The 136,336-nt window shown below is 44.5% G+C and overlaps 5 protein-coding genes and 6 long non-coding RNA genes across 13 annotated transcripts; 3 read left to right on the forward strand and 8 right to left on the reverse strand.

The window, feature by feature from the left end:
* Nucleotides 1-3,611: 3,611 nt before the first annotated feature.
* LOC145879835 (uncharacterized) lies at nt 3,612-4,192 on the reverse strand. The gene is made up of 2 exons (XR_014392659.1): nt 4,053-4,192; nt 3,612-3,933 (listed from the first exon to the last, which is right to left on the reverse strand). It is a non-coding gene; the product is annotated as an uncharacterized LOC145879835 (long non-coding RNA).
* Nucleotides 4,193-10,770: 6,578 nt separating this feature from the next.
* LOC106601195 (uncharacterized) lies at nt 10,771-14,065 on the forward strand. The gene is made up of 3 exons (XR_014392660.1): nt 10,771-11,064; nt 11,168-11,906; nt 12,123-14,065. It is a non-coding gene; the product is annotated as an uncharacterized LOC106601195 (long non-coding RNA).
* A 145-nt stretch (nt 14,066-14,210) lies between these two features.
* Nucleotides 14,211-14,791, reverse strand: LOC123743434 (uncharacterized). The gene is made up of 2 exons (XR_006770217.2): nt 14,652-14,791; nt 14,211-14,532 (listed from the first exon to the last, which is right to left on the reverse strand). It is a non-coding gene; the product is annotated as an uncharacterized LOC123743434 (long non-coding RNA).
* Nucleotides 14,792-21,646: 6,855 nt separating this feature from the next.
* On the forward strand, nt 21,647-24,941 carry LOC106596055 (uncharacterized). Its single transcript, XR_014392662.1, has 3 exons — nt 21,647-21,940; nt 22,044-22,782; nt 22,999-24,941. It is a non-coding gene; the product is annotated as an uncharacterized LOC106596055 (long non-coding RNA).
* Nucleotides 24,942-25,086: 145 nt separating this feature from the next.
* Nucleotides 25,087-25,667, reverse strand: LOC145879836 (uncharacterized). Its single transcript, XR_014392661.1, has 2 exons — nt 25,528-25,667; nt 25,087-25,408 (listed from the first exon to the last, which is right to left on the reverse strand). It is a non-coding gene; the product is annotated as an uncharacterized LOC145879836 (long non-coding RNA).
* Nucleotides 25,668-33,616: 7,949 nt separating this feature from the next.
* Nucleotides 33,617-36,211, forward strand: LOC106601197 (uncharacterized). The gene is made up of 2 exons (XR_014392663.1): nt 33,617-33,983; nt 34,200-36,211. It is a non-coding gene; the product is annotated as an uncharacterized LOC106601197 (long non-coding RNA).
* A 120-nt stretch (nt 36,212-36,331) lies between these two features.
* Nucleotides 36,332-98,599, reverse strand: LOC106601199 (myosin-10). 2 transcript variants are annotated; one of them, XM_045720409.2, is made up of 40 exons: nt 98,405-98,599; nt 96,928-97,300; nt 84,639-84,795; nt 64,897-64,924; nt 62,455-62,557; nt 62,037-62,069; nt 58,301-58,393; nt 57,807-57,870; nt 56,883-56,981; nt 56,518-56,661; nt 56,337-56,432; nt 55,238-55,356; nt 54,935-55,087; nt 54,630-54,803; nt 54,362-54,535; nt 53,439-53,553; nt 48,568-48,761; nt 46,883-47,004; nt 46,514-46,583; nt 46,119-46,279; nt 45,851-45,959; nt 45,557-45,688; nt 45,015-45,221; nt 44,760-44,897; nt 44,524-44,647; nt 44,260-44,431; nt 43,245-43,602; nt 42,544-42,750; nt 42,350-42,454; nt 41,607-41,759; nt 41,208-41,456; nt 40,835-41,047; nt 40,444-40,656; nt 40,179-40,340; nt 39,951-40,079; nt 39,604-39,816; nt 39,194-39,402; nt 38,823-38,931; nt 38,179-38,351; nt 36,332-38,040 (listed from the first exon to the last, which is right to left on the reverse strand). In XM_045720409.2, the coding sequence occupies exons 2-40, from the start codon at nt 97,270-97,272 to the stop codon at nt 37,884-37,886; spliced, it is 5,976 nt and encodes a 1,991-aa protein (XP_045576365.1). In that variant the 5' UTR covers nt 97,273-97,300; nt 98,405-98,599; the 3' UTR covers nt 36,332-37,883. The 2 variants fall into 2 exon arrangements, with proteins under 2 accessions (XP_045576365.1, XP_045576366.1); XM_045720410.2 differs by lacking the exon at nt 62,037-62,069 and having other exon boundaries at nt 98,405-98,598.
* Nucleotides 98,600-99,380: 781 nt separating this feature from the next.
* LOC106607097 (putative ATP-dependent RNA helicase DDX47) lies at nt 99,381-102,406 on the reverse strand. Its single transcript, XM_014203696.3, has 11 exons — nt 102,227-102,406; nt 101,813-101,906; nt 101,495-101,683; nt 101,337-101,408; nt 101,042-101,232; nt 100,807-100,923; nt 100,561-100,707; nt 100,319-100,456; nt 100,127-100,197; nt 99,902-100,031; nt 99,381-99,818 (listed from the first exon to the last, which is right to left on the reverse strand). Exons 1-11 carry the CDS (start codon nt 102,359-102,361, stop codon nt 99,636-99,638), a joined length of 1,467 nt encoding a protein of 488 aa, XP_014059171.3. The 5' UTR covers nt 102,362-102,406; the 3' UTR covers nt 99,381-99,635.
* Nucleotides 102,407-102,683: 277 nt separating this feature from the next.
* LOC106607096 (WW domain-binding protein 11) lies at nt 102,684-108,711 on the reverse strand. Its single transcript, XM_082976528.1, has 12 exons — nt 108,507-108,711; nt 106,752-106,838; nt 106,463-106,494; nt 106,282-106,375; nt 105,963-106,159; nt 105,705-105,838; nt 105,442-105,593; nt 105,101-105,340; nt 104,823-104,945; nt 104,304-104,588; nt 103,982-104,167; nt 102,684-103,719 (listed from the first exon to the last, which is right to left on the reverse strand). The coding sequence occupies exons 2-12, from the start codon at nt 106,813-106,815 to the stop codon at nt 103,070-103,072; spliced, it is 2,157 nt and encodes a 718-aa protein (XP_082832654.1). The 5' UTR covers nt 106,816-106,838; nt 108,507-108,711; the 3' UTR covers nt 102,684-103,069.
* A 732-nt stretch (nt 108,712-109,443) lies between these two features.
* On the reverse strand, nt 109,444-111,216 carry bglap (bone gamma-carboxyglutamate protein). The gene is given in 4 exon segments (NM_001136551.2): nt 109,444-109,772; nt 110,537-110,630; nt 110,806-110,853; nt 111,070-111,216. Coding segments are annotated over 4 exon segments (306 nt in total). The 5' UTR covers nt 111,131-111,216; the 3' UTR covers nt 109,444-109,669.
* Nucleotides 111,217-119,279: 8,063 nt separating this feature from the next.
* Nucleotides 119,280-124,527, reverse strand: LOC100195997 (matrix Gla protein). Of its 2 annotated transcripts, none has more exon segments than NM_001141026.2 (5): nt 119,280-119,827; nt 121,807-121,909; nt 122,144-122,173; nt 122,277-122,368; nt 124,398-124,477. In NM_001141026.2, coding segments are annotated over 4 exon segments (345 nt in total). In that variant the 5' UTR covers nt 122,338-122,368; nt 124,398-124,477; the 3' UTR covers nt 119,280-119,676.
* Nucleotides 124,528-136,336: the final 11,809 nt, after the last annotated feature.

Consider the following 136,336-nt stretch of genomic DNA (forward strand, 5'->3'; position numbering starts at 1 on the left):
GGTGTGCTCAGGCAGCATGGCATCTGTGACTAGGCACTTCCTCACGCTGCCCCGGTGAGTCCCTCAGATTACAATTGACAGTCCTGATCTAACTCACCAAACTGGGTTATTGATTTGAGTACAAGACTGATGCCTGTGTGAATGCCTGCCTAGTCGTCTGTGTATGTGAATGCCTGCCTGGTCGTCTGTTTGTGAATGCCTGCCTGGTCGTCTGTTTATGTGAATGCCTGCCTGGTCGTCTGTTTATGTGAATGCCTGCCTGCCTCTGCCTGCCTCTGTCTGCCTCTGTCCGTCTGTCTGTGTGTGTGAATGCCTGTCTCTGAGCAGGGTCCTAATGCTTCATATCAAGCGGTTTACTGCAGGCAACTGGGAGCCAGAGAAGGTGGATGATCCCATATCCATCCCTGCAGAACTGACCCTCCCAGCCGTATGTGGGGCGACAGCCCCTGTCCAGCATGGAGCCAGGTTGGTTTAGACTCTGTTTGGGGACATTGCACATTGGGTAGCCAACACACACCATGATTTTCACACACTAGATATTTCTTTTCAATGCCATCAATTTACACAGGGCAAGCTCCATGGGGAAAAACAACATGGACAACACACCTGCAAACTCCCCGAAAGGCACCCTTGATAGACCAGGTAGGACATTGTGTTACTGACATCATGCAGAACACCCTCTCATGAAACAGGACTATTGAGGAAAGCAAGTCAGAAGCTGAAGTTAAGAGTATATTTGTTGATAGGTTTCCACTTCACTTTCTGGTTTGCATTTACACTATATTTGATATACCCCCACCAGCTTCAAATTCCTCTGACCAGCTAGAGAAACCAGCTGTTAGTGAGAAAGAGCAGCAGGCAGCCGCTCTGGTGAGGAGAGAGAGAGAAAGAGAGAGAGAGAGAAATAGAGAGAGAGAGAGAAATAGAGAGAGAGATAGTGGGCGGATCAAGATAAGGCAGTTATAGAAGGCACCCCTATCCTGTAGACAAAATAACAATCCTATTATTAAATGTGTTTCCTTACAGAGACACCAGCCAGACAATATCTACAAATTGTCAAGTGTGATCTCACATCTGGGAGACAACATGTGTACAGGTAAAATGCACGCACGCACACACAATTCTGAAAGCTTAATGTACACTCTATTCTGTTTCCCTTGTTCCCTAGGCCACTACATCAGTGATGTTTTGGACAGCCGTGGCAGTGGGTGGCTCTGCCTGGATGACGCACATGTCTTGAGGACAGATGAGGCCACTGTGCTGAGGGCAACGGCACAGACTGCCTACATCCTGTTCTATGTCTGCAGGTAAGGCTCTAGCCCACACATTTGAGAAGAATGCCACAAATGGAGTCAATCACGACAATGAGTCATCAAGAAAAAAAAAAGTGTTCACCAAAGCTAGAAAGATGATTAATTGACCACGCATTAAGAGTTATCCCTTTAACCTGTAATCCCTCTGTATGTGTTATTTTCCAGACATTGTATGTACATGTAAGATCTCCCTGTCATTTCTCATTGTAGTGGAGCAGGTGAAGGAGACCAGGCCCCTCACTACTAGGAGAAGCACCAGGAGAACCCATCGTTAGGGGCACAGCGCTCAGGGACCACCTGGAGTAGCACCTACCGCACACCAAGAAACATCAGATTCATCGAATTAGGATGCCCTAGACCACCATCAAGCTGCCCTAGACCACCATCAAGCTGCCCTAGACCACCATCAACCTGCCCTAGACCACCATCAAGCTGCCCTAGACCACCATCAAGCTGCCCTAGACCACCATCAAGCTGCCCTAGACCACCATCAAGCTGCCCTAGACCACCATCAAGCTGCCTTAGACCACCATCAAGCTGCCCTAGACCACCATCAAGCTGCCCTAGACCACCATCAAGCTGCCCTAGACCACCATCAAGCTGCCCTAGACCACCATCAAGCTGCCTTAGACCACCATCAAGCTGCCCTAGACCACCATCAAGCTGCCTTAGACCACCATCAAGCTGCCCTAGACCACCATCAAGCTGCCTTAGACCACCATCAACCTGCCCTAGACCACCATCAGGCTGCCCTAGACCACCAGAAGAAACAGCCTACACCACTGTAGGCTATCCACTGTTTATATAAATATAAAACATCTCACCTACCTAGTGCAATTCATTTTCCTTTACTGTACATGGTAGTTAATAACTGCACCTACAGTGCATTCAGAAAGTATTCAGACCCCTTGACTTTTTCCACATTTTGTTAAGTTACAGCCTTATTCTAAAATGGATTAAATTGTTTTTCTTCTTCTCATCAATCTACCCCATAATGACAGCAAAAACAGGTTTTTAGAATTTTTTGCAAATTTATAAAGAAAACAAAAAGCTTAACTATCACATTTACATAAGTATTCAGACCCTTTACTCAGTACTTTGTTGAAGCACCTTTGGCAGCGATTACACCCTCGAGTCTTCTTGGGTATGACGCTACAAGCTTAGCACACCTGTATTTGGGGAGTTTCTCCCATTCTTCTCTGCAGATCCTCTCAAGCTCTGTCAGGTTGGATGGGGAGAATCGCTGCACAGCTATTTTCAGGTCTCCAGAGATGTTCAATCAGGTTAAAGTCTGGGCTCTGGCTGGGCCACTCAGAGACTTGTCCCCAAGCCACCCCTGCGTTGTCTTGGCTGTGTGCTTATGGTCGTTGTCTTGTTGGAAGTTGACTCCCTTCGCCCCAGTCTGAGATCCTGAACGCTCTGGAGTTGGTTTTCAACAAGCATCTCTCTGTACTTTGTGCCGTTCATCTTTCCCTCGATTCTGACTAGTCTCCCAGTCCCTGCTGCTGAAAAACATCCCCACAGCACGATGCTGCCACCACCATACTTCACCATAGAAATGGTGCCAGGTTTCCTCCAGATGTGACGCTTGGCATTCAGGCCAAGGAGTTCAATCTTGTTTCTCATGGTCTGAGAGTCTTTAGGTGGCTTTTGGCAAACTCCAAGCGTGCTGTCATATGCCTTTTGCTGAGAAGTGGCTTCCGTCTGGCCACTCTACCAGAAAGACCTGATTGGTGGAGTGCTGCAGAGATGGTTGTCCTTCTGGAGGGTTCTCCAATCTCCACAGAGGAACTCTGGAGCTCTGTCAGAGTGACCATCAGGTTCTTGTTCACCTCCCTGACCAAGGCCTTTCTCACCTGATTGCTCAGTTTGGCCAGGCAGCCAGCTCTAGGAGTCTGAGGTTCCAAACTTCTTCCATTTAGGAATGATGGAGGACAATTCCTTCGACCTCATGGCTTGGTTTTTGTTCTGACATGCACTGTCAACTGCGGGACCTTATATAGACAGGTGTGCCTTTCCAAATCATGTACAATCATGTACAAGTATTTCTGTTTTTTATTTTGTATACATTTGCTAGAATGTCTAAAAACCTGTCTTCACTTTGTCATTATGGGGTATTGTGTGTAGATTGATGAGGATTTGTAATTTTTTAAAATCCTTTTTGAATAAGGCTGTAACGTAACAAAATGTGGAAAAAGTCAATGGGTGTGAATACGTTCCGAATGCACTGTATAAGAGGCAATCTCTATCATTCATTCATGTTGAGTAAAAAGTGGAAAAAGTTAATAATATTAAAACAATATTGTGTGTCTGTGCACAGTCTATCTACGCACTCCCTCAGGATTTGAATGTAACCACAAATACAATAAAGTAATGGAACAATGAATGGCAATGTAACAGACCATACATCACAGATCAGTTTGGAAGACAGTCTTGACCCACAACTACTGTGGGAAAGACTAAGAGGACATCAGAGCTGGGGGCTCTGCGACTGGAGGTGTGGGCTCCTCTGGGGGGATAGGGATGGCTGCAGGGGCCGGCCCGCAGACGACCCAGAGTCCTGGACAGGGGCCTTGGGTGCCTCTGAGGAAGGTGTTGAAGCAGCTGTGGCAGACTTTGCCTAGTTCCAGAGGAGATATAAACAGGCTGTTACTGTCATCTATGCAGACAATCATGTAACCCAAAACAGGTGGGTGCAGCTCATTATGAGTCCAAGTAAAATGGATTAGGGAAATGTACCTTCGATACCATAACTACAACGAAATTCTTCTCGTCAATTTTGTAGTCTTTAATAGGTGTGTCATCTTGCAGGATTTTGCCAGCATATATGAGCTTCTGTCCAGACACTGGGAAGTTATCTTCTCCTTCAGTACCTTCACCTGTTGAAACCAAAAATAAGCTGTTCAGCCTTGCTTTAATTGTTAAACACAGTGCAACCAAAAAGTTGCTCGCTAACACTGACTGTTTGAATTGCCCAACTTTTTACATTGCGGTTTACCTTACATGATGTAGCTAGCTAGCCATTTTCACTCGTTATGACCTAGCTAGTAAAGGTCTGCTAGAATATTGCTGATTAATCGTCCAACTAGACTTGCATAGACTAAAATAGATAACGTAGTTAGCTAGCTAGCTAGTAATATGGCTGTCAAGCTAATATACAACAAATGGCTGTCTAGCAAATATGGCTGTCTAGCAAATATGGCTATCTAGCAAATATACAACAAATGTACTAACGTTAGTATTTTTGTTTAGTTTACAGTCACTAGGCAGAGTGGCACCTTTTCAATGAGGTACGGTCAGAGGTCCTCCTAACATACAATGATGAAGACAGCTTGTCGGTCGGAACGTTGGATATTAGGTTATTCAATTATTGAGTCTGAGCAAGAGAGTGCGGCTCTCCTTTTCTTTTTCAAAGGTCATCCTAACAACCATTGCAAAGCTACACGTTCGATCTGTATCAGATCAGCGTCAACTGAAGTGAAATAGGCATTTTACTTTCCATAATAAAATATTACTCTAAAGTATTTTAAGAAGATAGAAGCTAATAAATATGTTTTATGTTTACTGTATATTGTATAGGCTGTAAATGTGTCTTTACATTTGTCTATTGCTGGCAGCACCAATTCACCGAGTCAAATTCTGTGAATGTGTGAATGTAGGCCACTTGGGCAATAAAAGTTATTTTGATTCTGATAGACAGTACTTCGAATTTCCTAGCCTCTTACTATATCCCATACAATCATGCGTCAGTGACCCAGGGAGCATGGGAGAAAGAGAAGACAAATGTTTTCTCAATAAAAAAACAGGTTTATTGGCAAGAACCTAGTTATTTTGTATATTTTATGAAATAGGAACAACTCTGAATACACGATCAATTCATTTTGTAAATTATTTTTCAACATTTTGGTTTGTGTGATTTGTTGGCTATTTACGCTGGTAACGCGTAGTCAAGCGCATCATAATTTGGTTATGACATCACAATGTTAAATAGGCAACATATTTTGATGTTCTGCAAAATAAGGCATAGTCTACAAATACACTGAAATGGGATGTTTGTGTTGCTGTAAAAAGGTATATGTTTAGTCTGGGCTAGAATTGATCTAATTCTGTTACAATTTAGAGTATATTCTATTCTTTTCTGCTATTCCTAGTTGTTTCATTGTCTATTTATGTGTCCCATATGGCAGGATTTGGGACAGAGGGTATAACTATGGTTACAATGGGCGACAAGTTCTTTATTTTATGGTCAGATCATGTGGTTTGGGTGTGACCTTTGCTGCTAGTTCAAATATAACAAGGTCTGTTGTGAAGCAAGTAAGATCTTTTTATTTGATTTGTTATGTACTATATTAGCTATATAATGTTTCTCCAAACAGAAAAAGAAGTGCAGAGTTCGCCTCGGGATTGGGAGCCGCTGTCCATCGCCGTTCCCAATCCCACCCAAACTGACGTCATTGGATGCCAGCATGGTAACTGCGTCAGTTTGGAAAAACCGGGAGAAGAAGAACGTAAAGGATCACCACCAACTTGATTCTTCCTTTGTCTCTTCTTTCCATTTGAAACCGTCTACAACATCTCTGACACCCCTCGACCCCTTGTCTGGCCGAACACCAATCGGCGCTGCATCCCCCTCACCCCCTGGATCCCCTGCCAGATCCCCTTCCACTCTCTCCAAGTTCTTCAGCCTCTCTTCCCTCTCCTCTCTCCACATGTCATCTGTCTCTTCTTCTTCTTCAGAGGAAGGATCACAGACCTCCTCCCCTTTTAGTGCTTCCTCTGTTTCCCTGGCTGTCTCAACTCAGCCATCCTCCTCTGCCACTCCCCCCAGTCCTGCCTGCCCTTCCTCCACAACCCACGTCTCCTCCCTGCCCCCCAGTCCTCCTCTCCAAACCCCGTGGACCACCATGGAGAGACCAACAAAGACAGTGAGACTGCCAGGTACTGCAGCCTGACATCAAATTTCATGCCAACCAACACCATTGAATTGAAATGAAAAAGCCAATATAATATAGCTAACCTAATGCATATGTCTGTGTGTCTTTACAGAGATCTTATGAGCTCTGAGGTCAAAGAGGTGGGGGCATTTGTTCCACAGACAAAGAGAATGGTACCCCGATTTGCTGGCATCGCAGGTCTGTAAACGGGTGCCATTTGTTGGTGCTATTTTTCTCAATTCATCTTTGACAAAGCTTCTTTCTTACCGCTGTCCGTCTCTCGGTCTCTCTCTGCAGAGGCCTCCATTGACCTGAGGGATTCCTCTGTCTCCTTGGAGAGGTAAGTACTGTAGACAATAGCCACCTTCATCTCACTCGACTCTACATAAGAGTGGTCACTCACACCATGACATGGTAAGGAATATCTGTATGCTTGTACATTAAAACAGTGTTCAAACAGACCGATTGGTGTCGAGCTACTGCTACTGAGGCCTCTAACCAGTCTCTCTTCCTCCAGGCCATTGGTCAGACCTCGGGAAGCCATGGCTCGCCTCCCAAACCTGTTCAGCAAGAGTAGCACCCAGCTGGGGGAGCAGAGCTGCACAGGCGAGGGCGAAGACAACACCAAGCTCCTCGGGTAAAACACACACACATCTACACACACACACCTACTCTTATCTCTGAGCTCTGCTTTTTGTTTTAAATAATTCTGTGTGGTATTCAGAGTTATCTTGCGTTCATGCCTTACAAATCCATTCATTAGTTTACCTTTGGTCCACTGTTCAGATATTAGTGTGTAACTGATGGCTTCTTTCCCACAGGTTGCCTAATATTGGCAACACCTGCTTCATGAACTCTGCTCTGCAGTGCCTGCTGGGGCTGCCAGCATTTTGCAGAGACATCCTGAGACAACAGGACACCTGGAGTTTCTCCCCCTCCTCTAAACTGCTATGGTATACAGCCTCGCTTTCACTCTCCTGTCCCACCTGTACACACACTGACCCACCCATCTAGACGCTTATAGTTACAGTACACAAGTCCCGCCTCAATGTATGTGTCAGTGGAGGCTGCTGAGGGGACGACGGCTCGTAATGATGTCTGTAATGGAGCAAATGGAATGGCATCAAACACATAGAAACCATATGTTTGATGTATTTGATAGCATTCCACTGATTCCGCTCCAGCCATTACCAATTAAGGTGCCATCAACCTCCTGTGGTATGTATGTACAGTATGTATGTATGTATGTATGTATGTATGTATGTATGTATGTATGTATGTATCTATCTATCTATCTATCTATCTATCTATCTATCTATCTATCTATCTATCTATCTATCTATCTATCTATCTATCTATCTATCTATCTATCTATCTATCTATCTATCTATCTATCTATCTATCTATCTATCTATCTATCTATCTATCTATCTATCTATCTATCTATCTATCTATCTATCTATCTATCCTAAACAAATATATAAATGTAACATGCAACAATTTCAAAGATTTTACTCAGTTACAATTCATATAAGGAAATTAGTCTATTGAAATAAGTTCATTAGGCCATAATCTATGGATTTCACGACTGAGCAAGGGCACAGCCATGGGTGGGGCTGGGAGGGCGTAGGCCCAACCACTGGGGAGTTAGGCCCAGCCGATCAGAATGAGATTTCCCCCACAAAAGGGCTTTATTACAGACAGAAATACTCCTCAGCACCCCCTCAGACGATGCCGCAGGTAAAGAAGCTGGATGTGGAGGTCCTGGGCTTGTGTGGTTACACGTGGTCTGCGGTTGGACGTACTGCCAAATTCTCTAAAACAATGTTGGAGATGGCTTATGGTATAGAAATTAACATTCAATTCTCTGGCAAAAGCTCTGGTGGACATTCCTGCTGTCAGCATGCCAATTGCACACTCCCTCAAAACCTGTGACATCTGTGGTATTGTGTTGTGTAACAAAACTGCACATTTTAGAGTGGCCTTTTATTGTCCTCAGCACAAGGTTTACCTGTGTACCTGTGTGATGATCATGCTGTTTAATCAGCTTATTGATATACCACCTGTCAGGTGGATGGATTATCTTGGCAAAGGATAAATGCTCACTAACAGGGATGTTAATTGGGGCTAGGGGGCAGTATTGAGAATTTTGAAAAAAATATGTGCCCATTTTTAACTGCCTCCTACACCAACTCAGAAGCTAGAATATGCATATTATTGTTCAGGTTTGGATAGAAAACACTCCGAATTTTCTAAAACTGTTTGAATGGTGTCTGTAAGTATAACAGAACTCATATGGCAGTCAAAACCCTGAGACAAATTCTGACAGGAAGTGGATACCTGATGTGTTGAATTACCTTTAAGCCTATGCCATTGAAACACACAGGGGCTTATTAATCTTTGAGCACTTCCTATGGGATTCCTGGAAGTGACATCTGATGAAGAGAATCAAAGGTAATGAATTATTTACATAGTATTTTCGATTTTAGATCTCTCCAACATGGCGGTTAGTTTGTATCGCAAAGCGTATTTCTCTGGGCGCAGTGCTCAGATTATTGCAAAGTGTGATTTCCCAGTAAGGTTATTTTTAAATCTGGCAATCCGGTTGCGTTCAAGAGATGTAAATCTATAATTCTTTGAATGACAATATAATATTTTACCAATGTTTTCGAATAGTAATTATTTAATTTGTTGTGCTGATTGACTGGCGGTTATTGGAGGGAAACGATTTCCTCAACATCAACGCCATAGTAAAACGCTGTTTTTGGATATAAATATGAACTTGATAGAACAAAAAATGCAAGTATTGTCTAACATAATGTCCTAGGAGTGTCATCTGATGGAGATTGTCAAAGGTTAGTGCATAATTTTAGCTGGTTTTCTGCTTTTGGTGACGCCTGTCTTTGAATTGACAAAACATTACACACAGCTATTGTCAATGTACTCTCCTAACATAATCTAACTTTATGCTTTCGCCGTAAAGCCTTTTTGGAATCGGACAACGTGGTTAGATTAAGGAGATGTTTATCTTTCAAAGGGTGTAAGATAGTTGTATGTTTGAGAAATTTGAATTATGACATTTAATTGTTTTCAAATTTGGCGCTCTTGATATTTCACCTGTTGTTGATAGGGTGTATCAGGGGTGGGACATAGCCCATAGAGGTTAACACATTTGTGCACAGAATTTGAGAGAAATAAGCTTTTTGTACATATGGAACATTTCTGGGATCTTTTATTTCAGCTCATGAAACATGGGACCAACACTTCACATGTTGCATTTATATTTTTGTTCAGTGTACTGTATGTATGTATGTATGTATGTATGTATGTATGTATGTATACATACTGTCTTTTGTACACTCTTAGTGCCTCATATGATTTTTAAGATAAAACCACACCCAACTCAGCTACTGATTAACACCAGAGATGATTTCCTGTCACAATCAGGAATCAGTTGAATCATATTTGATCAGAGGCTAAAGTAGAAGCACAGAGCTAATCTGTGGCCAAAGTGAGAGAGTGAAACCTGAATGCATGCTCTTTGTCTCCCTCCACAGCTGCTTTGCCGAGTTACATCAGGCAAGGCTTTCTGGAGGCACTGTCAATGCTAAGAAAAAGGAAAAGATGAAAATCCTTCAAACAGTCAAGCGCTGTCTCTCCGTTGTCAATGAGGACTATGAGGACGACGGTGAACAGGTAAGATATTATATGCTAAAAGACTCACTTAACAATAAACCTGGGACACGTGACAATCTTTTTCCTTAGCTCTGTTTCAGTTGTAGTTGTTGATGTATTTTCTGTTTCTTTCCCATTCTTCTCTTAGGATGCCCATGAATGTGTGTTGCTCCTCCTCTTTCAGCTGAAGGAGGAGGGTATGGCATTAAAGGGCTCCCCAGAGCCATACACCTGCCCCGTGAAGCAGTTAGAATTCAAGCTGAAGACTTTCCGTACCTGCACCAGGTAACAGCTGTCATTTGTATATGGTGTACCTTGATGTCTTCATCACATTTGTGAGGAGGTTTAATGTCAGCATAACATGCAGGATACAGAGGTAAAGCATTAAGATAGTTAGTGTGTAGAGGGATCAAAAGGTTTGTGTTGGAGAGCTGATGCATTTCTCTCCGTACCTCTGAAGCTGTGGAGTTATAGTGTATGGTCAGGAGGATTACAATCACCTGTCACTGAACCTGAGCCAAGACCTGACACACAGCCTGGACCTCTACTTTAAGGTCAGCACTTAGCTTCAACCAAGAGTTAGTGAGTATGTCAAGGAACACTATCATTAATGTCATGTTCATAATTGTAATGCTATGCTTTGTTACCTAGCCATCTGCATTAGAGTGTGCATGCAGGGTGTGCTCAGGCAGCATGGCATCTGTGACTAGGCACTTCCTCACGCTGCCCCGGTGAGTCCCTCAGATTACAATTGACAGTCCTGATCTAACTCACCAAACTGGGTTATTGATTTGAGTACAAGACTGATGCCTGTGTGAATGCCTGCCTGGTCGTCTGTGTATGTGAATGCCTGCCTGGTCGTCTGTTTGTGAATGCCTGCCTGGTCGTCTGTTTATGTGAATGCCTGCCTGGTCGTCTGTTTATGTGAATGCCTGCCTGCCTCTGCCTGCCTCTGTCTGCCTCTGTCCGTCTGTCTGTGTGTGTGAATGCCTGTCTCTGAGCAGGGTCCTAATGCTTCATATCAAGCGGTTTACTGCAGGCAACTGGGAGCCAGAGAAGGTGGATGATCCCATATCCATCCCTGCAGAACTGACCCTCCCAGCCGTATGTGGGGCGACAGCCCCTGTCCAGCATGGAGCCAGGTTGGTTTAGACTCTGTTTGGGGACATTGCACATTGGGTAGCCAACACACACCATGATTTTCACACACTAGATATTTCTTTTCAATGCCATCAATTTACACAGGGCAAGCTCCATGGGGAAAAACAACATGGACAACACACCTGCAAACTCCCCGAAAGGCACCCTTGATAGACCAGGTAGGACATTGTGTTACTGACATCATGCAGAACACCCTCTCATGAAACAGGACTATTGAGGAAAGCAAGTCAGAAGCTGAAGTTAAGAGTATATTTGTTGATAGGTTTCCACTTCACTTTCTGGTTTGCATTTACACTATATTTGATATACCCCCACCAGCTTCAAATTCCTCTGACCAGCTAGAGAAACCAGCTGTTAGTGAGAAAGAGCAGCAGGCAGCCGCTGTGGTGAGGAGAGAGAGAGAAAGAGAGAGAGAGAGAAATAGAGAGAGAGAGAGAAATAGAGAGAGAGATAGTGGGCGGATCAAGATAAGGCAGTTATAGAAGGCACCCCTATCCTGTAGACAAAATAACAATCCTATTATTAAATGTGTTTCCTTACAGAGACACCAGCCAGACAATATCTACAAATTGTCAAGTGTGATCTCACATCTGGGAGACAACATGTGTACAGGTAAAATGCACGCACGCACACACAATTCTGAAAGCTTAATGTACACTCTATTCTGTTTCCCTTGTTCCCTAGGCCACTACATCAGTGATGTTTTGGACAGCCGTGGCAGTGGGTGGCTCTGCCTGGATGACGCACATGTCTTGAGGACAGATGAGGCCACTGTGCTGAGGGCAACGGCACAGACTGCCTACATCCTGTTCTATGTCTGCAGGTAAGGCTCTAGCCCACACATTTGAGAAGAATGCCACAAATGGAGTCAATCACGACAATGAGTCATCAAGAAAAAAAAAAGTGTTCACCAAAGCTAGAAAGATGATTAATTGACCACGCATTAAGAGTTATCCCTTTAACCTGTAATCCCTCTGTATGTGTTATTTTCCAGACATTGTATGTACATGTAAGATCTCCCTGTCATTTCTCATTGTAGTGGAGCAGGTGAAGGAGACCAGGCCCCTCACTACTAGGAGAAGCACCAGGAGAACCCATCGTTAGGGGCACAGCGCTCAGGGACCACCTGGAGTAGCACCTACCGCACACCAAGAAACATCAGATTCATCGAATTAGGATGCCCTAGACCACCATCAAGCTGCCCTAGACCACCATCAAGCTGCCCTAGACCACCATCAACCTGCCCTAGACCACCATCAAGCTGCCCTAGACCACCATCAAGCTGCCCTAGACCACCATCAAGCTGCCCTAGACCACCATCAAGCTGCCCTAGACCACCATCAAGCTGCCTTAGACCACCATCAAGCTGCCCTAGACCACCATCAAGCTGCCCTAGACCACCATCAAGCTGCCCTAGACCACCATCAAGCTGCCCTAGACCACCATCAAGCTGCCTTAGACCACCATCAAGCTGCCCTAGACCACCATCAAGCTGCCTTAGACCACCATCAAGCTGCCCTAGACCACCATCAAGCTGCCTTAGACCACCATCAACCTGCCCTAGACCACCATCAGGCTGCCCTAGACCACCAGAAGAAACAGCCTACACCACTGTAGGCTATCCACTGTTTATATAAATATAAAACATCTCACCTACCTAGTGCAATTCATTTTCCTTTACTGTACATGGTAGTTAATAACTGCACCTACAGTGCATTCAGAAAGTATTCAGACCCCTTGACTTTTTCCACATTTTGTTAAGTTACAGCCTTATTCTAAAATGGATTAAATTGTTTTTCTTCTTCTCATCAATCTACCCCATAATGACAGCAAAAACAGGTTTTTAGAATTTTTTGCAAATTTATAAAGAAAACAAAAAGCTTAACTATCACATTTACATAAGTATTCAGACCCTTTACTCAGTACTTTGTTGAAGCACCTTTGGCAGCGATTACACCCTCGAGTCTTCTTGGGTATGACGCTACAAGCTTAGCACACCTGTATTTGGGGAGTTTCTCCCATTCTTCTCTGCAGATCCTCTCAAGCTCTGTCAGGTTGGATGGGGAGAATCGCTGCACAGCTATTTTCAGGTCTCCAGAGATGTTCAATCAGGTTAAAGTCTGGGCTCTGGCTGGGCCACTCAGAGACTTGTCCCCAAGCCACCCCTGCGTTGTCTTGGCTGTGTGCTTATGGTCGTTGTCTTGTTGGAAGTTGACTCCCTTCGCCCCAGTCTGAGATCCTGAACGCTCTGGAGTTGGTTTTCAACAAGCATCTCTCTGTACTTTGTGCCGTTCATCTTTCCCTCGATTCTGACTAGTCTCCCAGTCCCTGCTGCTGAAAAACATCCCCACAGCACGATGCTGCCACCACCATACTTCACCATAGAAATGGTGCCAGGTTTCCTCCAGATGTGACGCTTGGCATTCAGGCCAAGGAGTTCAATCTTGTTTCTCATGGTCTGAGAGTCTTTAGGTGGCTTTTGGCAAACTCCAAGCGTGCTGTCATATGCCTTTTGCTGAGAAGTGGCTTCCGTCTGGCCACTCTACCAGAAAGACCTGATTGGTGGAGTGCTGCAGAGATGGTTGTCCTTCTGGAGGGTTCTCCAATCTCCACAGAGGAACTCTGGAGCTCTGTCAGAGTGACCATCAGGTTCTTGTTCACCTCCCTGACCAAGGCCTTTCTCACCTGATTGCTCAGTTTGGCCAGGCAGCCAGCTCTAGGAGTCTGAGGTTCCAAACTTCTTCCATTTAGGAATGATGGAGGACAATTCCTTCGACCTCATGGCTTGGTTTTTGTTCTGACATGCACTGTCAACTGCGGGACCTTATATAGACAGGTGTGCCTTTCCAAATCATGTACAATCATGTACAAGTATTTCTGTTTTTTATTTTGTATACATTTGCTAGAATGTCTAAAAACCTGTCTTCACTTTGTCATTATGGGGTATTGTGTGTAGATTGATGAGGATTTGTAATTTTTTAAAATCCTTTTTGAATAAGGCTGTAACGTAACAAAATGTGGAAAAAGTCAATGGGTGTGAATACGTTCCGAATGCACTGTATAAGAGGCAATCTCTATCATTCATTCATGTTGAGTAAAAAGTGGAAAAAGTTAATAATATTAAAACAATATTGTGTGTCTGTGCACAGTCTATCTACGCACTCCCTCAGGATTTGAATGTAACCACAAATACAATAAAGTAATGGAACAATGAATGGCAATGTAACAGACCATACATCACAGATCAGTTTGGAAGACAGTCTTGACCCACAACTACTGTGGGAAAGACTAAGAGGACATCAGAGCTGGGGGCTCTGCGACTGGAGGTGTGGGCTCCTCTGGGGGGATAGGGATGGCTGCAGGGGCCGGCCCGCAGACGACCCAGAGTCCTGGACAGGGGCCTTGGGTGCCTCTGAGGAAGGTGTTGAAGCAGCTGTGGCAGACTTTGCCTAGTTCCAGAGGAGATATAAACAGGCTGTTACTGTCATCTATGCAGACAATCATGTAACCCAAAACAGGTGGGTGCAGCTCATTATGAGTCCAAGTAAAATGGATTAGGGAAATGTACCTTCGATACCATAACTACAACGAAATTCTTCTCGTCAATTTTGTAGTCTTTAATAGGTGTGTCATCTTGCAGGATTTTGCCAGCATATATGAGCTTCTGTCCAGACACTGGGAAGTTATCTTCTCCTTCAGTACCTTCACCTGTTGAAACCAAAAATAAGCTGTTCAGCCTTGCTTTAATTGTTAAACACAGTGCAACCAAAAAGTTGCTCGCTAACACTGACTGTTTGAATTGCCCAACTTTTTACATTGCGGTTTACCTTACATGATGTAGCTAGCTAGCCATTTTCACTCGTTATGACCTAGCTAGTAAAGGTCTGCTAGAATATTGCTGATTAATCGTCCAACTAGACTTGCATAGACTAAAATAGATAACGTAGTTAGCTAGCTAGCTAGTAATATGGCTGTCAAGCTAATATACAACAAATGGCTGTCTAGCAAATATGGCTGTCTAGCAAATATGGCTATCTAGCAAATATACAACAAATGTACTAACGTTAGTATTTTTGTTTAGTTTACAGTCACTAGGCAGAGTGGCACCTTTTCAATGAGGTACGGTCAGAGGTCCTCCTAACATACAATGATGAAGACAGCTTGTCGGTCGGAACGTTGGATATTAGGTTATTCAATTATTGAGTCTGAGCAAGAGAGTGCGGCTCTCCTTTTCTTTTTCAAAGGTCATCCTAACAACCATTGCAAAGCTACACGTTCGATCTGTATCAGATCAGCGTCAACTGAAGTGAAATAGGCATTTTACTTTCCATAATAAAATATTACTCTAAAGTATTTTAAGAAGATAGAAGCTAATAAATATGTTTTATGTTTACTGTATATTGTATAGGCTGTAAATGTGTCTTTACATTTGTCTATTGCTGGCAGCACCAATTCACCGAGTCAAATTCTGTGAATGTGTGAATGTAGGCCACTTGGGCAATAAAAGTTATTTTGATTCTGATAGACAGTACTTCGAATTTCCTAGCCTCTTACTATATCCCATACAATCATGCGTCAGTGACCCAGGGAGCATGGGAGAAAGAGAAGACAAATGTTTTCTCAATAAAAAAACAGGTTTATTGGCAAGAACCTAGTTATTTTGTATATTTTATGAAATAGGAACAACTCTGAATACACGATCAATTCATTTTGTAAATTATTTTTCAACATTTTGGTTTGTGTGATTTGTTGGCTATTTACGCTGGTAACGCGTAGTCAAGCGCATCATAATTTGGTTATGACATCACAATGTTAAATAGGCAACATATTTTGATGTTCTGCAAAATAAGGCATAGTCTACAAATACACTGAAATGGGATGTTTGTGTTGCTGTAAAAAGGTATATGTTTAGTCTGGGCTAGAATTGATCTAATTCTGTTACAATTTAGAGTATATTCTATTCTTTTCTGCTATTCCTAGTTGTTTCATTGTCTATTTATGTGTCCCATATGGCAGGATTTGGGACAGAGGGTATAACTATGGTTACAATGGGCGACAAGTTCTTTATTTTATGGTCAGATCATGTGGTTTGGGTGTGACCTTTGCTGCTAGTTCAAATATAACAAGGTCTGTTGTGAAGCAAGTAAGATCTTTTTATTTGATTTGTTATGTACTATATTAGCTATATAATGTTTCTCCAAACAGAAAAAGAAGTGCAGAGTTCGCCTCGGGATTGGGAGCCGCTGTCCATCGCCGTTCCCAATCCCACCCAAACTGACGTCATTGGATGCCAGCATGGTAACTGCGTCAGTTTGGAAAAACCGGGAGAAGAAGAACGTAAAGGATCACCACCAACTTGATTCTTCCTTTGTCTCTTCTTTCCATTTGAAACCGTCTACAACATCTCTGACACCCCTCGACCCCTTGTCTGGCCGAACACCAATCGGCGCTGCATCCCCCTCACCCCCTGGATCCCCTGCCAGATCCCCTTCCACTCTCTCCAAGTTCTTCAGCCTCTCTTCCCTCTCCTCTCTCCACATGTCATCTGTCTCTTCTTCTTCTTCAGAGGAAGGATCACAGACCTCCTCCCCTTTTAGTGCTTCCTCTGTTTCCCTGGCTGTCTCAACTCAGCCATCCTCCTCTGCCACTCCCCCCAGTCCTGCCTGCCCTTCCTCCACAACCCACGTCTCCTCCCTGCCCCCCAGTCCTCCTCTCCAAACCCCGTGGACCACCATGGAGAGACCAACAAAGACAGTGAGACTGCCAGGTACTGCAGCCTGACATCAAATTTCATGCCAACCAACACCATTGAATTGAAATGAAAAAGCCAATATAATATAGCTAACCTAATGCATATGTCTGTGTGTCTTTACAGAGATCTTATGAGCTCTGAGGTCAAAGAGGTGGGGGCATTTGTTCCACAGACAAAGAGAATGGTACCCCGATTTGCTGGCATCGCAGGTCTGTAAACGGGTGCCATTTGTTGGTGCTATTTTTCTCAATTCATCTTTGACAAAGCTTCTTTCTTACCGCTGTCCGTCTCTCGGTCTCTCTCTGCAGAGGCCTCCATTGACCTGAGGGATTCCTCTGTCTCCTTGGAGAGGTAAGTACTGTAGACAATAGCCACCTTCATCTCACTCGACTCTACATAAGAGTGGTCACTCACACCATGACATGGTAAGGAATATCTGTATGCTTGTACATTAAAACAGTGTTCAAACAGACCGATTGGTGTCGAGCTACTGCTACTGAGGCCTCTAACCAGTCTCTCTTCCTCCAGGCCATTGGTCAGACCTCGGGAAGCCATGGCTCGCCTCCCAAACCTGTTCAGCAAGAGTAGCACCCAGCTGGGGGAGCAGAGCTGCACAGGCGAGGGCGAAGACAACACCAAGCTCCTCGGGTAAAACACACACACATCTACACACACACACCTACTCTTATCTCTGAGCTCTGCTTTTTGTTTTAAATAATTCTGTGTGGTATTCAGAGTTATCTTGCGTTCATGCCTTACAAATCCATTCATTAGTTTACCTTTGGTCCACTGTTCAGATATTAGTGTGTAACTGATGGCTTCTTTCCCACAGGTTGCCTAATATTGGCAACACCTGCTTCATGAACTCTGCTCTGCAGTGCCTGCTGGGGCTGCCAGCATTTTGCAGAGACATCCTGAGACAACAGGACACCTGGAGTTTCTCCCCCTCCTCTAAACTGCTATGGTATACAGCCTCGCTTTCACTCTCCTGTCCCACCTGTACACACACTGACCCACCCATCTAGACGCTTATAGTTACAGTACACAAGTCCCGCCTCAATGTATGTGTCAGTGGAGGCTGCTGAGGGGACGACGGCTCGTAATGATGTCTGTAATGGAGCAAATGGAATGGCATCAAACACATAGAAACCATATGTTTGATGTATTTGATAGCATTCCACTGATTCCGCTCCAGCCATTACCAATTAAGGTGCCATCAACCTCCTGTGGTATGTATGTACAGTATGTATGTATGTATGTATGTATGTATGTATGTATGTATGTATGTATCTATCTATCTATCTATCTATCTATCTATCTATCTATCTATCTATCTATCTATCTATCTATCTATCTATCTATCTATCTATCTATCCTAAACAAATATATAAATGTAACATGCAACAATTTCAAAGATTTTACTCAGTTACAATTCATATAAGGAAATTAGTCTATTGAAATAAGTTCATTAGGCCATAATCTATGGATTTCACGACTGAGCAAGGGCACAGCCATGGGTGGGGCTGGGAGGGCGTAGGCCCAACCACTGGGGAGTTAGGCCCAGCCGATCAGAATGAGATTTCCCCCACAAAAGGGCTTTATTACAGACAGAAATACTCCTCAGCACCCCCTCAGACGATGCCGCAGGTAAAGAAGCTGGATGTGGAGGTCCTGGGCTTGTGTGGTTACACGTGGTCTGCGGTTGGACGTACTGCCAAATTCTCTAAAACAATGTTGGAGATGGCTTATGGTATAGAAATTAACATTCAATTCTCTGGCAAAAGCTCTGGTGGACATTCCTGCTGTCAGCATGCCAATTGCACACTCCCTCAAAACCTGTGACATCTGTGGTATTGTGTTGTGTAACAAAACTGCACATTTTAGAGTGGCCTTTTATTGTCCTCAGCACAAGGTTTACCTGTGTACCTGTGTGATGATCATGCTGTTTAATCAGCTTATTGATATACCACCTGTCAGGTGGATGGATTATCTTGGCAAAGGATAAATGCTCACTAACAGGGATGTTAATTGGGGCTAGGGGGCAGTATTGAGAATTTTGAAAAAAATATGTGCCCATTTTTAACTGCCTCCTACACCAACTCAGAAGCTAGAATATGCATATTATTGTTCAGGTTTGGATAGAAAACACTCCGAATTTTCTAAAACTGTTTGAATGGTGTCTGTAAGTATAACAGAACTCATATGGCAGTCAAAACCCTGAGACAAATTCTGACAGGAAGTGGATACCTGATGTGTTGAATTACCTTTAAGCCTATGCCATTGAAACACACAGGGGCTTATTAATCTTTGAGCACTTCCTATGGCTTCCACCAGATGTCACCAGTCTTTACAAAGTGTTTTGAGTCTTATACTGTGAGATCTGACCGAACAAGAGCCTTGGAACGGTGGTGGCCGATTAGACTCTGGCGCGCGAGTTCGTGTTGGGTACTCTCGTTCCAATGCGTTTTAAAAGAGAATGCAATCGTCCGCCTTGAATATTATTCATGTTCTGGTTAAAAAAGGCACTAATGATTTATGCTATACAACGTTTGACATGTTTGAACGAAAGTAAATATTTTTCCCCCCTCGTTTATGAAGACAAGTCCGGAGGGCATAGATCATGTGCTAACAACACGGAGCTTTTTGGACATAAATTATGAGCTTTTTCGAACAAAACTACATTTGTTATGGACCTGGGATTCCTGGAAGTGACATCTGATGAAGAGAATCAAAGGTAATGAATTATTTACATAGTATTTTCGATTTTAGATCTCTCCAACATGGCGGTTAGTTTGTATCGCAAAGCGTATTTCTCTGGGCGCAGTGCTCAGATTATTGCAAAGTGTGATTTCCCAGTAAGGTTATTTTTAAATCTGGCAATCCGGTTGCGTTCAAGAGATGTAAATCTATAATTCTTTGAATGACAATATAATATTTTACCAATGTTTTCGAATAGTAATTATTTAATTTGTTGTGCTGATTGACTGGCGGTTATTGGAGGGAAACGATTTCCTCAACATCAACGCCATAGTAAAACGCTGTTTTTGGATATCAATATGAACTTGATAGAACAAAAAATGCATGTATTGTCTAACATAATGTCCTAGGAGTGTCATCTGATGGAGATTGTCAAAGGTTCGTGCATAATTTTAGCTGGTTTTCTGCTTTTGGTGACGCCTGTCTTTGAATTGACAAAACATTACACACAGCTATTGTCAATGTACTCTCCTAACATAATCTAACTTTATGCTTTCGCCGTAAAGCCTTTTTGGAATCGGACAACGTGGTTAGATTAAGGAGATGTTTATCTTTCAAAGGGTGTAAGATAGTTGTATGTTTGAGAAATTTGAATTATGACATTTAATTGTTTTCAAATTTGGCGCTCTTGATATTTCACCTGTTGTTGATAGGGTGTATCAGGGGTGGGACATAGCCCATAGAGGTTAACAAATTTGTGCACAGAATTTGAGAGAAATAAGCTTTTTGTACATATGGAACATTTCTGGGATCTTTTATTTCAGCTCATGAAACATGGGACCAACACTTCACATGTTGCATTTATATTTTTGTTCAGTGTACTGTATGTATGTATGTATGTATGTATGTATGTATGTATGTATGTATGTATACATACTGTCTTTTGTACACTCTTAGTGCCTCATATGATTTTTAAGATAAAACCACACCCAACTCAGCTACTGATTAACACCAGAGATGATTTCCTGTCACAATCAGGAATCAGTTGAATCATATTTGATCAGAGGCTAAAGTAGAAGCACAGAGTTAATCTGTGGCCAAAGTGAGAGAGTGAAACCTGAATGCATGCTCTTTGTCTCCCTCCACAGCTGCTTTGCCGAGTTACATCAGGCAAGGCTTTCTGGAGGCACTGTCAATGCTAAGAAAAAGGAAAAGATGAAAATCCTTCAAACAGTCAAGCGCTGTCTCTCCGTTGTCAATGAGGACTATGAGGACGACGGTGAACAGGTAAGATATTATATGCTAAAAGACTCACTTAACAATAAACCTGGGACACGTGACAATCTTTTTCCTTAGCTCTGTTTCAGTTGTAGTTGTTGATGTATTTTCTGTTTCTTTCCCATTCTTCTCTTAGGATGCCCATGAATGTGTGTTGCTCCTCCTCTTTCAGCTGAAGGAGGAGGGTATGGCATTAAAGGGCTCCCCAGAGCCATACACCTGCCCCGTGAAGCAGTTAGAATTCAAGCTGAAGACTTTCCGAACCTGCACCAGGTAACAGCTGTCATTTGTATATGGTGTACCTTGATGTCTTCATCACATTTGTGAGGAGGTTTAATGTCAGCATAACATGCAGGATACAGAGGTAAAGCATTAAGATAGTTAGTGTGTAGAGGGATCAAAAGGTTTGTGTTGGAGAGCTGATGCATTTCTCTCCGTACCTCTGAAGCTGTGGAGTTATAGTGTATGGTCAGGAGGATTACAATCACCTGTCACTGAACCTGAGCCAAGACCTGACACACAGCCTGGACCTCTACTTTAAGGTCAGCACTTAGCTTCAACCAAGAGTTAGTGAGTATGTCAAGGAACACTATCATTAATGTCATGTTCATAATTGTATTGCTATGCTTTGTTACCTAGCCATCTGCATTAGAGTGTGCATGCAGGGTGTGCTCAGGCAGCATGGCATCTGTGACTAGGCACTTCCTCACGCTGCCCCGGTGAGTCCCTCAGATTACAATTGACAGTCCTGATCTAACTCACCAAACTGGGTTATTGATTTGAGTACAAGACTGATGCCTGTGTGAATGCCTGCCTGGTCGTCTGTGTATGTGAATGCCTGCCTGGTCGTCTGTTTGTGAATGCCTGCCTGGTCGTCTGTTTATGTGAATGCCTGCCTGGTCGTCTGTTTATGTGAATGCCTGCCTGCCTCTGCCTGCCTCTGTCTGCCTCTGTCCGTCTGTCTGTGTGTGTGAATGCCTGTCTCTGAGCAGGGTCCTAATGCTTCATATCAAGCGGTTTACTGCAGGCAACTGGGAGCCAGAGAAGGTGGATGATCCCATATCCATCCCTGCAGAACTGACCCTCCCAGCCGTATGTGGGGCGACAGCCCCTGTCCAGCATGGAGCCAGGTTGGTTTAGACTCTGTTTGGGGACATTGCACATTGGGTAGCCAACACACACCATGATTTTCACACACTAGATATTTCTTTTCAATGCCATCAATTTACACAGGGCAAGCTCCATGGGGAAAAACAACATGGACAACACACCTGCAAACTCCCCGAAAGGCACCCTTGATAGACCAGGTAGGACATTGTGTTACTGACATCATGCAGAACACCCTCTCATGAAACAGGACTATTGAGGAAAGCAAGTCAGAAGCTGAAGTTAAGAGTATATTTGTTGATAGGTTTCCACTTCACTTTCTGGTTTGCATTTACACTATATTTGATATACCCCCACCAGCTTCAAATTCCTCTGACCAGCTAGAGAAACCAGCTGTTAGTGAGAAAGAGCAGCAGGCAGCCGCTGTGGTGAGGAGAGAGAGAGAAAGAGAGAGAGAGAGAAATAGAGAGAGAGAGAGAAATAGAGAGAGAGATAGTGGGCGGATCAAGATAAGGCAGTTATAGAAGGCACCCCTATCCTGTAGACAAAATAACAATCCTATTATTAAATGTGTTTCCTTACAGAGACACCAGCCAGACAATATCTACAAATTGTCAAGTGTGATCTCACATCTGGGAGACAACATGTGTACAGGTAAAATGCACGCACGCACACACAATTCTGAAAGCTTAATGTACACTCTATTCTGTTTCCCTTGTTCCCTAGGCCACTACATCAGTGATGTTTTGGACAGCCGTGGCAGTGGGTGGCTCTGCCTGGATGACGCACATGTCTTGAGGACAGATGAGGCCACTGTGCTGAGGGCAACGGCACAGACTGCCTACATCCTGTTCTATGTCTGCAGGTAAGGCTCTAGCCCACACATTTGAGAAGAATGCCACAAATGGAGTCAATCACGACAATGAGTCATCAAGAAAAAAAAAAGTGTTCACCAAAGCTAGAAAGATGATTAATTGACCACGCATTAAGAGTTATCCCTTTAACCTGTAATCCCTCTGTATGTGTTATTTTCCAGACATTGTATGTACATGTAAGATCTCCCTGTCATTTCTCATTGTAGTGGAGCAGGTGAAGGAGACCAGGCCCCTCACTACTAGGAGAAGCACCAGGAGAACCCATCGTTAGGGGCACAGCGCTCAGGGACCACCTGGAGTAGCACCTACCGCACACCAAGAAACATCAGATTCATCGAATTAGGATGCCCTAGACCACCATCAAGCTGCCCTAGACCACCATCAAGCTGCCCTAGACCACCATCAACCTGCCCTAGACCACCATCAAGCTGCCCTAGACCACCATCAAGCTGCCCTAGACCACCATCAAGCTGCCCTAGACCACCATCAAGCTGCCCTAGACCACCATCAAGCTGCCTTAGACCACCATCAAGCTGCCCTAGACCACCATCAAGCTGCCCTAGACCACCATCAAGCTGCCCTAGACCACCATCAAGCTGCCCTAGACCACCATCAAGCTGCCTTAGACCACCATCAAGCTGCCCTAGACCACCATCAAGCTGCCTTAGACCACCATCAAGCTGCCCTAGACCACCATCAAGCTGCCTTAGACCACCATCAACCTGCCCTAGACCACCATCAGGCTGCCCTAGACCACCAGAAGAAACAGCCTACACCACTGTAGGCTATCCACTGTTTATATAAATATAAAACATCTCACCTACCTAGTGCAATTCATTTTCCTTTACTGTACATGGTAGTTAATAACTGCACCTACAGTGCATTCAGAAAGTATTCAGACCCCTTGACTTTTTCCACATTTTGTTAAGTTACAGCCTTATTCTAAAATGGATTAAATTGTTTTTCTTCTTCTCATCAATCTACCCCATAATGACAGCAAAAACAGGTTTTTAGAATTTTTTGCAAATTTATAAAGAAAACAAAAAGCTTAACTATCACATTTACATAAGTATTCAGACCCTTTACTCAGTACTTTGTTGAAGCACCTTTGGCAGCGATTACACCCTCGAGTCTTCTTGGGTATGACGCTACAAGCTTAGCACACCTGTATTTGGGGAGTTTCTCCCATTCTTCTCTGCAGATCCTCTCAAGCTCTGTCAGGTTGGATGGGGAGAATCGCTGCACAGCTATTTTCAGGTCTCCAGAGATGTTCAATCAGGTTAAAGTCTGGGCTCTGGCTGGGCCACTCAGAGACTTGTCCCCAAGCCACCCCTGCGTTGTCTTGGCTGTGTGCTTATGGTCGTTGTCTTGTTGGAAGTTGACTCCCTTCGCCCCAGTCTGAGATCCTGAACGCTCTGGAGTTGGTTTTCAACAAGCATCTCTCTGTACTTTGTGCCGTTCATCTTTCCCTCGATTCTGACTAGTCTCCCAGTCCCTGCTGCTGAAAAACATCCCCACAGCACGATGCTGCCACCACCATACTTCACCATAGAAATGGTGCCAGGTTTCCTCCAGATGTGACGCTTGGCATTCAGGCCAAGGAGTTCAATCTTGTTTCTCATGGTCTGAGAGTCTTTAGGTGGCTTTTGGCAAACTCCAAGCGTGCTGTCATATGCCTTTTGCTGAGAAGTGGCTTCCGTCTGGCCACTCTACCAGAAAGACCTGATTGGTGGAGTGCTGCAGAGATGGTTGTCCTTCTGGAGGGTTCTCCAATCTCCACAGAGGAACTCTGGAGCTCTGTCAGAGTGACCATCAGGTTCTTGTTCACCTCCCTGACCAAGGCCTTTCTCACCTGATTGCTCAGTTTGGCCAGGCAGCCAGCTCTAGGAGTCTGAGGTTCCAAACTTCTTCCATTTAGGAATGATGGAGGACAATTCCTTCGACCTCATGGCTTGGTTTTTGTTCTGACATGCACTGTCAACTGCGGGACCTTATATAGACAGGTGTGCCTTTCCAAATCATGTACAATCATGTACAAGTATTTCTGTTTTTTATTTTGTATACATTTGCTAGAATGTCTAAAAACCTGTCTTCACTTTGTCATTATGGGGTATTGTGTGTAGATTGATGAGGATTTGTAATTTTTTAAAATCCTTTTTGAATAAGGCTGTAACGTAACAAAATGTGGAAAAAGTCAATGGGTGTGAATACGTTCCGAATGCACTGTATAAGAGGCAATCTCTATCATTCATTCATGTTGAGTAAAAAGTGGAAAAAGTTAATAATATTAAAACAATATTGTGTGTCTGTGCACAGTCTATCTACGCACTCCCTCAGGATTTGAATGTAACCACAAATACAATAAAGTAATGGAACAATGAATGGCAATGTAACAGACCATACATCACAGATCAGTTTGGAAGACAGTCTTGACCCACAACTACTGTGGGAAAGACTAAGAGGACATCAGAGCTGGGGGCTCTGCGACTGGAGGTGTGGGCTCCTCTGGGGGGATAGGGATGGCTGCAGGGGCCGGCCCGCAGACGACCCAGAGTCCTGGACAGGGGCCTTGGGTGCCTCTGAGGAAGGTGTTGAAGCAGCTGTGGCAGACTTTGCCTAGTTCCAGAGGAGATATAAACAGGCTGTTACTGTCATCTATGCCGACAATCATGTAACCCAAAACAGGTGGGTGCAGCTCATTATGAGTCCAAGTAAAATGGATTAGGGAAATGTACCTTCGATACCATAACTACAACGAAATTCTTCTCGTCAATTTTGTAGTCTTTAATAGGTGTGTCATCTTGCAGGATTTTGCCAGCATATATGAGCTTCTGTCCAGACACTGGGAAGTTATCTTCTCCTTCAGTACCTTCACCTGTTGAAACCAAAAATAAGCTGTTCAGCCTTGCTTTAATTGTTAAACACAGTGCAACCAAAAAGTTGCTCGCTAACACTGACTGTTTGAATTGCCCAACTTTTTACATTGCGGTTTACCTTACATGATGTAGCTAGCTAGCCATTTTCACTCGTTATGACCTAGCTAGTAAAGGTCTGCTAGAATATTGCTGATTAATCGTCCAACTAGACTTGCATAGACTAAAATAGATAACGTAGTTAGCTAGCTAGCTAGTAATATGGCTGTCAAGCTAATATACAACAAATGGCTGTCTAGCAAATATGGCTATCTAGCAAATATACAACAAATGTACTAACGTTAGTATTTTTGTTTAGTTTACAGTCACTAGGCAGAGTGGCACCTTTTCAATGAGGTACGGTCAGAGGTCCTCCTAACATACAATGATGAAGACAGCTTGTCGGTCGGAACGTTGGATATTAGGTTATTCAATTATTGAGTCTGAGCAAGAGAGTGCGGCTCTCCTTTTCTTTTTCAAAGGTCATCCTAACAACCATTGCAAAGCTATACGTTCGATCTGTATCAGATCAGCGTCAACTGAAGTGAAATAGGCATTTTACTTTCCATAATAAAATATTACTCTAAAGTATTTTAAGAAGATAGAAGCTAATAAATATGTTTTATGTTTACTGTATATTGTATAGGCTGTAAATGTGTCTTTACATTTGTCTATTGCTGGCAGCACCAATTCACCGAGTCAAATTCTGTGAATGTGTGAATGTAGGCCACTTGGGCAATAAAAGTTATTTTGATTCTGATAGACAGTACTTCGAATTTCCTAGCCTCTTACTATATCCCATACAATCATGCGTCAGTGACCCAGGGAGCATGGGAGAAAGAGAAGACAAATGTTTTCTCAATAAAAAAACAGGTTTATTGGCAAGAACCTAGTTATTTTGTATATTTTATGAAATAGGAACAACTCTGAATACACGATCAATTCATTTTGTAAATTATTTTTCAACATTTTGGTTTGTGTGATTTGTTGGCTATTTACGCTGGTAACGCGTAGTCAAGCGCATCATAATTTGGTTATGACATCACAATGTTAAATAGGCAACATATTTTGATGTTCTGCAAAATAAGGCATAGTCTACAAATACACTGAAATGGGATGTTTGTGTTGCTGTAAAAAGGTATATGTTTAGTCTGGGCTAGAATTGATCTAATTCTGTTACAATTTAGAGTATATTCTATTCTTTTCTGCTATTCCTAGTTGTTTCATTGTCTATTTATGTGTCCCATATGGCAGGATTTGGGACAGAGGGTATAACTATGGTTACAATGGGCGACAAGTTCTTTATTTTATGGTCAGATCATGTGGTTTGGGTGTGACCTTTGCTGCTAGTTCAAATATAACAAGGTCTGTTGTGAAGCAAGTAAGATCTTTTTATTTGATTTGTTATGTACTATATTAGCTATATAATGTTTCTCCAAACAGAAAAAGAAGTGCAGAGTTCGCCTCGGGATTGGGAGCCGCTGTCCATCGCCGTTCCCAATCCCACCCAAACTGACGTCATTGGATGCCAGCATGGTAACTGCGTCAGTTTGGAAAAACCGGGAGAAGAAGAACGTAAAGGATCACCACCAACTTGATTCTTCCTTTGTCTCTTCTTTCCATTTGAAACCGTCTACAACATCTCTGACACCCCTCGACCCCTTGTCTGGCCGAACTCCAATCGGCGCTGCATCCCCCTCACCCCCTGGATCCCCTGCCAGATCCCCTTCCACTCTCTCCAAGTTCTTCAGCCTCTCTTCCCTCTCCTCTCTCCACATGTCATCTGTCTCTTCTTCTTCTTCTTCAGAGGAAGGATCACAGACCTCCTCCCCTTTTAGTGCTTCCTCTGTTTCCCTGGCTGTCTCAACTCAGTCATCCTCCTCTGCCACTCCCCCCAGTCCTGCCTGCCCTTCCTCCACAACCCACGTCTCCTCCCCTGCCCCCCAGTCCTCCTCTCCAAACCCCCTGGACCACCATGGAGAGACCAACAAAGACAGTGAGACTGCCAGGTACTGCAGCCTGACATCAAATTTCATGCCAACCAACACCATTGAATTGAAATGAAAAAGCCAATATAATATAGCTAACCTAATGCATATGTCTGTGTGTCTTTACAGAGATCTTATGAGCTCTGAGGTCAAAGAGGTGGGGGCATATGTTCCACAGACAAAGAGAATGGTACCCCGATTTGCTGGCATCGCAGGTCTGTAAACGGGTGCCATTTGTTGGTGCTATTTTTCTCAATTCATCTTTGACAAACCTTCTTTCTTACCGCTGTCCGTCTCTCGGTCTCTCTCTGCAGAGGCCTCCATTGACCTGAGGGATTCCTCTGTCTCCTTGGAGAGGTAAGTACTGTAGACAATAGCCACCTTCATCTCACTCGACTCTACATAAGAGTGGTCACTCACACCATGACATGGTAAGGAATATCTGTATGCTTGTACATTAAAACAGTGTTCAAACAGACCGATTGGTGTCGAGCTACTGCTTCTGAGGCCTCTAACCAGTCTCTCTTCCTCCAGGCCATTGGTCAGGCCTCGGGAAGCCATGGCTCGCCTCCCAAACCTGTTCAGCAAGAGTAGCACCCAGCTGGGGGAGCAGAGCTGCACAGGCGAGGGCGAAGACAACACCAAGCTCCTCGGGTAAAACACACACACATCTACACACACACACCTACTCTTATCTCTGAGCTCTGCTTTTTGTTTTAAATAATTCTGTGTGGTATTCAGAGTTATCTTGCGTTCATGCCTTACAAATCCATTCATTAGTTTACCTTTGGTCCACTGTTCAGATATTAGTGTGTAACTGATGGCTTCTTTCCCACAGGTTGCCTAATATTGGCAACACCTGCTTCATGAACTCTGCTCTGCAGTGCCTGCTGGGGCTGCCAGCATTTTGCAGAGACATCCTGAGACAGCAGGACACCTGGAGTTCCTCCCCCTCCTCTAAACTGCTATGGTATACAGCCTCGCTTTCACTCTCCTGTCCCACCTGTACACACACTGACCCACCCATCTAGATGCTTATAGTTACAGTACACAAGTCCCGCCTCAATGTATGTGTCAGTGGAGGCTGCTGAGGGGACGACGGCTCGTAATGATGTCTGTAATGGAGCAAATGGAATGGCATCAAACACATAGAAACCATATGTTTGATGTATTTGATAGCATTCCACTGATTCCGCTCCAGCCATTACCAATTAAGGTGCCATCAACCTCCTGTGGTATGTATGTACAGTATGGACAGTATGGACAGTATGTATGTATGTATGTATGTATGTATGTATGTATGTATGTATGTATGTATGTATGTATGTATGTATGTATCTATCTATCTATCTATCTATCTATCTATCTATCTATCTATCTATCTATCTATCTATCTATCTATCTATCTATCTATCTATCTATCTATCTATCTATCTATCTATCTATCTATCTATCTATCTATCTATCTATCTATCTATCTATCTATCTATCTATCTATCTATCTATCTATCTATCTATCTATCTATCTATCTATCTATCTATCTATCTATCTATCTATCTATCTATCTATGTATACTAAACAAATATACTGCTCAAAAAAATAAAGGGAACACTTAAACAACACAATGTAACTCCAAGTCAATCACACTTCTGTGAAATCAAACTGTCCACTTAGGAAGCAACACTGATTGACAATAAATTTCACATGCTGTTGTGCAAATGGAATAGACAACAGATGGAAATGATAGGCAATTAGCAAGACACCCCCAATAAAGGAGTGGTTCTGCAGGTGGTAACCACAGACCACTTCTCAGTTCCTATGCTTCCTGGCTGATGTTTTGGTCACTTTTGAATGCTGGCGGTGCTTTCACTCTAGTGGTAGCATGAGACGGAGTCTACAACCCACACAAGTGGCTCAGGTAGTGCAGCTCATCCAGGATGGCACATCAATGCGAGCTGTGGCAAGAAGGTTTGCTGTGTCTGTCAGAGTAGTGTCCAGAGCATGGAGGCGCTACCAGGAGACAGGCCAGTACATCAGGAGACATGGAGGAGGCTGTAGGAGGGCAACAACCCAGAAGCAGGACCGCTACCTCCGCCTTTGTGCAAGGAGGAGCAGGAGGAGCACTGCCAGAGCCCAGCAAAATTACCTCCAGGAGGCCACAAATGTGCATGTGTCTGCTCAAAACGGTTAGAAACAGACTCCATGAGGGTGGGATGAGGGCCCGACGTCCACAGGTGGGGGTTGTGCTTACAGCCCAACACCGTGCAGGACGTTTGGCATTTGCCAGAGAACACCAAGATTGGCAAATTCGCCACTGGCGCCCTGTGCTCTTCACAGATGAAAGCAGGTTCACACTGAGCACATGTGACAGACGTGACAGAGTCTGGAGACGCCGTGGAGAACGTTCTGCTGCCTGCAACATCCTCCAGCATGACCGGTTTGGCGGTGGGTCAGTCATGGTGTGGGGTGGCATTTCTTTGGGGGGCCGCACAGCCCTCCATGTGCTCGCCAGAGGTAGCCTGACTGCCATTAGGTACTGAGATGAGATCCTCAGACCCCTTGTGAGACCATATGCTGGTGCGGTTGGCCCTGGGTTCCTCCTAATGCAAGACAATACTAGACCTCATGTGGCTGGAGTGTGTCAGCAGTTCCTGCAAGAGGAAGGCATCGATGCTATGGACTGGCCCGCCCGTTCCCCAGACCTGAATCCAATTGAGCACATCTGGGACATCATGTCTCGCTCCATCCACCAACGCCACGTTGCACCACAGACTGTCCAGGAGTTGGCGGATGCTTTAGTCCAGGTCTGGGAGGAGATCCCTCAGGAGACCATCCGCCACCTCATCAGGAGCATGCCCAGGCGTTGTAGGGAGGTCATACAGGCACATGGAGGCCACACACACTACTGAGCCTCATTTTGACTTGTTTTAAGGATATTACATCAAAGTTGGATCAGCCTGTAGTGTGGTTTTCCACTTTAATTTTGAGTGTGACTCATAATCCAGACCTCCATGGGTTGATAAATTGGATTTCCATTGATTATTTTTGTGTGATTTTGTTGTCAGCACATTCAACTATGTAAAGAAAAAAGTATTAATAAGATTATTTCATTCATTCAGATCTAGGATGTGTTATTTTAGTGTTCCCTTTATTTTTTTGAGCAGTGTATATAAATGCAACATGCAACAATTTGAAAGATTTTACTCTGTTACAATTCATATAAGGAAATTAGTCTATTGAAATAAATTCATTAGGCCATAATGTATGGATTTCACGACTGAGCAAGGGCACAGCCATGGGTGGGGCTGGGAGGGCGTAGGCCCAACCACTGGGGAGTTAGGCCCAGCCGATCAGAATGAGATTTCCCCCACAAAAGGGCTTTATTACAGACAGAAATACTCCTCAGCACCCCCTCAGACGATGCCGCCGGTGAAGAAGCTGGATGTGGAGGTCCTGGGCTTGTGTGGTTACACGTGGTCTGCGGTTGGGAGGCCGGTTGGACGTACTGCCAAATTCTCTAAAACAATGTTGGAGATGGCTTATGGTATAGAAATTAACATTCAATTCTCTGGCAACAGCTCTGGTGGACATTCCTGCTGTCAGCATGCCAATTGCACACTCCCTCAAAACCTGTGACATCTGTGTTGTGTAACAAAACTGCACATTTTAGAGTGGCCTTTTATTGTCCTCAGCACAAGGTTTACCTGTGTACCTGTGTGATGATCATGCTGTTTAATCAGCTTCTTGATATACCACCTGTCAGGTGGATGGATTATCTTGGCAAAGGATAAATGCTCACTAACAGGGATGTTAACAAATTTGTGCACAGAATTTGAGAGAAATAAGCTTTTTGTACATATGGAACATTTCTGGGATCTTTTATTTCAGCTCATGAAACATGGGACCAACACTTCACATGTTGCATTTATATTTTTGTTCAGTGTACTGTATGTATGTATGTATACATACTGTCTTTTGTACACTCTTAGTGCCTCATATGATTTTTAAGATAAAACCACACCCAACTCAGCTACTGATTAACACCAGAGATGATTTCCTGTCACAATCAGGAATCAGTTGAATCATATTTGATCAGAGGCTAAAGTAGAAGCACAGAGTTAATCTGTGGCCAAAGTGAGAGAGTGAAACCTGAATGCATGCTCTTTGTCTCCCTCCACAGCTGCTTTGCCGAGTTACATCAGGCAAGGCTTTCTGGAGGCACTGTCAATGCTAAGAAAAAGGAAAAGATGAAAATCCTTCAAACAGTCAAGCGCTGTCTCTCCGTTGTCAATGAGGACTATGAGGACGACGGTGAACAGGTAAGATATTATATGCTAAAAGACTCACTTAACAATAAACCTGGGACACGTGACAATCTTTTTCCTTAGCTCTGTTTCAGTTGTAGTTGTTGATGTATTTTCTGTTTCTTTCCCATTCTTCTCTTAGGATGCCCATGAATGTGTGTTGCTCCTCCTCTTTCAGCTGAAGGAGGAGGATATGGCATTAAAGGGCTCCCCAGAGCCATACACCTGCCCCGTGAAGCAGTTAGAATTCAAGCTGAAGACTTTCCGTACCTGCACCAGGTAACAGCTGTCATTTGTATATGGTGTACCTTGATGTCTTCATCACATTTGTGAGGAGGTTTAATGTCAGCATAACATGCAGGATACAGAGGTAAAGCATTAAGATAGTTAGTGTGTAGAGGGATCAAAAGGTTTGTGTTGGAGAGCTGATGCATTTCTCTCCGTACCTCTGAAGCTGTGGAGTTATAGTGTATGGTCAGGAGGATTACAATCACCTGTCACTGAACCTGAGCCAAGACCTGACACACAGCCTGGACCTCTACTTTAAGGTCAGCACTTAGCTTCAACCAAGAGTTAGTGAGTATGTCAAGGAACACTATCATTAATGTCATGTTCATAATTGTATTGCTATGCTTTGTTACCTAGCCATCTGCATTAGAGTGTGCATGCAGGGTGTGCTCAGGCAGCATGGCATCTGTGACTAGGCACTTCCTCACGCTGCCCCGGTGAGTCCCTCAGATTACAATTGACAGTCCTGATCTAACTCACCAAACTGGGTTATTGATTTGAGTACAAGACTGATGCCTTTGTCTGTGTGAATGCCTGCCTGGTCGTCTGTGTATGTGAATGCCTGCCTGGTCGTCTGTGTATGTGAATGCCTGCCTGGTCGTCTGTGTATGTGAATGCCTGCCTGGTCGTCTGTTTATGTGAATGCCTGTCTGCCTCTGTCCGTCTGTCTGTGTGTGTGAATGCCTGTCTGTCTCTGAGCAGGGTCCTAATGCTTCATATCAAGCGGTTTACTGCAGGCAACTGGGAGCCAGAGAAGGTGGATGATCCCATATCCATCCCTGCAGAACTGACCCTCCCAGCCGTATGTGGGGCGACAGCCCCTGTCCAGCATGGAGCCAGGTTGGTTTAGACTCTGTTTGGGGACATTGCACATTGGGTAGCCAACACACACCATGATTTTAACACACTAGATATTTCTTTTCAATGCCATCAATTTACACAGGGCAAGCTCCATGGGGAAAAACAACATGGACAACACACCTGCAAACTCCCCGAAAGGCACCCTTGATAGACCAGGTAGGACATTGTGTTACTGACATCATGCAGAACACCCTCTCATGAAACAGGACTATTGAGGAAAGCAAGTCAGAAGCTGAAGTTAAGAGTATATTTGTTGATAGGTTTCCACTTCACTTTCTGGTTTGCATTTACACTATATTTGATATACCCCCACCAGCTTCAAATTCCTCTGACCAGCTAGAGAAACCAGCTGACAGTGAGAAAGAGCAGCAGGCAGCCGCTCTGGTGAGGAGAGAGAGAAATAGAGAAATAGAGAGAGAGAAATAGAGAGAGAGAGATAGATAACATAATTCCATCCAGTTGAGATAGTGGGCGGATCAAGATAAGGCAGTTATAGAAGGCACCCCTATCCTGTAGACAAAATAACAATCCTATTATTAAATGTGTTTCCTTACAGAGACACCAGCCAGACAATATCTACAAATTGTCAAGTGTGATCTCACATCTGGGAGACAACATGTGTACAGGTAAAATGCACGCACGCACACACAATTCTGAAAGCTTAATGTACACTCTATTCTGTTTCCCTTGTTCCCTAGGCCACTACATCAGTGATGTTTTGGACAGCCGTGGCAGTGGGTGGCTCTGCCTGGATGACGCACATGTCTTGAGGACAGATGAGGCCACTGTGCTGAGGGCAACGGCACAGACTGCCTACATCCTGTTCTATGTCTGCAGGTAAGGCTCTAGCCCACACATTTGAGAAGAATGCCACAAATGGAGTCAATCACGACAATGAGTCATCAAGAAAAAAAAAAGTGTTCACCAAAGCTAGAAAGATGATTAATTGACCACGCATTAAGAGTTATCCCTTTAACCTGTAATCCCTCTGTATGTGTTATTTTCCAGACATTGTATGTACATGTAAGATCTCCCTGTCATTTCTCATTGTAGTGGAGCAGGTGAAGGAGACCAGGCCCCTCACTACTAGGAGAAGCACCAGGAGAACCCATCGTTAGGGGCACAGCGCTCAGGGACCACCTGGAGTAGCACCTACCGCACACCAAGAAACATCAGATTCATCGAATTAGGATGCCCTAGACCACCATCAAGCTGCCCTAGACCACCATCAAGCTGCCCTAGACCACCATCAAGCTGCCCTAGACCACCATCAAGCTGCCCTAGACCACCATCAAGCTGCCCTAGACCACCATCAAGCTGCCCTAGACCACCATCAAGCTGCCCTAGACCACCATCAGGCTGCCCTAGACCACCATCAAGCTGCCCTAGACCACCATCAAGCTGCCCTAGACCACCATCAGGCTGCCCTAGACCACCATCAGGCTGCCCTAGACCACCAGAAGAAACAGCTATCCACTGTTTATATAAATATAAAACATCTCACCTACCTAGTGCAATTCATTTTCCTTTACTGTACATGGTAGTTAATAACTGTACCTACAGTGCATTCAGAAAGTATTCAGACCCCTTGACTTTTTCCACATTTTGTTAAGTTACAGCCTTATTCTAAAATGGATTAAATTGTTTTTCTTCTTCTCATCAATCTACCCCATAATGACAGCAAAAACAGGTTTTTAGAATTTTTTGCAAATGTATAAAGAAAACAAAAAGCTTAACTATCACATTTACATAAGTATTCAGACCCTTTACTCAGTACTTTGTTGAAGCACCTTTGGCAGCGATTACACCCTCGAGTCTTCTTGGGTATGACGCTACAAGCTTAGCACACCTGTATTTGGGGAGTTTCTCCCATTCTTCTCTGCAGATCCTCTCAAGCTCTGTCAGGTTGGATGGGGAGAATCGCTGCACAGCTATTTTCAGGTCTCCAGAGATGTTCAATCAGGTTAAAGTCTGGGCTCTGGCTGGGCCACTCAGAGACTTGTCCCCAAGCCACCCCTGCGTTGTCTTGGCTGTGTGCTTATGGTCGTTGTCTTGTTGGAAGTTGACCCCTTCGCCCCAGTCTGAGATCCTGAACGCTCTGGAGTTGGTTTTCAACAAGCATCTCTCTGTACTTTGTGCCGTTCATCTTTCCCTCGATTCTGACTAGTCTCCCAGTCCCTGCTGCTGATAAACATCCCCACAGCATGATGCTGCCACCACCATACTTCACCGTAGAAATGGTGCCAGGTTTCCTCCAGATGTGACGCTTGGCATTCAGGCCAAGGAGTTCAATCTTGTTTCTCATGGTCTGAGAGTCTTTAGGTGGCTTTTGGCAAACTCCAAGCATGCTGTCATATGCCTTTTGCTGAGAAGTGGCTTCCGTCTGGCCACTCTACCAGAAAGACCTGATTGGTGGAGTGCTGCAGAGATGGTTGTCCTTCTGGAGGGTTCTCCAATCTCCACAGAGGAACTCTGGAGCTCTGTCAGAGTGACCATCAGGTTCTTGTTCACCTCCCTGACCAAGGCCTTTCTCACCTGATTGCTCAGTTTGGCCAGGCAGCCAGCTCTAGGAGTCTTTGAGGTTCCAAACTTCTTCCATTTAGGAATGATGGAGGACAATTCCTTCGACCTCATGGCTTGGTTTTTGTTCTGACATGCACTGTCAACTGCGGGACCTTATATAGACAGGTGTGCCTTTCCAAATCATGTACAATCATGTACAAGTATTTCTGTTTTTTATGTTGTATAAATTTGCTAGAATGTCTAAAAACCTGTCTTCACTTTGTCATTATGGGGTATTGTGTGTAGATTGATGAGGATTTGTAATTTTTTTATCCTTTTTGAATAAGGCTGTAACGTAACAAAATTTGGAAAAAGTCAATGGGTGTGAATACGTTCCGAATGCACTGTATAAGAGGCAATCTCTATCATTCATTCATGTTGAGTAAAAAGTGGAAAAAGTTAATAATATTACAACAATATTGTGTGTCTGTGCACAGTCTATCTACGCACTCCCTCAGGATTTGAATGTAACCACAAATATAATAAAGTAATGGAATAATGAATTGCAATGTAACAGACCATACATCACAGATCAGTTTGGAAGACAGTCTTTCCCACAGTAGTTGTGGGTCAAGACTAAGAGGACATCAACGTGTTGCACAAGAAATACAGAAGAAAAAAAATAATTTTCTAGAATGGATATGTTTATTGGTCTTTTACAACAATAACAAAAAAAGGCTAGAAATACAAGAAATAAAAGGAGATGATGAATACCTGGTCCACTAATAGTTCACTAATAATAACAACCTTCAGGATGTTAAAGCTTTGAACCCAATGAAATCCTACTTTCTGCCTGGCAGACAGAAGGCGCCATAAATCATTCTGTTATAACACTGGTTCACACCAACACGATGGGAGAGGTGCTTATGGTATAATATGACACTAAAGCTATGAAACTGGTTCAAACACTATACACTTTTTTCCCCTCATGTCTTTATTGAGAAGTGTCAAAAGAAACAGAAACCTTTTCCCCCCAATTTGTTATGATTTAAAATAATAATAAAGGCCTCAAATATGTAATTAGTCATTTACAAAATGGTAATTTATGTTTAACATTTAATAATCAAGGCATCAACAAGTGTGCATATTCAAATTGATCGATTGCTCTACCCTGAACCACTGAATTAAAACCAATGCTCTAACACTCAAAACTTAAATAAAACACAAATTACCCTTCTGTAAATCATGCTAATATTATTCAGCCATTTGTAATGCATTCATATTAAGGTGACACGAGATGTCAAAGAAACCTTACGCATTTTGTGTTAAGCATTTTGTACATGGTACAGAAAACATAACTGAATAGGCAGAATTATACATAGCAATATTGTAGTATGTCAAGCACACATTTGGGCTGTCTTCCTAAAAAAAGGGCCTTTGCTCCAAGTCTGACAAACCTAATTTCACACATTATCGTACACCAGTTAAAGTAGATTGATATGTCAAATATAAAATGGTGGATTATTGGACAAGGTTATATTGATAAAGTTAATAGGGTATTTTGCTGGTCATTTTTATAGGGGAAATGCTGAGGCAACATGGCGTGGTACAATCACTACAAACCTGCTACCAAATAGTTATTCACATAGTTATTTTATACTAAACGAAGTGGATTGCAGTATCTCTATGACAGTGGTGGTTTTGATGAAGAAAAAAAATTCAGGGGGATCGTCATTTAGGCTACCATTTAAAAATAATTTCCTCGCTTATGCTGTGCTTTGTTTTACATATCCTGGTCCAATCCTGTACAATCATCAAAGACACATGTTTATACCGACTTGTGTGCAGTCGTCCACCTGTGTGCCAGTAAACCAACTGAAATGACAGTGGTTAAATTCTAGCTAAAGAGGCTGTTTGATTCTAATGGGTGTTCCAGGGAAGTAGCTTAACATAATTATTTGTTTTCCTGTTATTTGTTTTCGAGTGCTTATGCACACTCAGACTCCTATGTAATTTAAATGCACTTTTATCTGCAATTGATGTTAAAAACAAATCCAAGGCTTGATGTGCAGTATATTCATATGGAGGAGATAATGGATTTGCTTGGCCCTGCAGCTTGCCATAGAGGGGTAAGGCAGAGTAGTGGGGTCCACTGCTGGTGTCTAGGGTTAGGAGGAGAGGGGTAAGGGTTGTGGGGGCGGAGGCCATGATGCGTGTGGGCTGGAGGGAGGGCTTCTACTCTGGTTGGGGAGCTGCTGGCGTCTCGTTGGCATTGGCGTCCGTGGGCTTGTTTTCCACCTCATCGTCGGATAGGAGGTCGAGCGATGTTCCCTCCACCTGCAGCTGACGCCTGCCTGAGCGGCTGGAGGAGAAACTGATGGGGCCTCCACGCCTACAGGGGACAGACGGGGCCAGGAGAGGTGGAGAGGTATTAGTAACGAGGACCATCATTTTGGCCAATATACACAACTGTTTGTGTGAAAAATATCATCTTAGAGTTTGTGTGTGTGTGTGGGGGGGCTCTAAATACCTGAGGCGGCTCTTGAGTGTGTTGACCTCACGGCTGAGACCCTCGCTGGCCTCAGTGGCATCGTCCAGCTCCCTCTGCAGCTTCCTGCGGTAGGCGTTGGCACGTGTGGCCTCCTCCTCAGCCTCCTCAAGCTGCCTCTTCAGCTGCTTCATGCGAGAGTTGGCCTTCTCCATCTGACTCAGCCAGGAGTCACAGACATCAACAATGATGAACAGTCAAAGGTTACTGGAAAGAACCTTCTGTAGGAAAGACTCCAACTTCACACCTATCCAATCCTGTCCCACCTTTGCAAGTTGTACTGAATTGGATAGAATTCCTTCTTTAGCTGTGTACTATGCAGAATTCGCCTAATTTCGGTTTGTGTCAAAACAAGCAGTCATTGCGTAGAGAATCCATAAGCAAAAATCTATATATTTTCAGCTGTTGTACAAAACCGAAAGTAAAAGACGCAAAAACTAAACTTAAGAACGGGAAGCATAGAAATAGAGCACATAGAACAGATCTATCGCTTCTTAGACTTGTTTTCAATGAGAATTAAATATCTATAACTCACATTTCTATGTTAATTTGGTTAAGTCTCCCAAAAAGTTACATATTGTTGCTTAATATCTGGGACGTCCAAACATCCATGACAAGCTTCTCACCTGTTCCTTGTACTGGTCGGAATGGCGGCGCTCGTCCTCCACCTGCATGCACACCTCCTTCAGCTTCTTCTCTGTCCGTCTCACAAGCTTATTGGCCGCTGCTCGCTCCCTGAGAGGACAGAGGAATGAGGTCATAGGACAGTTAGAGCGCCACAGGAACCGCACTGTAACAAAGGCTGTCAGTCATAGATCTTCAAGTACATCTCTTAAGATTGCTTTTGACTCATTACATTGATCACATTAACATTTAAATCACATTCAAGAACCTCTCTTCCAATGGGCTGAGCTTGTTCTAAAGCCCTCATGGTCTCCTATTTCACCTTGTCTTATAATGTTTGGAGTTGTTATAAGAGAGTTGCTGTGTTTCTCACTTAGCCTCCTGCTCCAGCTGCTCCTCCAGCTGCAGTATCTTGGCCTCCAGGGCGGTGATGGAGGCCTTGAAACGGCTCTTCACAGAGCCCTCCAGCTCGCCCAGCTTGGCCCGCAAGTCCTTGTTCTGCCTCTCCAGCTGCTGGCGCGCATTCTCACTCTTCTGGGCCATGCCGCGCTCTGCCACAAGCTCCAGGGTCAGGGTGTCCACCTGCGGGAGGAGAGGGGGAAGAGAGAGGTGGAGAGAGGAAAACAGGGAATGAAAGAGAGAGGGGAAAGTAAGAGAGAGATAAGAGTACTTTTTAATGGTAGGGGCTGAATAATGGATTGTTCCCTAAAAGTCAGAAGAACAAGGGTAATATGATTACAATGATCAAGTCACCACCTGAAAAGGTTTCCTCCTGGCTCATACCTGCATGGTGGTCTTGCGGAAGCGGTCATTGAGCAGCTCCATGTTGCCCTGTTCCTCCTCTAGTTCCTCCTCCAGCTGAGCAATGCGAGCCTCCAGCCTCCTTTTCTCATCCATCAAGGCAGACTTGCCCGAGGTGCTGTTGGAGATCTCGTCCGCTAGCTCATCCCGTTCCTGCTCTGCGTGGCGCCGAGCCCTCTCTGACGCCGCCAGGTCCTACAGGGCAGAGGTCACACAGAGGTCAAACACAGGTCACCATTTCTCACAGTAAGACGAGCCAGTCTAGACTACAGGAAACAGCAGACCAAAACACAGAGTTATGACAGGAGCAATACTACAGCCCACTGTACCTCATGCAGCTGGAGAACCTCGGCCTCCAGGCTCTTCAGCTTCTTCTCGTTCTCCTTGGATTGGGAGAATATCTCGTCCCGAGACGCCCGGGCGTCCTCCAACTCCCTCTGGTAGTCTTTCATCTGGGACTGAGGGAGAAAGTGGCGATAGATCGAATCCCATTGTTGACCCAAATAATACATGTTTTATTTGTCTTGTCTGTTCTACAGAAGGTGTGAGTTTATTACCTGCAATTTGCGTAGCTGCTTGATGGCCTCGTCACGGGCCTTGTTGGCGCCCTCTATCTGTCCCATCATGTCCATCAGGTCCATCTCCAGCTTCTTCTTAGCAGCCACGGCCAGGGCTCTCTGCTTCCTCTCATCCTCCAGCTCTGCCTCCATCTCACGCACCTGAGGAGGTCACGTACATTCTCTGAGTGTATGACAACATATTGTTCCTGGAATTTTTTCACACAATTCTTGTTTGTATGGAAGGGATGTGTCCTCTATGCACCTGTTTGACGAGCGCCCTTTTCTTCTCGTCGTTCTGGTCGTCTCGCCCCTGCAGGTCTCTCTCGTACTGGGCCTTCATGGCCTGCATGTTGACCTCCAGACGCAGCTTGGCGTCCTCCGTGGCCTGCAGCTCGTCCTCCAGCTCCTCCAGCTGAGTCCTCATCTCCTCCAGCTGCTGATCCAGAGTCCTCTTGGACTTCTCCAACTCATGGACCTGGACGGTGGTAGAGAAGATACTTTGAGGTGATGCTATTTGGAATGAACTGGCTTTTAAAGTTTAGGTTTAACCTAGTTTATTTCTGTAGGATGCAGAGCAGTCCATCTGAAAACAACAGATGCAAACCATTCTGCCCTCAGCTGAACAAAACACCGGTATTCAGTGCAACACTCACGTTCTTGCCCACGTCGTCCTTGGAGCTCATCAGGTCCTCCATCTCACTCCTCAGCTGCTTGTTGAGTCTCTCAAACTCCTCCTTGGCCTCCAGAGCCTCATCCAGAGCCCGGGCCAGAGACAGGGACTTGGTCTCCTTCTCCCTGGCCTCCGCCTCAGCCTTGTCCCTCTCCTCAGCGTAGCGTGCAGAGATGTTCTTCTCCTCAGCCAGCAGCTACAACACAGGGTAAAAACTGACTTAGATGGTGGACATTTTCCCTCTATCTACACAAAGCCATTCCATACTGTGCTCTAAGACCAAGCCAATTTAGCTACCATTATGGATTATCCATAATTATCATCCATTATGGATGGCTTAGAGTGATCAGTCAAACCTGGTCAAACTTCTTCTGCTTCTTCTCCAGGTTGGAGACAATGGTTCTCTGGTGGTCCAGATCCACCATGAGGTCGTCCAGCTCCTGCTGCAGACGGGTCTTGGTCTTCTCCATCTTCTCAAAGGCGATGCCCTTCTCCTCCAGCCTCAGGGTGGCCAGCTCCATGTCCTTCTGCAGCTTCCTCTTCACCTCCTCCAGACCCTCCACCATCCCCACGTCATCCTCCAGCTTCTTCTTGGTCTCAACCAGCTACACATACATAAAGTTTATAATGAAATGATGCTCACTGAAGGATGGCTACAGTAGGTGGTAGCTTGTTATGGTGATATCAGCTGTGTTGCAGTTAATGTGTAAAATAATTTGAGTAGATACATTTAAGCTGTAAGGCGCTGTGCTGACCTGGGCCTGCAGTGTGCACAGCTGTTTCTCCAGGTTTCTGCGCGCCACCTCGTCCTCCTCCTGCTGCTCCTGCAGGGTGCTCTTCTCCTCCTCCAGCTGGCGGATATGACTGCTCATGTTCAGCTTCTGACGCGTCTCTTCCTGGAGAAGCTCCTACACACACAGACAGACACACACAGAGAGAGAGACACAGACACCATCCCATATCCCAAAGATGAGACATTGACATGGAAACAGAATGCCACCTCCTCTTAATGTAAAAGGTCCAATACAGCCATTTTTATATCAAATCATTTCTAGGTAACAATTAAGTACTTTATTTTAATAGATTTCCATTAAAATGGGCAAAAATAGCTTTTAGCAAAAAACTATTTTTCAAGCAACAATTTTGCTAGGACTGTCTGGGAGTGGGGAGGGGAAAACTGAAAACTAGCTGCTATTGGCAGATAGATTTGGATCTCTTTGTTATTGGTCTATTAATCAGTTTACCGCATGGCGATGTCACTATAGAAAGCCGAAACTCCCACGCATGCAAACCTGCTGATTAGAAGGACTTGCTGGTTGAAAATACAATTTATGCAACTATCAGGAAATAACACTGATCAAATTTGTTCAGTGTTAGTTTTATCAGCTGTTGTACAATATGATATAAAAGACAGGAAAACAAGATTTTGTCTGCACTGGGCCTTTAAGATACACATTATGTGTTCCTCTCCAATGAGAGGTTGTCCAGTCTAGCTCACCTGTGTGTCCTGCAAAGCGCTCTCCAGGACAGCGGTGTCTTTAACCAGCTTGATTCCCTTCCTCTCTGCATCTTCCAGCAGAGCAGACACACTATCCAGCTCCGTCTGCACACACAGCAAACAGCACAGTTGAGAGACCATCACCAGCCGAGGTTAACGTGTGTGTGTGTGTGCTGCAAATGGCCCTCTCTCACCTGTAGTTTGTGGGAGCGGTCGGCCAGCTCTCCCTTGCCCTTCTCTCCCTCTGTGACCCGGGCCATGATCTCCTGGAGCTGGGCCTCCAGCTTCTTCTTCTTGTGTTCTGACTCAGTCTTGGCCTGCTGCAGCCCCTTTACCTCACTGACCAGCTCCTTGTTGGCACTCTCTGTGCTCTGCTTGTTCTTCTCCAGGTTGACCTTGAACTGGACACAGACCAAGAGATATTACAATAGGAATCATGCTCAGACAACACAAAACATTTAAAACAATTTAAACTGAGCCATGTTGGTTTAAAAAGCTGACTCTTCCAAATGAAAAATTGGGGTTTTGAAGCCTAGACCAACGCTCTTGTGGTAGCGTGGGAGCTTCTCCTTGGCCTCCTTGCCACCTTCACCAACCAGAACACGCTTCTTGTTCTGGAAGATGGTTGGCTGCTTCTGATAAGCCCTCTCGGTTTGTGCATCCGCCATCTTTGCCAGCCGAGTCGTAAAGAGAACTAAGCATGCGCGCGACGGACCGAAGTCAGAAAGGTCAGGATATGACGTTTAGAAAGGGCAAGGCAGAAGCGGAACCTTGGATTACGTTTGTGAAAAAAAATAAAAATGTAAACAGAGGAAGTACTACCTCAACTACCTCATCCAAGTGAAACATTTTCTCTGACTAAACATGACCATGCGGTTGTTGTGAAGCTACCCACCCTTTTGGCCTGCTCTAGCTGCTCGGACAGCTCCTCCAGGGCCGTGGAGTGTCTCTGTCTCATCTCCTGGATCTGGGCCTCGTGGTTCTTGGTCTCCTCGTCGATGGCCTTCTTCAGCTCCGTCACCTCCTGCTCACGCTTGGTCCTGAGCTCCTGCTGGGCTGCGGTGGTGTCCAGGGTGTCCTCCAGCTCAGTCTTTAAGGCCTCCAGCTCCTCACTCAGATCTCTCTTGAGCTTCTCAGCCTTGTTCCTGGAGACCTTCTCTGATTCCAGGTCTTCCTGCAGCTCTACCAACTGGGCCTGTAGCTCCCGTACCTGCTTCAGGGCGTTGTTCTTCTGTGTCACCTCCTCGTCTCCCCTGACACACACACACACATTTTAAATTCTTAATTAGGATGCAAAATAAAGCATTGTCGTACAAGTATAAAGAACCCCAAATAGTCATAGGCCTATGCTTGGACAGTTGAACTAAGTTGCTATGCATGTATTTTCCACTGGGTGGCAGTATCAGACAATATATCCTGAAATAAACACAGATACCTTGTTTCTGTCACTACCTTTGAGTGTGTGAGTTGGTCCTGAAAGAGCGGAGTGTTTTTAATGGCCAGTGATCAACACAGACTAGACGTGGGGCCAACATTTACACATTCCAACCCAGTGAGATCTCCTGAATAAATAGCTGCTGGGTGGTCTGGTCAGCACCGTATCATGACAAGAGGGCATAAAAATAGTAAACGCTCATAGGGTTTTAATAGTCAGATTACAAGATTACCGGTGCAAATCTGGCCAACTGTAGACCTACCATTGTTAAATATGGCATATAAAAGACAGGTGTTGAGACAATTAAAATAGAAGGGAATTTGATGATGGAGCTATACAGCTATGTGATAATTACTTCAGTCTAAAACAGTCAAAGAATCAGACTTCCCTCGCAGTCAAACACCTTCCAATGGCAAAAGACTGCTGAACTACATCTCCAGGTGGCTTCCATCCAGCTATGGACTCACTCACTCACCTGGCCTGTATAGCCTGCAGCTCCTCCTCCTTCTTGGCCAGCTGCACCTTGAGCTCCTCTATCTGGGCCTGCAGCTCAGCTATCTGGTCCTGCAGGTCTGTGGTCTCTCCATCCAGCTTCCTCTTGGCCTTCTCCAGCTCCTGACGTGTCTTCTCCTCCTTCTTCAAACGCTCTGAAGGGAGAAGGGAAGGAGATGGATGGTGTTAAAGTGTCTGGACTCACTATCTATAACTAGTGAGACCTTATAGGTAAAAGGACACCTACCTTCCAGGTCCACCATCATCACCTCCTGCTTGTTCTTTGTCTTGCTCAGATTCTTGGCCTTCTCCTCCTCCTCAGTCAGCTGGGACATCATCTCATTCACACGGTCATCCAGGAGCTTCTTCTCCTGAAGGGGGAAAGAGGAGTCAGGTTGTTTATAATAATAGTAAAGTCCAGCAGCATAATGTTAGTAAGGTCCAATATTTCTCAACCCTAGACTGCCTTTCATCTCCACTCACCTTTAGGAACTTGGAGTTCTGGTCCTCCAGGAGCAAGATGTCCTCCTCAAATTTCTTCATCTTGGCCTCGGCTGTCACCTTCTCCAGCTGCAGCTTCTGCCTGGCAGCCTCCTCCTCATCCAACTGCTCCTCCAGGTCCTGGAAGAACAAATCACAGCATTTATTAAGAAGGTAACTGGTAGCAATGTTTTGGGTCCACTTCCATGTTCAATCTTCTCAAGCTTCCACTCTGCAGTCTCCATGTCTCATCAGTACCTGGATGTGAGACTGCATCTTCTTCTTCTCACTTTGCAGGCCCTGGGTCCTCTCCTCCTCCTCCTCCACTCTAGACTCCAGGTCATGAAGGATCTCCTCCAGCTCCTGCTTCTTAGCGGCCAGACGGGCTCTCATCTCCTCCGCCTCGGCAAACAGCTCCGTCTCAGCCTGCAGCTGCTCTGCTAGGATGTTCTTCTCCTCAATCAGCTACACCATGCAAACATGGGCATAATGGACTGAATGGTACAATGCAAATTGAAGTTCATAAAGGGATGATCCTTAGGGTCTACACTCTTAGAAAAATGTATTCCAAAAGGTAGGTAAAACCCTTTTTGGTTTCAGGTAGAACTCTTTTGGGTTCCAGGTAGAACCCTCTGTGGAAAGGGTTCTACATGGAACTCAAAAGGGTTCTACCTGGAACCAAAAAGGGTTATTCAAAGGGTTCTCCTATGGGAACAGCCAAATAACCATTTTACGTTCTAGATAGCACCTTGTTTTCTAAGAGTGTAGTCTGCTATAGTTGGTGTGGACTGGACACTGACCTGTGAGTGCTTTCTCTCCATCTCCACCAGTTCTCCCTCCACCTTGGTCTGCTTCTCCTTCACCTTGACAAGCTCATCGTCCTTGGCCTGCATCTCCTCCTCCTGCCTGGTCACCTGCAGCAGGGGCTTGACCTGGGGGACAGAACACAGACCTGGGGTCAGCCACTGTTCAAAAGTAGATGACTAGGAGCCTTATCATATAGCTATATAGAGAGACTCGACAATGCTGGTGATACAAAGACAGATTAGCCATATACAGTAGATATAGTGTACTGTAATGGGAGACATGCCCACCTTGGTAAAGAGTCTCCACCACTGCCAATGCTTCAGCTTAAGGTAGGCAGAACAGTTCCTCTGAAGCACCTTCAGACAATTCAGTTGCTGCTGCTTCTTAGCAAACGCCCTGTCAGGAGAGAGAGGGGAGACACATGGTCAGACATACTGACCAAGAAGGTCAAAGGCAACATATATCTGTGGCATCTTTCTGTCCTAAGAAGTGTTGTAGTGGTCACGAAAGGAAGGAATTGAGGAAAGGTAAGGCCATTACATATAGAGAACTCACTTGCGGGCCAGGTATCCCCGGCAGACAGACTGGAAGTAGATGATGATGTCAGTGATCTTCAGGTCTCTCTCCTCCTCCAGGTGAGCCAGCACTCCAGCCCTGAAGAAGATCTTACTCTGACCAATCCTGAACAGGTTAGGATCCAACTCCAAGGCTCGGATCTGGAGTGAAAATGGGTCATAGATTTAAATCCAGGGAAGGAAGGCCAAATCATAATAAACAGTGTCATTTAAGTGATGCCCTATAAATACTAAGGAAAGATAATGTCATGGGTGTTTATGAAGTCGATATACATTTAACATGCTTACCGTGCTCTAGCTTGTAAAAGGACAAAGTGCCTCTCCCAAGTATTCAATGTGCTAAACACAGTAAAATAGTGACACACAAATCCTCACCATTCTCTCACAGGCTTGCTTGCCATCCATGAAGCCCTTGGGGATGGCGTTGGGCGTGAGGATCTCATACCTGGCAACAGAGTGGACATGAATGTGTAAAGGCCCTGGGTCATTATACCACACCTCCATGTTGACTAGGACCAGGGTGTGAGGAGAGACGTGAGAGGCCTCAGATCTTACAGAAGCCTCACTGTTCAGAAATAGAACAGCTCCATGAAATAATCAAAGCACAACACCCAGGGCAATGGGAAACCAATACTACTTTGTCCTCTATAATATATCTCTCAAATAAGAAAACACAGGAACTTATCAATTGGGTTGAAATACATAAATAGTCCGTATAAGGTGCGTGTACAGTGAGTACTGTACCTCTGTCTGAACTCCTGGAAGATAATACGGTTGGGGAAGCCCTGTCTGCAGATACGGATCCCCTCCAGAACACCATTACACCTCAGCTGGTCCAGAACCAGGTGGGGGTCGAGCTTACCAGCCTGTAGGGAGGGAGGGGCATGAAGTGAGAGGTTAGGGAGAGGTACAGTACAGTACCAAACTTCATGCAAAGAAGATTATTCTAAACCAATAACAACTAAATGCTGTTACTGTTCATTCAGCTTTTAAAATGTAATCCAGAACATGTTTTATAGGGAAACTATGTTACTTCAAATATATTTGTGTAATATTATGCAAAATGACATTCTACAATTAGGATTGCATAGGGACTAGACTAACTACTTGAACACATTCGCACCAAAACAACCAGTGTCTATATCCTCTTCACCATCCATTTATGACAGCCATTTGTGGATGCGCTACAGAAACAAGCGTGTCTAGTCTAAATCCCCTGGAATACATTAGGGAACACTTACCACATAGCCCATAACTCTCCACTCTGCTATTGTTTCATTTCCAGCCTTCCATCTGAGCTGTTGTTTATGGAGGCAGAGGGCCCACTGATGCCTGGTAGCAGAGTGTGTCTCCAGGGGTTCTGGTGGGTGGTGTGGGGGTTGTAGTCTGGGCTACAGGGGTTCTGGTGGGTGGTGTGGGGGCTGTAGTCTGAGCTACAGGGGTTCTGGTGGGTGGTGGAGGGGCTGTAGTCTGGGCTACTATGGTTCTGGTGGGTGGTGGAGGGGCTGTAGTCTGGGCTACAGGGGTTCTGATGGGTGGTGGAGGGGCTGTAGTCTGGGCTACAGTGGTTCTGGTGGGTGGTGTGGGGGCTGTAGTCTGGGCTACAGTGGTTCTGCTGGGTGGTGTGGGGGCTGTAGTCTGGGCTACAGGGGTTCTGGTGGGTGGTGGAGGGGCTGTAGTCTGGGCTATAGGGGTTCTGGTGGGTGGTGGAGTGGCTATAGTCTGGGCTATAGGGGTTCTGGTGGGTGGTGGAGTGGCTATAGTCTGGGCTATAGGGGTTCTGATGGGTGGTGGAGGGGCTGTAGTCTGGGCTATAGGGGTTCTGGTGGGTGGTGGAGGGGCTGTAGTCTGGGCTGCAGGGGTTCTGGTGGGTGGTGGAGGAGCTGTAGTCTGGGCTATAGGGGTTCTGGTGGGTGGTGGAGGGGCTGTAGTCTGGGCTATAGGGGTTCTGGTGGGTGGTGGAGGAGCTGTAGTCTGGGCTATAGGGGTTCTGGTGGGTGGTGGAGGGGCTGTAGTCTGGGCTATAGGGGTTCTGGTGGGTGGTGGAGGAGCTGTAGTCTGGGCTATAGGGGTTCTGGTGGGTGGTGGAGGAGCTGTAGTCTGGGCTATAGGGGTTCTGGTGGGTGGTGGAGGAGCTGTAGTCTGGGCTATAGGGGTTCTGGTGGGTGGTGGAGGGGCTGTAGTCTGGGCTATAGGGGTTCTGGTGGGTGGTGGAGGGGCTGTAGTCTGGGCTATAGGGGTTCTGGTGGGTGGTGGAGGGGCTGTAGTCTGGGCTATAGGGGTTCTGGTGGGTGGTGGAGGGGCTGTAGTCTGGGCTGCAGGGGTTCTGGTGGGTGGTGGAGGGGCTGTAGTCTGGGATACAGTGGGCAGAGGGGGGAGGGACTGGTGGTCAGTGAAAGGGGGAGGTTAGTGTGCTGCTCATTGCTCACCCTCTTCTCGTGGTTGGGGATGATGCAGCGGACAAAGTTGGGGTTGGTGTTCCTCAGAGTGGCCATGAGCTTGGTGAGAGACTCCTTGTAGAGCTGGCCCACCGTACGGAACATGCCCTTCTTGGTCTTATAGGCTGCGCCGAAGGCCGTCTCGTTCATCCCTGCTACCTGGTCCAGACCCACGATACGGTCCACTGACAGAAGAAAGAGGGACAGGAGACAAGGGTAGAGTTAGATGGGTAGACGCTGGTAGAGGGGTGACTGGTGCGTGAACTAAACATATATACTGTATAATCAAGCAGCAAAGGACTAGAGACATGACCAGGACAGATGAGGGCTTCTAAGCGTAACATGTAAACAACATGACTGACAGCCAGAGTGGGTGGGATGGGCGGTTGGCCCTAGCATGACTACATGTTCATTAAAAGCAGACAAAGGAAACAAGACTGAACCAAGCTATTGCAAAAACTAATCCAACTAAACTCAAAACATGTTCATAATACAGCTGTTTTTCCAAGAACAGCACAGCCATTGTATTTGACCTTTCCACCCCCACCGTTACATAAACCGCAGTCAATTGGTTTTATTTGAATGTAAATAGACTAGCTACATCAGTGGTTGTTCTTGCCATGGAATACAGAGAAAAAAGATCAACAATACCATCTTGTTTGCATATTCAGATAGCATCAATATATGAGGCAATGTTCTTTGCAGAGATCAAGGGGAACTGAAGGGAAGAGACGTTACTATTCAATGTGGTGTGTGGCAGCTCACCTTCCTTTAGAGACCAGTTGGCTGTCTCCATTTAGGACAGACAAAACAACCTCCAGGATAAAAAGGCATTCCTCAGAGTATTACTAATATAGTGCCTTTGGAAAGTATTCAGACCCCTTGACTTTACAGCCTTATTCTAAAATGTATTACATCGTTTTTTCCCCCTCATCAATCTACACACAATACCCCATAATAACAAAACAAAAACAGGTGGTGTTTAGTAATGTTTGCTCATGTATAAAAAATAAAAAACTGAAATATCACATTTACATAAGTATTCAGACCCTTTACTCAGTACTTTGTTGAAGCACCTTTGGCAGCAATTACAGCATCGAGTCTTCTTGGGTATGACGCTACAAGCTTGGCACACCTGTCTTTGGGGAGTTTCTCACATTCTTCTATGCAGATCCTCCCAAGCTCTGTCAGGTTGGATGGTGAGTGTTGCTGCACAGCTATTTTCAGATCTCTCCAGAGATGTTAGATCGGATTCAAGTCCGGGCTCTGGCTGGGCCACTCAAGGACATTCAGAGACCTGTCCCGAAGCCACTCCTGCGTTGTCTTGGCTTTGTGCTTAGGGTTGTTGTCCTGTTGGAAGGTGAACCTTTGCCCCAGTCTGAAGTCCTGAGCGCTCTGGAGCAGGTTTTCATTAAGGATCTCTCTGTACTTTGCGCCGTTCATCTTTGCCTCGATCCTTTCACTGAAAAACATCCACACAGCATGATGTTGCCACCACCATGCTTCACCGTAGGGATGGTGCCAGGTTTCCTCCAGATGTGACGCTTGGCATTCAGGTCAAAGAGATGAATCTTGGTTACATCAGACCAGAGAATCTTTTTTCTCATTGTCTGAGAGTCTTTAGGTGGCTTTTGGCAAACTCCAAGCGGCCTGTCATGTGCCTTATACTGAGGAGTGGCTTCCGTCTGCCACTCTACCATAAAGGCCTGATTGGTGGAGTGCTGCAGAGATGGTTGTCCTTCTGGAAGGTTCTCCCATATCCACAGAGGTACTCTAGATCTCTGTCAGAGTGACCATTGGGTTCTTGGTCACCCCCCTTACCAAGGCGCTCTCCCACCGATTGCTCAGTTTGGCCGGGCAGCCAGCTCTAGGAAGAGTCTTGGTGGTTTCAAACTTCTTCCATTTAAGAATGATGGAGACCACTGTGTTCTTGGGGACCTTCAATGCTGCAGAATTTTTTTGGTAACCTTCACCAGATCTGTGTCTCGACACAATCCTGTCTCGGAGCTCTACATATAATTCCTTCGACCTCATGGCTTGGTTTTTGCTCTGAGATGCAATGTCATTTGTGGGACCTTATATAGACAGGTGTGTGCCTTTCCAAATCATGTCCAATCAATTGAATTTACCACAGGTGGACTCCAATCAAGGTGTAGAAACATCTCAAAGATGATCAATGGAAACAGGATGCACCTGAGCTCAATTTCGAGTCTCTTAGCAAAGGGTCTGAAAAAAAGGTATTTCTGTTTTCTATTTTTAATAAATATTTTTAAAAAACAGTTTTTGCTTTGTCATTATGGGGTATTGTGTGTAGATTGCTGAATAAGGGTTGAAGTCAAGGGGTCTGAATACTTTCCGAAGGCACTGTATAGTTAAGAAGCGATATCATTTTCAAAACAAGAACTAGATGGAAATGGAACACCTACTGGGTGTATCAATGTTATTAAATGACACAATCTAATGCATCTGATTTAACAAAAACATAAAAGGAAAAATACTGCTACCAAAGGATGTGTTAATTATCATACACTAGAGCAAACACATTGGGGGATAAATGACTTTCCGTATTCAGAGAGAAGGATATGTCACAAAGAGCACAACAAAACCCCAAAGTAATATATCTTTCATCCACCAATTCCAATTATGAACACACGTAATTGCCATCTCTCCTTCCATGAGGTACACAGCCGAGCTGAAATTGACCTGTTTGGTGAACGAGGGTGAACATATACAGACAGTGCTGCAATGGGCTATAAACCAGAGCTATACTACTGAATCTATATACTGTACTGAAATATCTTTCAGAAATCCTCTGTTGGAGTCTGTCAGTATTTCCCTTGGCAGGGACGCATCATGCCTCTTTGATGTGATTTTAGAGGCTTATTAGGAAACCATGGTTTCACAGTGTAGTCGGCTGTCCTTAAATTTGGCATGGTAAGCTTCATTGGCATGGTAAGCTTCATTGGCATGGTAAGCTTCATTGGCATGGTAAGCCTCATTGGCATGGTAAGCCTCATTGGCATGGTAAGCCTCATTGGCATGGTAAGCTTCATTGGCATGGTAAGCTTCATTGGCATGGTAAGCTTCATTAGCATGGTAAGCTTCATTGGCATGGTAAGCTTCATTGGCATGGTAAGCTTCATTAGCATGGTAAGCCTCATTGGCATGGTAAGCTTCATTGGCATGGTAAGCTTCATTGGCATGGTAAGCTTCATTGGCCTTACTATGAAAGGATCTGGACATATGCATACACATTCTTCATAGATGGTGCAAAGGATAAAGTCATCAGATGAAAAGAGCCATGATCCGTTTGGAGAACCAGAACCAGGCTTCTAACCATATGGCAATGGTCAAGACTGACAACTGATTGGAACAGGAACAGTGTTGAATCATTACAACTCTTTGAATCATATTCTCCCCTTAACTCTCTTAGTGACTGCTCTGATTTACTTCAATAACTAAGGGTGACAGAAGTTTAAGGAGTGTGTGCGAAGGTTAAGTGACACTGACTGATGAATCTTTTCTCCTTCAATCATTGTCATTCCACATCAGCTTCACCGATATCTACAGGGTGATATTTTAGCAAAGCTTCATTTCACAATCTATCTTTTTAAATAAAATACTATGGAAAGCAGATCAGTGATCTGGCATGCAGGTTAATGTTGCTAAAAAATGTACCCTCAAAAAACAGGCTTAGCCCATGCCAAAGGGATTATGAATTCCAGCAAAGTCAGTGTGATCTGTAGCTAAAATATCCTGAGAAAGAGGTGGTGGAGGAAGTCGGTCTCTATCCATCAGTCTCCAGTCAGCTCCAAGCCTTACTGACGTCAGTTTACAGGTGAGTGTTGAACACATTAAACAGCCATGGCCCTGGCAATGTCCAGGCTTTTCCTCATACATTTACTCCACACCGGCAGATGTCTCCATGCTAGTATTCTTCATGGTCCTACCTACGATGGCTCTTCCAAACAAATTATATCAATCCTGGTGCTTCCTTGTGCAGGTATCTCAAATAAACAATCTGAGCTGAGATTTGACTGAGACAGAATGGCACCAGACAAACCAGCATCGCTGAAAGGTACTGTCTTGGTTAGCAACAGTGCATTACAGGTCATGCAAAGCCTAGAGGCGGTGGGTGCATCTAAGGGTGCAGAGTGCAGCCGTGAGCGAGCAGGAAGAACCCTACAGAGCAGCAGCAACATGTGCATTCACCTGGAGGCTCAAGGAGACCAGAGGCCTTGTCATAGAAAGAGGCTCTCTGAAAGGTCTGAATGTCTATAGCTCAGAAACAGAGAGAGGGGAGGATGTGAGTGACAATTAAGCTTTACATAAACATCCATGCAGATACAGATTTATTGTTATTATGTTACCGCATACACACTCACACAAACAATGATTAGCTGTGTACACTGTAAAGGACAGAGACATATTGCTTTTACTGGTCTAGTAGAATATTCCATGCACAAAAACAAAGCAATTCAGTCCTTTCCTTTCTATTAGTTGTTTCTGTATACATTGTAGATGTCCAATGACTCATAATGAAACTCAATCGCTTTTTAAAACAAGTAGATGTGCCAAATGGGAAAATAAAAGGCGGGAGGAGATTTACGAGCGGATATTTCAGGTTACCTCACAAACGCACAATGTTTTGGCTGACAATACTCATCACAGAGAAGCAAGCAGTTGAATATGAACCAGACAAGAAGTCTAATGGATGAGAGCGTGTACAAATACTCCCACCATAGCCACTGTCCTAAGTTCCAGGTTTTAAGGGGATTCTTCAATACTGTCACTGAACAACCAAGACTCAAACAAAGTGACAACTACATGGTCCAAACAGGAAGAGAGTGTGGGGGACTCACCGTCCTTCCAGAGCTCAGCCACAAACTTGTCAGTGGACTGGTTGAGCAGCGTGGCCACGTTGTCATTCAGAGGGTCCATGTTCTTCATCAGCCACTCGTCAGCCTTGTAGTCCACCTGAGGAGAGACAGACAGACTTAAGCTAAACAGGCTATATGTACCAGTACATAGTGTTAAATAGCTTCCTTTTATCTTGTCTCATTGATTTTCATGTCTGATCAAATTAAATAGATACCTGGTCAAGAGAAAATGAGTTTATGCACTGGAAACAAAACCTTTTTATTAAGTCTTAACATGTGTGAAGACTACTGGTGCTGTGACCAGAACAAAATGTACATCTGAACTTTGTGTGACAAATTTAATAAGAAAATGGATGAAGATGATATAAACTTTATTTCATATGGAGTCTGGCCTGGAATGTACACAGGCCCTCTGCAGATGGGAGACCACACTGAGGTGAAAGTTCAAAAATCCTTGATTACGTAACAGTGTAAAATCGGTCTCACACCAACATGAACCAGATGTGGAGATTGGGAGCACAACTGGGCTTTTGTGCTAAGGCAATTACCTGTTAACTAGAGCTTTAGTGGAGACATGTCTGCTGCCTCAAAGGCAGCACTTTAACATTGACTGGTTACAACGTCATTCAGAAAGAAAACATGTTTCTCAAGACATTATGGAGCTGAACAATAATTCTAATTTCAAAAACACTGCTTCATCTTTCCAACACTCCAACCCCTAACCAGGAAAAGCAACAAAAATGTCAATGGCAAATCAGTTTCTTCGAATGAATGAGGCCCTCACCAGAAAAAGGGAGCTCATATGGCAGAAATACCTTGTTTTCACCAATCAATGATAGGATATGAGAGGACGAGCTGAGGAAGTCATTTCAGTGTATTGAGACCCAGGCTCTGCGTGGACGTACCCTGCCAGCGTAATGAATGATGCAGAAGTCGGCTTTGTCCTTCAGCTGCCGGGGTTTCTGGAACTTGGGGTGGGTGCCCTGCTCCTGGAGCACCTTGTCTACAAATGTCTTATCAGTGGCCTTGGGGAACCAGCACTCCTCATCCAACAGGGCCAGAACTCCTGGAGGGTTGGTCTGCAGACAAAGAGAAAGGAGAAGAATCTGATGAAGTTCCTCAGACATAATCTTGAGTAAAATACACCTATATGTGTAAAGATGAAAATCTGACCGGTCTCTCAATGAGGTCGATGCAGGGCTGCAGGTCCAGGCCGAAGTCGATGAAGCTCCATTCGATGCCCTCCCTCTGGTACTCCTCCTGCTCCAGGATGAACATGGTGTGGTTGAACAGCTGCTGCAGCTTCTCGTTGGTGTAGTTGATGCACATCTGCTCAAATGAGTTCAGCTAGAGGAGGGATATGGGGAGAGAAAGAGATGTGAGAGATGAGTATTACAGATCAATAAGACAAGACAGTCCCTCTTGGACATGATTATATGTCTGCAACAAGAGATTAATGATCTTGAAAATAAGTTTACCTCAAAGATCTCAAAGCCAGCGATGTCCAGGATGCCGATGAAGGAGGCTCCCTGTCTCTTGGTCCTGTCCAGGGCCTTGTTGATGCGGTGGACGAGCCAGCGGAACAGACGCTCATATGTGGCCTTGGCCAGGGCTTCCACTGCAAAGTCAGCCTGAGGAGAGAACCAGAGAGAGATAGACGACAGTCTGCTGGGTACCAGTCTGTTTCTTCTTAGGCCAACTTCATGGACCTGCATAGATCAGTGTTAGTGAATGCATTAACAGGAGTGTACAACTTATGACAACTGGAGAACAGCTCCTACCTGTTCTTTGGTCTGGGCCTTCTGGACGTAGTCTCGGCCCACTTTGATGCGGGGGGACAGAATGGCCCTGGTAAACTCCATCACATTCAGCCCCAGCAGGTGGCACAGCTTCTGAGCCACTGGGAGGAGAGACAGGACATTGGGTTACTAGTGACCCATCAGTGTTGCAACCTGGAGATGGGCACAGACAGAGCCTTCTATACAGTACAAATAGAGAGCTTTGTATGCAGCCTAACCAGTCTCAAATCAAAACAGTTGGGGAAATGTCAGACAGGAATATATAATGAAAGACCTCAGTAAAGCACTACCGCTTCATTTCACCCCACCTACCCAAGGATATGGCCACAGTCTGATGTATGATTCATCAGTTAAAAATCACCAAGGATAAATCTCAGCAGAGGCACATCCATTTCCCTAATGACAACCAAACTGCATGGCTTACCGTTATAAACTGACCATTAATGCAGAGCAACGAGCCAGAAAGAAATGAAAAATGACACATTTATTCCTACTAGCCATCTCCTTCTGAAGTAAAATATAGACACGCAGCATGAGCCCCGGGGTATAACATACCTGCTATGGACCGCTACAATGTGCCTGCATGTCTTTATATTAATAAAAACCGGACAAAGAGCTCCAGCCTAGACACTGTCACTGCAGGAGTTCTGAGGAATCTGACGTCTGTTCAGTGAAGTGCCTCTGCGCTGCCAGACTTCATACTGTACTAAGGACAGACATCTGGAGCTGCTGACGCGTTGCTATCCTTGTCTCAGCCACAACGGTGAAGGATCACTCTACTCTGCTAGTGTTGTGATTCCAGCTGACTCACACTAAGGCCCAATACTGATTACAGCAGAATTTTAATGAAGCTGTTCTGCAGTAAGTTATGTGGACCAAGTGGACTGTTTTTGAGACTGAGCAGCATATTGTGGGAGGATGATCAATGATGAAGACTTGCAGCCCAGAGAGTAAGCTCACTGTAAACTGGGACAATGTATTTTCAGCTGTGTGGTGAGAAATGGTCAAACTTAAGCTGGATGATTTCAAAGTGCTGGAGTGTTGGTTGGATTATGTATGGCCTCTGAGGGTATGGCATTACCTGTGTTCTCAGGCATGGAGGCCTGGTCTGTGTTCCTCTCCTTCTTGAAGACAACGTTACCAAACTGTAGTACTGCAGACACCACCTTCAGCATGCCTGCAACCACAAGGGAGAGGGAATCAGACAAGAGGCAAGGAAAGACATTGATACTACATGTATGGTCTAGGGTGTGTGTACTCACATACGATCTCCTCATGGGAGAAGCTCATGATGTGCATGGCATCCATGGTCTCCTGGAAGTTGTCCTTGTCCTGCTGGCCAGGGATGGTAATGTTGCCGTTGGACAGGAAGCGGTAGTTGTTGAAGCCCTCCAGGAGCAGGTCAGCTGAGAGGAGAGGGGTAGGGGGAGACAAATCAAAAACCAGTACTATAACAAAACAGCCAAGACTTATAACATGAGGAGAAATAATGGTATAAATGGTATATAAAATATTGAACGAGCCATTTCTGGCACAGAACACTGAAAATAAAAGACATAGTTGTGATTCTTCTTACAGAGACACTACTGACAATCATTATAATTGGAATGGTGTATAAGATACTGACTTTTGAGGTGCTCCCCGGCTCCTGCCAGAAGCTGGTAGAAGACATGGAAGGTCCTCTCGTCTTTGGCCTGGCGAACGGCCCTGGACTTCTCCAGGAGGTCTGGTAGTCAGGGAGTTAAGGTCCAATGGAGCAATGCCATCATTCCTGTGCTGGTAAATGGCTTACTGGTTATTGTGCCATGCCTAGCAGAATCTTCTCAAACATACAATGGATTGGTATGAATTGCTGCTTCTTGCTACACTCGTATGATATACTGTAAAATAATAAGTGTTTATTTCTGTTAACGCCAATCTCAATAGACTTTAATATGTTAAATGCGGTCCCAATCTAGAGATACTGGGCATAATTTACTGGCCCTAAAACGGTAAAGTCATGTGTTTCTGATCACTTGTGTCTGAGTACAGGGTGTTTTGTCTAAAGAGCGACCATTTTGGGCTTCAGGCAAGAGCTCAACTGGACCTTAGTTTTACAGGAGACTGAAATGCCCACTGAGTGGGTTGCTATTTAGGCAGTGTTTCCAGAAACCTTGACTACCACCATCTCAGAAAGAGGAATGCCTGTATAGCACAAATCACACTGCTTTATAAATCATACCTTCTGCAACGCCAAATCTTCTACAACATGCTATTCTTGAGGGACACAAATTTGACATTTCTCACAAGCATAACGACCAGATATAATTCAATCTTAGAAAACGAAAACCAGCATTCTCCAAAGTCAACCTACACATGAATAAACAAAGGCTGAGTATGAATATATCTAGCTCTAAGAACCTAAGTCTGTCCACTATCTGGTGAGCACTCTGCATTGAAGTGAGGCACAAATCCCAGAGCCCCTTGAGCCAAACCCCGACTATGTATGTACATCTGCAGACTCCTGCATCCCCTCCCCCTTCACTTCCCAGTCTCCCATTTCTGAGGATACAGGTCTCGATGTTGGCCCCAACAATGTAGCCGGTCACGTCAAAATTGACTCTGATGAACTTGCCCTGTAGGGAGGGATACAAAATCTGTAAGGCAGCAGTTCTAAACATTGTGTGACATTGTAGGCCTCTGTGAGCCCAAAACACAGTCCCCACTGAGTGAACAGTATCACTTCTGCAGACATCAGTGACGCATAATGTCAGGTCTGGTCGGAAGTGGGGATACACTGTGTGTGTGTGTGTGTGTGTGTGTGTGTGTGTGTGTGTGTGTGTGTATGAGTGCCAGGATTATAGAAGATGGAAAGCACATTGCCGTGCTCTTTAGCAGACAGTGTTCCTTCATATACTTTTTCACTGTATTCTGGAGAGCCAGGTCCTACAATGCCTATTTACACAGAGGGACTGTTTATAGACCGTCTACAAATGTGTACCTAAAACACAGTACAGCTATCACATTCAAGACTATTTTTATCCAAGTATAGCTTTTTAAACTTACGAAACGTGACGAGTTGTCGTTTTTCACCGTCTTGGCATTGCCAAAGGATTCAAGGATGGGGTTGGCTTGCAGAAGCTGCCGTTCCAGCTCGCCCTGTAAAGTGAGGGAGAAACTGAGTGATACACAGCCAGTTAATACCGCCACCACCTAAACCAGCCATGAACCGCTAATGAAAGATGTATTAAATCGGCATGGACAAGTGCCTTTGCTTTCACCACAGGGTGGACACGGGAAGTAAAAAGAGTGTGAGAATGGAACCTCTGTTATGCAGTAGGCATCTGCTATATTTCTACTGAATGAATAACCCATTAAAAGTATGATGTCAGTAAGACAACATTGTACCCAATTATTTCATACAATGTTGAGAAACACTAAATGTAAACCATATGGTTCAGCTCATCTGCAAAACCGAAAATTCTGTGCAATCTTGACTGAGGCTTTCTTTAATAATACATTCCTCAATATCAATACCAGTCTTTGGAGAGAAAAATACTTTTTGTTTGACTGAACACATAATGATGCAGCACTGGAATCCTCCTCAAAGGGCCTGATCATAATGCTCTTAAAACAGATGTGGTGGTCGTGTTATGCTCATATTAACATCTGGGACTAAATATTATTCAGTTTAGAATATTATACAGTTGAATAATATTATGTCCAAACATACACCAACTGATCAATTCGAGCTATTGAGCAGAGTGAATACAAGCCTACTGAATGAATCATGTAGACAGAGGTTTATATGCTGCTGCTGGTCATGTCCATCACAGGTTGGAGGGCATAGCCAACCACAGGGCATAGCCAGCCACAGAGCATAGCCAGCCACAGGGCATAGCCAGCCACAGGGCATAGCCAGCCACAGGGCACAGCCAGCCACAGGGCACAGCCAGCCACAGGGCACAGCCAACCACAGGGCATAGCCAGCCACAGGGCACAGCCAGCCACAGGGCACAGCCAGCAACAGGGCACAGCCAGCCACAGGGCATAGCCAGCCACAGGGCATAGCCAGCCACAGGGCATAGCCAGCCACAGAGCATAGCCAGCCACAGGGCATAGCCAGCCACAGGGCATAGCCAGCCACAGGGCATAGCCAACCACAGGGCATATCCAACCACAGGGCATATCCAACCACAGGGCATATCCAACCACAGGGCATATCCAACCACAGGGCATATCCAACCACAGGGCATATCCAACCACAGGCCATAGCCAGCCACAGGGCATAGCAAACTGTCTCACAGTGCTTGAGAGGCCACTAGTCTACTTCTTCACCACAAACAGAGAGGACAGAGGGTCAAAAGCAGTACTGCCTGCAGTAACTAAAGTGAGATTTTGGGGTGGTGAGAGCATTCCTGTGGTTGTGACGATGCTCACACGCACCCTCCACTTCCGGGAGGCACTGCTGTGACAGGGGCGGTGGCTACTTCCCAAATCCGCGAGCGGTGGGGGCATTCCACCATCCCGCACCTCGCCCACTTTACCCTCTCTAACCAGGGCGCTGGCTCTGTTGGCACAACAGAAATAGCACTGCAACCAGCCAGCCTGTACCGCCCTGGTTTCTCTTCGGGGATGAGACACTGGGGCCTGGTTTTTGTTGACCCGGTGGGCCAGAACTTTCTGTGATTTTAAAGGTTGGGGGGTTAGCGCTGCCCAGCCCCACCACAGATATGTGGGACAGGCTCAGTCTACATACGGGTTAGTGAGAGAGTGGTGCAGAGAGAAGTAGGGCTGCTGCCAGAAGGACTGGGGATTGGCCCACTTAAACATACTGCAGCCTCTACCGTGTAGATGTGTCCCAGCCAACCCTGAAGCGCATCCTATAACTCAGGTTTCTAGAGTTTGAGAAATGCACTACAGAGCATACATACACTAAAACCCTGGTTCCAGACAAGACACAGTCTTGACAAAATGTTTTCTGAATAGTTAAACATGTCAATGTAAGAGAAGGGAGCATCACCGGGGTAGTTTGTGTTTAATTAGCACAATGACTCCACATATAAATCATTTCCAGTGGAATGAGACTGGAGTTGGGGTGCCTGGCGGGGCAGAACATGACGTGAGGACTATTTTTCTTTCAGGAGCTCAACTCTGGGTGGAAATCAGATCTAAACTGTACAGATCACATGGAGGTATTGAGTTCCTCCTCCCACTGTCTGGAGTCAGAGAGCTGCTCCAGTCAAACCTCTCTCTGCTGATGGCTGGACGCTAGGGAAGGGTCATGTGTACATTTTCACTCCCTCTCTTATCCTTTACCTACTACACTGCACAATACCTCCCTAATGCGCACACATTGTATCAGATCAATGCAATACTTCCACTGCTCTGCCCCACTGAAAAAGCCCCAAGCTCCTGGCTACTGCGTGTCTGGGGTCCACTCTTCTATCAGAGCTGCTACTTGGCCTCCAGCCTCCCCTCTCCTCCCTCCCATCATCCCCTCGCTCCACATTTGTCTGGCCCGTGCTCATAGGGACCCTAACTGGACACAGAGTCAGCGTGGTGTGTGATGGCAGTGGGCTGTAGTGGACTGGTGTATTCTGGCCCAGGGACCCAGGTACACAGTTACAGCCAGGGTAACGCCACACATCAACACTGTGTAGTACATATACACAACCTGGGTGAGTGTACATTTTTTTAGGGGGTGTTTAATCGTAGCAGCATCTGCTTCAGCAAAGCATAGCTTTACAGAGAGGAAAAAAAAGGTTTTGGGAAAGAAAAATAGCTCCTGGGCAAACTGAGTGGGGGAACAATGAGGGCCAGTAAATATCTAATTTACACTCAGAAGTATCCACAGTGGAGTATTCCGTTGGAAAGAATGCTGTAATGTTAGAAGTCTCTGTGGGGGAACAGTTGATCATGAATCAAGCTGAAACATTCTGCGCGGTGTATTAGTCCCAGGTGAGCCTCCACTGTTACTGAAGCATGCCCATGTTATGCAGCAGAGAGACAATAGTAGCTTCATTTCATTCCCCAAGATGTCCAAGTGAGGATCGCGATGGAGATAGGAAGGGCAAAGCATTCCCACATCACTGACCCACCATGTGCTTATTGATTAGGAACAATCAAAAGCAACAGCTACTCACAGACTGTACTGTAGGACAGGAATCCACTGTGTGGATTCAGGTGTTGTTACGGACACGAACAGTATTAGCGTGGCCGTGGGCATTAACCGTGCATGAAAGGTATTTGAAGCTATGCCAAAGGCGTCCTGAGCTAATCAAATGAAAAGCTAGCATGAATAAAGGAGAATGGCTGAGATATTAGAGGGTTGTCGTGGCAGAGGGTTTGAAAAGCCACAGTCTGATGTGATTCCACAGTTCACACCAAATCCTCTCATTGCCATGGACATTCAAAGTGGGGATGACAAAGATAGATATGACTGGAACCTAACCACAAACAGCACATGCATATGGGGTTAGTTATTGTAAGGTCACAGGAAATGAACAGCCACTGTGTTTCAAATGACAAAATATTTGTTTCACTTTTTAAGGTTTACTGTATGTTGACAGTGTTGGGCATTTCCTTAAAATAAACCTAAAACAACTGATAAAACACAATCTAATACAAGTCTGTCGGTTTGATAGCAGACCTAAACGTTTTGCCAGCATAAACAAATACCACATATACCGTAGCCAGCAGAGATAAGTTCATGGGAAAGACAGTACAGTTTGAATTCGGAAGGGCATGCAAAAACATCCAAACTGAGCACAACTGTTTTAGAAAGTGGGGAAACACTTGCCTGGAGCTTGTTCAACGCTTTAGGGGATTCGGGCTGTTTGTTTCAGGTAATAAACAAAGGGAAGGGTTAGACCTGGAGGTGCTTATGTCAAACACAAGCCATAAGCAGTGAACCTACTGGTGGCTAACATTATCCTGCTAACATTTGGCTCTGACAGAATGGCACTGAGCACCACGGAGCGAGAGCTGAGACCGTTCAGGTTAAGGTGGTACACAACAACAAACTGATTAGACTCTATTAGAGGAGCTACGTTAGCCATTAGCATCAGGGGTCATTAAACTAGAACATATTGTTTCGAAGTCAGTTGAGTACACACTGTGGTACAGCCTCTGCCTTTGGGTCCAGCATGGACACATTGGAGGGTTTAACAGGAGGAGTTCAGTAAGGGAACAGGGAAGGAGGGAATGGAAACACTCACAGGAATGTTGTGGTCTTTGCGTCCTTTGTGTGACGAGGCGACGTGGGCCAGGTACTGGATGACCTTTTTGGTGTTTTCTGTCTTGCCGGCACCCGACTCGCCTCTGTGTGGAGGAGACAGACAGGACCAATACACACCAGATAAAACAGAGGAGGAAGAGAGGATGGGGAGAGAGAGAGGAGGGGGGAGTGGAGGGATGAGGGAGAGCAAAGAAACTGGTCTAATCTACTACCAAGCAGGCCTCATAAAATAAATAACATTTCAGCACTGTTGAACACTTCCAGCAAATACTTATATAACCCTTTGTCTACTGTTATAAATGTGCCTTTGGTTGCCAGACAGAGCCAAGCTTCCTGGAAGGCTTCCACATATAATCTCAACCAAATACAGTCAAAATACATAAATGACCCAGCCCAGCCCATAGGCTCATCATGTCAGATGGGATGGCTCTGCTCAGCCCTGGGACATACTATAGACTAGAGAGTCTGATACTGTTTGTTTGTTTTGCCTGCTCTGCTCTGTCTGATTTTAACTCCAGGGTCCTGTGGTTGGCTGGGCAGGTCTCCAGGGTTTCTAGGCTCTGCTTTTGGCACGGCTCTAATGACAGGGACGTCCACAGCTCCGCCAGGACCCAACTCTCACTCCCCTCCAGACCCAGCACTCAGCCACATACCCGTGGCTTTACCATAGCCAGCTATTAGCTCTCCACACAGAATGCTGGCTTAATGGATAAATGGCCAGAGTGCAACTCAATTCGAGTCTCCTCCTCTACACTTTGTATATTGGTGGTGTGGGGGTATAGTGTAATATATGTTAATCAAATGCCATTTCAGATTATTTTGATGTCACATTACAATTGTGAGAACAGTGAGATGTTGTAGGTTGAAATGACAACATCAGATTTGGGCATGGGACATACTTTTCTTCATTCCAAGCAGACTGACTTTCTGTATTAGTCACTCTTCTTGTTCAAGCACAAGGTAGCCAGGTCATCAGTGTGTGAGGCCTGTGACTCTTGCATCAGTGTGTCACACTCTTAAGGTGAGAGATTCCACAGGTCTGTGGCCCAGTGGATCACTTCCTGTTCTGTAAACCAAATTACTTACTCATCATGTGGACTGGCATGTAAACCAGTTCTCACTGGTTTTCAACGACAGGGAGACTGGATTCTCTCTCAGATAGTACAACAGAGTAGGTTTCTGATCGGACATGGCAACTTTATAAGATGGTGTAAGATTGGTGTGCTTATTTCTGTGATAATGGGAGGGTCTAAATGAGATCATTGGCATATAGCACTCAAGCACTCGGCAGGTAGTATCCAGGCCAACAGGGGGCGTAATTGTTTGAAGACTGTGTACCAAACCACACTCATAACTCCCTGTACTCTGCACAAAGTTCCTCAAAGGCCAACTTAGTTCCATAACTACATCATAAAGCTTTTTATATCTAGTCCATAATTGAAAACCAGCAGGATGGCAGGACCTGGCAAATCACTTCAGTATAACTCCCATTCTGACCAACTAACAGATGCTAATGCTGCTCACTTCACTCCCACATACTGTAGGCTTGTTCTGCCTTCTTCCCTGAGTTTAAGAGCTCGACTGTAAATCTGAAAGGAGTGACTGGGGTGCAACTCTGCATGGAGGAAATCTCCAAAAGTGAACTCAAGGACAAGAGGGGGCATGTCACTGAGACCCTACTTAAGGTGCAGCCACATCAGTCTCAGCTTCAGATAGGTTACTTTTCCAGCTCATAAAGCTGCTGTGTCTCCTCTGGAATCGGCCCACCTTAAAAAAACAACCTCTACCCTCTGAGTCCTCTTTGTGAGATGGTGTCAGAGGAGGACTTGGCAGGCTGAGGCGATCTGTTTGCCTTACTGGGCAGTTTAATGAGGTAATGTTTCAGGAGCAGGACAGCTAGCATACTGACGGAGCAGAGCAGAGGCCTCTGAGAACATCCTCAGGCGTCATCAGGGCATTAGCATAATGCAGTTTAGATAAAGGACTGGGCTGATAATAGACCTCTGATGTGGAACACTGAAATATACACATAACACATTTTTTGATATGTTACATTTTGTCAATGTCATTACCCCCATTTGATTACCTCGACTAACCTGTATCCCTGCACATTGACTCGGTACCGGTACCCCCTTTATTATAGCCTCGTTATTGTTATGTCATCTTATTGTGTTACTTTTTATTTTATACTTTAGTTTATTGAGGAAATATTGTCTTAACTCTATTTCTTGAACTGCATTGTTGGTTAAGGACTTGGTACGGTAAAGTAAGGTCTACACCTGTTGTATTCGGCGCATGTGACAAATACAATTTGATTTGATTTGAAAAGCAAGCTGTTTTCAATCATGTAAAATGTTTCACTGAAATGTGAGTGAAAAGGATGTCAAGAGAAATGATCCCAACAGAGTAGTAGGATACTCACGTGCAAAGGATTGATTGGTCTTCGCGATCTGTGGGGAAAAAACAAAAAGACAGAGTCAGAATCAGCCTATTCCACTACAGATAATGTGCACACTCACATAGGCCATTTCATGACATCCAGACAAGAAAGGAACACCCCCCATGCAGTGTTTATGTCAACAGGAGTCCCCTGGCCTGTAGTGACAGTGGGGTCCTGCTCTGCCCCAGCAGACACTGAGGAGTGTGATCAGATCAGCCTTACAGCCCGTTCATAAAGACTCTAGCTGTATGAGAGACAGTCATGCTGTGTCAGGATCTAAACACGTATTTCATTTCAAAAGAGATTTAGATCCATAGCAGATTGGACATGCCTCGTCCTCAACTCTGAGGGCAGCCATGTAGACTACAATCCTAGGATCCACAGAGGACTGCTCTGACACCCTGGCTCTGTGGTTGAAGAAGTGTTTGATATTATCAAATCATGCCCTAATTTTATCCATATATTGAAAAACAAGATATTCAATACGACAGAACTACTAAAGTTGAACACCCAGTTACAGGGAAACCCAGATGAAAGCCGCCAATTTGGCAAGCATCTTTCGCCACGCTGCAAGGCAAGTGTTTAATCCAGTAAACGCAAGCAATGGTTGAGGTTAAAGAGTACTGGGCCTAAGTCTCAGATGTAGCTGGATATCACTGAGTGTATACAGGTGCTCTGAAACTAGTGCATAATAATGTTTCCATAACCTTTTATTCTGCCAACGGTGGTATGATAAGATCCCTAGCTAGCTACAATTGGGGGCTACTAAATTAAATCAATATTCCATTTCATTTGGAACGGCAAGCCAGACAAAATTAAACAGGCCTATTTATTAATGAATATGAATTCAGCGGACGTAAATGATGAAATATTAAAGCATTAGACCTCTCACCAAAGGCCCTATTCCAACCCTGTTCCTGGAGAGCAAGCGTCTAGGTTTTTCCTCCAACCCTAATCAAGTGCACCTGATTCTAATAAGTAGCTGGTTGATAAGCTGAATCAGTGAGGTTACAACTGGGTTGGAGTAAAAACCTACAGGAGGGAAGCTCTCCAGGAACTGGGTCGGAGTAAAAACCTACAGGAGGGTAGCTCTCCAGGAACAGGGTCGGAGTAAAAACCAACAGGAGGGTAGCTCTCCAGGAACAGGGTTGAGGTGAAAACCTACAGGAGGGTAGCTCTCCAGGAACTGGGTCGGAGTAAAAACCTACAGGAGGGTAGCTCTCCAGGGACTGGGTGGGAGTAAAAACCTACAGGAGGGTAGCTCTCCAGGAACTGGGTCGGAGAAGAAACCTACAGGAGGGTAGCTCTCCAGGAACTGGGTCGGAGTAAAAACCTACAGGAGGGTAGCTCTCCAGGAACTGGGTCGGAGTAAAAACCTACAGGAGGGTAGCTCTCCAGGAACTGGGTCGGAGTAAAAACCTACAGGAGGGTAGCTCTCCAGGAACTGGGTCGGAGTAAAAACCTACAGGAGGGTAGCTCTCCAGGAACAGGGTTGGAGTAAAAACCTACAGGAGGATAGCTCTCCAGGAACTGGGTCGGAGTAAAAACCTACAGGAGGGTAGCTCTCCAGGAACTGGGTCGGAGTAAAAACCTACAGGAGGGTGGCTCTCCAGGAACTGGGTCGGAGTAAAAACCTACAGGAGGGTGGCTCTCCAGGAACTGGGTCGGAGTAAAAACCTACAGGAGGGTGGCTCTCCAGGAACTGGGTCGGAGTAAAAACCTACAGGAGGGTGGCTCTCCAGGAACTGGGTCGGAGTAAAAACCTACAGGAGGGTAGCTCTCCAGGGACTGGGTGGGAGTAAAAACCTACAGGAGGGTAGCTCTCCAGGAACTGGGTCGGAGTAAAAACCTACAGGAGGGTGGCTCTCCAGGAACTGGGTCGGAGTAAAAACCTACAGGAGGGTAGCTCTCCAGGGACTGGGTGGGAGTAAAAACCTACAGGAGGGTAGCTCTCCAGGAACTGGGTCGGAGTGAAAACCTACAGGAGGGTAGCTCTCCAGGAACTGGGTCGGAGTAAAAACCTACAGGAGGGTGGCTCTCCAGGAACTGGGTCGGAGTAAAAACCTACAGGAGGGTGGCTCTCCAGGAACTGGGTTGGAGTGAAAACCTACAGGAGGGAAGTTCTCCAGGAACTGGGTTGGAGACCCCTGGGTTAGAAGCATAGAGACAGATGCTAGCTAGATCAGTGCTCTCTGCCAGAGAAATACCTGCTGCAGCTGCTGTCCTCATGATTCTCCTTCTGCCTCATTATTCACCCCCTCAGCCCACTCATGACTCAGCATCTATTCACCATCTCCTCTAACAAGAACTGGACACACAGTAACTCAACTCCATAGATTGACTCTGATGAAGCTCTTTAGTGGGTGTTGTGGAGGCATGCAGGTTTATCTGAGTGGCTATCAGCCCTAAAAATGTAATGGAACAGGACCTGTCGGAATGATGTGACAGGCACACTCTCAACCCTTGAATGTATGGGAAATTAAATCACAAAGTTATTTGGGGATAGGTGACATAGCTGACATGACACAGTGACACCAGAAGGTATATCATCCGGAGGGACGTAACACACAGAGCCAACACAATGAGGGTCTCTGGGTAGGAAGCTATTTGAGTCCAGATGGAAACATCTTGTAATGTGGACAAACATCATAGCCACTGAGGCACCTCTGTGTTTGGATAACCTTTTCAGACAACATTCTGACGCTGTAAGGATGGAGTCCTCAACATTCCTGTGGAAGAAAGAGTGTCACACCCTGATCTGTTTCACCTGTCCTTGTTATTGTCTCCACCCCCTCCAGGTGTCACTTGTTTTCCCCAGTGTATTTATCCCTGTGTTTCCTGTCTCTCTGTGCCAGTTCATCTTGTATGTCCAAGTCAACCAGCATTTTTCCCGTTCTCCTGCTTTTGCTATTTCTCCTTCTTCTAGTCCTCCCGGTTTTGTCCCTTGCCTGTTTCTGGACTCTGTACCCGCCTGCCTGACCATTCTGCCTGCCTTGACCTCGAGCTTGCCTGCCTCTCTGTACCTCCTGGACTGTGACCTGGTTTTGACCTTTTGCCTGTCCACGGCCATTCTCTTGCCTACTCCTTTTTGATTATTAAACATCTAAGACTCCAACCATCTGCCTCCTGTGTCTGCATCTGGGTCTCGCCTTGAGTTATGATACAGAGGTTGTTTTATTTCCTGTGGAAATCCTCCAAAACATACAGGTGAAGTCGGAAGTTTACATAAACCTTGGCCAAATACATTTAAACTCAGTTTTTCACAATTCCTGACATTTAATCCTAGTAAAAATTCCCTGTCTTAGGTCAGTTAGGATCACCACTTTATTATAAGAATGTGAAATGTCAGAATAATAGTAGAGAGAATGATTTATTTCAGCTTTTATTTCTTTCATCACATTCCCAGTGGGTCAGAAGTTTACATACACTCAATTAGTATTTGGTAGTATTGCCTTTAAATTGTTTAACTTGGGTCAAACATTTTGGGTAGCCTTCCACAAGCTTCCCACAATAAGTTGGTTGAATTTTGGCCCATTCCTCCTGACAGAGCTGGTGTAACTGAGTCAGGTTTGTAGGCCTCCTTGCTCACACACGCTTTTTCAGTTCTGCCCACAAATGTTCTATAGGATTGAGGTCAGGCCTTTGTGATGGCCACTCCAATACCTTGACTTTGTTGTCCTTAAGCCATTTTGCCACAACTTTGGAAGTATGCTTGGGGTCATTGTCCATTTGGAAGAACCATTTGTGACCAAGCTTTAACTTCCTGACTGATGTCTTGAGATGTTGCTTCAATATATCCACATAATTTTCCTCCTCATAATGCCATCTATTTTGTGAAGTGCACCAGTCCCTCCTGCAGCAAAGCACTCCCACAACATGACGCTGCCACCCCTGTGCTTCACGGTTGGGATGGTGTTCTTCGGCTTGCAAGCATCCCCCTTTTTCCTCCATACATAACAATGGTCATTATGGCCAAACAGTTCTATTTGTTTCATCAAACCAGAGGACATTTCTCCAAAAAGTACAATCTTTGTCCCCATGTGCAGTTACTGTGGGTATAGATACATTTGTACCGGTTTCCTCCAGCATCTTCACAAGGTCCTTTGCTGTTGTTCTGGGATTTGCACTTTTCACACCAAAGTACATTCATCTCCAGGAGACAGAACGCATCTCCTTCCTGAGCGGTATGACGGCTGCGTGGTCCCATGGCATTTATACTTGCGTACTATTGTTTGTACAGATGAACGTGGTACCTTCAGGCATTTAGAAATTTCTCCCAAGGATGAACCAGACTTGTGGAGGTCTACAATTTTTTTCTGAAGTCTTGGCTGATTTCTTTTGATTTTCACCTTGATGTCAAGCAAAGAGGCACTGAGTTTGAAGGTAGGCCTTGAAATACATCCACAGGTACACCTCCAATTGAATCAAATTATGTCAATTAGCCTATCAGAAGCTTCTAAAGCCATGACATCCTTTTCTGGAATTTTCCAAGCTGTTTAAAGGCACAGTCAAATTAATGTAAACTTCTGACCCACTGGAATTGTGATACAGTGAATTATAAGTGAAATAATCTGTCTGTAAACAATTGTTGGAAAAATTACTTGTGTCATGCACAAAGTAGATGTCCTAACCAACTTGCCAAAACTATAATTTGTTAACAAGAAATTTGTGGAGTGGTTGAAAAACGAGTTTAAATGACTCCAACCTAAATGTATGTAAACTTCTGACTTTAACTGTACCTTCAATTCCTAAACATCAATATCACTGGGAGGAATGACCCCTCCACTAATACCACCTCCTCTTACCACCTCCATCTATATCTAACCAGTATTGCTGTGGTCCCCAATCTCTGAATGGGTTTGATTTCACAGCCCCGCTGCTGTAGGTTACATTGATATTTTAATGTGACAAGCCAACTTTATGTCTGTGTAGCCCCGGTATTACAATCAACCACGCTGTGAGTGGTCTCTGTCTCCAGCAGAGCGTATCCACTCCACTGTCTGCTGAACCAGCAGCCTGCCTGACGCCCCTAAATCTACCCACCCTGGGGATGACGCTTTGAGCCATGGAGAGAGTGGGAGAGGGGTGAAGTGAGGACACAGTGATTCTTTGTGTGCATGTGCATCACGAATAGCTAATGAATCCACTGAAATTTTTAAAAGAGAAAGGCATGTCGCAAACGGTGAAAACTGACATCATGACAGCCACAGTGGATGGTTATAGATTAAACAGTCAGAGCACTCTCAAAAGGGATCAGAGGGACAAGAGCTTACTGTGTATGTGTTGGTTACAAGTCTGGTCCTATAGCAACCCCCTTCCTCTCTGTGTCTCTGTCATAGCTCTGTCCTCACTCCCTAAAAGCTCATTGTGCCTCAGCTCCATTCAGACTCACCCTGGTGGCTCATGGTATGAGGTGTTGTCAGTGTGAGGGGGCCTGTGGAGGTCTGGGGGTGACTCAGCCACACTGAAGGTCACCACTGGATACCCTTTAAGGTCAGTGTGTTTACCTTACCAGCCCCATGTCCCTCTGACTAACAGACTGGACAGCCGCAGAGGGCAGCTGTCACTGCTGGACCCTGCGTCATGGGTACATTGCTCCCCAGCACAAGCCCATATTTGATCAGAAGATAAAGAGCTTACATGGTTTTATTAAGCCCACAGATCTGGGACTGTGATGACAGATTTGAACAATGAGTCCCGGGAACAAATATAACTCTACGGATGATCATCTTTAAACTCAAATGATGGTTGGAATGATAAATCGTTCATGTCGGTCACCTTTCATCAGAGGACTGACTGGCTACCTGAACGTCTACCAGGTGTTAAAGGCGTGACCTTTTGTTATGTCACTATAGTGTGATCTGCTGCTGGTGACTAGTCAGCCTGGCACTGATAAATGACCATATCGTTCAGCGCTCCTATTTCTCTGGCCCGTGGTGCTCTTTTTTCCCTCCCAGAGACACACTGTCTGTTTCTACTTGTATGAGTCTGATGAGAATAGCAAAACAGGACGGATGATCGATGGTTGCTGAGTAGAACTGGCCAGGTTCCTGACTACACACCAGACTCCAGAGCTCCCACAGGTCAAAGTTTGATTACTCTTCCTCTCCGTGACAGAGCTTTTCACTGGGTTTTCATGAGAATAACTTTCTATGAAACTCAGATGGTTATCATCCACGTCATGTTGATTTTCAACCAGACCTTGTAGCTGTGATCGCTTCGAATCGAAGCACCCAACGCCGAGCTACATCAACTCAGATATACATGATTAGAATATGATTCACATCAGAGACCAATCTCCTTTTTCAAAATGGCAGCTGATTGTCGGTAGTCAGCGATAATGATGACCTCAGCCATTGATTCATCGATCCAGTCACTGATATAAAATGGTATGCTGGTCTCTATCTACTTCCTCTGTTTTCTCTTGTTCTATTATTCTCTCCTTGACACCTGCCTTACTCCCTCTCCACTGATGAAGGGTTAGGCTTTCAAACTGTCATTTATCATCTTAAATTATCTTCTAAAGCCAAATAAATAAATAAAGAGGCTATTGACTTCAATTACCCGTCTCTGTGGGCCATTTATCAAAAGGCATTTCACAATCAGAGCACAGAGCCAGACACCCAATAAGCTGAAGTCATTCCGTAATACATATCAAAGCCTGATTCTCTATGGCTCATGTGATCTCCACGTTCTCAGAAAGCACGCTAGCTAAAGGTCATTATGTGAACTGGGAAAGTTAGCTTTATTACATAGGATAGATACTTTATACCTACCACAAAATCATTCATTTAGTATGCATGGTGTTATTATACTCACTATGGGGCTAATAATGATATTATCTTATTAAAGAGAAATCTATTGGCTCCATACATTCATATCAATCAACTAACTGATCCAAACCCATTGCCTGGTGAAGTGAGCCAGTCTCTCCTCCATTCTGAACAGCCATCACACATTGATCAAACCATTGACTTTGTCCTCTTGTTTCCATGCACAGAGGGCTGTCTGACTCTATCCATCTGTTCTGCCCATATACGCTCTGTCCCTGGCCGTTTCCTAGAGGACCAGTTTCACATACCCTAGGCGGGGCCAATCAAAATTGTTCTACCAATTTCACACTCTATTGGCTCATCTCTCTCCGTCTGTCCTGACTGTTGCTCTCATCTCTTATTCTCTCTATCCTCTGACAGAGTCCTTCTCTCCCTCTCTCTCTCTGCAGCCATGGCACAGAGCCAAAGTATTACTCAGATTATTCCGAAATAAAACAAAAGCGCTTTTGCGACCCACAGGTCCTTGATTTGATCGATTAATCAGCAATTCCAGCACAGTTTTTGTTTCCTCCCAATGAAGTTACGAGCCACCATTATCCTGGGCCTAACAAGAGAACAGGGTCAAATCAGTCCATACATTCATCAAGCTGTGGACTACTGAAAACCCCTTTCTGAAGGCTCAGGAAGGCTGATCTCAGTACAATCAAGCAGGCAGTCTCCTGCCATCAATTCAGAGTGAACAGTTCACTATAACCAGGGGAGAACCTATACCCCTACCAACGAAATACAACAGTTCAGATAATGATTGGGCAGACACAAACATGTCCTTGGCCTTGTCTGTTGCTCCACACAACATGCAACAACTACAGGAATGAAAGAGATGGAAGGTGGCACACATAAACAACAACGCATTTTTTATTTCACCTTTATTTAACCAGGTAGGCCAGTTGAGAACAAATTCTCATTTACAACTGCGACCTGGCCAAGATAAAGCAAAGCAGTGCGACACAAACAACACAGAGTTAGTTACACATGGAATAAACAAATGTACAGTCAATTACACAATAGAATAATCTATATACAGTGTGTGCAAATGTAGTAAGATTAGGGAGGTAAGGCAATAAATAGGCTATAGTGGCGAAATAATTACAATATAGAAATTAAACACTGGAATGGTAGATGTGCAGAAGATGAATATGCAAGTAGAGATACTGGGTGCAAAGGAGCAATAAATAAATAACAATATGGGGATGAGGTAGTTGGGTGGGCTATTTACAGATGGGCTATGTACAGGAGCAATGATCTGTAAGCTGCTCTGACAGCTGATGCTTAAAGTTAGTGAGGGAGATATGAGTCTCCAGCTTCAGTGATTTTTGCAATTCGTTCCAGTCATTGGCAGCAGAGAACTGGAAGGAAAGGCGGCCAAATGAGGAGTTGGCTTTGGGGGTGACCAGTGAAATATACCTGCTGGAGCGAGTGCTACGGGTGGGTGCTACTATGGTGACCAGTGAGCTGAGATAAGGCGGGGCTTTACCTAGCAAAGACTTATAGATGACCTGGAGCCAGTGGGTTTGGCGACAGATATGAAGCGAGGGCCAACCAACGAGAGCATACAGGGTCCAGTGGTGGGTAGTATATGGGGCTTTGGTGACAAAACGGGTGGCACTGTGATAGACTGCATCCAATTTGCTGAGTAGAGTGTTGGAGGCTATTTTGTAAATGACATCGCCGAAGTCAAGGATCGGTAGGATAGTTAGTTTTACGAGGGTATGTTTGGCAGCATGAGTGAAGGATGCTTTGTTGCGAAATAGGAAGCTGATTGTAAATTACATTTTGGATTGGAGATGCTTAATGTGAGTCTGGAAGGAGAGTTTACAGTCTAACCAGACACCTAGGTATTTGTAGTTGTCCACATATTCTAGGTCAGAACGTCCAGATTAGTGATGCTAGACGGGCGGGTGGGTGCGGGCATCTAGTTTTACGTGCATTTAAGAGCAGTTGGAGGCCACGGAAGGAGAGTTGTATGGCATTGAAGCTCGTCTGGAGGTTTGTTAACACAGTGTCCAAAGAAAGGCCAGAAGTATACAGAATGGTGTCGTCTGCGTACGTGTACATAGGTCTACATCTAGGTCTGCATAGACAAACAACACTTTCCTCGTCTCCCCCCTGGGCCACGCGGCAGGAGACAGACTGGGGATCCGTTTTCCACTAATAATTTATTCCCTAGACGGATTCATCTACTCATTCCACACATTCCAGACCCCCCCCCAGGCCACCCCCTTTACCCCCTAAACCTCTCCCCTCCTCCCTCAACTAACCCCCTAATCTCTCAACATTCCCATCTACTCCCCAAAACATGTCCAAGCCTCCCTAATCTTGAACCGTAGGAGTACAGTGGAGCCCAAGTACGGATTGTAGCCTACTCCATTCCACTCTTCCTGCTGGACCACTCCAAATTCAAACAAGTCAAAGAGGCAGAGAAAATAATGGTTATATTCTGACTTCATGGGGTCTGTAGTTAGTGAAATAGGATCACATTCTAGGGGAGGCAGGGTGAGAGCTGGTATGAAAAAACAGCCTCACCACCACTTCAACTGGATAAAACACTCTTTTTCCACATCCTTCTTCCTGCTCTCTAAATTAGCTTCATAAAAGAAGTCATAAAACGCCAACAAACACAGTGCTAATTCTAGAGCCATGGTTACCACTTTGCACACATCAGAAATCCTGAGTGATGGCCAGTATTCCCCATACACTCTAAGGGTATAGCACTACCCAGGCCTACCCACCCTGTACACAGACAGACACTCATCAGTCATAGTAGAGCAGAGGCATGGATCATGGACTGGGACTGGTCATTAGAGCACTAGCAATAGAAAGAGCTGTGTTTACACATATAGAGCAGTCAGGATGGATTCCAGGGGTACTTAAAGCCGGAGGAACAAAAGCCTGAGTGTCTGTGTGAGAGAGTGTGAGGTCCCTGCCATGTCTGGGGTTTCTCACCGCTGTATTGTCAATGCTGCGACGCAGGGAGCCTAGCCCAATCTCAATACCCCCTCCACACACACACACACACACACACACCAGCCTGCATTCTCAGACGGGTGAACTGGTAAACACACAATTAGATCTGGCCAGTCCTCTCTGTACCTGCTTTGTGTAACTGTCACCTCTGGGCTTCTGAGCTGTTATGATAACCCACACTAACACTGTGGAGTGCTGCTGCTGAGAGGACTGGGCCAGAGGGAGAGGCCGACATGCACCGTTCATTAAAGCAGTCACAACACAGTATGACTCTTCCTTCATCAGAGGGGGATTCTGGTCATATATCCTGGTGGTAATGAAGAGCTCGCCAAGCCTGATGAATGTTGTAATGGAGACTGGGTCATTTCTCTCCTTTTTTAAACATATTTTAACAGGTTTTGTCTCATTAAAATACCTACAAAGTGATACTTTGAGACCAGTTTGACACAAAGCTGAGAAGTGTGACAGATCAGAAGAAGACCCTCCAGTTCTGCCAGCTAGCAATGCATTGTGGGCTGCAGTCAGTAATCAGTTATGACTGTTGGAATTCGGATGCCCATGGATCCCCTCACCATCAACGCTGGGGTCCTGGGGCGAGGACATTCCTGTGATGTCACAGAGGGTGGCCAGGCTTCCTGGCCCACAGCAACTGGTAGGAGTAAAGGGGAGGAGGTCAGGGGGCAGAGAGGGGAGGGGCTGCACCCTTCAAGGCCATGGAAACCCACTGACAGTAATACATTGAGAGCAGCATGGTGGGCCAGAACTGGGCATGCAGTGGGCAAGGTAGCATGGTGTCAGTCAACTCGGATACACAGATGAGGGCATTCTAGATGTGGCATTGTAGGCCGGAATGGAATGTGTTGCAGTGACTACTGTAGCTACAATAAATAGCTTCCCATCCTATGAGAGAGACTACTTTATTGGTTTGACTCAATTACAGTGGAAATTGAGAACATTGACAGGAACGGAATAAGTGTCAGACAGAAGGACTGTTCCCTGTCTAGTGGATATGACAGGGAAGGGAGGCTGTGTGAAGTGACCAGTGGGACTAGAGAGAGAGAGAGAGAGAGAGAGAGAGAGGAGAGAGAGAGAGAGAGAGAGAGAGAGAGAGAGAGAGAGAGAGAGAGAGAGATCCTGCACATTAAAGGAAGGAAGTCATTGTCCTCCCTCACACCTAGCGAGGCTTCCTTCCTCCCACACCTAAGCCTGTTGACCCCCACAGAGGGTATCGGCCTCACACACTTTGCTCATACCTCACAAAGCACATTTTCCACATGCTTCTGACGCGGGGGTGAAATGAGAAACACCTGTGAATGTGTAACAGCAGTAACAGAGGCCCATCATGGGGTTCTAATGTAGCCCTGCTGCTGGTGTCAACATCCTAGGGCTTATTGAAAATAATGTCTCTATTCCAGTGAATTCACCGCGAGCTGCTCTGAGAGGAGATATAGAGGTACAGGAGAGTGGAATGAGAAGTCATGGTCTCACTTCAAAGGAGGAGTAGAGATGTATTACTGTTCACTGGAGGGTCGGACAAAGTAGAGATGTATTACTGTTCACTGGAGGGTCAGACAAAGTAGAGATGTATTACTGTTCACTGGAGGGTCAGACAAAGTAGAGATGTATTACTGTTCACTGGAGGGTCAGACAAAGTAGAGACATATTACTGTTCACTGGAGGGTCAGACAAAGTAGAGATGTATTACTGTTCACTGGAGGGTCGGACAAAGTAGAGATGTATTACTGTTCACTGGAGGGTCGGACAAAGTAGAGATGTATTACTGTTCACTGGAGGGTCGGACAAAGTAGAGATGTATTACTGTTCACTGGAGGGTCGGACAAAGTAGGGAACCATGCAAGGGACCTGCATTACAAATGATGTTTCTGAGCAGTGTTGTACACACACACACACACACACACACACACACACACACACACACACACACACACACACACACACACACACACAAGAAAGACTCAATGTTCCTTTTGGTTCACTAAGCCCATTGCCCTGACAGACATCCAGCAGCACCAAAATAGCAGGAGACACACTCATGTTCTCAATGCTTAAGCTAGTCACAATAGAGAGGGGGAGCCACCCTGCCCTGCTCCTGATACAGTCCCTGTTCAGACCCAATCCCTACGTCTGATACAGCTCATCCCTGTTTGGACCCATTCACTAACTCACAACAGAAAGCCATCACTGATTTAAACACGGATGCACCTCATGCTGTTTAGAACGCAGTCACCTGTAAAACAGACTGTTATTCATCCAAGCTCTTACCTACAGAGAGCCCAGTCTGGCAGAGCCCCACCCTACAGTCATCACTGTGAGAACTACAGAATGACTCAAACCTGTCTCCACTCTTAAATATGCTGAAAACAGGTTGAGTCCGAGCATAGAACACCTGCTGCCATCAGGGGTAATACTGTACACCCAGGTAGTTGATCTGAATTCCTTGAATTCCAGCTTCAGATATTCCAAGGGAGCTATTCCAGTGTACCATGAGGCAATCATGCAGTCCAGTCCTGTCCGTACATATCTACATTCTAAGTGTGTAGTCACTGCTACATTCTCCAGACAGCGATCCAAACACTCCCTGCTTCCACAGAGATCCTCCATGTCAGAATGTATCACATTACCAAGTGACCTGGTTGTCAGTGTTCATCTGCCCACTTTCCATGTATGTCACTTTCAAATAGTCCCAAGACATACTTTATCCAGACAATCCAGGCCGTTTTCCACATTTCCCCTCTCCCCAGAGGTCCACTAAATGTGTGTTTGTTGGAAAGAGTTGGTTGTATACTGTCCTACATGTCCCTCCTTGCCCTCCACAGAGGCTGGTGGCAGCTCCAGGGAGGGAGGGAGGGAGTGAGGGGCAGCAGCTTCAGGTAACCTCATCTCCCTGGCTCAGACTGCAGCTATCCCAGCTATGTGTGACCAATGAAAACACTAGACAGACGACGGTGGCTCTCGCTCCTCACCCACCCATCCAGCACCATGTCTCCAGTGGTGCCCTGCATGCCCAGACCGTGGGTGGATAGGTGGCATTGTGTGGCCACCCAAGACACAGGCCCCAGTAAAAGATTGGATAGACCTGCAGCGCTGGGGAAGCTGCCATTTTACCTGAGGTGGTTGAGCTTCCCTCTCTACCCTTACGGAAAAAACACATGAATTTCACGTGAAGTGTTCCAAAAACACATTGCCATGTGATCTTATGTGAAGTTAATATGATAACATGAAACTACACTTGAAAACATGTGATCACGTGAAGTTTTCCACAAAACATGTTGTTTTCACATTAATACACATGAAATTTCATGTGAAATCCTGTGTTTTTTCTGTAAAGGTACTTATAACAGCCCGATAACCTCTAACATATACAGTAATAAAGCACCTATGATAATAATTTATTTCATAACAGGACTGTCATAGCCTTGTATGTACAGTTGAAGTTGTAAGTTTACATACATTTAGGTTGGAGTCATTAAAACTCGTTTTTCAACAGCTCCACAAATTTCTTGTTAACAAGCTATAGTTTTGGCAAGTCGGTTAAGACATCTACTTTGTGCATGACACAAGTCATTTTTCCAACAATTATTTACAGACCGATTATTTCACTTACAAATCACTGTATCACAATTCCAGTGGGTCAGAAGTACATCCACTAAGTTGACTGCCTTTAAACAGCTTGGAAAATTCCAGAAAACGATGTCATGGCTTTAGAAGCTTCTGATAGGCTAATTGACATCATTTGAGTCAATTGGAGGTGCACCTGTACCTGTGCCTCTTTGCTTGACATCATGGGAAAATCAAAAGAAATCAGTCAAGACCTCAGAAAACAAATTATAGACCTCCACAAGTCTGGTTCATCCTTGGGAGCAATTTCCAAATGCCTGAGGGTACCACGTTCATCTGTACAAACAATAGTACGCAAGTATAAACACCATGGGACCACGCAGCCGTCATACCACTCAGGAAGGAGACGCATTCTGTCTCCTAGAGATGAACGTACTTTGGTGCGAAAAGTGCAAATCAATCCCAGAACAGCAGCAAAGGACCTTGTGAAGATGCTGGAGGAAACAGGTGCAAAAGTATCTATATCCACAGTAAAATGAGTCCTATATCGACATAACCTGAAAGGTCGCTCAGCAAGGATGAAGCCACTCCCCCAAAATCGCCATAAAAAAGCCAGGCTACGGTTTGCAACTGTACATGGGGACAAATATCGTACTTTTTGGAGAAATGTCATCTGGTCTGATGAAACAAAATTAGAACTGTTTGGCCATAATGAACATCGTTATGTTTGGAGGAAAAAGGGGGAGGCTTGCAAGGAATGGGCCAAAATTCAACCAACTTATTGTGGGAAGCTTGTGGAAGGCTACCCGAAATGTTTGACCCAAGTTAAACAATTTAAAGGCAATGCTACCAAATACTAATTGAGTGTATGTAAACTTCTGACCCACTGGGAATGTGATGAAAGAAATAAAAGCTGAAATAAATCACTCTCTCTACTATTATTCTGACATTTCACATTCTTAAAATAAAGTGGTGATCCTAACTGATCTTAAACAGGGAATTTTTACTAGGATTAAATGTCAGGAATTGTGAAAAACTGAGTTTAAATGTATTTGTGTAACGATCGTCTGAAGGAGAAGTGGACCAAAGCGCAGCGTGGTAAGTGCTCATGATTCTTTATTATCACAATACACTCAAACAAAACAACAAAAAGGCGAAAAAAGAAAACGTACAGTTCTGTCAGGCAACAGAGGCTAAACAGAAAACAACATCCCACAAACACAGGAAGAAAACAGGCTGCCTAAGTATGATTCCCAATCAGAGACAACGATAGACAGCTGCCTCTGATTGGGAACCACACTCGGCCCAAAAACAAAGAAACAGAAAACATTGATTTTCCCACCCGGGTCACACCCTGACCTAACCAAACATAGAGAATAATAAGGATCTCTATGGTCAGGGCGTGACAATTTGGCTAAGGTGTATGTATGTAAACTTCTCACTTCAACTGTATGTTGAGCAAACTCCCCACATCGTCAAGGGCTTTCATGGGGTCTCCATTCAACCCCGGTCTGTAATCTCAGACTCTGCTCCCTCCCACCAGTGAAACCTGTAAAAACCAGTGAACTGAGGATAACATGTTCATGTCTCTGGTTTATTAAGGGTGCATTCTTTCTCCCTATTGGAGACTCAACAGTTCATAGCTGTCTGAGATCAGAGATCTATGACAACAGCCCGCCAACAGAAATACCATTTTATACTGAATGAACTCCACAGCTGTCTGCCATTAGGGGAGCATCTGCCAACATGTGTCTATATGAGTGGGATTGTGTGTGTGTACACTGCCATTTGTCTGAAACTCTAGTACATCCACCAAGGAACACAGAGTTATTTTCACTACAGAGAGAGGGTCCCTAACAGACACACCCCTATCTCCCCTGGGGTGCCCCCCTTCCACCATACCCCTGTCCCGCCTGGCCCTTCACACCTGTCCTGTCACTCAGACCTGACCTCTTCCCTGCAGTCAACTCTCTCTGCCCCAACACAAGACCCCCTATTCCCAGGGAAGAGCCCCGTCGGTCCGGGCCTCCTCATACTGCTCCCTGGCCCCTTCTCCAGGCAACACAAAGCCCCCATTGTGAGGCACAATACAGGCCGCCCCATTTCTCTCCCGTCTGCTCTGGAGTGCAGGAGCACGTCCAGACCTACATGTCAGCAGCAGGGCGTGCTTCGGACGAGGGGTCAGAACAGAGAGAGGGAGCTTCGTCTGTAGCAGTTCCTGAGACTCAAACATGTGTCGGAGAGAGACAGAGAGCGTCAAACACAAACAAACGACCTGAGGAAAAGGCTACAGCCCATAATAAGCACCTAGAACTATTCAAGCTCTGCTCCTGCTGACGGCTTAGGTGAAGTGAGGCCTCGGTACGGTTCGGTTGACGAACCCCTTGACTGAAGCCAGAGGGCCAGAGACACGGACGCTGTTACTGTAGGGGAGAAGAGAATGGGACTGGAGAGAGAGAGTCATTGGTTGAGGCAGAAGAGAGACTGGTGAATGGTCTGTGAACCTTCCATAGCCATGCTAGAGCCATAGTCTGGGCTTAAATCAGAACACAGACATTCCACACACTTGTCCTCCTGTGTTCTCCTCACAAAGGAGGAAAAGGAAGGAAACACATTCGGGAAAGAGACCGCACAAAGCCACCCGGTCGTATTTTTCAGTTAACAGTGCCGTAAGTGAAAGGGTCCCAGAAAAGCCCTGGCGGGATGAGTGGAATTTTTCCTTCAACGTCCTCCGAGCCAGAACATTTTGGAGAGAAGGGGAAAAAAAGACAGAACAAAATAAAGAATGAAAGAAAAGAAGAGTGGAAATGAGATAGGTTGGCTTGTTTAGTTCCTGAGAGGAGAAGAAAGAGAGCCATTACAGAAGAGTGGGGGTCCCTAAAAGCCTGAAATGGCTTTTGAAACATCAATAGAGGCAGTCTTTCCACTCCCAAAGGAAATAATCTGTATCATCTGTATAACACACTGTAAGCACTACGCAGATCAATAGTTATTCCACTGTGCAAGATACAATATACTGTCAATATAAGGTCAGCTACTCAGAAAGTGAGCTGACACACTAACTCCTCTGTGTGATGTGCCAGTGCGGGAATGTTATTTTGGTCACACTCATATCCATAGTGAGGCATCCCTCTTCAGGCAGCCGGACAGTCTGCACTCCGCAGTGATCTGAGGGCCATGACACTACCACGATGACTCAGTACTTAGCATGTTGCGGATCGCTAAGACAAGGGATGACCTCATTCCACAGTAGACCCCCTAGGGAGTGTACACAATGACCACTATGTGGCAGGACTGTGGACAGTGGGGCAATGAGGGGGGTAGATTTGACATGGGGCCCCAATTCAAGCACCTCTCATGTTGAAACTGAAAGGCAGGCTGGCCACAATGGGTGAGTGCTCTGTGCAGGGACTCAGCCTATATTTAGTTCATGGAAAGTATGATGAGGGAGGGGGTGATTGGTCACAAGGGTTTCATGGCTATCACTGGTTAAGACACCATAATGTATGTGTGGATGGGGGTGGGAGTCACGAAAGGAAGTGAGTGATGAGACGTTGGGTGAGGTGGGAGGATAGAGGTGATGGAGTTGGACCAACCAGTAAAGCACTTGACCTACTGTATACGTGTGGCCACTGGCCAATATCATAACACTACTCAACTCCTCATTAGAACTAAGAAGCAGGAAGGATTACTGCTTATCGCTTCAAGCTCTGGCTAAAAAAACTACAGACACAGACAGTACCAGTCAAAAGTTAGGACACACCTACTCATTCCAGGGTTTTTCTTTATTTTTACATTGTAGAATAATAGTGAAGACATCAAAACTATGAAATGACACATATGGAATCATGTAATAACCAAAAAAAAGTGTTCAACAAATTCTTCAAAGTAGCCACCCTTTGCCTTGATGACAGCTTTGCACCCCCTTGGCATTCTCTCAACCAGCCTCATGAGGTAGTCACCTGGAATGCATTTCAATTAACAAGTGTGCCTTGTTAAAAGTTAATTTGTGGAATTTATTTGTGTTCAGTTGTGTTGTGACAAGGTATGGGTGGTATACAGAAGATAGCCCTATTTGGTAAAATACCAAGTCCCTATTATGGCAAAAACAACTCAAATAAGCAAAGAGACATTTCAAGAACTTTGAAAGTTTCTTCAAGTGCAGTCGCAAAAACCATCAAGTTCTATGATGAAACTGGCTCTCATGAGGACTGCCACAGGAAAGGAAGACCCATAGTCACCTCTGCTGCAGAGGATAAGTTAATTAGAGTTACCAGCCTCAGAAATTGCAGCCCAAATAAATGCTTCACAGAGTTCAAGTAACAGACTCATCTCAACATCAACTGTTCAGAGGAGACTGCGTGAAATCAGGCCTTCATGGTCGAATTGCTGCAAAGAAACCACTACTAAAGGACACCAATAAGATGATGAGACTTGCTTGGGCCAAGAAACATGAGCAATGGACATTAGACCGGTGGAAATCTGTCCTTTGGTCTGATGAGTCCAAATTTGAGATTTCTGGTTCCAACCACTGTGTCTTTGTGAGATGCAGAGTAGGTGAACGAATGATCTCTGCATGTGTGGTTCCCACCTTGAAGCATGGAGGAGGAGGTGTGATGGTGCTTTGCTGGTGACATTGTCGTGATTTATTTAGAATTCAAGGCACACTTAACCAGCATGGCTACCACAGCATTCTGCAGCAATACGCCATCCCATCTGGTTTGCGCTTAGTGGGACTATCATTTGTTTTTCAACAGGACAATGATCCAACACACCTCCAGGATGTGTAAGGGCTATTTGCCCAAGAAGGAGAGTGATGGAGTGCTGCATCAGATGACCTTGCCTCCACAATCACCCGACCTCAACCCAATTGAGATGGTTTGGGATGAGTTGGACCGCAGAGTGAAGGAAAAGCAGCCAACAAGTGCTCAGTATATGTGGGAACTGACTGGGAACAAGACTGTTGGAAAAGCATTCCAGGTGAAGCTGGTTGAAAGAATGCCAAAAGTGTTCAAAGCTGTCATCAAGGGAAAGGGTGGCTACTTTGAAGAATCTAAATTCTAAATTACGCTTTTTGGGTTACTACATGAGTTTATATTTTATTTCCCAGATTTGATGTCTTTACTATTATTCTACAATGTAGAAAATAGTAAAAAGAAAGAAAAATGTCTACATTCTAACACAGGGACGAGGCTGCTAAGGGGGCATGTGTCCAGCACCCTTCCTGGTACAAAGAGAATAGCGCAGCTTCTTCCTGAAGATGAAAAGACCTGTGATTCTTTCTCTTCCTGTGGCTCTGAGCTGCAGCAGCAGTGATAGTGACAGCAGTACTGTAGGGTGGAAGACTAACAGCCAGAACAGCCAGAGCAGCAAGCCACAGTTCTGGATATATCCAGTTAGGGCCAGCCTGAGGAGCTGTAATGACAGAGAGGCTCCAGGCTCCATCAAATCTAACTTAGCTGAGGTAGCAAAACCAGACCCACTGAGAGACTGTACTGTTCAGAAGGCTGATGTTACTCTGAACTCATTGAAACTGAACACATCTATTGAAAAGTGTCCCTTTCCAAGGAGCCAGAGATAGATAGAATGTCTCACTGGAGGAAGAAGATTAACAGTGAGTGGTGCATTTCCCTAGGGTCACAGGTTGAGTTAATAGCATCCTTGATCCTGGGCTCACACTCTCCAAATCCCTCAGTCAGTGGCCATCAATGTTAACAGGCTGAACTTTCACCTCTAATTAAACTGGTTCTTATCTGCATAGGAGCCAGTGAGGTCCTGGTCCCTACCTGGGATACAGGACAGTCGGCAGGGCAGTAGAGGGGCCTTAACACATTGCAGGTGGCCATTAAGGAAGGCTAATTATGAGCGCCAAGTGGTTTTTGACTTAACGCAAACAAATACATGCCATGGTCTGAAATTGAGGCATTCATGTTTTGCAGACTATGTACATAACTTGCAGATAGACAGTACTCTTTGTGGTTTGTGAAACTACAAGCCTATTGTTGAGCTTTTACACATTACGTAGTCTATAAGTGGTACAGTATCGTCTGTCTGTCTTAGTAGATCCACATCAATAAGTAGTCTGTCAGACCCCTATGGCTAGCAGAGGCAGGGGGCAGCTCAACCATGACTAATGATGCCACTGCCTCCCTGACTCCGGAACCTTTCACACACTAATCTCCTGGATTATGCAGCAAAACCCACGCAATCCACAACTCAGCAGGGCACCTGCCAGTCACACTTTATGCATGTTGCTTCACAGCAAAAGAGAGAAAAGGAAAGAGACCACTGAGGAAGGAGCTATACCTTCCAAACACTGCACAAAACAGAGTGAGAGAGGAGGTTTACCTTGGAGCATGCAGCGGTATGCTGACTCTGAAATGGCGTAGATGTGTGGTGGCATCTCATGACGCTTCTTCCCTCTGTACATCTCTATGATGTTCTCGGAGTAGATCGGCAAGTTTTTGTAGGGGTTTATCACCACACAGAACAGCCCAGAGTAAGTCTATGGGGGGAGAGAGAAACAAAACACAAATACAGTAAATCCACAAAATAAGAGTACGTTATGAACGCAGATTTTAACTCTAGAAGAGGTTAAAATGGGACCGAAGGCTTTTCAAGATGAGTTTTCATTGTACTGTGATCTAGCGGGATAAACACTTAGTTAGTCTGAGAAGTGATCAACTCTCTCCATGTGGTTGAACTCAATCATCATACATAATTTAAAAGAATTATTCACTCATAATTTTCCAACTCTAGAGTGGCTCTGAAGTGGTCTGCAAAATGTCAGTGCAATTGAGCGATCATCATTATGCTACATTTTGGTCCCTTACGTCACCATAGCGGGCAGACTGAGCATGCAATGGCATAAAGGCAATAGTAGAAAACGGATCAAGTGAGAGAAATAGCTGTGGGAAAGGCAGTCAAATGGTAGACTAGCTTATCATGAACTATCCAGTTGAATGTAAGATCTGGCAGCTCCTTACAGCGTCGCCTCCCCATTAAACAGTCTGAACTCCACGGCCATAGTGAGTGCCTCCTTATCAAGCCCTGTGGCTAATGTTCTGAGAAATGACAGAGGCCTTGGTGGGACATTAGCTCATTCTCATGTGACTGGGGCTTGACATTCTCACTAAAGAGTGGAATGATCCTTCCCTACCCTCACACACACATTCACCACTGCCATGCTAGAATAATACAATAACACATATTTTCCAACATGCAATCATTGGAAAATAAAATGATGACCTACGATCAAGATTATACTACCAACGAGATATTAAAAACGGTAATATCTTATGTTTCACCGAGTCGTTGCTGAATGATGACACGGATGATATAGAGCTGGCGCGATTTTCCATGCACTGGCAGGACAGAGAAGCTACGTCTGGTAAGACGAGGCGCGGGGGTGTGTGTCTATTTGTCAATAACAGCTGCTGGTGCGCAATGTCAAATATTAAAGAAGAAGTCTCGAGGTAGAGTACCTTAAGATAAGCTGTAGACCACACTATCTACCAAGAGAGTTCTCATCTATATTATTCGTAGCCGTCTATTTACCACCACAAACTGATGCTGGCACTAAGACCACACTCAACCAGCTGTATAAGGCCATAAGCAAACAAGAAAATGCTCATCCAGAAGCGGCACTCCTAGTGGCCGGGGACTTTAATGCAGGCAAACTTAAATCCGTTTTACCTCATTTCTACCAGCATGTCACATGTGCAACCAGAGGGGAAAAAAACTCTAGACAACCTTTACTCCACACACAGAGATGCATACAAAGCTCTCCCCCGCCTTCCATTTGGCAAATCTGACCATCATTCTATCCTCCTGATTCCTGCTTACAAGTAAAAACTAAAGCAGGAAGTACCAGTGACTCGCTCAATATGGAAGTGGTCAAATGACGTGGATGCTATGCTACAGGACTGTTTTGCTAGCGCAGACTGGAATATGTTCCGGGATTCATCAAATGGCATTGAGAAGTATACCACCTCAGTCATCAGCTTCCTCAATAAGTGCATCGACGACGACGTCCCCACAGTGACCGTATGCACATATTAGAGGTCGACCGATTAATCGGAATGGCCGATTAATTAGGGCCGATTTCATATTTTCATAACAATCGGTAATCTGCATTTCTGGACACTGATTATGGCCAATTACATTGCACTTCACGTGGAGACTGCATGGCAAGTTGACTACCTGTTATGTGAGTGCTGCAAGGAGCCAAGGTAAGGTGCTAGCTATCATTAAACTTATCTTATAAAAAACAATCAATCTTAACATAATCACTAGTTAACTACACATGGTTTATGATATTACTAGTTTATCTAGCTTGTCCTGCGTTGCATATAATCGATGCGGTGCCTGTTAATTTATCATTGAATCACATTATTTTGCCAAAACGAGTGATTTAACAAGCGCATTCGTGAAAAAAGCACTGTCGTTGCACCAATGTGTACCTAACCATAAACATCAACGCCTTTCTTAAAATCAATACACAAGTATATATTTTTAAACCTGCATATTTAGTTAATATTGCCTGCTAACATGAGTTTATTTTAACTAGGGAAATTGTGTCACTTCTCTTGCGTTCTGTGCAACAGAGTCAGGGTATATGCAGCAGTTTGGGCCGCCTGGCTCGTTGCGAACTGTGTGAAGACCATTTCTTCCTAACAAAGACAGCCAACTTCACCAAACGGGGGATGATTTAACAAAAGCGCATTTCCGAAAAAAGCACAATCGTTGCACGAATGTACCTAACCATAAACATCAATGCCTTTCTTAAAATCAATACACAGAAGTATATATTTTGAATCCTGCATATTTAGTTAAAAGAAATTCATGTTTGAAGGGAATATTAACTAGTTGTAATTGTCATTATTACAAATATATATATAAAAAAAATGTAAAAAACAGCCGATTAATCGGTATCGGCTTTTTTTGGTCCTCCAAAAAACGTGTACTGAAAGCATGCGCAGATCAACTGGCAAGTGTCTTCACTGACATTTTCATCATGACATTTTTCTCCCTGACCGAGTCTGTAATACCGACATGTTTCAAGCAGACCACCATAGTCCCTGTGACCAAGGAAGTGAAGGTAACCTGCCTAAATAATTACCGCCCCGTAGCACCCACGTCAGTAGCCATTAAGTGCTTTGAAAGGCTGGTCATGGCTCACATCAACAGCATCCTCCCGGATACCCTAGATCCACTCCATTTCACATACTGAAAAGATTTGGCATGGGTCCCCAGATCCTCAAAAAGTTATATAGCTGCACCATCGAGGTCATCCTGACCGGTTGCATCACCACCTGGTATGGTAACTGCTCGGCATCTGACCGTAAGGCGCTACAGAGGGTAGTGCATACGGCCCAGTACATCACTGGGGCCAAGCTTCCTGCCATCCAGGATCTCTATACTAGGCGGTGTCAGAGGAAGACTCCAGTCATCCAAGTCATAGACTGTATTTTCTGCTACCACACAGAAAGCGGTACTGGAACGCAAAGTCTAGGACCAAAAGGCTCCTTAACAACTTCTACCCCCAAGCCATAAGACTGCTAAACAATTAATCAAATGGCCACCGGATTATTTACATTGACCCCCCTCCATTTGTTTTGTACACTGCTGCTACTCGCTGTTTATTATCTATGCATAGTCACTTCACCCCTACCTACATGTACATATTACCTCAATTACCTCGACTAACCTGTAACCCCGCACATTATAGCCTTGTTATTGTTATTTTATTGTGTTGCTTTCTTTTTACTTTAGTTTATTTAGTAAATATTTTCTTAACTCTTATTTTTCTCAAAACTGCATTGTTGGCTAAGGGCTTGTAAGTAAGCATTTCACGGTAAGGTCTACACCTGTTGTATTCGGCGCATGTGACAAATAAAATTTGATTTGAGGTGGAAGCTGAGCTGCCAAATGTATGACCATATTAGAGAAACATATTTCCCTCAGATTACACAGACCCACAAAGAATTTGAAAACAAATCAAATTTTGACAAACCCCCATATCTATTAGGTGAAATACGACAGTGTGCCATCACAGCAGCAAGATTTGTGACCTGTTGCCACAAGAAAAGGGCAACCAGTGAAGAACAAACACCATTGTAAATACAACCCATGTTTATGTTTATTTATTTTCCCTTTTGTACTTTAACTGTACATAGCTAGAATATTTTGTGAGTGTAATGTTTACTGCTAATTTCTGATTGTTTATTTCTCTTTTGTTTATTATCTATTTCACTTTCTTCGGCCATGCCAATTTACCCCTTTGGGAAGCGGGAGAGAGGGGGAGGGAGAGAGGGAGAGAGGGAGAGAGGGAGAAAGTTCATAGAACACACAGAGGTATCTATAACACACCAAACATGACTGACAGAGCCTCTGTTTCAAAGGCTTCTAATTGTTTCAACAACTCTCATTTCATGCCTAAGGCCCAGTGGCTCCATTCACCTCTTCCAAGGGGTAAGGCAATGGGCAGAGGTGACCACAATAGAAATATAATAATAAACAATTATATTTTTACAAGACCACTAACATATATGGCATACTAGACCTTATCCTAAACCTCAGGGGTGAAGCCCATGGGTTGTCTATTAGTGAGCCATAAGATGCAACCCTGTCTAACAATCAGGAGTCAGCCAAGCAATTAACGCAGAAGGATAATGACTCAGCAGCCCAGCCACCGACAAGCGGCCCTGGAGAGCATGCTCATGATGTAAGAGGAGCCCAGTCAGCTCTTTCAGGGGAATGCCTTGCCAAACACTGACAATGACATAGGGAGAGGAAGAGAGAGAAACAGAGAGAGTAGGCTGTAAGGAGAGAGAGAAAGAGAGAGAGGAAAGGAAGGAGAGAGAGGTGGTCTCAGTTAATCAGAGCTGGTCTGTGAGGCAGCTGAGCTGACAAGAATCCCTGTTGGTAGAGAAGCAGGGCATAACGATTCTATCAGCCTCCTCTCACTCCTTCTAAACCTTAGGGGAGGTTAATAGGAAAAGCCAGCCCTCTGTAACTCTAACTTGAAGCTCCATTTTGTAGCTAATTAAAAATGGATTCCCTTGATCTGAAAGCAGGAGCTATTAATAGTGTGGCGGTGCCTCCGTGACGTGCAGGACCCAGGCAGCTGGCTAGGCAGAGCTACCTGGCTGCACCCACAGCAATAATCTCAGAGACACTGCATTATCCCACCAGACTGCAGCAGGGCCGAGATGGTTAGACACCAGACCAGGATGAAACAACAATGTTTATCTTGTTTATTCCTGATAATAACTCTATAATAACATAATCAACAGTATTGATTTAAAATAACACTTTCCTATCATACTGATTATGCTTACTTTCTGGTTAAATGTGAGTGTGTGTTAATAGCGAGTTAACACTGTCATCGTTGCAGGAGAGTTTTTGCGTTTAGTTTTGCCATAACTCTGGGTAGACCTACAATACCTTAAAGATGCATAATTTGTCTCCAGTCACAAATGCAGCTACATTGCAGAACACAAAGAAATGCATTCTGCCCTACAGTCTACTCAGGAGGCCTCTCTTTCTCCCTCTCCCCTTCCCTCCCCACTCTCCCTCCCTCTCAGGAGGGGTTGGAGGCAGCAGCCTCTTCAGCGGAGGACGGAGTGGTAGGCCAGGCCTGCTGCTGGAGGAAGTGGGTCAGGTCAGTCTGCTCTCCATGCACCATGCTCCAGGGAAGGGGATATTTCCACTGTGAAATCAGATCCGGGGATGCAGTGGCTTAGTAACAGCTGAGAAACACACAGGCAACAGCAGACCGAACAGTCACCTTCATCTGCCATTTGGAATTAATAGCACCCCTACTGCAGCAAGGTGAGGACGGCCTAGTCCATTGATCTGTGGAGAATGACCTTGACAGTGCATATTCATAAAAGCTAATAAATAACCCTTCAAAGTATGCTTTGAAATATGATTAATACTCTTTGCGCAGAGCTAATGAATGAAAAAGAGTTTCAAGCCAATAGCAGGGTGTTCAACTATCTTGATTTGATAATACAATGGGCTTTAACATAATCATATTAATAATACCTGGGGAAACTGAAAGAAAGAGAGCTGTGCCTTAAGTGGAATTGTGGCATATACTGTAAATGCAAGGCACTAACGTTACATAGCTCTTAACCCATGACCTTAACCACCAGCTTAAACACAAAGCTACTCAGACCTTCTCAAAACAGAAGGTTTTTTATCAAATAAAGAAACTGTTGCTCACTCTTTCTGGATCATTTCATTCAAAAACAACCACTGATAACTGATGATCCATGAAAAGCCTGGTGCTGGTTTGGTATCCATGGTGTTTGTGTGTGTGTGTGTGTTTGCCAAGTTCATGGTAACACCTAAGTTGTTTACATGCAAAAGAGTTCTCCATGGAGCAATGGCAATGCCATGACAACAACAAAGCACTCAAGATATGACTATGTGGGAGGCCTGAACACAATGCCACTCTTGAGAGAGAGTTAATGTACCCTTTATGCATGCACATGCGAGTGAAAGCTTGTTCTTGAACCTCAATAAAGAAACATATCAGCCAAACAAGAATGACAAGACAGCTAATTAGTGGGGGTTTTCCATTAGTGATACCACCTACATCCTGTCAACCAGGAGGCAGCTGGCCTCCACAAGCACAGAAGCACAGCCAAGACTGCATTACATATATAAATGTTTGAACAATCAAACATTTGAAACACAGAGCATTAGGACAGAGAAGAGAGAAATGGTAAATTAGAGAGTGAGTGTGGGAAAGGAGCCAGGACAGTCAGACACATTGTAATGAAGTGGGCGGGAGACAGACGGATGCTTTTTTCATGAAAGAATGCTGAGGCTTTCTGACAGCTGGGGATTATATGCTGACACAAAGGCCTGGTTGTAGCGTCGCTAGCTCGCGTTCTGGTTAGCCTGTTACCCACTGAGCTGGCTCAACTCCCTGACTTCACATGGAGCCGTCAGATGGGCATGGAGCCAAGGCTACGCCACCGTGCCGTACTGGGGCCTCACAGAGGGACTGACCACAACGCACAGAGCCACATTACCCAGGGGGCTCCCTCTGCACGCCAACCCTAGCACAGACACACAAAGCCTGGGGCAGCAGTGTACAGCGCAGCTGGGGATGGGTTAGGCCACACTGTGGGGGGAGGTCACCTCCTGGGGCTGGGGCACTCTCCCACTGACAAAAACATGTTCTTCATTTATGTCACGCCTATTCGCCTTCCCTCTCTCCGGCGCTTGACGTCGCCATTCTACTAACCACTGGTACTGGCAAACCGCATTACGCACTCCTGGAAAACCAAATCAAATCAAATGTTATTGGCCACATACACATGGTTAGCAGATGTTAATGCGAGTGTAGTAAAATACTTGTGCTTCTAGTTCCGACAGTACAGTAATATCTAACAAGTAATCTAACAATTCCTCAACAATACACACAAATCTAAAGGGGTGAATGAGAATATCTACATATAAGTATATGGATGAGCGATGGCCGAGTGGCATAGGCAAGGTGCAATAGATGGTATAAATACTGTATATACATATGATATGAGTAATGTAAGATATGTAAACATTATTAAAGTGGCATTATTTAAAGTGGCATTGTTTAATGTGACTTGTGATTAATTGTTTAAAGTGACTAGTGATTCATTTATTAAAGTGACCAGTAATTGGGTCTCAATGTAGGCAGCAGCCTCTCTGAATTAGTGATGGCTGTTTAACAGTCTGATGGCCTTGAGAAAGAAGCTGTTTTTCAGTCTTTCGGTCCCAGCTTTGATGCACCTGTACTGACCTCGCCTTCTGGATGGTAGCGGTGTGAACAGGCAGTGGCTCGGGTGGTTGTTGTCCTTGATGATCTTTTTGGCCTTCCTGTGACATCGGGTGCTGTAGGTGTCATGGAGGGCAGGTAGTTGTTGTGCAGACCGCACCACCCTCTGGAGAGCTTTACGGTTGAGGGTGGAGCAGTTGCCGTACCAGGCTGTGATACAGCCCGACAGGATGCTCTTGATTGTGCATCTGTATAAGTTTGTCAGGGTTTTGGGTGAAAAGCCAAATTTCTTCAGCCTCCTGAGGTTGAAGAGGCGCTGTTGCGCCTTCTTCACCACACTGTCTGAGTGTGTGCACCATTTCAGTTTGTCTGTGATGTGTATGCCTGAAAACATTACACCTTCTCCACTGTGGATAGGGGGGTGCTCCTCCCTCTGCTGTTTCCTGAAGTCCATGATAATCTCTTTTGTTTTGTTTACGTTGAGTGAGAGGTTGTTTTCCTGACACCACACTCCGAGTGCCCTCACCTCCTCCCTGTAGGCTGTCTCATCGTTGTTGGTAATCAAACCCACTACTGTTGTGTCGTCTGCAAACTTGATGATTGAGTTGGAGGCGTGCATGGCCACGCAGTCGTGGGTGAACATGGAGTACAGGAGGGGGCTGAGAACGCACCCTTGTGGGGCCACAGTGTTGAGGGTCACCGAAGTGGAAATGTTGTTTCCTACCTTCACCACCTGGGGGCGGCCCGTCAGAAAGTCTAGGACCCAATTGCACAGGGCGAGGTTGAGAACAGGGCCTGCAGCTTAATGACGAGTTTGGAGGGTACTATGGTGTTGAATGCTGAGCTGTAGTCAATGAACATCATTCTTACATAGGTATTCCTCTTGTCCAGATGGGATAGGGCACTGTGCAGTGTGATGGCGATTGCATCGTCTGTGGACCTGTTGGGGCGGTATGCAAACTGAAGTGGGTCTATGGTGGCCGGTAAGGTGTAGGTGATATGATCCTTGACTAGTATCTCAAAGCACATCATGATGATGGAAGTGAGTGCTATGGGGCGGAAGTCATTTAGTTCAGTTATCTTTGCCTTCTTGGGTACAGGAACAATGGTGGTCATCTTGAAGCATGTGGGGACAGCAGACTGGGATAGGGAGTGATTGAATATGTCAGTAAACACACCAGCCAGCTGGTCTGCGCATGCTCTGAGGACGGGGCTAGGGATGCCGTCTGGACCAGCAGACTTGCGAGGGGGCGCAGTCCTTGTTAGGGGGAGGGGGGGCGCAGTCCTTGTTAGTGGGCCAAGACAGTGGCACTGTATTATCCTCAAAGCTGGCAACGAAGGTGTTTCGATTGTCTGGAAGTGTGACGTCGGTGTTCGTGACATGGCTGGTTTCTTTTTATAGTCCATGATTTCCTGTAGACCCTGCCACATACGTTTCGTTTCTGAGCCGTTGAATTGAGACTCCACTTTGTCCCTGTAATGGCATTTCGCTTGTTTGATTGCCGTGCGGAGGGAATAACTACACTGTTTATATTCAGCCATATTCCCAGACCTCTTTCCATGGTTAAATGCTGTGGTGCGCACTTTCAGTTTTGCGTTAATGCCGCCATCCATCCATGGTTTCTGGTTAGGGGGGTGCTCCCTCTGCTCACAGTGGGTACAACATCTCCAATGCACTTCCTTATAAACTCACTCACCGAGTCAGCGTATACATCGATGTTGTTCTTTGAGGCTGACCGGAACATACCCCAGTCTGCGTGATCAAAACAATCTTGAAGCGTGGATTCCGATTGGTCAGACCAGCATTGAATGGTTGTAGTCACTGGTACATCCTGTTTGAGTTTCTGTCTATAAGACGGTAAGAGCAAGATGGTGTCGTGGTCAGATTTGCCGAAGGGAGGGCGGGGAAGGGCTTTGTATGCATCGAGGAAGTTAGTGTAGCAGGGGGGAAAGTTCGTCCAACTGGCCTCACAACCGCAGACCATGTGTAACCACACCAGCCCAAGACCTCCACATCCGGCTTCTTCACCTGCGGGATCGTCTGAGACCAGCCACCCGGACAGCTGATGAAACTGTGGGTTTGCACAACCGCAGAATTTCTACACAAACTGTCAAAAACGTCTCAGGGAAGCTCAGCTGCGTGCACGTCATCCTCACCAGGGTCTTAACCTGATTGCAGTTCGGCGTCATAACCGACATCAGTGGGAAAATGCTCACCTTTGATGGCACGCTAGATAAGTGTGCTCTTCACGGATGAATCACGATTTCAAATGTCCCGGGCATATGACGAGCGGTTTGCTGATGTCAATGTCGTGAACAGAGTGCCCCATGGTGGAGGTGGGGTTATGGTATGGGCAGGCCAACACGGACAACAACAAAAAAACGCATTTTATCGATGGCAGTTTGAATGCACAGAGATACCGTGACGAGATCCTGAGGCCCATTGTTGTGCCATTCATCTGCCGCCATCACCTCATGTTTCAGCATGATGATGCACGGCCTCATGTCGCAAGGATCTGTACACAATTCCAGTAGCTGAAAATCTCCCAGTTCTTCCATGGCCTGCATACTCACCAGACAGGTCATCAACTGAGCATGTTTGAGATGCTCTGGATCGATGTGTACGACAGCGTGTTTCAGTTCCCGCCAATATCCAGCAACTTTGCACAGGCATTGAAGAGGAGTGGGACAACATTCCTCAGGCCACAATCAACAGCCTGATCAAATCTATGCGAAGGAGTTGTGTCGTACTGCATGAGGCAAATGGTGGTCACACCAAATACTGACAGATTTTCTGATCCACGCCCCTATTTTTTTTTTAAAGGTATCTGTGACCAACAGATGCATACCTGTATTCCCAGTCATGTGAAATCCATAGATTTGGGCCTAATTAATTTATTTCAATTGACGGATTTCCTTATATGAACTGTAACTCAGTAAAATCTTTGAAATTGTTGCGTGTTGCGTTTATATTTTTGTTCAGTGTAGTTTAATTTTCACTACGGCCATTATTCAACAACACACAGATGAAGAGAGCCTTCAAGAAACATGGAGAAACATAAAGCTACTATCTAGTGGAATTCGTCATCAAGCCTGGTAAAGAAGATCAAAAAGACTGCAGTTCCTCCAGAATCCCCTTCACCATGTCTCAGGTGATAACCAATCCACATTCGATTCCTGGAACGCATGTCACTAAATGGGTCAAGATCACAACGATACACTGTATATAGGACATCATTAACTAGACCCATCTGCACTGAAACATAGCTGCAGATAACTCACACACAGCGAAAGCACCCAATTTAAACCAATGCAAACTCGGATGTTGGATTTTATTGCACGTGTGCTTAGATAAAAAAAAGTTAACGGACTCCAGAATGGAAAACATTGAAGGGGTACCAACAGCAAGGGGTAGCTTAAGAATCTCCCTAAATGCGTGACATCATATACATCATTGACACTGGCTATCATCTAATGGAATTCTGGGATTTTAGGAGGTATTTTCTACAGACGGCTCGTGGGTAAGAGGACAAAGGCTCACGACCATAAAGATGACCCAGACCTAACGCAGCCAGTCTGGGCCATAGAGCACAGCAGCAGCAGTGACAGGAGGTGGGCCAGCGCCTCTCCCAGTCTGCCACCCTGACCTGGGGCTCCACAGTCCACACACAGGGCCAAATGTGTTTGCTTTAATACCCAGGGACCCCATTGAGATGAGAGAGCCCCACAGACAGCTCAGAGATCAAACAGGGCAACCATGAGGAATGGGGTTGTACAAACAAACTGACCCACCAGTGTTTATGGTAGAAATGTCACCTATAAAAGGTGAAAGTAAAGAAGATGGCAGGTAATCTAGATACAGAGAGAGAACTTACCATCGGTCTGAACTATCTGGAAACGGTTATAGAGTGTGATCAGTATTTGTGTTTTTTTACTTCAATCAAGCCACAAGACAGTGGTCGTATCTGAATACCCATTTTAGCGTACTAAATAGTATGCGAAAAAAGTAAGTGTTATAGTATGTGCAATTTCTAAAATAGTACTCTAAATTAGTAATCTAATGCGTGATTGCGTTGACTCCCGCCATTCGTTCATTTTGGTACTGCGTGTCAATTTATCTGATCATCAGACACGTGAGTCAGAAAAGACAAGTGAATTCTACTAGATCAAACGTCAAAATTAGTATGCAGTTTAAGTATGTAGTACTTATTCAGACTCAGATCCTATTTCCTCAGAGTTCCCCAGAGGTTAGGTTCTGTAGGTGAGACAAGTCAGGGGATAATGTATACCCACCGCCTTTATGATTTGATGTGTGCAGAGCAGACAGACACATGGAGTTTGAAGGGGTAATTTTAAAAATATATTTTATTTTCCGCTCCATCGGTGGCTGTGTCAGTGTGTGGGGGGTAGGTGAGGGGGTGTGTTTGATAAGGAGTGGGTTAGGGACACAGAATTAAAATTCTCAAACAACCCTGTCTCAACATTACAACGTTATCAAGAGTCCAATACATGGTCTGTGGTCTGGGTCTCATGCAAGGTATGCGTCGCCAGAGTTGCTGAAAAACAGCTAAAATATTGAACTATTGAGCAATGTCTGTTGTGTGCACTATGTGTGAGTATAGTTGAATCTGCTTTCTAGGTGAATAGATGTATAATAAAATGGTGAAAAAAAGGTGCTATCTAGAACCTAACAGGGTTCTTCGGCTGGCCCCATAGGAGTACCCTTTGTAGAACCCTTTTTCGTTCCAGGTAGAACCCTTTCCACAGAGGGTTCTACATTGAACTCAAAAGGGTTCTACCTGGAACCAAAAAGGGTTATCCTAACCCTTTTTTCTAACAGTGTACAACAACACAACCACTCACGTAGATGAGGCCAGAGTAGTAGCGGTCTTTGAGGTTGTGCAGCACCGAGGCCTCGTTCAGGCAGGTGAGCTCAGCCATGTCTTCCACCTTGCTGAACTTGGGCGGGTTCATCTTCTGGATGTCGTCTTTATTGACAACGGCCTTCTTGCCATTCTCTGACAGTTCCACCACCACCTCCTCTCCCCGCTCCTCCTTGATGCTGGCCGCCTCAAAGCCATGACGCTCTGAAGGGATCCACACCACCTTCTTGGCTGTCCAGTCGGCCTGTGTGGCCGGGTTGTAGACGACAGCGCGGTCCACAAACAGGTAACGCTCCGGGTCCTCCTGCCCACTTCGATGAGCCATTTTGGGGGTACCAGAGCAAGAGTGGCACCTGGAAGAGGCAGAGACAGGCAGAGACTCAGTATAGCAACATGTTTGTCATGAAATGTTAAGCACTCTCAGGCATGGCACTTATCAAGGTGGCATTCCTTTGTGACATTAAAGCTACCCCCTTTTCAAGTCTAAGTGTAGCCAGCAGTTCCGACCCGCTTGCTTACAGCTGCACTGGGGTCGGACAGCATTCCTGTGTAGACTAAGACACCGTGGAGCCTGCACGAATATGGCTCAGGAAAACGTACCTCAATCCAGGGATGAGAAATGCATTGCACTCTGAGAATTGTCCTATTATCCCAACTGTTACACCAAGAAGATTGAACTACTGCTACATTGTATCTGTACACGCCAAAATAGGCCTACAACATAATTGTTATTTACAGCATAATTTATCGCAAGTTCCTCATCCAAGTAGACGTTTGCAGCCAAACATGGAAAGCAATTCCTCACTTTCAGGTAGAGTATTCAACGTGTTGAAGAAATGTATTCAGAATAAAGTAAGTGCCAAACAGAATCAATTGTATTTTTGTTGTTGTTGATTTGCCTGACAGGCTGGCTACATTGTTGACTCGTTTAATAACAAGCGTCTTACGCTGACTTGACTAGAGCAATCTCGCGCGCTGGTGTAACGGCGTTGTGAAGGGTACGCAATCTTGCCACACATGACAATCAACATAGACAATAAACATGTATTTATTAGATCAGATGGTCCCTGAACAACCTATATCGCTATTATAGATCACATAGATTGATAGCTGCACGTTATCTGACATTTAACCACTTTGATAAGAACAGAAACCACCTGAAATCACAGAGCTGTACTGGTCAAGGGAGTCCATTTTGGTGTAGCAACATCTCTAAAGTCATCATTTCAATTTCATTCAACTAAAATCTTCAATAAATATAACGCGATATATGCCTTTAACATATTTTAATTCAACGTATCTGGGTAATCAATAGTCCTGAACGTAATATAGCGACATCATTGCAAGTACCTCCACAGTTACGCTATTTAGCCTAAATCCATCCAGCCGGACAGTATTCAAGTTGCTAATGTAACCATGTAGAATTACAATTATTCCTAAAAGAGCTGGTCATTTACCTGGTGCTGTGAGGGAAGAAACGAGGACAACTGTTCACACGAATAGACCGACCTCCCTCTGTAATAACACTTTATGCAACAACACAATTGATATTCAGGCATCTGTCTAGGCTTTGGTATGCACCAAAGACACTGCCCCTATGGTGGGGCCGCTCAACCGAACCGACCTGACCGCTGTTACTCCGCCTACGATGGGTTGTGCAGACATGAATATTGACCAATAGATCAGCTCGTCTGAATTCAATAGCTCATTGTGATGCTTTACGTGCTATATTTTCTGTGTTGATATCCTCTGACAAACAGACGTCAAATGATAAACAAATACAAATCATGTTTTATTCTGAAGCCACGAGGTGAATGTAATATCTAGTTGTGAAAGTCTATGCACTGCACACGCCTACTTGATGCGGCTAAAACACAATTGGATTCTCACGCTGCAGTATCTAGTACCCTCGCCTCCTATTGGCTAAAAATAACGACCCCCAGAGAAAACCAACTATTTTCAGAGGAAAGATTTCTGGTCCATCGATCCACCTGTTCCTGGACCCTCAACATGAAAAACAAGTGTTCTAATTAATTTCCTTTCAATGAACTCATGATCAGTGCATGAAATAATAAATCAAGCATTTGTTCCTTCAGTCATTAACACGCTGTTGATGCAAATAACGATCTAAAGTGTTTTGTATGTTCATTAGGTATTGCATGGAGTGATATTTGACATGGTACAAATGTTACAATAAGCTACCGGAGTAACTGGTTAGATATCATGATATGCAACACCCCCATCTTGTGTCCAAATTGGTGGGGCTTATTTGTACTATTATCTTCCGGAAATATAGGTCATTGTTGGTTTTAAGTCTATTTTCGCCATTATTCCACAAATATAGTTCAACACTGTTCATGCCACCTGCATTGCTAATCTACTTTAAAAAGATTTAATAGAAATTCATGAAGATGTTATCATATCAGGATTCCATTCATGTTGACCAAGCTTTATTATCACATTGTGAACAACTCACTGAACATGATCTTGATTTTACATAAACATTTTATTACAAATGGAAATATTGATTAGGAAATTGAACAAGTCATTGGTAATTAAATAGCATGTCTCCATGATGTGGTGGTTGTAGAGAAAGCGGCCTCTTAATAACCATAGATGTTTTATATCAAGGAGAAAAATGACAGTATCTGACAATATGTACAGTATTGTGTTACTCTACTGGCAACTTTAACGTCCTCCTCTCCATGCTGCTCCACCACGTTTTTTTCCTCCTCCTCCACCTCTTCCCCCCCCTCCGCCACCACCACCAGCGCCGCCTCTTACTTTCTTCCTCACACCGCTGGACTGCTCTGTGTCATCCCCCTCTTCTCCTCTGTGCCTCTTCCTCTTTTCTCCTTGTTCCTTCATTTCCTGAGAGGGAAAGAGGTTATTGTGACTTTAAAGCTATTACAGTGGATGACGACACTGCTGAAAAGACACTGATTGAGACTCACAATTCTGGCGAATCGCTGCGCCTCGCTCACTCTCTCCACCAGCATCATCACTTCCTCCTCCTGCGTGGGGAAGGCAGGCAGCTTCTTGCCAATCAGAGTTTCGATTCGCTGGAACAGCTCCACATCATACCTGAGAGGTCAATATGTCAACCAGTAGAAAATCTTTGGACGAAGTAACCAATTTCAATAGGATTGGTTGAGAGCAAGCATAAAGGTGGCCCTTACTGTGTGACGAATGTGATGGATTTTCCAGACCGTCCTGCTCTGGCGGTTCGCCCCACTCTGTGGATGTAGTCCTGAGTACACACACACACACGATAAAATGCCACTAAACTTGCTCGGTTGGGTCCCTCATTTGTGATAACATTGAAGAGACTGCAGACCAGGGAGAAACGTACACACAAGCAAGACTGATACCTTTGAGTGAGTTGGGATGTCATAGTTAATAACACAGTCTACATGTGGAATGTCCAGTCCTCTTGATGCCACGTCCGTAGCCAGCAACACAGAGCGAGACTTAGACTTGAACTTGTTCAGCGACCCCAGACGTTTGTTCTGACCAACAGAGAAAGACATTTATACATGCAGATTCCACTGTTAGAGTATGATATTTGGAGTGAGTATGTTGGTAGACAGAAGCGTTTGGATAAGGGGGGTACCTGACTCATCTGCCCATGCAGAGGGATGGCAGTGATGCCCAAGTTCCTGAGCAGCAGCGCCACCCGCTGGGCATTGTTACACGTACTGCAGAAGATCATGAAGGAGTTCCCAGCCAGCTCGTTGATGATGGAAACCAGGTAACAATCCTGGAGGCACAGCCAGTTAACTTACAATCCAACACTAACCATACACAGCTTCTGACTTCTCCAAGAAGAATTACCATTAGAACATCAAACTTCAAGTACCTTGTATTTGGAGGGTATGAAGACGTAGTACTGCTGCAGTTTTTCTACTGTTGAGTACTTGGTGTTAACGGCACATTTAACTGGATCCTTCAGAGCTGCTCTCTGCAGCTTTGCGACCTTGGTAAATATAAAGACATCGAAGGGTTAGTGTGACAGGCCAGGTTTTAGGGGTACTCTGACAAGTCTCAAATGATTAGCTAAAAGGAATAGATAACAGGGGCTATTATGTGGGTACCTTTTTGGTCATGGTGGCAGAGAAGAGAAACGTGCGTCTGTCTCTGGGAATAACCTTTAGGATCTTGTCCACCTCAGTCTCAAAGTCCATGTTGAGGATCCGGTCTGCCTCATCCATCACCAGGAACTTCAGCGCTCGCAGTGAGAAGCCTTTGGTGTTCTCTAAGTGGTCTATCAACCGCCCGGGGGTGGCTGTTATGACACCCATGGTGAATACACAGTTAGTATCAACCAGGAATGCACTTAAAAGATGGTACCATACTATGCAACTGAAAGGGATTAAGTCATTTTCTCACCAATGACAATGTGAGGCTTCTTGGCCAGGACCAGGGATTGGGACATCATGTCAATTCCTCCAACTATAACAGCTGAAACAGGAAAAAAAGACAAGCAAGTTAAAACAGTCACATGAGTTCCTTCAAATATGTTTCTACTCCTTCCAATGTCCACGTACCAGTCTTGACTCCGATGCTGGAGCCCAGGGCCTCAAACTGCTCTGCTATCTGGAAAGCCAGCTCTCTGGTGGGGGTGAGTATGAGTGTGTGCAGCCTCTGAGCGGAAGCGAGGAGTGACTGCAGGATGGGCAGAGCAAACGCCCCGGTCTTCCCTGAGCCGGTCTCTGCTAAGCCAATTACATCCTTTCCTGAGATAGGAGAGAAGAAAGTGCATCGTGAGTGTACAGACAGACATGAGACCTTCCACCTATTGGACAGGTCTTTACCAACTGTTTTATACATGGCACAAACATGAACATTCACCCAACTGAACTCACCTTGTAAGGCTACAGGTATTGCCTCTACCTGGATCTTTGTAGGAGTCTTCCATCCCAACTGTTCACAAGCTTCACACAGCACTTCAGTTACACCCTATATTAACAGATGCATGCCATAGCATAAATATGTAAACACGTTAGAATATGGAGTCGATGTTACACATCTTCACAAATCGCATGGCTGAATGCGCGCCCCATTTTTAAATGTCTGTCAATGACATCATATCATCTCACAGCTGTACCCAGCTCTCTACCTGGTGAACCGTAGGATGCTGAACTGTATGTGGGGGGATGAAAGACAGTTAACTTGCTAACTTATCAGCGGTAGGTTGGTTTGTTGATGTGCTGTTAACGAACGTTAGCCCGCCTCCAAGCTTATCCACCATTTCCATTTAGCTAGCTAACGTTACTCACCAGATCCTTGAAGGTCTTCACTGGCTCATCGTTTTCAGCGATATTAACGTTACTGTTATCATCGTCACTACTCGAATTTTCATCCTTTGCGCCATCTGTTTTTATCTCAACACTTTTCTCCGAGTCGTCCGCCATGCTTGTTTGCCAACGTGCCGTCTACGCTAAAGTGCGCATGTACGGAAATGGATTACATTTCATGCTATGCTTTCTGGGACTTGATGTTCCCCGCTGAATTTATAAATCATTTAAATTAATTGCAATGTTTACACCACTTTGTCGAACGTTGCAGATAGAAATGCCATGAATAGAGCTGTGATTCCTTATCCTACATAGTTCTTCCATCTGAATGATCCAAAACGTTGCATCCTGCTGAACGAGCCTGTTCATCATGGTGGTTTATTAATTTGTAGTCTGACTTATGAAACGATTAAAAAAAGATTGGACTGAAAATAGTTCATTGAGTTTAAGTATTTATTTAGTTACAGGTCTAACCATTTCAGACAAGCACACACTCATTTGGATTTTCCTACAAACGCCCAACAAAACACCCCCCTTCTTTCTTTGAAATCCATCACGTTTCTCAGTTCAACAATAAAATAAACATTTGACAGTCATAAAAAAACACTAGCTTTTTCATAAAGATTGAGCCAAATTATCATAGCCATGTACAGTAAGTTGGTAGGGAGGAGATTCTATTCTCATTGTGAAAAACAACATTTAGAGGAACCAATGTGTTTCTGAGCAGCATCTGCTTGATGGTATCACTAACACTTTCCTCATGACCCCTACTGTTCATTCCTTCTCAACACACCCACCCTTTTCACCCTGCAGCCCTTGTCAGTCTCAGAGGAGTCCCTCCATCTCCCTCATGAAGGCCTCATACATCTGGTCCTTGGTCTTCATGTTGGGCTGAGAGACTGGGCCCATCTGAGTAGGGTTGGCTGACCCCATGGGGGCAGCCATCGACTGCTGCTTCTGGCCTCCCACCCTTTCCTCTCTTCTTCCTCTCTTTTCCATAGGCCCTCCTCCGCTCCCGGCCCCTTTATCCCTGCGCACCCTCAGCGCCGTGGGCACGAAGCGGGTGACCTCTGTCTTGTGGTTGATGATCTGGGGTTTGGCTGAGATGGTGGCTCCGCCACTCCCCGGGCCTGTTGCCAGATTGCTGCCTCCGGCTGAGACAGAGGTGATGTTGGCCCGCTTCTCGATGGTTGGTGCATGGTGGTGGCTGGTGGGGTTTGAGCCCGACGGCGGGGCACTTGTCCCCGGGGGAGGGGGCATCTGCATCCCTGGGCGCATGGACATAGGCATGGAAGGAGGGGGCAGCATGGAGGCATTGGGGTTGCTCTGGGAGCCATCTGGGTTGGAGCCGGGTTTCTGGCGGTGGACGATGCTGGGGGGAGCGCTGAGGACGTTGGAGTTAAGTGGTGGGGGGAAAAGAGAGAGGGGAGGGGCAAGTTGGCGTGGGGGGCCAGATCGTGGTGGAGGGGGGATACCTACAGAAAGGGAGAAGGAGATTAGACTGGGGGGAAATCCTGCTTTATTCCCATGCTTTGCAGCCCAAAATACATTTGACATTTATTTTAGCTTGAGCTATGTGCCATGTTGACATATTTTTATTACTGTTAACTTTGGGTACCGCTGAACTGTAGTTATGTTTAAAATATATGTATGTTTTGACAATGTTCTGTGTTTAAGGACAAGGGATAAAGTCATATGAAATTCCAATAAAAGGCACAAAAATACATCCACACATACCTGGGGGAGCTGGGGGAGGCAGTCTGGGTGGGGGTCCCCGGGGTGGAGGACCAGGAGGGAGACCTGGAGGGGGGCCTGGGGGAGGGCCAGGGGGACGACCTGGTGGGGGTCCAGGGGGCAGTAGCCGGGGCATCGGCCCCCTTGGACCACCTAGCATACCAGGCGGCCTCAAAAACGGTGGAGCACCTTAGGATGACAAACAAGACATATCATATGACATATCACATCATAGTATGTTGTTTTAGTAATTTGATAGTAATGAAGCAACGTCACACAAGATGACACTGTACTCCAATCATTACTACACATAAAACCAACTAACCGGGTGGAGGGCCGGGAGGCAGGCCAGAGGGTGGACCAGGAGGCCTCATTGGAGGAGCTGGGGGTGGTCCCAACGGTGGAGGTCCTGTTCCTGGTGGACCCTGCATGTGTAGAGGTGGTTGCTGTCCTCCCATTGGTCCAGAGGGTGGAGGCATGCGCTGATTGGGTATAAGATGAGATTGGTTGTCGCCTGGTGGTCCCCTATCCTCGATGTCTGAGTCGTCAGAGTCGGTGTACTCCTCCTCAACTTCCTCTTCCTCCTCTTCGTCTTCAGGGATGGACTGCCCTGTAGACAAATAATAAAGGGGGATGAGTGAGAAAGGGATGAAGGAAGAAAGTATAATCTAGTTCCCATGGATAAATCATCCTCCAGCGAATACAAACCTATTTAAATTACGTCATTCTCCAAAATAGTGTCATTCTCCAAAATAGTGTCAACAATCCAATCATTCATCTGCATCATCAAGTCCTGCTGAAGTGTGGTAGTGGTGTTGTGTGCAGACTGAAGGAGATACAGTACCTGCCATCCTAAGCATCATAGCCTGCAGAGGAGTGATGGCCTTTTTCTTCTTCACAATCCTCTTCTTCTTGCTCTTCTCCCTGGGTGCTGAGGGGGGCATGTCTGCAAACCGCACACTGCGTCCTGCAAAACATATCACACAACCTCGTGTAAAACGCCATATCTGTGTTATCATTCTTTAAACTACAACACCAAGCAGTGCACAGACTTGAAGACAGAACCCAACACACTTGGGGTGATCAAGCAAGCACATATGCGGACAAGGCTCCGCCTCTCACCTGCATGTCTGTCCCCTCTGTCCTCCTCTCTGCCCTTCTCTCTATCGTCCTCCTGCCGGTCCACCATCATCCTCTTGTCAACCTCGCCTCCTTCATCCCTATCTCCTTCACTGTCCTCTTCAGAGTCGCTGTCGTCTTCCTCCCCATCGTCTCCCTCGCTCTCGCTCCCACTGTCCCTCTCTCCTCCCATCAGCATAGTGTCCATGGCTTTCTCCATGTCAGAGGCCTGGTTGGACGCATCTGGTTGTAGGCAGAGAAAGGTGGATTTGGATGAGAAAGTAGAATGAAGCATATTTATTCCTCCTGATCAGTAGTGCAGTAGTGAGGTGTGTTTGCAGTACCTGCATCTGCTGCGAACTGGGCCCTGCGTGAGGCGTACAGCGCCAGGACCTGAGACGGTGGGGGGCCAGGTGGGGGACCTGGGGGTTTCCTACCAGGGGGTAACCGAGGGACGCCTGCCACCGCTGCAGACATGGAGGCACCAATCGCCTTACTAAAAGAGAGAGAGTGAGAGAGAGAGTGTTTACAGAGCAGCTGGTTGGGTTGTGGTATTGTCCATAGGAATGATACTGAGACAGCACTGTAAATTCAGGGGACTGCCCACCTAAACGAGGTGCCCTTCTTCAGGATGGAGGGAGGCTGGGCCCCGGGCAGGGGGATGTCCTGGATCAGGATGCTGGAGGGGGCGTGGGGCATCTCTGGGAGTGGGATGCTATCCACCTCCACCAGTTCAGCATTCTAGTTGACAGAGCGTGGAAGAGAAATGGTGAATAGTGAACAACAGCAACAATTATGACATGATCTCAGCACTGCTCGGTTAATCTGTGCAATTTATACATGTTCATCAGCATAGCGTACACACCTTGACTGAGTCGAAGTAGAGTGACAGCTTGCCACGATTGCTCTCATAGTCCAGCTCCAGTTTGCGTAGTTCTTTGTAAGTGTCTGGGTTCTCTCTTTCGTACAAACGTACGATGCGCTCAAACGTCTCCCGTAGCTTCTTCCTCTTGTCCCTCAGCACCTTCTCATTCAGCAGCGGCTGCTGCACAGGGTTGAACTCTGGCACAGGAAAAAACAGAAAACGGATGTGAACAGGAGAAAAGAAAATGATTCGCAAGATCTTTTTGGAAGACAAATAACAAACGCACAACCTTGTTTAAAACCCGTTTGCAATGGCTCACCCATTTCATCCAGCTTCTCCATGTCTTTGATGATCTGTCTGGGGTCCTTCATCTTCAGTACAGCTGTTCTCACCATCATCCTCTGCTTCTTGTTCTGTGGCGCAGCAAAGAAGAGCACAGTGAGTTTTATAGACAGAATACAAAGTCAACCTATCATTCAACTTGTCAGCCAAGGTCTTACCTTCTTCAGCTCCCGTTTCCTGGCCTCCTTCCCTGAAGAGGAAAAGGCACCGCATTAAGTTTGATGTAGAACCTGTTACCTGACAGCTCCTCTACATTGATGCATTTACTATTGTTCATAGTGCTGCTGAGCTCAATAACAGACACTGAAATGATTTTCCTTTCACATACATGGGATCCCCTGATGCTTAAGAAACAATGGGTGTCCACTGATGTGTTCATGCTCAAGTTGAGGTGAACGTATGATGTGAGCGGTCACATGACGACGGAAAGGGTATGATGTTACTTACTGGCCTGGTCGGTGGGGTTCATGAACTTCCCACTCTTGGTGGAGGAGGTCGAACGTCGCCCCATGGTGACGGCGCGTCTCCTTCACCCTGCCAGGGAAGATACAGTATCAACTTATTGGAATCAGGAGAAAAGACAAATCTATAAGTTATATTTCTAAGATACCTGCTGGGATGGTGTAAATAAAACTAGGCTGCATTACACACTGCAATGGATATTTCAACCATGAGCCCCAGCCTGCTCTGCTCTTGCTGAACAAAAACTTTTTGTGTGATGCCTAACCAATGCCTGTGCTGTGTAGGCCTACGGTGGCAGTTCAGAGGGAGAGTCAGAGGCTTCTTCCAAAAAATGCACTCTTGCGCATGAACAGTGTTTCCCAAACCTGGTCCTTGAGTACCCCCAACAGTACACATTTCTATTGTAACCCTGGACAAGCATGCCTGATTCAACTTGTCAATTAATCATCAAGCCCTCAATGAGGTGTGTTTGTCAAGAGCCACAACGAAACGGTGTACTGTTGGGAGTATTAGAGGACCAGGGTTGGGAAACACTATGTTCAGTTCAGTTTGAGAAGGAGAGCGCGAAGATGAGGAGGACCGGAGGTCAAGTGTTACTACTATAATTGATTTGATTAATGATGATGTAGGCCTATTTATCAGAGTTATTGACCTCACAATAAGCCAAATTCAAGTAACTTACATTGTGGTGCTGAAACGAAGCAGTGGCAAAATCAATCAGAAAATGGGCAGCTCATGGTGCTGAAAGTAGGCAAATTCGAGTAGACATAATTCATTTCAACAGTCTTCATTTTAATTAGTTAACTAAGAACAAGAGGGCTTTGTGTTGGAGCCTATTTAAGAAATAAGAGGTAGGCCTACATGTTTGGCAGACTCAATTAGCAGCCTATAGCCTATGTCAATAGATTTGTTGGTCAATTCCTCCATCCACTCTTTAAATAACAGCACTTCACTGACACGGAGGTAGGCTAACTTAAAACCAAGACTCGAATTGATGGGGTATGAGACGGTATGCCATAGGCCTGCTTTTTATTAAAGAAAATGGCAAAAAAAGAAAAAAACAGACCTGATTATATTAAGTGATCTATAACAGTGCATATGTTCATTCTTAGCCTGTAATTTAAAAAATATTCTTCTTTAAGGCTCTGGTCTGTCCAAGAAGTGAGAGTAAACGGTAGACATGTTCTCTGCTATCCACTTTGTTTTAATTATTATTTTGGTATAGGGGAGGGTCACTCGTTTTTTGCGTTCAAGGAGGGTTTAGGTAAAATATATTTTGCTCTAGGGAGGGCCATCCATTTCAGAGAGGTCCTTATTATAAATAACTTTCACTCTCTTGCTGCAATTAAACCAATAATTAATTGCCTTTTGACATTGTGCTGGAAAACATACTTGTACATACAAGTTCGTCTCCCAGCACGTCACAAGACAATTGTTGGTTGAATAGCAGCTAGTCAGAAGTATACGTTAACTAGTCCAAACTAACAACTGACGTTAGCTAAATTAGCTAACAAAACTGTACAAGTTCTAATGTTAGCTAGCTATAGATGATGCAAATACTCGCCAATATTAATTTGCTGAAATGTTAAATAGTTAGTTAGCTAGCAAATGTTGTAACCAACGGTAGCTATATCACCAAAGTCTGCAGGTTTCACATCAGCATAACGTTAGCTAGCTAAATTAGCCAGTCAACTAGCTCGATGAATAGGTAACGAAGAAGCTAACTTTAATTGACTCTACCTTTATCCACGTGAAAACTGTGGTCAGTGTGCCTTTCCCCTCTCTTACTTTCCAATCGGGTAAATGGTAAACTATAAATGTCGTTGCCTGTATCAAACTAATGTATGTAATACCCTTTTAGATCACACTGACATAAACGCTCTTGGCTAATTGATGCAGTCCGCCATGTTTTGATTGCCGCGAGCTAGGGCGGAAGTCTCGTGTGAGATAAACCGGAAACGCCAAAAAAGAAGGTCAAACAAAATACGCTCAACCCCCCCAGTGGCTGACCTAGTAGACTGCAGTTTTGCACTCAAAGTCTTTGCTTCATGTCTGCAGTTTTGGGTGAACCTGCTACCTTTGCTACTGCTACTGTTACTGTTACGAATAGCCTACGCTTCAACCAAGTTCTCTTGCAGGTGAGGGCCTTTTGCATTGTATTATACATGATTTTTTGGGTAGAATGGCCAGGTTACACTAATCTTAAGGCAAGATGACCTTACATAAATACGAACATTATTGACAGTGATGACCAAGTTAAATGCCCCAGCCTTGGGATAATTTATGCAATTCAACTTGTCTTTGTTTCGACAGAGGCACAACAGGTAGATATGTTTGTTCATGCAATATCAAATGCAATGTAGTCTAAATGTTTTCAGCTGTCATAGATGGTTTATATTCATGAAGGTGCTGAAGATCTGTACATGTAACTTTTCTCTTTCAATATTTGTAAACAAAGTCAGTAATGTCATGCCAATGGAACTTTTTGCTCCACTATAATTGCTCCACTATGTTTGTATCAAAGTCTTTACCAGCCTTTGATACCATAGAGGTCATTTCTTCAGGTCTCCGTTAAGTGTGTAGCCTAATCTGTTTCTCATTTGTTCCCTTTAGGAAATTACAGATCTCACACAATTTATCATGTTATGTAATATGAAATAATTTTATGAAAGACACATTGTTTAGATAATTTTATTGACCATACTACACTACAGAATATTACCAAATAGTTATTTTAATGACTTCTCATTGTTCTCTTTCTCTCCTGCTCTCCCTCTAACACCGTATCAATTTACACTTAATTTATTTCGATTTATTCAGATGTTTCATCCTCAGAACATTACAACTATTTCTCTCCAAAAAGCCTTGCAGAATGGAAGTTGGTTTGTGGAGTGGGTTGACATCTAGTATGGGATTGGTCCATAGAATTCGGTGTAGGCAGCAATGATCCCAGCTGTGTCCATCATATTCTCACACCAGTAGTTAAGCTCACACACCTCCCTCAGACTGGGAATGAAAGGGTTGGGCAGTTTCCATAAAATAAGAGGAAGAGGTGAAAGAAGCGAGGGGGAAGAAAAAAAAACATAGATGAAAATCTGGATATTATCCAGTGTGAAGAAAAAAGGCTTATATAATTAACACTTCACTCCATGATAACAACAGGAAATTACCTGAATATTTGAGCACATTTAATCTTAAATGAATCTTAAATGAAGTGGAAATTATGCTTGTTCCCATACAAACATTGATTAACAGCAAAACACATACACTGATTGTACAAAACATTAAGAACACTGGCTCTTTCCATGATATAGACTGACCAGGTCAATCCAGGTGAGAGCTATAATCCCTTATTGATGTCACTTGTTAAAGCCACGTCAGTCAGTGTAGATGAAGGGGAAGAGACACGTTAAAGAGGGATTTTTAAGCCTGGAGACAATTGAGACATGGATTGTGAACTGTATGTGTTCCATTCAGAGGGTGAATGGCCAAGACTAAAGATTTAAGTGCCTTTGAACAGGGTACCGGGCGCACCGGTTTGTGTCAAGAACGGCAACACTGTTGGGTTTTTCACACTCAATAGTTTCCAGTGTGTATTAAGAATGGTCCACCACCCAAATTACATCCAGTCAACTTCACACAACTGTGGGAAGCATTGGAGTCAACATGGGCCAGCATCCCTGTGGAACGCTTTCGACACCTTGTAGAAAAACAACCTTGTGTGCCAGGCTATCAGATGACATACATGGGACAACAGAACAGTACTGTACCTCTCCAGCTGAGTCAGGGACAAGTCTGCAAGGGCAGTGCCGGCTCTCTTCTGTCGCACCAAAGTGGAGGCCAGGTCCTTCTTAACAAACACACCTGTAAGGTCATAGAACATATGAACTTTTTAAAACGAGAGAAATATAAACAAGTGTAATCACACTGCACTTAGAATAACCATGTTCAGTGCATCTACGACTGGTCATCAACATTACAGTACACACAATCAGACCACTGCCATTCTGGTACCAATTATCCTACTGATGTCTCTTACCCACTCTTTTCTCACTAGCAGGCTTTGAGGCAGTGGAGGTAGAGGAGTCTGTGTAGAGAGGAAACAGTATTGTACATGATTAATCATCTCGACTACAAATCAACTACAACATTATACATTGTTTACATGTTTTATTTATTCTTTAACATTTATATGAAGTTTCATTTTTTATTTGATTATTTTTGATTAAATCCGAAATATAGTTGCACATTTTGCACAGGTGCAAAACCTTGACTAACACTGTCGCTCTATCTCTGCTCTTACCTCCAATAGAGTGGCACACACATGCCAGAGCACAGAGGACAAGGATGGCCAAGGGCTTCATCTTTCTCTTTGCTGTTGGTTCACGATCTGGACGATCAACAAGTATGAGATTTAGACTGTTCTGTCTTGCTTGTCTCTCTCACCAGTACATGAACACACACTCAGTTTATAGTTATGACCCTCACAATATCTTGAGTTTGTGATTGGTTGAGGAATCATGTATCATACACCCACAAGTAACAGCAAATGTACACTGGCACATGAATAGATACACACACACACACCCTGAATTCTCAAATAATTGTTGCATATATTCTAAACATTCGAAAAAAACATTCTACATTTATGCTTCATCATATTTTTTGGTGAGGTCATGCTTTAAAAGAAAAACAACTGTTTTTTAAAAACCCCATGAAAAAAATTGTGTTACACCTTTTATACTTAACTGTTGTAAAAACATATGTACATGTCTCTAATAACTCCCACATCTACAGTGGGGGCCAAAATGTACACCCTTGATTAAGATGAAATAAATAATTATATTACTGAGTTAAATTGTATGCTCAAAAAAATGAGGAAATTAAATAATTATATTACTAAGTTAAATTGTTTGTTCCAAAATGTTATACTAATACACAGTGGTGGAAAAAGTACCTAATTGTAATACTTGAGTATAAGTAGAGATACCTTAATAGAAAATTACTAAAGTGAAAATTATCCAGTAAAATACTTTAGTAAAAGTATAAAACTATTTGGTTTTAAATATACTCCAGTAACAAAAGTAAATGTAATTGCTAAAATATACTTAAGTATCAAAAGTAAAAGTGTGAATAATTTCACATTCCTTATATTATGAAGCAAACCAGACGGCACTATTTAGATTTTTTTTACGGATAGCTAGGGGCACACTCCAACACTCAGACATCATTTACAGATAGCTAGGGGCACACTCCAACACTCAGACATCATTTACAAACATAGCATGTGTGTTTAGTGAGTCTGCCAGATCAGATGCAGTAGGGATGACCAGGGGTGTTCTCTTGATAAGTGTGTGAATTGGACAATTTTCCTGTCCTGCTAAGCATTCGAAATGTAACAAGTACTTTAGGGTGTCAGGGAAAATGTATGGAGTAAAAAGTACATTATTTTCCTTAGGAATGTAGTAAAAGTAAAAGTTGTCATAAATGTAAATAGTGAAGTAAAGTACAGAAACCCAAAACAACTACTTAAGTAGTACTTTAAAGTATTTTTACTTAAGTACTTTACACCACTGCTAATACAATTCTTCAGAGAAAGAGATTTTGTTTAAAGTAATACCTTTTTAGAAAAAAAGTAATGGTCAAAACTATTGACATCCCTGTTTTCAATAGCTTTCAATACTTCACCTTGCTAGGATAATGGCAATGAGGCATTTTATTTTATGAGTTGGAAAACATATTGGGAGGGATCTTAGACCATTCCTCCATACATAATCCTTCCAGATCCATGATATCCTTCATCTGTGCTTATAGACTGCCCTCTTCTATTCAAACCACAGATTTTCTATGGATTTCAAGTCTAGAGACTGAGATGGCCATTCCAAAATGTTGATTTTGTAGCCAATTAACCATTTCTTTGTGGATGTTGATGTGTGCTTGGGGTTATTGTCTTGCTGGAAGATCCACTTGCTGCCAAGTTTCAACCTCCTGGCAGAGGCAATCCGTTTTTGGCTAAAATGTCCGTGTACTGGGTAAAGTTCATGATGACATTGGCCTCAGCAAGGGCCCCAGGACAAGTGGAAGCAAAATAGCCCCATAACATTCAAGATCCATCACCATATTTTACAGTTGGTATGGGGTTCTTTTCTGCTTATGCATTCTCAATTCAACGTCAAACCCACCAGTGGTGTGCGTGGCCAAAGAGCTCTATTTTCATGTCATCTGACCATAGCACTGATTCCAATACAAGTGCCAATGCTGTTTAGAAAACTCCAGGCGTTTACATTTGTTGGATGACATGAAAATAGAGAATGAAAATGTCCCAATTTTTTTGCCATACAATTTAGCTCAGTATTTGAATTATTTATTTTATACAGTCATTTTTGCTCATCTTTATCAAGGGTGTCAATAATTTCAGACCCCACTGTACCCCACTGTACCCCACTGACTGGGGACACTGTGCCATGTCCCCAGTCAGCCAAACCAATCACTGGACCCATATGTTCACTTGGCTACGCATGCCTCTCTCTAATATCAATATGCCTCGTCCATTACTGTCCTGGTTAGTGATTACTGTCTTATTTCACTGTAGAGCCTCTAGCCCTGCTCAATATGCCTTAACCAACCATGTTGTTCCACCTCCTACATATGCGATGACATCACCTGGTTTAAACGTCTCTAGAGACTATATCTCTCTCATCATTACTCAATGCCTAGGTTTACCTCCAATGTACTCACATCCTACCTTACCTTTGTCTGTACACTATGCCTTGAATCTATGCTATCGTGCCCAGAAACCTGCTCCTTTTACTCTCTGTTCCAAACGTGCTAGACGGCCAGTTCGTATAGCCTTTAGCCGTACACTTCTCCTACTTCTCCTCTGTTCCTCTGGTGATGTGGAGGTTAATCCAGGTCCTGCAGTGCCTAGCTCCACTCCCACTCCCCAGGTGCTCTCATTTGTTGACTTCTGTAACCGTAAAAGCCTTGGTTTCATGCATGTTAACATTAGAAGCCTACTCCCTAAGTTTGTTTTACTCACTGCTTTAGCACACTCTGCCAACTCAGATGACTTAGCCGTGTCTGAATCCTGGCTTAGGAAAACCACCAAAAACCCTGAAATCTCCATCGCTAACTATAACATTTTCCGCCAAGATAGAACTGCCAAAGGGGGCGGTGTTGCAATCAACTGCAAAGATAACCTGCAGAGTTCTGTATTACTATCCAAGTCTGTACCCAAACAATTCGAGCTTCTACTTCTAAAAATTCACCTTTCCAGAAACAAGTCTCTCACTGTTGCCGCTTGCTATAGACCTCCCTCTGCCCCCAGCTGTGCCCTCGATACCATATGTGAATTGATTGCCCCCCATCTATCTTCTGAGCTCATGCTACTAGGTGACCTAAACTGGGACATGCTTAACACCCCGGCCATCCTACAATCAAAGCTTGATGCCCTCAATCCCACACAAATTATCAATGAACCTACCAGGTACAACCCCAAATCTGTAAACACGGGCACCCTCATAGATGTCATCCTAACTAACTTGCCCTCCAAATACACTTCTGCTGTTTTCAATCAAGATCTCAGCGATCACTGCCTCATTGCCTGCATCCGTAATGGGTCTGCGAACAAACTACCACCCCTCATCACTGTCAAACGCTCCCTAAAACACTTCTGCGAGCAGGCCTTTCTAATCGACCTGGCCGGGGTATCCTGGAATGACATTGACCTCATCCCGTCAGTAGATGATGCCTGGCTATTCTTTAAAAGTGCCTTCCTCACCATCTTAAATAAGCATGCCCCACTCAAAAAAATGTAGAACTAGGAATAGATATAGTCCTTGGTTCACTCCAGACCTGTCTGCCCTTGACCAGCATAAAAACATCCTGTGGCGTTCTGCATTAGCATCGAATACCACCCTTGATATGCAACTTTTCAGGGAAGTTAGGAACAAATATACACAGGCAGTTAGAAAAGCTAAGGCTAGCTTTTTCAAACAGAAATTTGCATCCTGTAGTACTAACTCAAACAAGTTCTGGGACACTGTAAAGTCCATGGAGAATAAGAGCACCTCCTCCCAGCTGCCCACTGCTCTGAGGCTAGGAAACACTGTTACCACCGATAAATCCACTATAATTGAGAATTTCAATAAGCATTTCTCTACGGCTGGCCATGCTTTCCACCTGGCTACCCCTACCCCTGTCAACTGCCCGGCACCCTCCACAGCAACCCGCTAAAGCCCCCACCATTTCTCCTTCACCCAAATCCAGATAGCTGATGTTCTGAAAGTGCTGCAAAATCTGGACCCATACAAATCAGCCGGGCTAGACAATCTGGACCCTCTCTTTCTAAAATTATCGGCCGAAATTGTTGCAACCCCCATTACTAGCCTGTTCAACCTCTCTTTCGTATCGTCTGAGATTCCCAAAGATTGGAAAGCTGCCGCGGCCATCCCTCTCTTCAAAGGGGGTGACACTCTAGACCCAAACTGCTACAGACCTATATCTATCCTACCCTGTCTTTCTAAGGTCTTCGAAAGCCAAGTTAACAAACAGATTACCGACCATTTCGAATCCCACCGTACCTTCTCCGCTATGCAATCTGGTTTCAGAGCTGGTCATGGGTGCACCTCAGCCACGCTCAAGGTCCTAAACGACATCATAACCGTCATCGATAAGAGACATTACTGTGCAGCCGTATTCATCGACCTGGCCAAGGCTTTCGACTCTGTCAATCACCACATTCTTATTGGCAGACTTGACAGCCTTGGTTTCTCAAATGATTGCCTCGCCTGGTTTACCAACTACTTCTCTGATAGAGTTCAGTGTGTCAAATCAGAGGGCCTGTTGTCCGGACCTTTGGCAGTCTCTATGGGTGTGCCACAGGGTTCAATTCTTGGGCCGACTCTCTTCTCTGTATACATCAATGATGTTGCTCTTGCTGCTGGTGATTCTCTGATCCACCTCTATGCAGACGACTCCATTCTGTATACTTCTGGCCCCTCTTTGGACACTGTGTTAACTAACCTCCAGACGAGCTTCAATGCCATACAACTCTCCTTCCGTGGCCTCCAACTGCTCTTAAACGCAGGTAAAACTAAATGCATGCTATTCAATCAATCACTGCCCGCACCTGCTCGCCCATCCAGCATCACTACTCTGGACGGCTCTGACTTAGAATACGTGGACAACTACAAATACCTGGGTGTCTGGTTAGACTGTAAACACTCCTTCCAGACTCACATTAAGCATCTCCAATCCAAAATTAAATCTAGAATCGGCTTCCTATATCGCAACAAAGCATCCTTCACTCATGCTGCCAAACACACCCTTGTAAAACTGACCATCCTACCGATCCTCGACTTCGGTGATGTCATCTATAAAATAGCCTCCAACACTCTACTCAATAAACTGGATGTAGTCTATCACAGTGCCATCCGTTTTGTCACCAAAGCCCCATACACTACCCACCATTGCAACCTGTACGCTCTTGTTGGTTGGCCCTCGCTTCATACTCGCCGCCAAACCCACTGGCTACAGGTTATCTACAAGTCTCTGCTAAGTAAAGCCCTGCCTTATCACAGCTCACTGGTCACCATAGCAGCACCCACTCGTAGCATGCGCTCCAGCAGGTATATCTCACTGGTCACTCCCAAAGCCAATTCCTCCTTTGGCTGCCTTTCCTTCCAGTTCTCTGCTGCCAATGACTGGAACGAACTGCAAAAATCTCTGAAGCTGGAGACTCATATCTCCCTCACTAGCTTTAAGCACCAGCTGTCAGAGCAGCTCACAGATCACTGCACCTGTACATAGCCCATCTGTAAACAGCCCATCTATCTACCTACCTCATCCCCATACTGTATTTATTTATTTATCTTGTTCCTTTGCACCCCAGTATCCCTACTTGCACATTCATCTTCTGCACATCTACCATTCCAGTGTTTAATTGCTATATTGTAATTACTTCGCCACCATGGCCTATTTATTGCCTTAACTTACCTCATTTGCACTCACTGTATATAGACTTTTCGTTTTCTTTTGTTCTACAGTATTATTGACTGTATGTTTTTTTTTTTTCAATGTGTAACTCTGTGTTGTTGTATGTGTCGAATTGCTATGCTTTATCTTGGCCAGGTCGCAGTTGCAAATGAGAACTTGTTCTCAACTAGCCTTCCTGGTTAAATAAAGGTGAAATAAATAAAATACAGACAACACTCCTTTAAATGCAGTGCCACCAGACAACCTCAAGAGGTCCGAGTTTTACAGCATGCCCACACGACATCCTATTCAAACCACTAACTACTGGTTGATAAAACCATATGATACTAATTGAACAAGAAGAGAAACCGCCATCCGTCATTTTGTGACAGACTTTTGATCAGAGGTTTTGCTTTTCTATAACAAACCACAGTGATTTCCTATAAAAAGAAACTGAAAGCAATTTTTAGATTGATTGTTGATTGTATATTCATTCATCAGTAATACACATGGTATGGCATATCCAGTGCTTGTATGGAGCATTGATAGGCATATAAAAACTAAAACACATAAATTGTTCAACTACTGAAGTAGAACAAAATTATATTCTATTCGGCTCCATTCTTTTCTATTCTGCTTCATTCTATTCTATTCTGCTCCATTCTATCCTATTCTGCTCCATTCTATTCTATTCTATTACTCGTTGCCTTTCCCCCACTCATGTTCAACTTCTTAAGTAGCACATTATTGCTTGACAGCATTGCAGAATGTAGCGTTATGTAAAGACCTCAACCCTTAAGGGAAATTTCCCTCTTTATTTTGCTCTCTCAGTTTCTTTCCAAGTCAGACTTCTGGCCCGCTGAAGTGGCCTTGACAATGTGGGGTGTAATTTCAGCATCCTGGTCAGTGCTGATATCGTTCCTCCATGTAGGGACAAAGTTCAGAAATCTATCCTAGCAAAGCCTTAATTATGAATATTTTGGTTCTGCGGAATCACAAAAAAACATCAATGTGATTGCCCGTTCGTGGGCAGTGGTGGAAAAAGTACCCAATTGTCACACTTGAGTAAAAGTATAGATACCTTAATAGAAAGTTACTCAAGTAAAAGTGAAAGTCACTAGGGTAAAATACTACTTGAGTAAAAGTCTAAAAGTATTTGCTTTTAAATGTACTTAAGTATCAAAAGTAAATTGAATTGCTAAAATATACTTAAGTATCAAAAGTAAAAGTATAAATAATTTCAAATTCCTTATAATAAGCAAAGCGGACGTCACTATGTTCTTGTTTTTAAAATGTACGGATAGCCAGGGGCACGCTCCAACACTCCGCCAGACCATAGGCAGTAGGGATGGCCACGTGTTCTCTTGATAAGTGTGTGCATTTCACAATTTTCCTGTTCTGCTAAGCATTCAAAATGTAGGGAGGACTTTGGGTTGTCAGGGAAAATGTATGGAGTAAAAAGTACATTCTTTTCTTTAGGAATGTAGTGAAGTAAAAGTTGTCAAAAATATAAATAGTAAAGTAAAGTAAAGTACAGATACTCCAAAAAACGACTTAAGTAGTACTTGAAAATATTTTTACTTAAGTACTTTACACCACTGTTCGTGGGTGTGCCATGACCAGATCCAGTGTCCTGCTTGTGTCTCTCTCGTCTTCTAGAGACTGACATTCACTGTGTTCAGATGACCTCTGGTTCTTATGGTACGGTAAGGAGCTGCGTCTTGTCTACTAAAACAGTGACCAGCTGACTACTTATTTTTGTATGTGACCTGGAAATGAACATTTTCTATTGATACCATTGATGCTCCCATTGTAGTGGTCTGGGTGTAGCTGGTGCAGAGGAGTCAGGCGCAGGACAGCAGAGATGAGTAACACAAGTAACTTTACTCAAATATTCCAATAACATGTCGTAATACCGAGCCCACAATAACGGACCGAACATACATAAAACAATCACGCACAAAACCCATGGGGAAAACAGAGGGTTAAATAATGAACATGTAATTGGGGAATTGAAACCAGGTGTGTAAAACAAAGACAAAACAAATGGAAAATGAAAAGTGGATTGGCGATGGCTAGAAGGCTGGTGACGTCGACCGCCGAACGCTGCCCGAACAAGGAGAGGGACCGACTTCGGCGGAAGTCGTGACACCCATTTATAAAAGTTAGGGAAAAAATTACCAAAAAAGATGAGGCCATACAAACTATTGGATAATCAAACAAATAGTAACTGACTTCGAACATCATTTACACTTACAATTTAAAAACAGGTGCAAACTTTGTCATGCTGGTGCAAAAATGTAGCTTCCCTTGGCTTTTATTGTTTCCACACTACATTTTTGGGATTTGTTGCTACCACACTGGTCAAACTGGGACAGCTATTAGCGTTCACACATCTGCTCCCTATTCAAAATCGTATTCAGCTGAAGTGTGGTAACACGTGGAACCGAATGAGGTGGAATTCTGTAGCCCACAAATAAGGTTACTAAGCCCCTCTGAGGAATATCGTGACACCATAGGATTTAGGCAATGAATGTAAGAAACTCTTCAAAAACACTTTTTAATACATAGAAATACATATGGGTTAGACAAAGATTGTTGTCTTAGTGTGGATGGAAAAGGGGAACAAGGGAGTTGGGTGTGAAGCTAATCTTCACAAACACAGATTTCTGAAAGCAGTTATTCTTTGAGGGTGTGGTGATTGTGAGTAGGCTATAAAGTTATACAATAAATGGAGCTTGAATTATATAAATACGCAAGAATATTGCTCACTATATTCGTAATTGATTTACTGATATGTTTTCATATATTTGTCACATCTCTTTTACTGTTACATCACCGAACCAATATCCTGTTATGTAATGTCAGAGTGTGTTGAATGAGCGTACAGTAAATCAATAGCAGGAATAATTGCTATGATAAGATGGACAGGGACTCAGAATCCACGGCTCCCCGTCGTGCCTGGATTCCTGGCTCCAAAATATCTCTGATAGGCCAGCTGGTAACCATAGCGATGGGCAAAGAAGCGACAGGGAGAGTAGTCTTCACATGTCTCTGAGCGCCTTTCCGCTGGAGACTTCATTGTTCTGAAACACAGACACAAGTCAACTACAATCACAGTCAACCATTATGAAACACAGATAAACAAAGAACACAGAGGCCTACAGTGCCTTCAGAAAGTATTCATATTCCTTGACTTTTTCCACATTTTGTTTTGTTACAGCCAGAATTCCAAATGGTTTAAATTGATATTTTTTCTAAAAACATGTTTTTAGAAATGTTAGCAAATATATTGGCATTTAAATACAAAAATATCAATTTACATAAGCATTCACATCCTTGAGCCAAAACATGTTAGAATCAGCTTTGGCAGCGATTATAGCCGTGAGTCTTTCTGGGTAAGTCTCTAAGAGCTTTGCACACCTGGATTGTACAATATTTGCCCATTATTCTTTTCAAAATTCTTCAAGCTCTGTCAAGAGTTATTGATCATTGCTAGACAACCATTTTCAAGTCATGCCGTAGATTTTCAAGCAGATTTAAGTCAAAAGGAACATTCACTGTCTTCTTGGTAAGCAACTCCAGTGTAGATTTGGCCTTGTGTTTTAATTTATTGTCCTGCTGAAAGGTGAATTAATGTCTCAGTGTCTGGTGGAAAGCAGACTGAACCAGGTTTTCCTCTAGGATTTTTTTCCTGTGCTTAGCTCCATTCCGTAAATGTTTTATCCTGAAAAACTCCCCAGTCCTTAACGATTACATGCATACCCATAACATGATGCAGCCACCACTATACTTGAAAATACAGAGAGTGGTACTCAGTAATGTGTTGTTGTCACAAGTATCTTCGTCTTCTGACGATAATGCGAAATCGTCATCGGAAAAGGTAGACCAATACGCAGCAGGTGTGCAGTTGTTCATTTTGAACATTTAATTAAATCAACACGAATACAAAAAACAACAAACAAGAAAACGAACGATAAACTGACAGTCTGCAAAGCATAGGCTCAGCACAGAACAATCACCCACAAATCACACACACAAACACACCCTAATATATGGGACTCTCAATCAAAGGCAGATAGACAACACCTGCCTTCAACTGAGAGTCCCAACCCCAATTAACCAAACATAGAAACACACACACCAGACTAACCATAGAATACAAACACATAGACCATCAACCAAAAACCCGGAAATACTAAATCAAACACCCTTTACACAAACACACCACCCCGAACCACATAAAACAAATACCCTCTGCCACGTCCTGACCAAACTACAAAAACAATTAACCTTATACTGGCCAGGACGTGACAGTTGTATTGGATTTGCCCCAAACATAACACTATGTATTCAGGACAAAAAGTTAATTGCTTTGTTTTTCAGTATTACTTTAGTGCCTTGCAAACAGGATGCATGTTTTGGAATATTTGTATTCTGTACAGGCTTCCTTCTTTTCACTTTGTCAATTAGGTTCGTATTGTGGAGTAACTACAATGTTGTTGATCCATCCTCAGATACTCCTATCACAGTCATTAAACTCTAACTGTTTTAAAGTTACCATTGGCCTCATTGTGAAATCCCTGAGCGGTTTCCTTCCTCTCTGGCGACTGAGTTAGGAAGGACGCCTGTATCTTTTGTAGTGACTGGGTGTATTGATACACCATCCAAGGTGTAATTAATAACTTCACCATGCTCAAAGGGATATTGAATGTGTGCTTTAAAAACATCTACCTATCTACCAATAGGTGCCCTTCATTGGAAAACCTCCCTGATCTTTGTGGTTGAATCTGGGTTTGAAATTCACTGCTTGACTGAGGGACCTTACAGATAATTGTATGTGTGAAGTAAAGAGATGAGGTTGTCATTCAAAAATCACGTTAAAACCTATTATTGCACACAGAGTGAGTCCATACAACTTATTATGTGGCTTTTTTAGCACATTTTTACTCCTAAACTTATTTAGGCTTAACATAACAAGGGGTTGAATAGTTATTGATTCAAGACATTTCTGCTTTGACATTATGGGGTATTGTGTGTAGGCCAGTGATTGTGTGTGTGGTACCTCCTGTAAGTACTGCCTCTTGATGGAGTGTTGTAGGCACTTCCCCTCTGTGGACTCTGTGGGTTGATGAATGAGTTGGCTCGGTATGGACTAACAAACACATCTGGAATACAATGGAATTAAATAAAACAATTTTATTAGAAGAAATTACCCCATCTCAACAGGGGCGGGCATACAGATTTCAGTGACAAAATCATATTGAATTCACTGAATGGCCTAGTTAGTCTGGAATTCTAAATCAGATTAAATAAAATAAAAATGTACAAATATAGTGTTTTTATAATACATCAAATGTGTGGGAATGTTTTACTGCCATAAGAATCTGAAGGTCAATCACCTTCAAAGGATTCTGTGCTTTCTTGAGAATCTGTGGAAAATAAGGGGAAGGTTATTAGTGACTTATCAGTGTAGATCACCAGGTTTACTAAAAAGATTCTGAATTGACGTAGTGTTGATTTGTAGAAATGTACCGTAGCAGACGCAGAGAGAGATGGTGACACACAGGGCCACACACTGTAGGAGAGTCCTCATCCTTACTCTGGCTGTCTGTCGGTCTCTTGGTCTGCTGGAGAGAAGACTGATGTTAAAATGTGTCATAATACCACCACCACCATGACAGAAATAAGGCGTGGAGGGAGCGCATGACGTTACTGTACGTTAGGGGCTGTGACAGCTATAAAACAAGTGAACTGGTGGTAAAGATTCTACATGGGTCTCTATGTGGGTTCATGTACATGTTAATGCAGCCATAAATCCATTGACTACGCACTATTTCTCAATGTCAACAAAAATAGTAATATCTAGGCCTATACATTTATGTATTTCTAGAGTAGAGGGCAAACAAACAAATTCCCAAAACCAATGTTATTTTTGTATGACTGGATTTTAGGGTCCCTCGTGATGTACAGACAGGATGTACAGACAGAGTTTCTATGGGCATACAGTGCTGTGCTTTCTAATTGTCTCTACTTTGGAATATTTCAACCAAATCCTGATATTAGATAAAGGGAACATGAGTGAACAAATACAAAACAATTACATACTTACGTAATTTATTTCATAGATAAAGTTATGCAACACCCAGTGCCCTTGTGTGAAAAAGTAATTGCCCCCTAACACTGAATAACTGGTTGTGCCACTTTTAGCTGCAATGACTCCAACCAAATGCTTCCTGTAGTTGTTTATCAGTCTCTCACGTTGCTGTGAAAGAATTTTGGCCCACTCTTCCATGCAGAACTGCTTTATCTCAGCGACATTTGTGGGTTTTCAACCATGAGCTGCTCGTTTCAAGTCCTGCCACAACATCTCAGTTGGGATTAGGTCTGGACTTTGAGTAGGCCATTCCAAAACTTCAAATGTGTTCATTTTGAGCCATTTTCATGTAGATTTGATTGTGTGTTGACCCAGCTGCACTTCAGCTTCAGCTCACAGACGGATGACCTGACATTCTCCTGTAGAATTCTCTGATACTTAGCAGAATTCATGTTTCCTTCTATTATGGCAATTCATTCAGGTCCTGAGGCAGCAATCATCCCCAAACCATCACACTACCACCACCATGCTTGACCGTTGGTATAAGGTTCTTACGGTGGAATGCAGTGTTTGGTTTTCACCAGGCATAATAGCACCCATGTCGTCCACAAAGTTATACTTTTGACTCATCTGTCCATAGAACATTCTTCCAAGAGTCTTGATTATCATCCAGGCGCTTCCAGGTTTCTTTTGGCAAACCTGAGTCAACGTTTTGGACGGATCCCATTATGTCTGGCGAAAACCAAACACACACACACACACACACACACACACACACACACACACACACACACACACAGTGACCGTGCCAGGTTTCTGACACCTGTACAAATAGCCATCCCAGATGTCAACAAGACCCCAACCCTCCGAACAAAACCCCCCACATTCACCCACATCCATGTGCCCCATGGCAGACCCTCTCTGTCGCCTCCTGTGTTTGTAGGGTTTGGATGACAACCTGGTGCAACGCCCCTCCTTTACATACCCAACGGCACATGTCACCCCCAGGCATGGGGCACAGCTGGCCCACAGGGAGGGAGCTCACAGACCTTACAGGCAAAAGGGTTACGAGGATATCAAGGAGTGGGTGTGTGTGTCTGTGTTAGTGAGGTGCTGACAGCATCGTCTGCAGCGTTTTATGCGCGTCTGCAGCCTGGCGGGCACACAGCAGGCCCTGAGACACCCCCCCCCCCACTGGAGAAAAAAAAACTTTACCATGCAGGGTGCTACTAACCCACAGAACTGCACCACCAGGCTAATGACCCCTATTCACTCAGCACTCAGTAGCACATCAAACAAACTGAAGGCTGTACCCATGCATCTCACTGTATCACTATTTTAATGGATCAAAGTCTGTATGTTTTGTTATTTACAGTTACACTTAATTCTAGTCTGCAAAAAGTGACAGCCAGTATTTACACCTAAACATTAACCTCCTTTATGGGATTTCTGTTAGAGTTATGTGAAAGTTACCAATATCAAATGTATATCTTGTTTTTAGTATATTGTGGATAGTATATTGTTATGTAGCTATAAACCTATGAGATAGTTGTACTTACCCTAAGAAGGTAGTTATGGTGTCAACTCTGTTGGTAAAATCTCTTTCACAATCTCTCTCTCTCTTTTTCTCTGGGGATATTTCTTTATTCTGTATAGCAAGGCTTTTATACTTTTATACCTCTTCTCCCCCCACCCATCTGTTTCCCCCTACTCCCTCTTTCTCAGCCCTCCCTCTCTCTTTCTCCTCCCTTCTTCTTACTATCAGCCCATTCCACCTCCTCAATCAGACCCCACTTAACTCACTCTCTCCTTCTCTCTTCTATAAACATACTCACACGTTCGCTGAAAAACAGATTATGGAAAGGTGGAGTGGAATGAAGGAAAACAGACAGGGTGTAAACAGAGAACGAGAGAGAGATGGAGGAGAGGAATAGAGAGAAAGGCCAGTAGCGGAGTTACCTGCTCGATCACAGCTACCTGACAATATTTACTGCTGTTTACCAACATGACAGATCGTATGAAAAGAGCAAGTAACATACAAACTCCACACGGACTGACTCCACTATTTATTATCAACACTTCACGAAAATGTCATGTCGAATTTTTACTATAGTGCCAATCCTTGTCCTTTCATGTTTTTGACTGCCAAAACAGTGTTCTTAACTGCATAGTGGGGTGATGCATTTATTATACTAATCATATATCTAGGGCTATTTGAGTATAGTTCTACAGTTGGTTGTATGTAATAACCTCTTTAGATTTCAGCTCAGATGAGAATATAAATCCCTTATGCAATCTCACTTAATGTTTCTTTATGTAACCTCACTTAAGTTGGAATGTTCTAGGAATAACTCAGTGAAACCAGATCTGCCCAAAGGGAAACAAACAGAAGGTGAAGAGCCAGACGGATACAGGGCCTTCAGAAAGTATTCACACCCCTTGACTTTTCCCACATGTGATTGTGTTACAGCCTGAATGTAAAATGTATCAAATGTAGATGTTTTGTCAGTGGCCTACACACCATACCCACAATGTCAAAGTGGAATTATGTTTTTGAAAATGTTTACAAATTAATAAAAAATGAAAAGCTGAAATGTCTTGAGTCAATAACTAAATAAGTTCAGGAATAAAAATGTGCTTAACAACTCACATAATAAGTTGTATGGACTCATTCTGTGTGCAATAATAGTGTTTAACATGATTTTTGAATGACTACTTCATCTCTTCATCTCACACATACAATTATCTGTAAGGTCCCTCAGTCGAGCAGTGAATTTCAAACAACGGTTCAACCACAATGACCAGGGACGTTTTTTCCAATGCCTCGCAAAGAAGGGCACATATTGGTAGATTGGTGAATATCCCTTTGAGCATGGTGAAGTTATTAATTACACTTTGGATGGTGTATCCATACACCCAGTCACTACAAAGATACATCCTTCCTAACTCAGTTGCTGGAGAGGAAGGAAACCGCTCAGGGATTTCACCATGAGGACAATGGTAACTTTAAAACAGTTGTGATAGAAGAAAACTGAGGATGGATCAACAACATTTGTAGTTACTCCACAATACTAACCTAATTGACAAAGTGAAAAGAAGGAAGCCTATATATATATTTCAAAACATGCATCCTGTTTGCAAGACAACGTGGCACATTACTGAGTACAACTCTCCAAATGTTCAAGCATAGTGGTGGCTGCATCATGTTATGGGTATGCTTCTAATCATTCAGGACTGGGGAGTTTTTCAGGATAAAAAAGAAACAGAACGGAGCTAAGCACAGGCAAAATACAAGAACAAAACCTGGTTCAGTCTGCTTTCCAACAATTCACCTTTCAGCAAGACAATAACCTAAAACAAGCCAAATCTGCACTGGAGTTGCTTACCAAGAAGACAGTGAATGTTCCAGTTTTGACTTAAATCTACTTGAAAATCTATGGCAAGACGTGGAAATGGTTGTCTAGCAATGATGAACAACCAATTTGACAGAGGTTGAAAAATTTAGAAAATAATATTGGGTAAATGTTGCACAATCCAGGTGTGGAAATCTCTTATTAGGGTTTTCACATATAGTCCTCTTTAAAATAACCTATATCAGTCCTCTTTAAAATAACCTATATCAGTCCTCTTTAAAATAACCTATATCAGTCCTCTTTAAAGTGAACTTGTGTAAAAAAATAACCAGATCTCAGTTCTCGTTGTATTCACACTGCCCTTGTCTTTGAATGAGGACTCAACTGCCTGTTCACTGCCTGTTCACCCCGCTACCATCCAGAAGGCGAGGTCAGTACAGGTGCATCAAAGCTGGGACCGAGAGACTGAAAAACAGCTTCTATCTCAAGGCCATCAGACTGTTAAACAGCAATCACTAACTCAGAGAGGCTGCTGCCTACATAGACTCACTAGTCCCTTTAAACAATGCCACTTTAATAATGTTTACATATCTTACATTACTCATCTGATATGTATATACTGTATCTCATACCATCTATTGCATCTTGCCAATGCCGCTCGGCATCGCTCATCCATATATTTATATGTACATATTCTTATTTCATCCCTTTAGATTTGTGTGTATTAGGTAGTTGTTGGGGAATTGTTAGATTACTTGTTAGATATTACTGCACTGTCGGAACTAGAAGCACAAGCATTTCGCTACACTCGCATTAACATCTGCTAACCATGTGTATGTGGCCAATAACATTTGATTTGAACTATTTTGCCAGTTCACGTCACCTATTTTGTGGTCCAAATCCTCTTTGCATTCTCACTGCTGTGTTTAGAAAGGAACCAAGATCTTTTTCCAACATTCCCTCAGTGCACTGTGGGTTTTACAAAGTGCAGGATAAGCCATTCCACATCGGAATGTGTTATTGGACAGCTAGATATACTCTACCATATACCTACTTACATTTTGGAAGCTAATAGATTGCATTTATGTCACGGTTGTTGTCGGTGAATGAGGACCAAAACGCAGCAGGTACGTGAATGCTCATCTTGTTTTTTAATTATCTTTCAAAACGAACATACAAAATAACAAAAACACGAACACTCGACAAATAAACAGTCTGGTAAGGCACAAGGCGAAACACAGAACAATCACCCACAAATCACACATACAAACACACCCTAATATATGGAACTCTCAATCAAAGGCAGATAGACAACACCTGCCTTCAACTGAGAGTCCCAACCCCAATCAACCAAACATAGAAACACACAACCTAGACTAACCATAGAATACTAAACATAAACCAAAACCCGAAATTACTAAATCAAACACCCTTTACACAAAACACACCACCCCGAACCACATAAAACAAATACCCCCTGCCACGCCCTGACCAAACTACAAAACAATTAACCTTATATACTGGCCAGGACGTGACAGTACCCCCCCCTTAAAGGTGCTACCCCAGAAGCACCTTAACAAAAAATAATCCCAAGCAACACCAACAAAAAGTCCCCTTTTCTAAAGGGAGGGAAGGGAGGGTGGCTGCCGTCAACAACGGCACTGTGCTACACCCCCCCTCCCCAACCCACCTATTTCTGGAGGTGGCTCTGGCTCCGGCCGTTCCAGGCTGTCGGGCCACTCTGGCATCGCCGGGGGGCAGTCGGGCCAGTCTGGCAATTCGGGACAGTCTGGGCCAGTCTGGCAATTCGGGACAGTCTGGGCCAGTCTGGCAATTCGGGACAGTCTGGGCCAGTCTGGCAATTCGGGACAGTCTGGGCCAGTCTGGCAATTCGGGACAGTCTGGGCCAGTCTGGCAATTCGGGACAGTCTGGGCCAGTCTGGCAATTCGGGACAGTCTGGGCCAGTCTGGCAATTCGGGACAGTCTGGGCCAGTCTGGCAATTCGGGACAGTCTGGGCCAGTCTGGCAATTCGGGACAGTCTGGGCCAGTCTGGCAATTCGGGACAGTCTGGGCCAGTCTGGCAATTCGGGACAGTCTGGGCCAGTCTGGCAATTCGGGACAGTCTGGGCCAGTCTGGCAATTCGGGACAGTCTGGGCCAGTCTGGCAATTCGGGACAGTCTGGGCCAGTCTGGCAATTCGGGACAGTCTGGGCCAGTCTGGCAATTCGGGACAGTCTGGGCCAGTCTGGCAATTCGGGACAGTCTGGGCAGTCTGGCAATTCGGGACAGTCTGGGCAGTCTGGCAATTCGGGACAGTCTGGGCAGTCTGGCAATTCGGGACAGTCTGGGCAGTCTGGCAATTCGGGACAGTCTGGGCAGTCTGGCAATTCGGGACAGTCTGGGCAGTCTGGCCACTCCGGCAGTTCAGCGCAGTCTGGCCACTCCGGCAGTTCAGCGCAGTCTGGCCACTCCGGCAGTTCAGCGCAGTCTGGCCACTCCGGCAGTTCAGCGCAGTCTGGCCACTCCGGCAGTTCAGCGCAGTCTGGCCACTCCGGCAGTTCAGCGCAGTCTGGCCACTCCGGCAGTTCAGCGCAGTCTGGCCACTCCGGCAGTTCAGTGCAGTCTGGCCACTCCGGCAGTTCAGCGCAGTCTGACCTCTCTGGCGACTGTTGACTGGCGGGCAGCTCTGACGATGACTGTTGACTGGCGGGCAGCTCTGACGATGACTGTTGACTGGCGGGCAGCTCTGACGATGACTGTTGACTGGCGGGCAGCTCTGACGATGACTGTTGACTGGCGGGCAGCTCTGACGATGACTGTTGACTGGCGGGCAGCTCTGACGATGACTGTTGACTGGCGGGCAGCTCTGACGATGACTGTTGACTGGCGGGCAGCTCTGACGATGACTGTTGACTGGCGGGCAGCTCTGACGATGACTGTTGACTGGCGGGCAGCTCTGACGATGACTGTTGACTGGCGGGCAGCTCTGACGATGACTGTTGACTGGCGGGCAGCTCTGACGATGACTGTTGACTGGCGGGCAGCTCTGACGATGACTGTTGACTGGCGGGCAGCTCTGACGATGACTGTTGACTGGCGGGCAGCTCTGACGATGACTGTTGACTGGCGGGCAGCTCTGACGATGACTGTTGACTGGCGGGCAGCTCTGACGATGACTGTTGACTGGCGGGCAGCTCTGACGATGACTGTTGACTGGCGGGCAGCTCTGACGATGACTGTTGACTGGCGGGCAGCTCTGACGATGACTGTTGACTGGCGGGCAGCTCTGACGATGACTGTTGACTGGCGGGCAGCTCTGATGATGACTGTTGACTGGCGAGGCTGGGTTGACGCACTTGTAGCCTGGTGCGTGGTGCTGGTACTGGGATTACCAGATTATGTACACGCACCTCCAGGCTAGTGCGGGGAGCGGGAACAGGACGAGTCGGACTGGGTTGACGCACTTCCGGGTCCGCACGAGAGACAGGAGCTGGAAACCCAGGGCTATGGAGGCGCACAGCCGGTCTAGATCTTACCTCCTGCACAACCCGCCTTGGCTGGATGGAACTAGTAGCCCTGTACGAGCGGGGTGCTCGTACAGGGCAGACTGGGCTGTGCAGGGGCCTGATTGTAGCCGTGCGTAGAGCGGGAGTTGGGTAGCCTGGTCCTCGGAGGCGTACCGGCGACCAGATGCGCTGCGCAGGCATCCTCCTACCAGGCTGGATGCCCGCTCTAGCACGGCACCTGCGAGGGGCTGGAATAACGCGCACCGGACTGTGCGTGCGTATGGGTGAGATAGTGCGCTCCTCAGCGAAACATAGCGCTCTCCACCCCATACGCTCCTCCATATAACCACGAGTAGCTGGCTTCCGGCTCTTCTTACGCCTAGCCAAACTACCCGTGTGCCCCCCCCAAAAATTTTCTTGGGGGTGCCTCTCGTGCTTCTCCTTCAGCGCGTACTTGGCCTCGTACCACCGCCTCTCTGCCTTGGCTGCCTCAATTTCCCCCTGCGGGCGTCGATAATCCCCAGCCTGATGCCAGGGTCCGGCCCCGTCCAGAACTTCCTCCCAAGTCCACTTCTCCCGCCAGTCCAACTCGAACTCCGTCTGCTCCTTCCTCTGCTGCTTGGTCCTTTGGTGGTGGGTGATTCTGTCACGGTTGTTGTCGGTAGAAATGGACCAAAACGCAGCAGGTACGTGAATGCTCATCTTGCTTTTTAATTATCTTTCAAAACGAACATACAAAATAACAAAAACACGAACGATCAACAAAAACAGTCTGGTAAGGCACAAGGCGAAACACAGAACAATCACCCACAAATCACACATACAAACACACCCTAATATATGGAACTCTCAATCAAAGGCAGATAGACAACACCTGCCTTCAACTGAGAGTCCCAACCCCAATCAACCAAACATAGAAACACACAACCTAGACTAACCATAGAATACTAAACATAAACCAAAACCCGAAATTACTAAATCAAACACCCTTTACACAAAACACACCACCCCGAACCACATAAAACAAATACCCCCTGCCACGCCCTGACCAAACTACAAAACAATTAACCTTATATACTGGCCAGGACGTGACAATTTAGTTAAAAAGGTGAGACATAATAAGTGTAATCAGAAGATACTATTAATATGCAAATGTTAATGGTAACAGAATAAATAGCAGAATAATAAATGCAGATTAAATAAGGCTATAATTGAAAAATGTGCACCAAATGTTGGCTACTGCCCCTTTAAGAGCTAGAATAGATTTTGTACCTTATGTTGTTATTCTTACCAGGTAGGTTTTTGTCTTCTCACACCACGAAAAACCCCACAACCGAACAAACAGTTTATGAAGCCCTCTTGGCCTACAGATCACATATTCAAAACAAATAATCTGAACTAAAAACTCCATATATATTTTGGAATGTCTGTGCATCCTTGACAGTCGCTAAACAATATCCAAAAACAGCACACGTATTTTCCGCGAACATGCGTATCATTATTTTCTTTCTTTTGTGGCAGCAATGTGAGTGGCTATGGCAGAGTAGGTTAGCGTGTGGTGCGGGATTAATTACGCGATCCTGTGGAGCTTTGCGTTCACATTGCCCTAAAAAGGGGAATCGGACCACGGAATTCAAGCGAACTGAACTCTCAGTTAGGTTCTCTTCGGGGGCTCATTTGGGTTACTTTGGAGTGTTTGCAGTGCACACAAAGTTAAGCAACCCGCACTAAGTTCACAACAATTGGCTGAAAGGGACCAAGTGTGAAACACCCTTAATAGAGACTTACCCAGAAAGACTCACAGCTGTAATCGCTGCCAAAGGTGCATCTAAAAAGTATTGACTCAGGGGTGTGAATACTTATATAAATGGACTATTTCTCTATTTTAATTTCAACAAATTTGCAAACATTTCGAAAAACATTTTCACTCTGTCATTGTGAGGTATTGTGTGTAGATCGGCGAGAGAGAGAACATCTATTTAATCAATTTTGATTTCAGGCTGTAACACAACAAAATGTACAATAAGTCAAGGGGTATGAATACTTTCAGAAGGCACTGGCAAAATGAAGGCAGGGGCGTAGGCACAGGTTGTCAAACAGACGTTTGGTGCTCTGGTTAGTGATGTGGTAAGGTTACAACACTGGGCATGAGCGGTCGTGCTGAAATTGAATATCTAATGGCAATATTAAAGATCCTATTTCCATCTACAAACATCAATAGGAAGGGGAGAGGCTGAAAGAAAGGGGTGAGGGATCATAAGAGAGAGAGAGGAATGCAACAAGACAAACAGAGAGGGAGCATATGTGTATATTTATGTTATTTTTGTCTTGCTTTCACTGGTATTTACATTGATTTAAGAGCTTTGGAACATGGCCAGCTCATTACAGTGCCAAGATAGTCTTGTTTGATTTAGATATTTTTTTTCAAAACATCTAGGGGAGAAACAGAAAGACAGAGGCAGAAAGAGAGAGTAGGCGGGAAATGGAAAGAAATGGAGAGAGTGAGAGGATGGAAATATTGACAGCGGTGTCCATGCTTTTTCACCATCTCTCTCTCTTTTTTCCCTTTGTCTTTCTTTACTCTAAACTACCTGTATATTTCCCCCTCTCTCTCCTCTTGTATTTTCTCTACTCTCCCTCTATCTCTCTCTTACTCTCTCTTACACAATTGCTGTCCTGTTTTCACCTATCACCCTCTGTCTTTTTACAACCTAAATATTTACCTCAAGAGAAATGTTCTGGATGTCATTCCTAAAACAAAGCCCCAAAACAAACTGTGGCAGATGCACGCTGCACTGATAAATGACTGTATAAATGAAAAACAGGATGCGAGACAGTCACCCGAGCCGACGGGTCCAGTTGTGACTAACATAGTGCACCTGTGTGTCTGGCTCTAAAGCCAGCATCTGGACCAAGACCCAGTGACAGTCATAGGAGGAGGGAGAGAGAAATGGTTTTCTTGAGAATGTCACACACTCAATGTGTAAATTTGATTACAGTAACCCAAACCATCAGGTCCCAAAACATTCACACTTAAGACAGTCTTCTCTCTCTATTTGAAGCTGTCGAACAGGTATAGGTCTACATTGGGGCTCTATCGGCTGGTTTTCTGGCTAGTGGGAGAACAGAACCCACAAAAACACTGGGCTAACATTCACTCCAAACCCAAACCCATGACCAAGCTTCTATAGTAAAGCCTATCTTGGCCAACACTTGTGTTTTTCCAGCTATTTTTCCAACATATTTTTGTAATAGTCGTTGCTATGATTCACTGTCTTAAGTTATTAGAGGACAGTAGACACATTTAGCTGCAGACACATTTAGAAAATGACTCAATAAAATGAGGAAATACAAATCGTAAACAACAGTGTGATATCATGCGTAGCTCCACCAATACGTCGGCCAGTGGGTGATTTTACGAGACTGGACGTATGCAGACATTACTCAAGACCGTCTCCCTATGAGCCAACAATGGTCCCACTACTGTCCCTGTCCCTAGCTGGCCTGTGACAAGCCTGCGTGGGCCTTGTGCCGGGTGTAGTAAAAGTTAGGTAAGTTACCTCTTCAATTCATCAGAACTGTAAAGTATATGCTCTTCAGGTTGAACATTTCAGCTGGCTCTTGTAGAATATGCATTCATGACAGGTACTTGTTATGCCAGAGTTGTTCTGTGGTGTGTGCTATTTCTCCTCTTGCTTGGCCAATAAAGTATGTTTATTCAGTCCCACATCTCAGCAACAAACACATCTCCTCTAATTGTCAGTGGGAAGGAGGAACAGGCAGCTAGCTGAACATTGCCAAATCCAAACATCTCTCTCTCCACCGCTCAACAGGTTATTACTTAAACACCAATTATAAATGATTTCCTGAATTAATTCATTGTGTTTTGTCTGCCATTCCCTTTGAAATTAATTGCTCTACATTCTCTTGTATACACCCTTTGTGAATTATACAAAATCAAGGAGGAAAAACTATTTATTACAGCAATATCTCTGTGCAGCTTTGTCAACAATTATGATAATACTTGTTTTCATAATATTTACCATAATATTGTGTTCCTGGCTGTTTGGGCTCGCTAGACAACGGTTTGGATTTGTCAACGTGACAGCATGTCTGTGTATAGGATACATGTGCAAGCTGTTAAGGTTTATTCAAGGATGGGGTTAATTGTATCAATAAGTGGGGTCAGTCAAGGAGAGAGGTAGACTTTGTGTGTGTGAGTATAGTTCTGTCTGCATTCCACAGTTTAATCTGATTCTATTCCTTGTCTGAGATCACTATCCAACGTTCTCTTTTTAAGTAATCTCAGTCTCTCTTGCCTCAGTTTCCCCTACACTTCCTCAGTGCCAATATCAACAAACTGTCCTGCACAATGCCAACACTCATTCTACCCTGTCAGCAGTTTGAGGTACCTACATACACACTCAGACATATCAAATACCTAAACAGACAGTACAGTCACAATAATATTTAACCACATCCTGTACATGGATTTAATCACACGTTTGGTACATTCACAAACACACACATTCACTGTAACAGAGATACACTGACACAAGACAGGATAACATATTGTGTCAAATGCGAACAGTACACACACAGAGATACATGCAGAGAAGTTTGGACACACCTACTCATTCAAGGATTTTTCTTTATTTTACTTTTTTCTACATTGTAGAATAATAGTGAAGACATCAAAACGTTGAAATAACACATATGGAATCATGTAGTAACCAAAGAAGTGTTAAACAAATCAAAATATATTTTATATTTGAGATTCTTCAAAGTAGCCACCCTTTGCCTTGATGAGAGCGTTGTACACTCTTGGCATTCTCTCAACCAGCTTCATGAGGTTGTCACCTGGAATGCATTTCAATTAACAGGTGTGCCTTGTTAAAAGTTCATTTGTGAAATTTCTTTCCTTCTTAATGTGTTTGAGTCAATCAGTTGTGTTGTGACAAGGTAGGTGTGGTATACAGAAGATAGCCCTACTTGGTAAAAGACCAAGTCCATATTATGGCAAGAACAGCTCAAATAAGCAAAGAGAAACAACAGTCCATCATTATTTAAGACATGAAGGTCAGTCAATCCGGAAAATGTCAAGAACTTTGAAAGTTTCTTCAAATGCCGTCGCAAAAGCCATCAAGCGCTTCACAGAGTTCAAATAACAGACATCTGAACATCAACTGTTCAGAGGAGACTGCATGAATCAGGCCTTCATGGTAGAATTGCTGCAAAGAAACCACTACTAAAGGACACCAATAATAAGAAGAGACTTGTTTGGACCAAGACAAATCTGTCCTTTGGTCTGATGAGTCCAAATTTGAGATATTTGGTTCCAACCGCTATGTCTTTGTGAGACGCAGAGTAGGTGAACGGATGATCTCCGCAAGTGTGTTTCCCATGTGAAGCATGGAGGAGGAGGTGTGATGGTGTGGGTTGCTTTGCTGGTGACACTGTCTATGATTTATTTAGACTTCAAGGCACACTTAACCAGCATGGTTACCACAGCTTTCTGCAGTGATATGCCATCCCATCTGGTTTACGCTTAGTGGGACTATCATTTGTTTTTCAACGGGACAATGACCCCAAACACACCTCCAGGCTGAGTAAGGGCTATTTGACCAAGAAGGAGAGTGATGGAGTGCTGCATCAGATGACCTGGCCTCCACAATCACCCGACCTCAACCCAATTGAGATGGTTTGGGATGAGTTGGACCGCAGAGTGAAGGAAAAGCAGCCAACAAGTACTCAGTACATGTGGGAACTCCTTCAAGACTGTTGGAAAAGCATTCCAGGTGAAGCTGGTTGAGAGAATGCCAAAAGTGTGCAAAGCTGTCTTTGCCCAGTTCTAACCTCACCACAAGCTAACATTTAAAAGCAGTTACAGGTGTCTCTAACTCATCTGCCGTCATAGGTCTAGTGTAGTCAACCAGTTTATACTCTTGATATCCATTATCCTATACACCAATTTATATGGCACTAGTCAATTATAAGGCTGGAATCTTATGCCACTGTGCCACTTTAGTGGAATCTTTAGTGGAACCTACTTTGAAGAATCTCAAATAAAAAATATATTTCAATTTGTTTAACACTATTTTGGTTACTACATGATTCCATATGTGTTATCTCATAGTTTTGATGTCTTCACTATTATTGTACAATGTAGAAAATAATAAAAAATTAAGAAAAACCCTTGAATGAGTAGGTGTGTCCAAACTTGTGACTGGTACAGTACATACAATTGCACATTCACATGTAGAATCATGGCTTTCATAAAAGGGTGTTGAGTGCAATAACATGAAAGCAGTGGACAGGCAAACTCTGCCCTTTGCAATCTGTTTTAGAAGCATTTCCTCAAACCAAATCCCCATAGTGATTGTTATGCATAACCACAAAGACTTAAATGCAACAGTCTGCTCATCTATAAATAATTCTCAATCTTATTCACTCCCTCTCTCTTTCTTTCTCTTTTTCCTGCCTCAGCACAACAGTACTTTTCTCCTCTGTGGAGTTCCTTTCCTTTGGCTATAGGCTCCCCACTAATTATCCACAACCAACTCTGAGCTCAGTTTGTCTTCTCTTTTTTGGAATCTATACTTGAACTTTATAGCTGAATTTCTCTGTCTATATAGGG

This window comes from Salmo salar, chromosome 06 (assembly GCF_965601325.2).
Source record: "Salmo salar chromosome 06, fSalSal1, whole genome shotgun sequence".
NCBI lineage: Eukaryota > Metazoa > Chordata > Actinopteri > Salmoniformes > Salmonidae > Salmo > Salmo salar.

What these genes read in the sequence shown, in the direction of transcription:
- LOC106601199 (XM_045720409.2), bottom strand. Translation starts at nt 97,272, where the DNA reads ATGGCTCATCGAAGTGGGCAGGAGGACCCGGAGCGTTACCTGTTTGTG. An exon ending in CCGACCAGTACAAGGAACAG is followed by an intron (nt 38,352 to 38,822) that starts GTGAGAAGCTTG and finishes TGGCTGAGTCAG; the next exon opens with ATGGAGAAGGCCAACTCTCG. An exon ending in ACACTCAAGAGCCGCCTCAG is followed by an intron (nt 38,041 to 38,178) that starts GTATTTAGAGCC and finishes TGTCCCCTGTAG; the next exon opens with GCGTGGAGGCCCCATCAGTT.
- LOC106607097 (XM_014203696.3), bottom strand. Translation starts at nt 102,361, where the DNA reads ATGGCGGACGACTCGGAGAAAAGTGTTGAGATAAAAACAGATGGCGCA. An exon ending in AATACCTGTAGCCTTACAAG is followed by an intron (nt 101,684 to 101,812) that starts GTGAGTTCAGTT and finishes CTCCTATCTCAG; the next exon opens with GAAAGGATGTAATTGGCTTA. An exon ending in CGCAGCGATTCGCCAGAATT is followed by an intron (nt 99,819 to 99,901) that starts GTGAGTCTCAAT and finishes TTTCCCTCTCAG; the next exon opens with GAAATGAAGGAACAAGGAGA.
- LOC106607096 (XM_082976528.1), bottom strand. Translation starts at nt 106,815, where the DNA reads ATGGGGCGACGTTCGACCTCCTCCACCAAGAGTGGGAAGTTCATGAAC. An exon ending in AAGAAGGGCACCTCGTTTAG is followed by an intron (nt 105,594 to 105,704) that starts GTGGGCAGTCCC and finishes TCTCTCTTTTAG; the next exon opens with TAAGGCGATTGGTGCCTCCA. An exon ending in GCCTCCCCCAGCTCCCCCAG is followed by an intron (nt 103,720 to 103,981) that starts GTATGTGTGGAT and finishes CCCTTTCTGTAG; the next exon opens with GTATCCCCCCTCCACCACGA.
- LOC100195997 (XM_014203686.3), bottom strand. Translation starts at nt 122,337, where the DNA reads ATGAGGACTCTCCTACAGTGTGTGGCCCTGTGTGTCACCATCTCTCTC. An exon ending in CTCTCTCTGCGTCTGCTACG is followed by an intron (nt 122,174 to 122,276) that starts GTACATTTCTAC and finishes TATTTTCCACAG; the next exon opens with ATTCTCAAGAAAGCACAGAA. An exon ending in AAGCACAGAATCCTTTGAAG is followed by an intron (nt 121,910 to 122,143) that starts GTGATTGACCTT and finishes ATTGTATTCCAG; the next exon opens with ATGTGTTTGTTAGTCCATAC.